The 144179-nt window shown below is 36.0% G+C and overlaps 8 protein-coding genes and 1 long non-coding RNA gene across 17 annotated transcripts in view; 4 read left to right on the top strand and 5 right to left on the bottom strand.

Annotated features, from left to right (window-relative positions):
- LOC113498558 (protein alan shepard) overlaps nt 1–18337 on the bottom strand; it is a 106130-nt gene extending 87793 nt beyond the window's left edge. For 2 of the 5 annotated variants that reach the window (XM_026878601.1, XM_026878605.1), the window contains exon 1: nt 18142–18337. In XM_026878601.1, coding sequence (XP_026734402.1) covers nt 18142–18198 — 57 coding nt within the window. In that variant the 5' untranslated portion in view covers nt 18199–18337. The remainder of the gene's footprint in view (nt 1–18141) is intronic. The other 3 variants (XM_026878603.1, XM_026878602.1, XM_026878604.1) reach the window with 2 other exon arrangements.
- Nucleotides 18338–44730: 26393 nt separating this feature from the next.
- Nucleotides 44731–46865, top strand: LOC113498656 (methyltransferase-like protein). The gene is made up of 4 exons (XM_026878754.1): nt 44731–44952; nt 45185–45337; nt 45596–46003; nt 46541–46865. Exons 1-4 carry the CDS (start codon nt 44867–44869, stop codon nt 46851–46853), a joined length of 960 nt encoding a protein of 319 aa, XP_026734555.1. The 5' UTR covers nt 44731–44866; the 3' UTR covers nt 46854–46865.
- LOC113498654 (cytochrome P450 CYP12A2-like) lies at nt 46851–50317 on the bottom strand. Its single transcript, XM_026878753.1, has 9 exons — nt 50125–50317; nt 49466–49569; nt 49229–49365; nt 48919–49031; nt 48719–48835; nt 48367–48645; nt 48124–48283; nt 47795–48007; nt 46851–47555 (listed from the first exon to the last, which is right to left on the bottom strand). Exons 1-9 carry the CDS (start codon nt 50205–50207, stop codon nt 47229–47231), a joined length of 1533 nt encoding a protein of 510 aa, XP_026734554.1. The 5' UTR covers nt 50208–50317; the 3' UTR covers nt 46851–47228.
- Nucleotides 50318–51005: 688 nt separating this feature from the next.
- Nucleotides 51006–60537, top strand: LOC113498653 (tripartite motif-containing protein 2-like). Of its 3 annotated transcripts, none has more exons than XM_026878752.1 (13): nt 51006–51207; nt 51433–51693; nt 53645–53754; nt 54247–54884; nt 54962–55202; nt 55493–55655; nt 56088–56264; nt 56762–56865; nt 57237–57322; nt 57795–57953; nt 58355–58487; nt 59541–59784; nt 60228–60537. In XM_026878752.1, exons 2-13 carry the CDS (start codon nt 51674–51676, stop codon nt 60229–60231), a joined length of 2079 nt encoding a protein of 692 aa, XP_026734553.1. In that variant the 5' UTR covers nt 51006–51207; nt 51433–51673; the 3' UTR covers nt 60232–60537. The 3 variants fall into 3 exon arrangements, with proteins under 3 accessions (XP_026734553.1, XP_026734551.1, XP_026734552.1); XM_026878751.1 differs by having other exon boundaries at nt 51134–51175; XM_026878750.1 differs by having other exon boundaries at nt 51006–51693.
- Nucleotides 60538–66470: 5933 nt separating this feature from the next.
- Nucleotides 66471–117466, bottom strand: LOC113498650 (transducin beta-like protein 2). Of its 2 annotated transcripts, XM_026878746.1 has the most exons (6): nt 117172–117466; nt 113179–113379; nt 83761–83984; nt 71711–72083; nt 69409–69594; nt 66471–68096 (listed from the first exon to the last, which is right to left on the bottom strand). In XM_026878746.1, exons 1-6 carry the CDS (start codon nt 117320–117322, stop codon nt 67882–67884), a joined length of 1350 nt encoding a protein of 449 aa, XP_026734547.1. In that variant the 5' UTR covers nt 117323–117466; the 3' UTR covers nt 66471–67881. The 2 variants fall into 2 exon arrangements, with proteins under 2 accessions (XP_026734547.1, XP_026734545.1); XM_026878744.1 differs by lacking the exons at nt 66471–68096; nt 69409–69594; nt 71711–72083; nt 83761–83984 and adding an exon at nt 88156–89483 and having other exon boundaries at nt 117172–117444.
- Nucleotides 117467–118048: 582 nt separating this feature from the next.
- LOC113498652 (coiled-coil-helix-coiled-coil-helix domain-containing protein 2-like) lies at nt 118049–121730 on the top strand. 2 transcript variants are annotated; one of them, XM_026878749.1, is made up of 5 exons: nt 118167–118215; nt 120277–120411; nt 120680–120821; nt 121277–121493; nt 121639–121730. In XM_026878749.1, the coding sequence occupies exons 2-5, from the start codon at nt 120377–120379 to the stop codon at nt 121647–121649; spliced, it is 405 nt and encodes a 134-aa protein (XP_026734550.1). In that variant the 5' UTR covers nt 118167–118215; nt 120277–120376; the 3' UTR covers nt 121650–121730. The 2 variants fall into 2 exon arrangements, with proteins under 2 accessions (XP_026734549.1, XP_026734550.1); XM_026878748.1 differs by lacking the exon at nt 120277–120411 and having other exon boundaries at nt 118049–118215.
- LOC113498651 (coiled-coil-helix-coiled-coil-helix domain-containing protein 2) lies at nt 118548–119961 on the top strand. Its single transcript, XM_026878747.1, has 3 exons — nt 118548–118759; nt 118840–118990; nt 119348–119961. The coding sequence occupies exons 1-3, from the start codon at nt 118710–118712 to the stop codon at nt 119591–119593; spliced, it is 447 nt and encodes a 148-aa protein (XP_026734548.1). The 5' UTR covers nt 118548–118709; the 3' UTR covers nt 119594–119961.
- Nucleotides 121731–122233: 503 nt separating the features above from the next.
- Nucleotides 122234–137719, bottom strand: LOC113498649 (rho guanine nucleotide exchange factor 10; the record flags this gene model as incomplete). Its single annotated transcript, XM_026878743.1, has 11 exons — nt 122234–125283; nt 125503–125679; nt 126066–126323; nt 126637–126854; nt 127255–127453; nt 127800–127949; nt 128502–128624; nt 130094–130323; nt 131865–132024; nt 136029–136205; nt 137450–137719. Coding segments are annotated over 11 exons (3582 nt in total), but the record flags the coding sequence as incomplete, so codon positions are not given.
- Nucleotides 137720–141122: 3403 nt separating this feature from the next.
- LOC113498766 lies at nt 141123–142355 on the bottom strand. Its single transcript, XR_003401038.1, has 2 exons — nt 141527–142355; nt 141123–141441 (listed from the first exon to the last, which is right to left on the bottom strand). It is a non-coding gene; the product is annotated as an uncharacterized LOC113498766 (long non-coding RNA).
- Nucleotides 142356–144179: the final 1824 nt, after the last annotated feature.

The raw sequence follows: 144179 nt of genomic DNA, 5'->3' as shown, positions 1-144179 counted from the left end.
AATACTTAAGTACAATTAAATCAATGCATTAGGTCCATTTAAGTACTAACTAATCTGCCTAAATTAAATAGTTATTCCAAAATATCTAGTTTCAATTAATTTCTTCTAAACTGTTTGTTCAATGTCATCGACTTTAAATAAAGACTTATTACCAAAGTAAACGTGAGATATAGAGTTTCTCATTACGAAGATTGGGGAAAAGATTATTTTCAAACAAACTTCAAAGTAAATCGAAGTGTTCTTATAAATTTCTTTTTTGAGAATCAAGTATGTTTTTCTTCTTAAACTCGTCGTTTTTTTTGAGTTACAAGTGTTTGCCAACTTGGATCACATTGATCATACTAAACACACATTATTTATACGTTTTACAAATATAAACAGCGTTAACACCTTTGAACAAGGCACGAATACTTATGTATTCTACGGTTTTGTTAAGAGCTAGATATTTAAAAGAACCTTAACATAAAATCATCTTTCATATGCAAAAAAAACATCACTATTAGCTGCTCGTAGGTACCGGGTTACAAGTTTTCTTTGTAGGCCTTTACGTATCGATTTAACATTAAATAATAATAGCACAGTTTACTTTTATCTGTTTCAAGTGAGGTGCGTAACGATAATCGAGATAGAACGGGAATAGATACAACACGGCACAGATACGTGGGGCATTACGTGGGCGCAACTTATCAGTGTATCGAGTTCCCATTGTACTGACAACCCTAGCACACTGACGCACAACCATTCACTTTTTTTCTATATAAATTGCATAATCGTAACATTCAGCCAGTTTTATGCTTACACATGCATAAGACAGCCCTAATTTCACACTATTTTTTTCTTTTTCTGCCGTTTTCTTTTTTCATTCCTTATTTAAAAGTCTCCTTGGCAGTGGGTAGACGTGGGCTGGATAAATCGCTCTCTTTATTGGTTTTATTATGTAAATAAATGTACGAATGCCATGTGTAGAGTTTAATGAGCTCTAGGCGACGCTTCGTATATGCATATCGGATATACAATAAGGCGATGATAACTCTAGTTTTAAATCTTAATATGACAATAAGTCCAATTACGAATTGATAGTGTATTAATACATATTTAGGCTGTGATAAGTATAATAATGCGTTTTTATAGGGAAGGAAATTTTAAAGGATAATTTTAAAATGAGTTATTCCTAACTTATTAAAATATATTGATGTTGTCTATGAGGTAAAATTCAGTTTTAAATTTGGACAAATGACTTTCCCAGTTGATTCTTCATCAACGTACTTTAATCGAAGAAATTCGTTTTACTATTTCACCATTTATCTATACACGTCTACAAATAACACACAGCTCACATACTACTATAATAATATGGTTATTGCAAATGCAACAGGATGATTATAATGAATAAGTGCCGTTTACACGAGCCGTCGGGAGTCGGATCCTTGACCCGCGCTGGGTCGCACGGACAGACGCCAGGCGATCGTCCTTCCAAGTTACAACGAATATAAGTACACGCACACTATTGTAATATCATATATTCGAATACTATACGATGACGATATAATCATATATACGACATGTTTGCATAGACTATATTATATATTATGATTTAAAATTTGTATGGAAGGTTTTTCAAAATAGGCTAATGCCATCTTAGGGAAAATTGTGTATTTTAATGCATAGAATTTAGTTTAATTATCAATTGTATAAAATAATAACATTAACTCTTACTACACAAGTGCTTAAAATGAATCATACCATTTTAACGATCCTCATTTGTTTTTCGAGACTGTTAATTACGTTTATTACAATATCCTGAATTTTTAATCCTTAACACAGACGTTCCTGGGTTTCAGACAGTGACAAAGCCATGTTCAGTTTTTGTAAAGAAGATAAAAATCATACGCTTAGACGTTAAGGCATTAATTACATAACAGTAGAATTTTTGTGGCAGTTTCGACGTCGAAATAAAAGTATTTTAATCGAATTCTGATCCTTTTTTTCATTTCATCGAATATCCTTGGTTTTAGCAAATACAATAGATTATTAAGATCAGAAAAATTTCGTCTCAGGAAACTGTAGATTTATACACAAAACAGGGTACATAAACCTTACCGTCTATAATATTTCTCTATACCGAAGCTATTCTTTTCATCGCGCTGGCATTTTACCAAGCGACTTTTTATTCGACTACAAAGCTGTGGTAGGGGTGCAATCAATGCTTCACTGAAGGAAGATTGGAGCCTAAGCGCCCTTTTTTTTGCTTCACTATTAAAACGAAGATTTCAATTGCGTAGATATTAAAATTCTATTGAAAAATTTAACTGACGTCAAACCTTTCGAAAGATATATTTTTAATTTTGCTGTGCATAGTTTAGTATCTTTAGTTATGAGAACGTTTCTTAGAAAAGTGATGTCCTATATTTACACAGTTTTCACTCTTGTTTGTTTCTTTATTCCAAGTCGAGAAAAAAGGCTTTTAGCTCATTTAATTCGATTATTCCTCCCTTACCGCACAGTTTATCGAATCAGCTCAACAAAATGCTTCGCGAATATAAGTAGTAGGGAGTTTTATATGGGAAGAAGAGAGCGCGCCATCGCTCGGTAAACACATTTATCAAAATATAAACCTTGTCAAATGTGTGTGTCAAACAAAAGCAGCCATGTCGTAACACAGTGGGTGTACGACACGTAACGACCGTATAAAATTATATTGCACGAGTTTAACTAATTTCGGGAAGAAACAAATAAAATAATACAGATACAAGTATCGTAATCGCTTTTATTTCATTACGCAGTTTCCTTTTATATTTATTTTATAGCGAAATTTATTATTAGCTGTGGGTGTTAAATTTAGCTTTTTATTTTCATAGCCTGTTCTATTTACGTGGAGTTTTCCTTTCCAATCGTAAATACCTACTTATACCACCCAACAGTGTTAATAATAAAGTAATTTAAGTTCCTAATAAATAACAGAGAATACAGCTATCAAAAACAAAAGGTATTCTAAATTCAAAAGATACAAAAACTAAATTCATGATTTAAAATAAAAATAAAAAAGATCCAAATTCAAAAACTACTTTTTTAATTACCTTCGGCTATGACTTTTGTCGTCGACTTTTGATGTCGGCGGTACAATAAGGGATGCACAAAAAGCCAATCAAAGTCGTCGGTACCTACGTCGGTAGGGGAACACCCCTGGCTGCCCGTTGCCACCTCACTGTCTGGCAGTTCACGACCCGCCACAACTATATACACTGAACACATAAAAAGGCTGGCCAAGCGTAAGTTGTGTAGAAATTCATATTCTGTCTGTACCTGCCGCCTTTATTTTTTCGTATGTTCGTTACATTTTTAAACTTGATATTTGAAAAGAAAATCTTTTTTCTATTTGATTGATGTTTTTTTTAGTTTCGGCAAGCATTTGGTTTCACTGTACTATTACTTAAAAATTAAAATACATTTAAGATAGAATGAAAATGATACTCAATTTAAATCGAAAAAGAAACTGCTACACAAACGAAGTCTAAAAGTAAACTTTCACCAAAGTAGCATTGTATCAAACAACGACGCATTTAAACTTTTGTAATTAATGTTTTTTTCCGTAAGAAAATTACTGAAACCTTTTACGGGTCGCATAAGTTGGTTGACATGGGTAGCACTGGTTATCCCCAAAAAAAAAGTTAAGTCCCGTCCCAAGTTTGGTAAAGACGTGGCCGAAAATGGCACTGACAAATTGTTGAATTAGTTAAATATTATATTAAAACTTCACAGAGATTATTTAACCTTTGGAGAGATCATTTAAACTGATCTGAAGTTTAAATGTATAGGGGCGTAAATGTTAAAAAAATGGCCTTTCGTCTTGAGTTTTTTTAGAACGTTTGTAATATTTGAATCTTTTTAAATGTATCTAGAAAGACACAGTGCCAAAATTGATCTCGCAATAAAGTACCAAACGAACAATAATATTAGGTTTGGATTTATAATGTTTAATGTAATAACGTTGGCACAACGCATTGTTCACTGAAATAATAATTGTGGTTGACATGGTTTTGAGATGTCCGCGTAACAGATCTGTTTATGCCATTTCTGTTACACGAATATAAACGTGGTAAGCTTAATAAATACAGCTTCGCAAATATTAAACACAGTTATAGGCAAAAGGATTTGTAGAAAATACCAAAATTCACGTTCAACAGATTTTATTTAGATAATATTTGCATTTGTATGAAACCAATGCGATGAAGATACTCCTGGTTATATAATATGATAGCGATTTCGTATTACCTTTTTCAACTCATAAAACGCGGTTAAAAAACCTCTGCCTTATTTTACGAGATGGATTTGAACAAGTTTTTCTAAGAAAGCAATGCTCAATGCAAAAAAAAGGTTTTCTCTCAAGAAGATTAGTTGATGACATTTTGTGTGGAAAGCTATTGTATTTTTTTTATTTTGGGAAGATTACTCTGGTTTTCTTCCAAGAAATAGTTATTTAAATGCTATAGATATTAAATTTTTATCCGGAGTATTCTCAAATTGGCTGAATATGGTTTGGCTAGGTCATGTCTACTTCAGAGTAAATCAAAGGACGTAGATTCGTAACCCAGTCCGCACTAATGTTTTTTAGAATTCATGTACAAAATAACCTGCTAACCAACAATGCCAAAATGAAGGAAAACAATTAGAGGAAATCAGCACACCTGAGATTAAAGGGTGCGTTAAACAGCAGCAGAGGCCTACGGCTTAAACTCCTTTTCAAATTGTTGATCAACCACGCACAGAAGAAGAAGGCTATGTCTAGCTCTAGTTCATGTCATCACATTGTCTCTCTACAAGTACCTATATGCTAGTTCATTTAAACAGCGCTTCCCTCCGATTAGGGATTGCGTCGCCAACAATAGGACTGAAACTATAGTACTAGAAATGTATTGTTCATGATTTGTATTAAGGACTCCCACCCGATGTAATATGTGTATATGTACCCACTATATATAGGTATAGGTCGTGCCTATGACGGAAGACTTAAACTGTGCAATGGAACAAACAATGGATGGAGTATTAAAAGAGATCTCGTTAGTTTAAACAGTGCCGCGAGCGTGGTTCACCCCCCCCCCCCCCTCCACCGGTCCCCAGAGCCACCCACGCACTGCAAAGGTTAAGGGCAAACCATTGTGGATACGGCTGCATTCTCTCCGCATTGAATTGCGAATCTCCCAGCTCTAATATATATTTTCAATGAGACCACTGGGCATTGACGTCATAAGAAACGGCCTTCATTTGAGCTAATGCCTACTTATGTACATAATGGCGTGTTCTCTCTCGTTCCTAAAGAAAGCCAAATTATTCTTTTCCTAAAATAGACTTTACCTCCTAAAGAGTAAGTACGAAAAGATACTGTTAATTCAAATAAGATAGATCATAGTTTTAGTTTAACGTACTTGGGAATTTCATCTCATAACGGAACTAATATGAAGAGCAAACAATACTTGATTCATCGTCCATCTACTGACATAGAACACAAAGGCAACGCACTAAGATGCACGTGCGATGCGAGCACTGTGCTCTGTTTCTCTCAGACCAAACGAACCTTTAAATGAGTAAACAATTTACACTCGTATAAAACTGAGCTACGCAGACAAAGATCAAGTCTTGAACCAACTCCAACACTTCTAAGTAATCTCAACAAACTTTTCACAATGGTTTGTGTTCCAAACCTTTTTAAGCGTTTATTTACAATTTGTACTGTAATTTGTTCCAATCATCAGAGCTCAAACTTTTAATCCGATTACATTATACTGTTTATTATGGAAATTAAAGCGCCTGTTCCGCCACAAATTGTAATTATAAGTCTTCAGCCGACAATCAACATTCAGAAAAGTATTTACTGTTGTATCTATCTAGAAATAGTTTTGACAAAACGCCAATGTAATACCTTGTTCAGTTTGCGCACATCTTTTGCGAGAATTTGAAATGGATAAAGAAAAATAATTCGACATTCTTGCCCCCGACGCCGTCTAGGAACTCTCGAAGCAAACAGAATAAGTGAAAATTCTCTCCGTGCTCAGGTTCCGCGCGAAGCCCTGTATTACAAATATTGATTTATAAACCAGACAGGGCTGGAAACTGATCCTAGTTTCATTACGGGAGAGATAAATAAAGGCAAGTTGCAGGTCTGGAGCGCAACGACCTTAAGCGAAGATTGTTGTCAGAGGAATCATTTAGCCGTGTTTGAGAATGTCAGATACATTTTTTATGATTCATCAAAATCGCGCGCGTCATGATGTCATTAACTTTTAATTAAAATTACGTCAGGAACTGCGTATAAGAATTGAACAGATGTTTTGTGGCGGCGTGTGCCATGTTATTGGACGTATCGCTCAATGTTCATACCTATACAAGTGTACACGCCTGATATATTTATCTACTTAGATATAAATGACACATTGGAATACAGACACGATGTAAACACGTGCGACTGTGAATTCTATAATAGGTGCCCTATACGTACATATATTTATGTATGTACGTCGGTGTGTTGTGTTTACATGCGCAATCATCGCCTCCTGTTCATTGACCATACACACATATCTATCTATAGTTGTTGTGTAAACAATACGTTAATATGATTACAGTATTAACATCGATTTTAGTGTTCATTATGAACGTTGGAATTGTGTGAGAGGTATTTTATTATAGAACGCAGAGTTCTAGCCGTATGAGTATTTCAAATATGGTTGGATTTTTTCTCTTAGTTTTATAGCATAGCCTTTTGCTCTTTGCATTTTTTAATATAACTCTGGGTACTAATATCCTCAAATGATTAGTAAATAATCATTCATTTCGTAGTCATTTAAATGTTATTTATATTTTTTAAGCCAGTAGTGGATAAAGAGCGCTGTCCTTTAAGATAGGTAACAGTACAGTTAGAATAACAATTTGAGGTATTTAAGGAAAAGATTTTCAATGACAAACTTAATCACTGTACTTTTTGCTTTTATTTACGTTAAAACGTTTCTACCTTCAGATATACCTTCCTCTTGCGTGCCTACAAAATGTTAGTAAAACTACGCAATACTTTACTGCGCTTCCCTCAGATCGACATAAATCCGGGAGTAAGCTAAATCGTTTATGGCTCTCCTTTTAGGCTTAGAGAGTTAACATTTTCCTTTTTCAGCATTTTTAGAACACTCAAAGACGAAGCTTAGATTTAATTTCATGTTTTGTATATCCCTTAGAAATATATTCTGTTTACCTATGAGATAGACATGCTATAAACATATAATATTGTATGTTAAATTGTATGGTAAGTAGAATTTGTCCTTCAAAATATCCTAAAAACAGTTCTTTACTTGGTTTATCTAGGTATAGTATATCTGCCTCTGTATTAGAAAACTCAATTCTCTGTTATATTTCTCAAGAGTATTCTTGCAATTTTCTTTAATAATTTGAGTTGCTTATTTCTCTATAGGTATACAAGTTAAAGGTACAATATGTTTAACTTTAAACAGACATTTGCCGTATTTTAAGGATAGCTTGAGTTTATGTAAATGAGAAAATAACTACTCAAACACCAGATCGAAAAATGTATTCTTTTTTTAATTTGCAATATTTCGATACCAAACAAAAACTACTGAGCAAAACTTGATGAATATTTTATGGAATCAAAATAAACAGCTATTTCGAGAGTATCGAAAAAGAAAAACCGACTAATGGAGAACCTCCTTTTTGAGAGGTTGAAAATTTTGAGTACGATTAACAAAAAACTGGCAATTGTTTTAAACCTTTTTTTAATCAAATACTATATTTCAAGATTCGAAACATTAGACAGTGAACTTGTCACCAGCCTCAACAAACGTAGTGCAGTGACATTTACTCATATGAGCGCTGAACCCTTTATGCAAAACACTGATTATGAGTGTCGGTACATTATAATAGTCAATTATCACGGACGCGCCTCCCCGTGGCGCCCCGCAGTTCAACAGCCGGCCACGATCGGATTTTAATAATGCTATTTATAGGCGAATTTTAATACATTTGTTTTTCACGTATCCCATCTGTACTTGCGTGTGTTATCGGTGCTGTTGTTTCGAAATAGTGCGGTGAACCTCGCGTTAAAGGTAATCGAAGTTATTAATGTGTGTTCTTTGTATTTTGTTTGACTTCAACAACTATTTATAAGAAGAAAATATTGTTACCTGATTTTTTGTTTGATAGGCTTGACAATGTTGCTTCAGAGATATATTTACGATCAATACAAAACTTCAAATGTAGAGAAATGACATTACTTTTAAAGTGACGTTCCGTTGATTCTTCTTTTCAATCCATTGAAGCGATCTTATAAGCGTTAGAGTTCGGAAAAATATAACTTTTTAATATACAGACGGCAATCAGAGACTTTACTGCCCAATAGGTTAAAGAATCGTAATTGAAACAAAACACTTTTTTTTGTAGTTTTACATGGACATATCAATATCAAAGCGTCTACTGATGCGCATATATAAAATCTTTTTTCCATATACCGAACAACGGCAATCAAATATTTCCGGACCGGTGCCCGACGCAGTCAAATAAACCTACAATACAGTACATACAAACACTAAATCCGTCATAGCGATGCTTTGTAGAGATTTGTAAATAAAGAAATAGCTGAAACTTTCAGCGAGCATTTCCCTGTCTAAGCCTGTGAGATCAGCTCAGACGTCTCCACTTTACTTATGTACTGTGCTATATGTCTAGACATTAAAATAGACCTCGACCCCTGCGTTTACATTGGCGTTCGAAAGGTAGACAGAAAAGCTAGCGCCATCTAGGTAAATATATTGTTGCATTTGTTGGACAAACATTTACGCTTTATGGTTATGCATTGGTCAAATGTCCGTCATTCTTTTGTAGATAGTAATTTATCGCAGCGATTAGTAAAAATAAATAAGGTCAAAGAATCATCGGAATAAGCGTCAGAACTTCAGATTTTCTTATTAAAAAAAGTTTCGAAGTATTCTTTTTTTTCTTTTACGTCATCGAAATCTCCCGACGCCGCGCCAGAACGAAACATTGATTTGGAATATCGCCTGACGTCACAGGTATAATTCCAATGAAAATCGTGACGCAATTGGCTTCCCACTTCTAAAACTTTTATTCTCCATCTACTTAGTTATTCATTTTCTAAAACGAAAAAATACGTCCTTGACATTTTCCTTGTATCTAATTGACAGTCTAAATAGATTTAGGCTTGTCATAATCACTCTAAAGTGCCTAGTCTTTGACAAATAACACTAAGATAATTTCAGTTGTATTTTGTTCGTAAGTAGCAACTAGCAACAGATTCCCTTAACATTTTGATATTCACTTTGCTGCAACAGTGAGCAATATGTTCAGTCAGGCGCATTAAATGTTACATCTGAGTCGTCACAATAAATCACAGGCGTCAATAAACATTTGACTTTTATAAAGTTGTTTAGTTTCTCTACAACAAGTTCTTTAACGACCTCACTATGAATTTAAAATGCAGAGTCACAAAAGGGCTGGCTGCCGCGCAGTCAATAGTAAAAATAGGACATCGTTATTGAGAATATATTCTCTTTTATACTCGCATAAATCTTTCTAAATGTATTGTTATACTGCAAAAGTAAATAACAACCTGTATGTGGTCTATTCCAAAATATTTTAACACCTAACGTATTTCTTCTGGATGTTCGACTAAAACAAAAGTCTAAACCAACATTATAACTTATTTATCAGTATGAAAGTCTTCGTTTTATCAACAACATACAATATTTAACTCGGAACAGAGATTACACTAATCGGTACAAGATAAAAGCCATTTTTTCCAGACTTCACAATTTTCTTTGCAGAACTACTTCAGTAAGCTCTGGCGATCCACCACTACCCGTTCAAGACAGACCGGTACGGTTGTAAGACAGAGACGTCGCTCTACAAAACTTAGTGCTATCTCGCTTCAGCAGCTGCAATTTTGCTTTTAAACTTGATTGTAGACACCTGATAGTTTTATACCAAGAATGAATCTGAGGCAATCTATTTTCATCTCAAGATATATTTTTTCATAATTTGCTTCAAGTAAAGCATACAAATATTATTAAATACGATATAGTAATGGCTTGTTTTACTGTAAAGCCTGTTTATGTGTGTGATCATGGAGGGAGAACGTCAACAAACAAGCGTGTTTGCTCTTTAAATGGGAAACGAAAATCATGTTTACTTTTTAGCTTTTTTACAATTATAAAGTCACTTGAATATGTCGAGACGCGTGAACTTGGAGACATCGCTCGTGAAGTCTTGACAGAATTCACTATATTAATGTGATCATATTTCGATTTAGGTGCATCGATTTTGTACATTATATAGAATATTCCACAACTTTCTCACAATGCCATCTAGATTCAAACTAAGCAAGGCTACTGCTAGAGGTCTGAAAAACATATTTAAATATTGCAAATAAATATCAACCAAACCTTTTACAAATGATCTTGCTCGTCACACAAACATATCTCCTGAGTAGGTATTGAACCAACGACCAACGACCGGTATGGTCTAGCAGTCAGTGTCACTAGCCTCTACACCAACATGCCAGTCAAATAGAAATAAATATGATGAAAAACGCTTACTATTGCTTTCACTAAGACATTTTTAATCAAGTCATAGAGTCCAACTAATAAAGATTAAAAACGATTTAATCGACTCCATCAGAAGCAATTAACTAAATGTATCATTAAAATGCTAATCGTCTAGATTTAATTATTTTAATCCGTCCTTTAAATTCTTGGTTTAGGTTCAAAGTACATATTACTGTGTTACAATATCATAAAAGACGTTAACGCAGACGGTGTATCTCTAGTGGCAAATTCTTGCGGTTTGTGAGTCAGACGCAAAATATAACTGTACCTGGTAGGATAGGAAACAGTAAGCAAATATTAAACAGAAGACAAGGGGCATACTACTATTTCAAAAAAAAAGAGTTTTCTTTTCTTTTATTTGATGTGATGGCCTGAATGGCAAATACCAGAGTACAATTTTTTCGCAACAATATCTATACCTACCTACGGTCAAAGCAAAAACAAATCTGTGCCGAAGAGCTTAAAGTCCAAAGTAAATAATACATTTGTAACCTTTAGCGTACCTTATTGCAAGCTTAGTGATGTAACTCATGTTCCTCACGTACGTTTATTCGCTATCCCCTCCCGCCAATCTGCCTAATTGGTCTAGGTGTTCCGACTGTCTCTATTTACTCACGTTTTGTGGTTGATTGATCCCACCATGGTATTTCTACTTTTACTAGCCATACGAAAGATGTGGAATTATGAGCGGTAACTACCGTTAGCGGGTGTGGCTGCTATTCGCACGTGTAAAGGGGCAAAGACCTCATGATCGGACACTTGGAACTCACAGCCTAGAATCAAATTTAAATCATTTAACTGAATTATAAACTTCTAATTTATAGCAGAAACTTAAATAAGCAGCTGTAGACTAGATCCATTATTGAACTTATTCGAGCTTGAGTATAACTGGCCGTTAAGAATACGAGTAAGTTCGATTTTCGAATTCAAAAGATAAATAATTGAATGGAGAAGTTATTTTCAAACCTAGAACGGTGTGAGGAGTTGCAGTTTTATAATTTACAAAAATAGAATGACACGTGATTGTTATGTTTGTGTTTCGAACTGTTGTTGCCATCTCTCTTGATAACCAGTTTGATGGATCAGCCACATTGCGAGTTTTTTATCCAATGTTTGTATGAAACCTTTAAGTGTCGTAGTATCGATGTCAATGACATATTTTTATCTCACTGATAATTTATTAACGCAGTTTTTCTGTGCAAACAATACTATGTTTAATTTAGCATTCCTCTCCTTAAACCCTTCCTGTTGATTTGATATTTCAAAATAGTGTTTCATTATCTTAAATGTGTCATCTTTAAAGTATTGAGGAATGTTGTTCTATCAGTATTTAGATTATCATAATCAGCGAGTTAATATTTTAAATAACCTAATTAAAAGGAAAAGGCCCCATATACCATACATTAACATTTTTAAATTCTCGACGCTAATAATTCATATTGTATTCAACGATATCATTAGTTTTGCAAGTACAAGACCTTTAAATAAAGATCTCATAAGAATTTCAATAGAGTCAGCTTAACAGCAACCCTGAATAATGTATTTACATTACGGTATAAAAATACATAACAGACGACGCAATACATATTTAATTTAATTCTCGAGGGCTCGAAAGAGCGTCCTAACAAACGTCAAGTGAACAAACCAGCGACAACACTCGGTCATGTTTTTAGTCTTAATTGAGGCGAAAACAGCCCAAACTTGGCTGGCTGTGCTCATTAAGAACAACAAACAAATGGCTAAGTACTGCAGTCGAGACACTTGCAAACGAACTAATCGGCTTCCACAGAAGAGCACCGCCGAACTGTGACGTCACGACTCCTGCTAAACATCGCGCTCCCTGATATTGTATTTCCATTCTTCCTCCTTCGTACCTTTGATCAAACTCCACCAAACAAACCAAGTTAAATTTGTATCTATTTTTACAAGAGCTTTGAATCCTGAAATGAAAATACGTGGGTACAAGGTGACGCTCGCTGTGGTTTATATTATAATACAGAAATTGACAAAGTGAATCCACTTTCAGCACAATATTAAAAATAACTCCAGCCATTAAGATGGCTAAACAAAAATACTTTTCTTCGATGGTATTCAAAAGTTTTGGAACTTGTGTGGGTGAACGAACACCGTTATGAAAGGGAAATCTTTTCAATCCGAAGCAAGGTTTTATAAGGGAAGGTACAAGTGATTTATGTGTGTTGGTTCCTTTTGTTGTGGCAATACGATTGATAAAAATGCTTTGGTATTCATGTGTACATCTGTACTCTACTTAACATGCTAAAAGCCTTTACTTACTTTACTTTTAGATTAACAATTATTTTTCTAAGACATTTTTCGGTGAAAATAAAGTCAACAATATTCAAAATGTCGCTTATTGTATTTGAAAAAAAACGACTCCCGTATTAAGCAATTTTATCCTTATGTCGCGGAGGGTTTAACAAACATTCAAGTCACATGCGCAAAAATACCCAGCCTCAGTACAAGCATTCGTGGATCATACAAGCGCTTGTCCTCAACACACATATTTACGGTATTCAGCCACTCACGGTTTAATTTCAATGAAAATGGTACGATCTAATAGTAAATCTATCATTTTTAGTTTAACAAAAAAGTTCAAAAACGTAGGAACAAGAAATATCAATGTGAGACGGGATCGTTGACCCTCGTGCACTTTCAGATATTATTAAAAATGAATCGATAATACCCGAACGCAACAGGCAATGACATAGTGATAATGAACATTAGAATAGGGATTTATCTTGACACTGGAAGGTTACATCGTAACGCTAAGTCAATGTCAGCTGCTTGCGAATATCGAGACTGTTATCAGATAAGGATATCAAGACGTGATGGTTCTTTTAAAACCACTTGTGACTGCTTGAACTGTGAGGATGTGTTGGTGTTCAGGATCAGTGTTGGAATTGATGTCAGATAGGCAGTAATGAAGACGTAGATTGTGATGACTGGAAATTAAATTAAATTGGATACGGGAAAAAGCACATAACTAGCTATCTTGTTAATGTTTTATTAAACTGCCGTGTATCTACGTTAATGAAGATTTAGGTAACGATAAGAGTGAGCTCACTTTTATCGTATCATCCGCAACGACAACCTGATTTTTTAAGGATTTCGCCTACTAAAATATCCTACCATACCGGTAATAAACCACGCATTTTTTCGACTTCCCCAAATATTACAATAAATCAAACTGTACAAGTTACTAGAAAGTGAATGGGGCATTTTTTATATTCGGTACTTATATTTCACTAACCTTTCGATAACGTAACGTATTTCTCACTCAGAAAGAGGCTAAGGCAAGCGTCATTTAGTATAAGGACTGTAGCGACCCTTCCATTCGGTTCCACATGGCTGGCCGCTTTTACGTGTGCGCCCGAGCTGCGCACGGATTTACAGATAAGTAATAAAACGTAATGCGTTTAAACTGAACGCAAAGCCTCGGCGAACGGTAACATCCTATTAGTAGAGATTAATGTTTTATTTAAGAGAGAACTCGCGTGTAAAAGGAAATGCGGAATGTAGGCGTGCGACGTCGGCGTCGCAACGATCAAATGAGATCATAGATCGTCTTTTGTCAGCCTCCCGTCACTAGGCAATGCGAGCGAGCTTCGCACGTGTTGTAGATTGATAAATTAGAATTATTTAGATTTATAACGCAGTTATTGTTACCTCATAAATGTCACACGAGTTTCACATCCTCAGTTGAGCTCTATAGATAGAAGCAACTCTCAGTTTGTAATGTTCTCACATCTAAACCGACGATCCGACTTTATGGCATTTGATATGGAGATAGCTGGGTGGATGAGGATATACGCTACTTTTTATCCCGGAAAATTCGAGGAAAAGTATCCACGCTGAGCAAATAAACCGATTTAAAATTGTTCTGATTCATGCTAAAGACTCTTTTTATTTTATTTCCACTGTGCTGAAGCACGCGTAACTAAGTGCAATAACTTTAAAAACATCTCACCACTTTTACTTACTTCACATCCACGCGCTAGTAAAACTAAGAACTTTCAATAAAACAGCTCATGCGAGCCCTCAGAATGCTGATACAATATTAAAAATCTTTTATACTTCACCGTACAGTCTCGTTCAACAAAAAAGAAAATACAACGAGAAGAATACGGAAAACGCAATACGACGCAAGTACTTTCGAAGTAATCGAATTGATGTTCCGAAGTCGGAGTAAATACTTAGACAGACGGAAAAATAATAATCTTATATCTAAAAATAACGTTGTATTCCCGATTTTAATTATGTTCTACATCTATTTTCCCGCGGCGGATAAGCCCGATGTTTCTGTGGATTAATTTAAAACTGTTTCACCTTCCGAGGTTTTGCAAATAAAAGTAAACTCACAGACATAAAGAAAAATTAGTGGAAAAAGAGAGGAAAAACATTTTGATGAGTTTCCGCTTGTAATGAAACCTCCGTCGTCCGTAAAGGTTTGTTGTTAGAGAAGAGTTTAACGAAACGGCTTTGTGGTAAACGTACTGTTTATTTGTGTATCAATTGTAATTATACTAATTATTATAACCGGAGTTTGGCACTGGTATACGGAGCGGGGTCAGCCTGACCCTCGGTGGCGCCTACTTCTTATTGTTGCTAACTATTATGTACCTACACGTACGAGTACATATCACGTAACAACACGTTGCCAATTCTATTTATCTTCTTCTCTAAATAGATGGCATAATGATGTTATTTAACTATTGATTTGTTAGAGACAGGAATGACACAGAAATTAGTTTCTAACAGAAATAGTAGCAGTCATCATTATTGGTTAGATCTGCAAGATATGAAATAGATTCCAGTACTACTATAGAAGCTAATTAACTTGTTATGACAGTCATAACAACTGAGATATTTTCACATTATTAATACAACTAAAGACTATCAGGCCCGTAAAAATAACAATCAAACTAGAACAAATCTTATACTTCAAAAACCTTTGGCAGTATTATAAGAAAATCGCTTATTATGCTCACATTATCAGTTGAACCAACAATACTCATTTTTTACCACCACAGACGTGAATCTCTTCTAATTACTTTTACGCTAATGATATCGCACCCTAAACTAAAACGTTGACAAACATGTTTAAGTCGCGTCTCTTCTAAAAAAATTGGTGCACGTTTTACAAAATGGTCTAAATTATCGTTTTGATTCCTGGCTTCGATCTATCTGTATAATATTGTTGTTTGATTTTAAATTACCTCACTTTATCATTAATTCCTAGGAGCAAAGCAGTAGAGAACTAAGTCTCGAAACGAGGCGAAATTGCGTGCAACAGCTAGTCGAAGTATAATCTTTTAATTAATTAAAGTTAATAGCGAATCCCTTAACAATAAAATAAACAAAACTTAAGAAAGTTACAGAAAAACAAAATAGACTCGTTTTCATCGTGATATTTTAATTCAATTAGTAAATAATAAGTTAACTTACCTTTAATTCTTTAAAAAAGGTAACTCATTAACTCCCAGTTCCAATTACTTTAACAAAGTGATTGTAACCCCCTGTATAGTGATATAAACGTTCTTTCGTTCCTATTAATCTCAATACAGGGGCGATATGCAAATTAATTGAAAATGCCTGAATCCTCAAAGGCTTTGTCCTTCGACAGACCGAGAGGTCATAAGTTTGAACCCCATCCGTTGAACTACGTTGAGAAATCTATTCGGTTTTGCCGACGCACGCCTGTATTATAGATGTGAATTAGTCCTGGCTGCGAGGCTTAGACTATCGAACTTAAGAGGCCGATTACCTGCAGAAAATAATTTTATCTAATCTTTAAAATTATTTACTGTTTTTCGTTTGTTAAATGAACGAAGAGAGGAACTACCAAGAACCAAATTCAAAGTTCTTGGTAGTTATAAGTTAGTTCACAATAATTTAATACACGGATAGCCGAGTGGTTGAGGTCATCACGCCAAACTCACTGAGTACGAATTGTCGCTGGTTCGATCCCCTTGTCCTGAGTCTGGGTGTATTTTTGTAAGCGTCTTGAATATTTCTGAAATTGCACTATGATGGAGCCGTTTTAAAAAAAATTGAATCTGAATTTCGGACTGGAATCGATTTTATTGATTCTAGTTAAAATGAACGTAAATTAGCTGTCATTTGGTCCTAAATTTTTGTTCATAAATAAATCTGTTGTAGTTTTTTTAAAGCGGTTGTATATTTTTGTTCTTAAAAAGCAATATTAGAGTAAAACTATTGTAGTTGTGGAAGTAAGACAGAGCACTATACGGCGCATAGCGTCATCTCGCTTCCCCAACTGCAACAACCTTGTTTTAAGAGGTGGTTCTGGTTTCCCTGTACATTCATCAGATTGTCGAACTTTAAAAGAGGTCATTTACTTATTCAAGGACCATTCGACGTGTTTCGATTCAAAGTGTTTTTTATTTATAAATGAAATATTGTGTGAATAGAAGTAATTAAAATTTATAGTAATATCTTATGGCTTGTACAACTTCTATTATCTATTCCTTTTTTATAACTATAATTTTTCAAAACTTTAATTTCAACCCTAAAACAGGATTTGAACCTGCGACTCTTGGTTCAACGCATCGCTTAGCTAACTAAGCTACGAAGGCGGCTATTCATTTTTAATGTTAAATGTCTTACTGTCTACCCCTCACTCAATCGATGTGATACAAGTGTACATTAAAAAAGTGTAGCTTGAAAACCTAACCGTGTGGGATATAAGTTCATAAAACAGCGCGATTTCAATGTGAAGATGACAGCATGTTGTTCAACTGCCAATTAAAGCTGAACTTCCGACCTTTAATTGTGGCATTCAATCAAATTACAAGCAACATGACCTTTCAGTGCTACGTAGGCGCTTGTGTTAACCGAGACCTAATATGGAAATCACACTACAGCCTGCACGCACACCTATAGGTGCTGTATATATGTACACACACACGCCCACACAACTGCGCGAGACTGGTGCATACAGGAACATATCTATGTACAGGACATCCGGCATCCATTACTAAATCGAACCGAAACTAAAGCCTCCTTTTTGATACCGAATCTGTTTCGAAATACACGAAATACTATTTAGTAAATACGGTCTAAACGATATGCCGGCATTTCAGCGAATACCCAGTAAATATGCAATATACCCCGACGAAAAACGTATGTTATGTTTCAACCAAAAGTTTGTTTACGTCTACGTTGTTAGACTTCACTAAACGTTATTTTCTTTTACCCAAAATATTTCGTAGTAACTTCCGGCATCGGCGTAGCGCGTGTCTCTACAAGTGTTTATTTACCTATTTACGCGCACATACAGCGATCTCTTACAATACAATAATAAAAAGCTGATTGTGTCATAATATCATTAGCGTTCGTACGTAAAATTAGCCCGGATACGTTGGCAGGCTTCTTGTGACGTAGTCCGTAGGTTATACGGTGCTACGAGATCGTAGCGGCCACCATATGTTCGGACCACGAGGGCGCCGATCGATACGCGGCCGGGCGGGCGGCATGCACTTACCGTGGTCATCTTGAAGTTCAGCTTGCGCTGCAGTGCAGTCTCGAGGTGAAGAGCCATCGCAAATGATTTCACGAACTATCAACGAGAGAGAGTCCGATAAAGCACTATAACATAATTCTATGAACCGGCGTTAAGTAATAACTTCGCGTGTGACGTACGTAGCGACTTCAGCGTGGCAGATCGCGTGTTCACGCGGCCATTTTCCCGCCTGTCAAAAGGTTCTAGTTTCAGCCGCGTGGCGCCACCGACGCCAATCGTTACGTCTGCGCAAAAATAGCCGGCGAGCGGAGAGCGGAGAGCGGAGCGCGGCGTGTGGCGTGTGGCGGCGAGGGGCGCGTAGGGCGCCTGTACTGCCACAGGTTACGAGATTTTCCACCGCCGATTGATTTATAGTACAACTTGTAATTGAGTTAAAAGTTACACCTTCGATACGTACATTTTTTATGAGGGCAGTATTTAAACACCGTTTTTATGTAACATCAACACAACTTTTTATCGATAACATTGCGTATCATTCGTGCCGATTGTACTGAAAACTTTGTTTTCAATACTTCGATCAGACTTTTTGACATGAAATTTATGAACGCACAATTAAATTATTAGGGTGCGCGCCAGTTCCTTAAAGGGGTCACCCTTTCAAATTTTCTATAAAAGCGTTAACATGCTCTATTAGTGTTAACGGGACTTGAAAGCTTTGCAAACTAAACGAGTATCTTCAGAATAAAAATACTGAAGTATACATATAGATACGTGATTGAATTTATCGATCAACATATGCGTACTACTTCGCTCGTCACAAATGAAATAAAAAGACATATGAGTCGCGAACAAGCTATTAAACACGTCAGAGACAGCACGTGTCACTAAGCGTCAAATGCCAAGTGCCAAGTACCACAATGGGAGCATGCAACGACACAATATAAAGGAGTCGGCAATATATTTTGATTAGCACGCCATATATTACGCGACAGACATCAAAAACGAATTACTGTGCCATTACTCGCGTGTGTCGACTCGAGTAACTTTCAGGATAAAGGGCTTTAGGGGAAACTGTTTTTATTTATCGTGATTGGCATTCGATTTCTGATTGTCTGCCGCTCTAAATACGAAGATACAGGACAAATCACTTCTGGGTGTGCGAGCAAGTCAATAGTAAAAGTAATCTTTGATTCTCATTTGCACGCTATATTTGCGCGCTCATCTGTCAGTAATAGAATACAAATACGATGTCAGCTGTGTATCAACATTCGTGAATCGTTGGAGCTGAAGACTGATTGATGGATTGAAATGCCTAACGGTGTAGTTTGTAAGGTTTACTACTATAGGTTTAGTATCACATAACGGGAAATGTTCCTACGTGAGACAATGTGGCCCACTTTGAAGCTGTGATAATCTTTGAGAGGCACTAACAAATGTTTTATGCACTAAGATTGCATTCAGAAACTGCCGCGCTTTTTTTTATCGTGGGTCTGCTAATTTCTGTTATTATGTTCTTTTTGGTGTGTAGGTAAATAAATTATATAAGAAACAATAGTCCACCGCAAACAGTAATAAAACTAACAACTAAAAAGTCTCCGTCGAATCCATCGCATGAAAATGATTAGATTTTATTATCAACTCGCAAGCACATTAATTTCCACATCCAATCATTCGCAACACTAACAGACTCCATGAACTGAAAATAAACCAACATAAAATTAAATTCTCTCATAAATTCAACTAGAGAGAATCTTCGCGTCTGAATAAATTCGCTATCAACTTGCGAACTTTAAATCCATACGTGAAACATTAATGAACGCGAATCACGTTAGTTACACAAACATCGGGGTGTAGGTAAACAATTCAATCAGAACATCGAGTGTGTCATTTACTAGTGCACGGGCAAGGCTGCATGTTGCATATAGCGGGGAGCTAAGCGATTTAAAAAACGAATTTCTTTACTCTTTAATATTTGAATGAATAGTTTCGTTGACACATAGATCAGATTTAACACACTTATAACAAACACGACGACACGCGAGTGAGTATGTTCGTACATGTGTGTATGTTTGTTACATGTTCACACTCAAACGGCTGGACTGATTTCGATGAAATTTGGTAAGAGTGTAGCTGATACCTTTTCTTAACACATAGGCATTTTGAAACATTTAACTGATTGTTTAAAATAAGGATTATGTCTTTGCAACTATAACATAATACATAGGTTACACTCCAAAGAAACTCCACAAATTCTCACTTATGACATCGCTTTTAAATATTCTTACAGTATCGTTACTGAGTACACTTCATTTTCTTCCTTAATCAGGATTTATGGCGACAGTATGGGGAAGGCTTAAGGGTCGTGTAATCTTATCTGGTCCGCTCAATAGCCTAACATGAATATCATGTTAAATTACACGCACGACTGACTTTCACCGATGTTAAAATAATATTGCCTTAACGTGCTATAGAGCCGTTAAAATCATTTTTCCTTTTTTTGTGATCGCCTCTTTTGTAACGTTTTTGGTTGATCACTCAAGTGATTTTGCGATGTTCCGAGTGAACCTAGGTCTAGAAAATGTTACTTATTGGTACTTATTGGTGTTAAGCTTAAGCTTAAGTCGTATTGCTTTGGACATGGATAATGTTAGCTATTGCAGAGTAAAATACAAAATAAGAGACATACCTACAGTCTTCCATGATTTTCGAAGAGTAAATTGTAAGTTTTGTACCTAGTATATATTTACTTTTTTTTCTTTCTTCGTAAAACATTGACACTTAGCATCATCTGGAAGCTGACACTATCATAGTTGGTAAATGGCTAGGATGATGATCAAAAACACTATTTTTCACACAAAAATGGCCGCTAATCCCTAACAGTCGAACCAAGACCTCGCTTCAGTTTGTGTAGTACTCAATGCGGCGACATAGTTTACTCTATGCCTATAAGTGTATGTGTGTGTGTCTGTCAATGCAAACGGAAACTTAACTCTTCGGTGGTACTACGCTCCAATGCGCCGTCATAAGGAAATGATAGATATCTGCATTAAAACTCAGTTAATAATTATATAAGAGCCAAGTATTATACCCCGCATTTGTTCACACAATTCAATTGGGTAAGTTAGTTTCATTCAATTCATGGTGGGTCAATTTTTTGGACTCGAAAATTAAACTGATGTGAGATGTAAGTTGAAAATTTTTTACCTCTGAATTAGCCTCATCTAATATCTTTTATAAATAAATCTCATCACTATCATCCAATCATCTAATACATTTTTTAACGTCTGTGCCAATATCTGTGCAATATATTTAATTCTTGTAATGCAGACCAAAAATATCCCCTCGGTATTCTTTAACTAAACAAAGCATTACTTGCTTAAGCTGAACATATACCTCACCTTATATACAAAATGATAAGCATTCTTCAATAATATGTAGGTAAGTCAATGTATCAAAGTGCTCAAATCTCCATTGAGGCTCACATTGTGGAGATTCCAAGCATACTTCGAATAAAACGGACGCCCCTAACTGATCTGAGCAGAGGTTACCCCAACCCAAAAGTTTGCAATGATAACAGATCATTAATAATAGTTATTCACAATATTAAGTAATACTTTTAGCCTTTTATGAGCTTTATTTTTTTACTTATTTGCCAAATAAAATGTGTGGTAAGTAAACAATTTTTTGGATTAATTGCCAACACTATAGCTATGCTTCTTCTTCGTTTGAGGGTAAATGATAACAAAAAAATGATATTCCCCTCTGCTAGTTACTTACTATATATAAACAAAATTATAATGGTCAATTAGGGAAGACAGACTTTACTTTTGAATTGCAATAAACATCCCACGATAGAGCTAAACACTCTTTTCATTTAGACAAAGAACGAGCTCAAATAGATATCATAGATAACAAAGCTTGTTCACTAATTTGTGGCTAGTTCTCTTAGGATAATTCATTCATCATTGGCCTAGCCTTTTCCCAACTATGTTGGGGTCGGCTACCAGTCCAACCGGTTTCAGCTAAGTACCAGTGTTTTACAAGGAGCGACTGCCTATCTGACCTCCTCAACCCAGTTACCTGGGCAACACGATACCCCTTGGTTAGACTGGCTGTCAGACTTTTTCAAGCTTCTGACAGTCAAAGATGTAGGAATAACAGCCGGGACCCACAATTTTACGTGCCTTCCGAAACACGGAGGAACTCGTTATGACAAAGATGGTCACCCATCTACAGACCAACCGCGTCAAGCATAGCTTAACCTGTGATCGAATCACTTATGCGGTTATAGGTTAGCCACGAGCTCCTCTCTTAGGATAATTAAAAAGGCGAATTAACATGTAAAATGTCACAGCAGTGATCTAGAATTTAACATTCATCTTCTTTCTTCTGAACTAAATGAAGCTTAGTAAAACAATAAAATATGTGTACTTTGATTTGAAATGCGCGGGGCTCAAGTGGCCAGAAATAGCAAAAAATAGAGAGGTCTGGAAGAGAATGGCTTAGGCCTTTGCCCAGCTGTCGGATCTAAAACAGGCTAAATAAAAAGAAAAATAAAACATTGATTTGCGCAACAAATCCATAACAGAACGTTATTGTAAAAATACCTACTGGTAGCTGTCACAGGAGAACATGTAGGACCGAGTATTCCGTTACCACATAAACTCGCACAAAGAAAACTAGGGGGTATCCCCTAGGGTAGGACCCCCTTCGGTTAGTTTTAGATTACCTAAAACAATGCCGTATCTGTAAATGTATATCTGTATTTCCACGTTGTCAGTTCTGTAAGTCAGATTGTCAGATGTATGGAAGTTGCAGATACATGGCAGACGAAAACTAGATATTAAAAATACGATAAATCCTGGATTTTCGTTTACTTTGACATTTGTCATTTAAATTAAAAACTGAATAGAGAAAAGGCTAGGCCAATGATGAATACAAAATAGTAAACGCTAGAAATCTAAAGAATTAACGAAGAAACTTAAAATTCTCAAAACCCAGTTTAGGCTAAGTTTGGTTAATACCCTTAATTACCATTGAATTTAATTAAAACATTTGAATTAGGGCACATTACTTAAGTAAATATCGTCTCAACTAGTTAACATCAACGGTCCTTAATTCCCAACAAAAAAATGAAAAAAATTGCATCAAAGTAACTCCTACCTTTAGGGCAATAACCTCTTTCGAACATTTCATTATTCTCAAACATTACAATTACAAATTCACAGAACAGCCATATGTTATACACAAAAGTAAAGGTGTGACCACAATAGGAGGGAACAATTAAACTTCGTCGTCGTGCACACGTGGGCTAACCAGCAAATCCTAATATAATTTCATGGTGGCCACTTTATACCTAGGTATACATACGTAGATACCTAGGTATGTATCTGCCGTACGCTTGGCAGCCGGGGGGAATAATAATGTGTTGTTAACTTACGGACTTGTTAAATTGTATGCACGTCTAACTTACCTGATTTATAACCGTTACAATTGCTTTTACTTTAAATGATTTACGATTACTGTTATAGTTTGTATTCCTTGTTTATTTTATGGGTTTTGAAAATTAAAATTTGTCATTTGTTTTATTTTGCGTTTTGTAATTCATTTAAAGTATTGATTTTGTACGAATGTGTGTAAAATTACGAAGCTACTTTAGTCAATTTTTTTCAGGCTCTTTAAAATGTCACAATAACGACTCTAGGTGCACGGTTCCAAAAAGGCATTCAACGGAAGAATAATAGATAAAAAGTTCCATAAATATTCATAATCGACTTGCCTATATCTGTATCATACGGGAAAAATCCGAGCGCCTTTATCACAATTCATTAGACATGAATATAACACGAATAAAGAATCGTCGATACAAACACAATAATAAGTCAATGGCGAACATTACAACATACGTACTCCGATAAGATCAGTAAGTATTGAAACAAATAACAAGCGGGACCAAATAATGAATCGACTTATAGACGTAATCTTGATTAGAACAAGAGAAGTCAAGTGGTGTTTACGAAGGCGGGCCGCGGGCCGAACCGCAGAAAGAACAACGCTCGAGCCCTTCATTCTTCAACAACAAATCTTCCCCACCAGTCACTGTAGTTTGCTCATTTGGAAGAAATGAAAGAGGGCCCTTGTCAGAGCCGAAGCCTCCACTCTTTTGTTGGAAACGCGTTTGTTCTCAGTGGCCATTTCACTAATTGCGACCACCTCCCATTGTCTCCGTATAAATTAGACGTAAACGTTCCGCTTCATCTCGTTATCTGCAAGAATTTTGAATATACACCAGTTTTTGGTCCGTCGCACTACTCAGGTAATGAGCCGCAAACTTCGGTAACTTGAGCCTTGTAAAATATATGAGTGAAATTATTTTAAGTACTTCATTTTCAACGCCTCTCGACATAGACAATATTTATTGCCTTACTCAGTGTATCCCTCAACATAACTTATGCGGTAGGCGTTGAGTAGTTTATGTTTGTTATTTAAAGTACATTTTACGTTCAATATTCAATACTCAAACACGTTAATATTTAACCGTGTGCAGTAGACCGCGTAAACCTCGATAAATAACTTCCCTAATTTTAAGTGCTATCGAAAAGTAATACAGATCGATGGAAGCTTAAATCGTGCTCACTCATCGTTCAAAGGTACAAAAGGTTCCGACCTTTGAATGTATTCATACCTGTAATATAATAGTCTCGTCTCGAATGTTTACAAAGTCCTCCACACATCGCCTCCCCTCGCCCATACAAGCGAGCCGCGCTAAAATAATTCCGAAGCAAGTTTTTCTATAAAACTACATTTCGATGGAATGAAAAAGTGCGTGGAATTTTTCAGCGCATTGTTTTTATCTTTCGAATGAATAGTTCTATATTTGTAAATTCTGGTGTGCGTCATTGATTATAGCAAATAGCGAGTGCAGTTGACTGGTTAATTGTGTCATAAAAATACATTTAGGATAGATTTTTACAAGATCGAAAGACTTTAAAAGAACTACAACAAACAAATTAAGAATCATTGCCAAGGCAACCTGCCTTAAACTTAACCCAAGCCAATCATGTTTAATTTTCGAAACTTACAAATTAACAAACACTTGAACATCTAAATCCACCATAGCACCTTCAAATCCTTGTAAGTACCGCTTCCGCGATTACCGCGCGCTAGGCCTTACCCCCGCAGACAAGACAGTAATCACGATGTACCGTCAAGTTTCCCCTGCCTAGCTTAACTCAAGAACCACTGAACATACTTTGATAGGGCTTACATTATTCGAAATCTTGTTCTTCATAGAACGTTTATTTAATAATTTGGTGTGGAGTATCAACTTACTTAGCGCGTATGTTTAATGGGACAATCATTACAAAGTTTCTTGGTAGATGTGCTGATAAGTCTACAGGAGTAAGTAAAATTAATAAGAGAGGAAGTAGTGGAGTAACAGATCATTCTTGGACATAACTAGGGAATCCTTTACTCTTCCGTATATTCATGTAAGTCGTATGTCATTAATTCAACATTATTTGATTAAACATGAGAATCAACTAACCTTAATTGATAAATAATAAATAATCGCACAATTATCATAAATTCAAAAGTATGGGAGTGTGTCTGTTACCACCTCGCGCTCAATCTCCTGAACAGATTTTCATTGAATTTGGTATGGAGACACCCTAATTTAACAAATTAACTCCTTTTATCCAACTACGGTAAAAGAGACTAATGTTTTACAGCCAAAATCGACATCCAGATGAGTGATGCCACGAGCAACAGATAATAATTCTATATATTACGCAAGTTTAAAATATAACGTCTTGTACAAAATTGAAGCATACAATACAAATAGTTATGAATATGCAAAAGGTCACGACCTTTGATATTTCTGTGAAAATTAATCAGGATACAAGTTCGCCCACTAGCAAGTGGCTATCGAAATTAGCTTGTTGATACAGTTACAGTAACAAATTAATTACATTTTAGGTATACCTAGTTCGTTAACTGTTGTAACCTCAAAACTGAAATTTTCAATATAACTTTTGTGAACCTTGCATTAATAGGTAGAGCAAAAAACGAATAGAAACGTATTACAAAAATACTTCCACTAAGATTCGCAACTTTTGTATAAAAAAAAGAAAAAAATAAATTGCAACGCCCATAAAATTTGTACCCATAATTTGTCCGTGTAGTGCCACTCTGTGGTACATTTTTGAGGGATCAATCAATTATACCAATAATTACCCCTCTACAGCAAGTAGGTAAGAGCAATTTACCGATTTCAATTCGCATGAACGAACTCTTTGTTATCTGGAAATGAGCTATTACCGTCGATTCGATTATTATTCTTAGTGTCTGCTAGCTAACTGCTATTCTTAGAGGGTTTGGCTTTGCCTAATGAAATACCTTTGTTAACGTTAAACTATCAGAATCTAATTATATACCCGGCAGCTTTAAAGCTAAATATATCTAGTCGCAAATGAAACTTAATCCAAATAAAATTTAAGACCTTAATGTTAGGTTAAATTATTATGTATGTACATGTGCATAAGTGCCTTGCATAATATGAAACGGTAATGCTACAAATTTTTCTCTAAACTAAAATGGAAACCGAAAAATAAAGTGACCCCGAAAGCGGATCAATTCATAAAGAATTGTCATGATACCAAGTTAAGTAGAAGGAAAACGACAAAATGAATATTTTTACGAGGTGGCAACACCGGGTATTGGATGCGAAGTCTGTCCTCCCCGGGGCAAAGCGCACACTTTACACCGATGTTTGTGGAAAAACTCACACCAACCAAACTTTTTAAAAGTGTTCGAGAATTTTCGCAAATCTATTTAAACAAGGAAACCAAAGAACCTTTGGATTATTTATTGCACTCGTTGAAAAAGTTTTTGTACATGTAGGTGCGTAACTAAATTTATTTTTTCTTTTTAATTCTACCCCTTATTTGAAACATAATTTTGTTGTTTTTATTAGAACTAATGTCATTCTAAACGCCGTATTGCGTGCAGATTTCATAGATTTATTCACCTTATAAATGCTTGAAGCACAAACAATTTACGGATGGGTGAGCTCGTATATCCAACGAACCATGTTTTCTATATGCAAGTGCCAATTTGCAAGCGTACCTTGATAATTGTATAATCCAGATACAGTTATAAGATCTAATTAAATGTTCTTGAATATTCTTTTGAATCTTTTCTTGAATAGAAATGATAAGTGAAAGATATATTTTGCTTTATATTTATCAGTTTTCACAGACCCGTATTTTATCTTATATTTCTTGTAGATATTTTGTATTGTAATAGTCATTATTCAATGTGTTTGCCGCAACGGTCAGTTAACTGAGGTACAGTACTCCGAAATCAGAGCAAAAATACTGAAACCGTATAAGTTATGGAACCTAAAAATAAATGGTTATAACTGAACTTCGCACCGGACGTGCTTGGGACGCACTGGGTCAATTTATTAAGGCCGTAGTCTCTTCTAAACGCTATTGGGTGCCTATAGCGTCACGCAATACGTCGCGTCACGCAATACGTCGCGTCACGCAATACGTCGCGTCACGCAATACGTCTTGTTACGGAGTTCGCCGTGTCACGCAGAACGGCGCGTCACAATACTTTCTTCAGAAATACTTGTACTGTTTGTGGTGGTGACATGTCGACGCCGTCATTTCTATTGTAAGATCTTTCTCCATGTACGTGACGTTGTAAGCGGCCTATGACATTTATAGGACAGGAGTCCGAAGCTTTGCAGACGGTTCTGTATCGAAACGTTAAGTGTATTTCTCTAGAGTTGAAGTCCGTACAAAGAGTATCCATTGAATATCAATAATTGATGATAAGTCCGCGTTCGCTCGCTATCTTCGCATTATATGATTTACGATATTCTTTTGACATGCAAACGTTATGTTAAGGTGTGTTTAGATACTTAAATCTAGCGTTTGGAAATAGACTGAGAATCTAGCTTTCAAAGCTTTTAGACTATTGTGTTTTATGACTCAAAAAGATTTACGTGAGTTCCAATAATTGTTTAAGAATAAGTACATAAGTCACTTTAGTATCTACAGAGAATTGATTGAACTCCTTAAGTGTGCTTTTTCTTTTTCAGTTCGAATGAATGAATGTAGGGACGTTAATGGAACCGCTTTACGAACACGACTTAAACCGATAGTACGCTCATTGCAAATAACCCCGAGTACAGGTGGCATGAAAGTCAGCTACAAAATGAAGCAGCTGTATACTAAACCGTCATATTTGAGCGACATGGGAAGATCAAAAGTAAAATGGTGTATTGGAAAGTAAAAATAATCAAAGTATTCTTGTTTTTTTTTATTTATTTCACATCAATTATTATTTCGCATTCTATTTATTATTCATAGCATCGAACTTTTCCTATATCCAGTGCTTCCCGGCAGGATATTTATCAACTTTAGTCTTTGGAAGAGCAATAGGAACAGTTTTAAACAAAACTAAGTGCACGAAGTTGTAGAGCGGATTTACCGGAAGCGGACGCGTCGACAGCGGCCGTCGCTACAGGATCGCAACACGCTTTCATTCATCCCGCAGTTAAGTCCTTTCGGAGCCGACGTCGGTTTTACACGGAAACTCTACACTAGGCGCCGACCTCCTACCACTAGCGCGCTCCCCCTCACACGCACCCGGCTCATGCCTCGCCGACAGAAAAGAGAGAACAAAATCAATACTGTCTGGAATACGCCCACCGGTTCAACTCGGTAACTGCGCTTCCTCACTGGAAATTCGATAAAATAAAACTGGGTAAAAATCATTAAATTTGTGTGTTGATGTTGGAGATCCTACGTCGTCGGATTTGTTTATGACACCTGCGAGGCTCGGCGTGCAAGCGGCGCGCCGGAGCTCGGGGTCACATGGTTCGCACGTGGTCGGCTCACGTTACAATGTTTACCTGCGACCGCCTGACGGTCAGGTGAGAGCCGACGCTACTCTCGCCTCCACTACATTCGCTCCTGACATCTGTACGTAGTAAACTTCACCCCAAAATATCGCATTACGACCAATTTTACTACATTACAGGGAGATTTTCTGTTCGGGCGGTCTCATAGAAGTTAAGCAAATTGTTTGCGGTCTTACAGAGTAAACACTCTTAAAATGTAATCTTGTCTCCATCCTCATGATACCCATATTCAGTGGGCGTCGGAGCCGGCGAGCCCGCGGCTACGGTTTGCATTTTTATCAACCATCGACGACAGGCAGCAACATTTTATTTTGCGTGCCATAAATATGGAACTAGTGAAGACGAACATACGCTGGAATATACAACATTTTCATGCAAACTTATCTGAAACTATGCATAAGTAAGCAGCAACAAAAAGAATGCTTCCTCTTCGCTGTAAAAATAAAACTAAGTATATGTTCTTGTGTTTCGAGAGCTCTTAGCACTTTGTGTACATACGCGGACGGTGATGTGAGCAAAAAGTTATACGTTAAATATTCGCACGGCATTTTAACGAGAAACCTAATTTACCTTGTTTGCCTTACTATTCAAATGGAAAGAATAGAACAAAACTTGTTGATAACACTGAAAACATATCTAGATAGAGTTGTATCAATTTGTATTTTATAATTAATAAATTTGTTACAAAAATAAACTACTTAAAGGATTATAGATTCTTCATAAGTGCTGCTTGTGGTAAAAATAATCTTATATTGACGCCAAAAATATATTTCCCGTCCTTCATAAGTTAAAACAGAGCGTGGCTTCTTTGTACCCATACCAGTCACATTTTCACGAAGTACTTATATGTGGACAGAATACGGAATGAGTAGTCCCCTTCCTTATAATATTTATACGTTACTTTCAGGATATCTCAATTTATTACGTTCCATTAATTTCATCAGAACGTCGTGAAAATAACCACGTGTTAATAATGTTTACGATTGTGAAATATTAATAAGGGTATTATCATTAATGAAGTCTTGCGTTACTTGGGTTATTGTTTATTTGTTTATTAGTCTATTTGGGTACTTAGCTAATAGAAATGGAGAATATTTGATTTCGAATGTTTAGATAAATGAGTATTTAATTGAGAAGGCGAAAGAGGCTATATTAGCTACTATTTTCGTTGCAGGAAAATTTTACCAATAATTTAAATTTTACTTTTTACTCTGGGTTCATAAATAAGAGTTCCATATGAAGTAACAGAGATGTAATTTATCTATTGCAGTATTATGCATAATATGGACTACTATTTAAACCAATACTTATAATAATGTCAGACACAAGCCAAACCTCATTATACTTATACATGCAAAAAATGCAAAAATAATTCGCGTCGATAGGTTTTTCGTAAGTTAACAAGTAAAAAAGAGAATTTCAGAAAACAATATCTCTTTACAGGTAGTTCTAAACATTTATTTCAAATCCGTCTAATACCTATTTAGATACATTCAGCGGATTTCAAAATTGCCAATTTCTGGCAACTGTATTGTTTGTTTCAGTTTGTTCACAAGTTGTTCGCTAACTTTGCACCGACTTTAATATAGGTGTGTTATTTATGTCTAGCAATAAATACATGTAGGCTAATTGAATCACTAGACTTTAAAAATTGGCATTTCAATTCTGTTGCATTTTTCTTGAGATAAAGGAGAGTGTATCTCTTGTAGTAAACCAGGATAAGCAGAGTTGTCTTCATACCTGATTCGGTTTGGTTAATCGGATTAATCTTAATGATGACAACATTGACAACATTAAAGTTAAGACATTAATAATTATAACTAATATTGGCCAAATTGAATAAGTACCACGCATTCTATTTAAAACGCTATGCAGCTATGTAAATTAATCGTGATGTATAAGTTTCGTTACCGTATAATTACAACATACACACGTAGAGGGGAGAAATATGGCGTATACCATTTACCTGTGAATATATTCAGGTACACATCTTTACATAACAATATCCCAGAATAAAATCTTTGGATTCACTTTAAGTTGCAAACCGGAGCTCTACTACTGAAAGCTTTATTCTTTAATCGTACGTCGCACCTACACTTCAGGGTTTCCACAAGACGACATGACAGTTTCATTTATAAATATAAGCTAAAAAGACTGACATGCAACCATATATCGGTAGGTAGTTGATAAAACAAAGCACTAAGTAGTCTCCCAATAAATTTTGATCCTCAAAACTGTTTAATTAAAAGTCCATCGAACAAAATAGCGGTAGAGAAACTATGGGCTGCCAACTAATCCAAACAAAGTATCAAGTTTAAATTCACAAACTCCGAAACAAAATACATGATTGCGTTTATTCTAGCGTGTTTCACAATTACGGTGAGATTGTGATGACACTACAAAAAGCTTTTTTGTAATTAGAGTGTTCTCTGTCACCTTTACGTGATAGCAACAGGTTTTTTAATTGAGATCAGTGATGAATATTTTATTATAGCTTTATTTTTTACTTTTTACAAAGTGATTAGAAAGCAAGTAAGTTAAGACATGTTGAATAAAATAATCCAGTTAACTGTTAATCTATTTATATTCAAAGTAAGTATTAACTGAAGTCTCATAATTTCTACGTATTTTCCCCTTAACGAAACAGAAATACCATAAACAAACATGTAGGAATTCCTACCGAAAGCAAGTGGCCGTAACCATAGATTATAAACGAATTTGCAATTCAAAAACCTTTAGTTATCCGCTATTCCGTGCCCGAACATAATTAAAATTTGCGTTAGGTGACGTTCGTCATTAATTATTTAGCGTAGTTTGAACATCTTTAGCGGGAGCGAGGCGACGTGCAATAAATGGGCCGCAACGCCTTATATTCCTTGTATTCAGAGGACAGAGGGAGCGCGTGCCCGGAATAAGTTACCGATACCGCGCTAAAGGCACCCAGCGATCCCCGTCTACATAAAGATTTATTCCCATCTGTAACTGAGAGGAGGACGCGACAGTTTTTCCCAATTACAAGGTGTAAGCGCCCCATTTATTAACATCTCGTCAAAGAAATCACGATCTTTGCGCTTTTCTTCCCTGCAAGCCTGCCTACTTCATAGTTCGTTACGGCTGCCAAAGTTTTAATTATTGCGCGAGCTAATCACTCTGAAGATATCCCCCATCTGTATCAATCCGGATGTCATTAAATGAAGACGAATAACAGTTATATTGCGGTGAAATTGTGTCTTAAGTTATAAGCATTGATCAAAAACCATTAAATTTTATGAAAAATCTGGCAGCATTTTATGACTGTACTAGCTGTGTCCCGAAATTGCTTACGGTCAAAGTATCCTGTTTTGTAAGATAAAACAGCATACGTCCCATTTGACCCTCAAACTATCCCTATGCAAAATATCAAGTCGTTTCGATGCCCCTTTACGAGAAGGCAGGACAAACAAACAAGCCCACTATCACATTTATAATATTAGTATGGACTGTAAGAACAAATGTCTGCAATTTATGGAGAAAGCGTATTAAAACAGTGATAAAAGTACAGCTTTATGCGATTCATATATCTTGTCTATTTGTCTAATGTCCTTTCTATTCACCCTCACTTTATTTTAAAGTAAACATCCCTTTAGCGATTTACTTTAAATTGCCTTAAAAACTTTTAGGCTTTTTGGAATCATGCGTTTTATACACAAACACTTAGCTTTTTTAATTACCTTCCAAATAGTTCAAAAATACTTGAGTTAATTAATATTTCAGCTACAAAGCTCTATATTTACGTAGAATTAGTTTTCGAGCGGAATATTAATGTTTTTTCCAGACATTATCAACTCAAAATATACCGACATCCATACGATCGTCATTCACTGTATTACACAGTGAATGACGTTCTCATTCGCTGCACAGATTAAAGAAATGTTAAGAAAAAAAAAAGATATGTGTCACATCTGGGGTGGGTAGCAGAGTGTGTACCAGGCGTGGTCGCAACCTCGGAACTGTGAAAGTTGGACGTCCACGACTCGCGACCACAGACAACTTTCTTGCGAACTTGCACCGAAATGCCGTCTTTCCATCTTCTTCGCCATTAAAATGCTTTATTGATGTAATATGCAATATTTTAGACGGCGCGAATATATGCACGTCTGGGCACGTAATAGGCATACTTCGGTGGAGGTGTTGGCTGAGTTATGCATGTAATTAGTGATACAGTTTAGATATTCTATAGAAATTTTTAACATGTTTAAGGATATGCGTTAATTATTGCAGCTTTTTTAAATAGATAATTTCGTCTTAGAATGTTGACCGTGAAATCAAAAACAGGAAAGTTTTAAACTTCCACGCAGGTTGATTTAAATAACAAAATCTATCGTGATTATATTACTTTATGACTAACGTGGTTCGTGCGAAACATCCTATCATATTATCTCTGCTATAAAGATATAAAGCAAGCGTACGCTTCCACACAAAGCTACCATTAGCAGTAATCACGTTCCTACATACCTACGTGCGGATAATAAAAATTAATACAATGCGCCGTAACTCGGTATGCATTTCAAACTCAGGCACAATGTAAAAACGGGACGGCAGTCTCTGTAGCCTTAATATCCGCTGTTTCAGACTCGTAACCGGCTAACAATATTGCATTGCGTACGCCACGCGCTAGTTCCGTACTTATCGCGAAAGTTTCAGCCGCCGGCTGGGGCCCGGGGGCTGGGGCCCGGGGGCTGGCGTGGGGCCCGCGAGGAGGCGCGGTGGGTGGCCGCTCGCCCGCTGCAGTATCGATCGCGTCTGCTGCACGCTGCAACGCTGTCTTCCGCAGATCAGTCCTTATCGTCCGCCGGAACGAGCCTCCGCTACAGCCCCGCACTAAAAAGGCTTTGCGACACATTCTACATAGGAACTGCACACGCCGCGTGCCGCGCCGACTGCAGACGCAACTATTGAGGCGTGTGCTCACGCTTCACGGACCTAAGCTTGTTTATTGAAAACCGTTCACTGTTATGTCTCAGCGTCAACGTACAAATACTACTCGCTCGATTTATGGCGACATAAAAATAATGTACAGTCCGCAATACAGTTTGCGATAGTATCGCACGAATTAATGGAAACCGTTATACGGTCGGTTCTGAAAGATTATGAGCGATCACAACTACGACACTTATAAATGTTCAACTCCATAAAACATGTTATTCCAGATAAAACAACAAGACGTAATAATAAAAGTAACAGCAAACCGAATACTTGTCGCTGTGAAACTTAGTTTAAAACTGTCGCCTACACTAGCCTGCTTGACATTTCAGGCACTAAATTCATTACAGTTGGGACGGTTTTATAAGTGATGGTTAAGGTAAGGGTAACAACACGCCCGGTCGTAGCCAACTATGAAATTTATAACGAAGGACCAAGTCGAAAGTTGCAAGCGTTGAAAATATTGTAAGCTGCACTCGTTTCGGGCAAATTAAATGAAAAACGAAGTTTCACCGCGTGGCGGACAAAGTTGGCCACTCAAGTTTCAAGCCCGGCAGAGAGCCGCGCATACAGTCTACACCCGTCCCTCTCTCGCTACATTATATATAACACCCACACACACATAACACTAACAGACATGTTTCGATCATTATTAACGAAACTATCTATGTGTGAACTCACATTAAAAGTTTTCGAAACATCTTGGATGTTACTTGAACAACATTTCATGCGGTACTTATTCACGACGTATTATTATTGAATACACCATTATCTGGCCATAAATATATCAGGAGCACGCCTAGCAAGCAGGAAATTCAAACTCCAGCAAGGCGTTACTGAATAGTGTTTGCCGATAGCCATAATCACCTTAGCAAACTCATGGCTAGCTACCCGTAGAGGACTTTGTAAGGGATTTATAAACTCATCAGCCTGCATATTAATAAATGGAATAAATTTACCTCAGCGTGTCGTGGCCCACGCGACAACAGTGTAAACTCAAAAGTTATTTAAAGTTTGAACAATCAAGACAGCGCAAGTTCCCTATACTCAACAGCTATGTTTATGACGCACAACAACCCTCGTATTGTATATATTTTATCGCTTCTTTTCACTAGATTTCTGTGAGGGTAGCGTAGAGTTGTTCACAGTCGCGTCGTTACTAGAAATTACAGTTTCAGTGAGTCAAATCGATACAAAGCGACAAATAGGTACATAGAGCGACTGAATAGTTTGGAAATCCGCCAGGGGCACTCGACCTCTGCACACTGCTTGCCCACTTCACTAGTGAGGCACTGATGTAAGACGCCACGCAGCTTTGTTATTGTACCGCTCACACCTCTCAATTGCTCTTTATTGCTGTCGTCAATTAAGGAAACATATGAATAGCGCCTTTATTTTGTGTATTCTGACCTGTTGTGCCGTAGAAATGTAAGTGTATATTATTATTATTCCCCTCCCCTTAATGACCTGCGTCGGAAAAGGGGAAAAGATTATATCAATATGAATATGGACTTCGCCGTTTTTCAAAGGGTTAATAATATATCGTACTGCAATACGACATTACCCTACTCGAATAATATAAAATTAGCTAAAACCCCACAAAAAATGTATTTGATGCCGCCACTAAAATAAAATTAAACCGTTTTCCCTCCGTATTATTTAAAGTCTTCAATCTGTATTTACTCAGTGTATAAAATACTTCTTAATTGAACAAGTTTGTACTTCCGCTCACTTAACGCAATACATTTTACTAGTTAAAACAGAAATTGCACAATTGAAGCGTGGGGAATATTTGCTACGACGAGCTACGCTGGAGCTACGCCAAATTGTAAAGTATATTTAATATTATAATATATGTCATAATTACATTAGGCAAATATATTTAAACGACTTAGTTTTAAAATGCTAAATATGGGACTGCATTTAGAGAACTTTAGCGTTTAAATGCAAGCATGCATTATTCGATTCTAACTTTTAGCAGAAGGCGTCATTCACTCCTCGAATCCCCTTAGAAGGGTGAAAGGTTCCGTATCCTTTGAATAATAAATAAGTACTCACATATATTAAAGTGTGATTTAATATGAAGACTATTTTTACCAAGCCCTGAAAGTTTGGCAAGATGTTTGCTGAAGTCTACCTAAAAGAGTAGATACATTTAGAGGCTGAGATTTAAGTGTCTGTAAAAAAGCGGCGGCAGTTAACGGTGACATCTCCAAAAGTTTTATTTCTCGTGGAGTCGTCATTGTGAAACAGTTATGCCGGTGAACGAGTGAATTTTCTCGTGTTAAGGAGAGCCACATTGGAGGCCCGCCAGATGGCTCTTGTGAGGAGTACCCTCCGCCGCCTCCGACTGACGCTAATTGCTACCAACTCTTCTATAATTATCTCAATTATACTGAATTTATTAATGACTATTAATATAACGATTGTTTCGGACTTTGTATCGTAGCCACACGTATTTATAGCTTTTTTCAGCTGTTCGCTGTGACGCAATCGAACTACTTTTATGACGAAAATAAAATTTAATAAAGCCAGTTATTTGAATCGGTGGACTGCGAAAATATCGCGAATTGTGTTTTCATTTTAAAGCGCAACATGAATGTACGAGTAACCTTTAACCTTTTATGTGATTACGTAGTTATGTACACCATTATCCCATAGTACATGGAACATTGGGCTGTAACCAAGGGTCGTGATGTTGGAAGTAAGCCAGAACACAATGTCTGCACACAGTTACATTTGCACTAGGGATGCACTCGTCTTTGGAATCAAGCTTTTTGTCCAACGATTTTATTCCTAAGGTTTTAACTTTCCCTTTGATATTTTGCAAGGGGCTAGCCGAGGGCCTAGTTGCTTTTGCATTCTTAAGGTCGGCTTGATGGTATGAAAATGGTAGATACCTATACGATACGAATGCACATGTTTGAGGATGTATGTATATGAGATAATGCATCGATGATAGAGAAGAACATTCATAGTTTCATCATTGAATTATGGATGAACTTGCTATATCAATATTAACACGCTTCGATTGATTTCGATTCATTGATCTTCAGATTAACACTAATGACTGTGATTTATATAAGCGGATTTATGATTCGGTGAAGCATTTAAACGCAACTCCTTAGCTTACTGCTTTGCCTGTGCAAAAAAAAAAAGCAATGACTAACCTATTTTATCCATAAGATAAGCCATGTAAAACGCAATTATGTACCATATAACAAATTGGAGTTGTAAACTATTTACGAACCTTATTGAGATAATTACCTCACCGGAAATTCTGATCGTAAAATATTTGGGCTACGCTCACGAAAAATAAACCGGTTAGTCGCAAGGCAAACGATATTTTTTGGACTATACCTACAAGAATGGTGTGAATACTTAAGCATATATGGACAAACATCGGTGACATTTTATATACAACTTTCTCTCAGAAAAAACCGTTGTTCCACGCAAATTAATTAGTTGATGACATTTTCTTAGAATGACTACCTACTGAATTTTCTTCGACAGTTATTTTCTTAAACAAGAATTGATTTTGTCCAAAAACCGTCTTCAAAATATGCAAGGAGTTTATATAAACTCGTTTTATACTATAAAAGTAAATAACACTGATGTTTATGTAACAATCCCGTGTGTAGTCCATAGAAACAGTATTGGCTACCTGTGTCACCGACGATCGTATCGTTTTCATTTCTTAAGGGGCCAGACTCGATAGCGAACACAAAGGCAACTGCAATGCAAGATATTTTATATTTACTAAACAATTCAGACTATTTTAGTAAAAGGAGCAATCATTTTATAACATGGAATTCCGTTAGTTATGAAGTTCACAAAACAAAAGTGCATTTAGTTTTTGTCCACAAAAGAATAATAGCAAACAAAATATAAAGGAAATGATGCTGCTTATTTCATAAGAAATAAATACCAGCAGAGACACGATAAGAGATCTACTTGTCAGAAAATAAAATACACGGAAACTAAAACTAAACCCCAACTAAACAAAACAAGACGAAGTATTTTTTCATATAATTCAATGAAAAACAACAACAATGCTTTCTATTCTCGTACAAAAAGACGTTAAGAACACCCACCCACATGACGTACTCGCACAATACATTAGATATCTACTTTGTGCGCATCGTTTTATTTGGTCCATGAAAGATGGAGGCTCATCCCACTTCGGAAGGAGAACACTTGACCGCAACAGATGGCTGGGCCCACCACCCATCTATACAACCAACACCTACCACTCCACTACCTATATTAGACGAGCCATAAAGAAAACGTCTATTTCAATCACTTTTTAAACCTCCGCATATTACCGGGCTCTTAGTTCGCTTTAATTTAAGTTTTCAGCTTGAAAGGTTGGTTGGACTTAGTAAAAAGAGGATTCTTCTTGTATGGAAGCTGGGTTCACGATGCAATTTCTTTACTATAAAATTATCCTGCTTTACGGTAGTCTTGTTGCTTTTAATTTAAATATAGTGAGGAAATATTAATAAGGAAACCACAAGAAATAGGTACTCTGTTATCTAATATTAGTATTAGTAAAAACGATATATCATTAAAATTATTCATCTAAAAATAAGTCCACTCCAAAGGTATAACGAATGCTTATTCAAAAATTTAATCATTATTCCAAAATTCTAAATTCAAATAATCCTCATCCCTATCTGACTTCAATCAACAGCATACAGCAACCAGCATGTTTATAAAACAAAATCTCCTATTGTCTATTCAAAATTGAATCGTAATATGAATACAAATGAGATGAAAATGAGGGCGTTCATATCTTCACACGTTGGTTCGTGCGATGAGACGTGAGCGTTCCGTTGCACGCAGCCGGCGGGCGCTGCATTTCCGAACGCATCGCCGTTCAATATCCGCGAGGATTGTTTGTAGAACCTCCCCCCACAGCCCGCACCGCCCCGCCGATACCGCTGCCTCTAATGGAGCTTGCAAGGGTGTCTCGTTTTAGAAATAGACTTCGCGATAAAATGATATCCCTCCTTAAGATTTCGTTTTAAATTAAATTTTGCTCGCAGGCGTCTGAATGCTCAAAGCAAGGAAATGATTTATGAAATAAAGTTTGGTATTGCACCTTAAGGTAACGTTTATAACTAAACTGAATATTTAAGTTTTAATATTAATTCGCAGAATCCAAATTAAAATAAGAATCATTCAATTCGATGCGGAGTTTAATGACCTCGTTAGATTGTACCGATGCTACAACCCTGATGATTCCTGTGCCTTTACAAAAGCGCATGCTGGACACACTTCAACGTCCATTGCTCCCTACCTCCAAACGGTCCATCAAAGTAATTAGTTCGCCAATATTATAGTAAACTCTACTTCCTACCCGCTAAGTGAAAATTCTTTATATGAAAATAGGTATTTAAACAAAATTACTGTCCCAGAAACTGCGAAAAACAGAAAAAAGACTTTCAATATTATTTATTTAAAATAATGCAGCGAAACGTTTGGTATCCGTTCGCATACCTATGTTGAAATAGGAATTTATGTAAGTTTCATTCCGATGCCGGTATATTTCAGTCGACTCCTTATATCGAAAGGGTTTGGCAATAAATACTTGTGCACAGCCCCGGCCGCGCGACGTGCCCCTAGGGTAGTCGCGATTGAAAATAAAGATTATAAAAAGGAAGTAAGAAACTTATAATTGTGTACCGTCGCCGGCGAATAGATTTCAAATTCATTTTAGTATACGCCCAGTTTTCGCTCTTAATTTTTTTTTAATCGAAACTATTTAAGATTTAAAGCGCAGTTGCTTTATCTTATGACTCTTACCCAAAAAGTGTTGCTATTTGAAAAAATGTAACTAAGAGACATAAATTACCAAGTAGTCTAGAATAAACCATTACTTGAATGTCAAATGCAAACCAATTACAATAGATGCGATTTTGTTTCTTTTGGCAGACAAACAATGTTAAAACATGATAGATAGCAGCTTTAACGACTTGCAGAGCTATATTAGTGCACGCTATTTATTTATACGTCTTTTTCCAATTATAGAAGAAAAGTGGTCTAGGAACGTTTTAGTAATTTAATTAAATAGGTATTTACTAAAAAGGTAGTTGTAACTGGTATTAACTGGCCATACCTGAAAAAACATCTAAATTTTCTGAATATGATTCTAACTAACGATGGTTCAAATCAATTTTATAATTACATAAAAAAGTATTTTTTACATATTACAAAATTGAACACTTTAATTATTTTTTCTAACTATGTATGTACATATGTAAATTAAAATGTTCAAGTCATATAGTGCAACTAGAGTCAGTAATGTAACGTTTTAAAAGTGCCTGAGAAACGGCCTATTTGAAATAAAAACTTTTTGATTTTGATTTTGATTTTATAACACTGCTGTAACTGCTAAATTAACGTCTGCAGCAAAATAGAATTTACACAATTCTCTATTTTTCTTATTTGGAGGAAAGCGAACCGTACTTTCATCACCATGCTTTCAAATTTGGCACAGGTATGACATCTATTACTATATGCTAAATCGTCTGTAAAACATAAAAGCGTTAACGAATTTACCGTAGCATTCCTATCAATATAAAAGATTTACTTTAGCATGTCTAGGATATGTTTTGTTACATCAAGTAAATTAAGGATGGCCTGGTTTCCGCAATAGCTAAAGGCTAGTAATATACCATTCTAAGAAAATAAAGTGGGAAAACGCTAACGTCATCACTCCGCCAAGGCAATGTAGGTGTAAGGCTTATCCCTGATATAAACTCGACGGTTAAGGAACTACTATCGCGAGCTCCTCTAATGGATCTTAAATTAATAATCCTTTGTATTATAGAGCGTGAACTTGTCAGTATTAATGAAATCGCACCTTAACTTACATGCCTTTAGATGCCTCTAGATTTCGTACTTATATCTCGTATCGTACTTATATATATCTTTTTGGGTGTTTTGGGCATAAGTTTCAGAATTCAATCAATTTAATCCCCGATTCAGTTCATTGTAAAGTAACTTCTTATCTTGTGTGATGAGTCGATTTCAGTATTTGAAAATTTTCATTATTCAGATATTGTTGGATCCTAACATCTAAGCTATTACGCATATTACGTTACTATAACCTACCCTCTTAGCACCGTTGCAGTTTAATCAAACAACCCTCTCTGGAGTTCGAGAACTTAGTCAATAATACATGTATGTATACCTTCGGAAGTATCAAACTCGAAACACAAATTCACAGGACAAGTCTGTAAAGTGAATTGTACGTATGTCGCAAGTCTGTATTGCAAACGCTGGCAACTTCATGCAAGTTATGCAGTCGATTTAGGAACTGTCTCGTGTCCCCCTACCTACCTGCTGCTGACTAAAAGCTGCCTATATCATATGAAATTCGCTTGAGTTATTAGTTTGACTCCGTAAACGTGGCCTTAACTACCTACTACGTACCAGGCATTCATTCAAGATGTTTTCTTCAATGTGACAAATTCGCATCGTTAGTTGGTGTTTTTGATCGTGCAAATTTTGGGAACAAGAAATGGATTGAATGGATTTTACTTCTTGTCTTCTTTAGTCTTTATATCGAGCAAGATTTTATATCCTGTTACGGTTAGTAGAAGTCGAAAAAGAGGGAAAATTCCCAAGTAGTAGGTGGCACATAAAGTATTAACTTGAGCAGATCAAATCCGAATCGATAAAAATGGATTCTACGTGGCTTACTGCCATGTCCTCATTTGACACTAAACTTATAACATTCATCATTCATTAAGGTCTTAACAAAGATTTCTAAGGCAGTATTCATGATAAGAAAATTGCAGGTAAGGAAACTACAATCGTGTTTATTTTTAGGAAGAAAAATCACAAAACTGTTTTGCTGAACAGTAACAGATAAATTTCTGGAAGTGAGAAACGTTGCTAAAGCAACGTCGAGGTAAGCCTCGATCCTAATTTTTCATACAGAAATACCTCTTCATCAATAATCATCTGTAATTTAAACAGTTTAGATATCGTATGAATAACGTATTTGCTTATTTAGTTCGACTCCCCCGGTAAGATAGCTCGTGACAGTTTTGCCCGAAACTAGTCGGCACTCCCAATAACTAAGCGTGAATAAATCGTTACATGAGAAGCAAAACAAAAAATATTTATTAGATGTCCAAAAATGATTTCCACCCTAGTCTTAAAATTTAATGGGAAATATTTTTAACCTTAAGTAAGATCATAATATTTTAAAGGCAAGAGGCGTTTCTTTACCACTGGTATTATGTCATACTTTTGCTGATGGTGATGAATGGACGCAAATTGTACTTTACCATGACAACCGGAGAACTTTTTTGCTCTCTTTTTACTTGAATATTCAACGTCAGAAGAAAAAAGCACCTTACGCCTTAGGTTGATATCTTCTTTTTCAGTTTGGAAACTGGCTATCAATTAAATAAATTTTTACCGAAGATTTGAACGAATCCTTTATGTTTCTGTTAGTTTGATTTTTGTTAAATTTTGTATCAGAAAACTAGGTAAGTGAGTATTTATGCATATTTTTCTGCATCAGGCAAACACCTACTGGAAAATGCTGCCCATGATTTGTCAAGAAAATAAAAACTTCGTCGGATAATAATATAAACAGTTCCTCGAAGTGCAAGTACTTGCATACAAACCCTATATTGACTACCGAAATGTTTTGCTAAGTTTCTTTATTTAACTGACGTTATAAATTTTAAACGTGCGGCTATTTCGTTTGTGGAAAGTCTTTAATGACCCGTGGAATCGTTTTTATGGTGTTTACTTTGATCAGAGAACAGCATCAAAACGTCTTTTATGGCGCTATAACTTCGAATTCGACACAAAATTGGAAGTTCTAAGAACATTATATACCTAGCTAAGAATCTAATTTTTATTTATTATAATAAAGTCTTGTCTTACGTACCGCGTACCTACCTACTGAAGTATATTTTTAAGTACGTACTTAACTTTATTAAAATAGCTTATTTGACTAAAATAAATCTAGGTCTGTGTCTAAATAGTCCGTGAGACAGGTTTCCCAAAAACATTGAGTACTTATTTTTCGTTCCAGTACATCATTCAAAGTTAGGAAGATTAAAAGCACTTAAGATGATGAAATGTATGATAGTGGGGGATAGTAACATCACTTGCTAGTATAAAGCGTACTGGTAAGTGACGTCACACGAGATTTTATTCCACGGTATACACTTTAATTTTCTAGAGATAAAAGACAAATTACGTGTCTAACATTTTTTTGTAAATCTGCCTGACAGACTAAACAGATATTATTGTCATATACATTATAGCTTGCGATGACACGCCTAGACAGGTACTATCAAAATTTACTTAGGATTTATAGGAATACGGTGCACCTGTATTATAAAATGATAATACCATTATTTCGTGTATTGCTGGAGATTCCCGACCAGCCAGTCAGAGCCCCTTAAAAGAATTTAATTAGAGATCTAATGCGCTTTTGCTAAGGGAGATGTAATCTGCATGGGCTTAATTAAAGAACTCGATTCTTATGCGCCCTTATTATTTTTTAATTAAATAATGGTTTTAATACAGTTTTATAACGTAGATGATGGTATTTAGAGGAAGTTTATTTATTATTTATAACATTTCGTGAGCACATGACATGGTGCTTACTTCAAATAAAATATGTTACCAGCTTATATTATAATAGCTATAATAGCTGTATAACATACTTAGAAAGGTTTGTATGTATGTTTGTTCTAATTCATGCCAAAACCACTGAATTGATTTAAACGAAAATTGGTACACAGATAGTGTGAGATAGTTAATAACTAGGATTAACAGATAGGATAGGACTAGTTTTTAATCCCGATTTTATGTTCTTGTTGCATCATTTTCGATTTGTAGCGGGCATACCCGAGAGCAACAGCTATTGTGTAATATTCCGCAACTTTCATACAACCGCAACTTATTACGAACCAAGCAAACCTTATATCATGAGAACTAGACAACTGATAATAAACGCATTTGAATTACACCTAGACAAAGACCTCATCCAACAAACCGTTGTCCTGGGTGAGAATCGAACCCACGACCTACAGCACTCAGAGCCACTAACCACTAGACCAACAGGCCAATAAAATTGTTTATAGATAGATTCTAAAAGTTACGACACTATAAAACTCACTATTTATTTTCATTTATGAAAATAAATAGTTCATAAATTGATGACGAATTAAAGATTTATTTCTGCTGTGGAGAGAAAATTCTTGTATATAATATGTAACATAATTATATCTGGAACCGAATCGAACCGCACTTAACACCGTGGGGTGCAGCTATTAACTGTAGATGATAGACAATCAAACTATACCTACTGGTAATTTGATTATTTAGTACGCACAACTGCATACAAACCTTTTTTTCCACTGTAGGAAGCTAAAAGATTTCTTATATCGTTAATAAAATGTTTTCCCAACGTTGCTTTACCACGACACTGGTCGTAACCGCCATCTATCGCTCAACATGGAACACGACACGGGACCTGTAAATTGGTCTCCAAATCAGCTGGTGATTTGAACATGTTATGAATTTGAAATAAGATAGGAGTTTAACTTATACATTGCTCATATTATTATAAAGCTTATAATACTGAATTGAACCGTTTATTTTAACTTAACATTTGAAATACTAGAATTTCTAAACGTACTGAAACTGTCACTGTCACTGATTTGATGTTAGTGTCAATGTCATATGCTTGCCAGTTGTGTTTATTGTAGGATTTCTAGGTTATTTCCTTATTTTGGTAGGACCAATCTATAATAATTTAAGGCGACAATTGTAACTTGTAATATATATTGAACTATAAACCATCAAATGGAAGATACTCCTTCCGATAAAAGACCGCAATTCGGGAACAGATATCTGGAAAATGCTGACGAAGTTTTTAAACATAACGCGTGGTACCGTATTTACTACTTTCTTTAGGTTTAATAAGAGTCATTGTGGGGATAAAAACCTATTAGAACTGGAAATAACTAGACATAGGAAAAAGCCAGCTGGTGGCGGTCGATATCTGAAAAATTCTGAACATGTTTACCTGTTCAACGCCTGGTATACAAGATGTTTCTCTGAGTCGACTGTGAACCCAAAAACATATAATTCTAAGCTAAAACAATGAATTAATGGTTACAGGGACAATGTGGATTGGGATGAAGAACAAGAAGAAGTGGCAAAAGAGAAAGTTCAACAGAATTCACAAATAGTATTTTCTGAGGAACGTTTGAAATCTCTTGAAGATGATGCTGACAAGCATTGGGATGCATTCTATGATATACATCAGAATAGGTTTGTGTTTTGTATACTAATACTTGCATTGAATTCTTATTTTTATTATTCCCAACAGGGCCCACAATGCTCCAAAACTAATATATTTTATCCTAATGCCTACCTACCACCTAAGTTCACTGAGTATTGAATAAGATACTTAGGACATCTTTTTCAAATTCATAAAATCAGAGTAACTTAAAATTGGAACAACACATAATTTTAACTTAGTTCAAACTGCAAGTTTTCCATATCTAATTTGCTCTAATAAAATTACAGATTCTTCAAAGACCGTCATTGGCTTTTCACCGAGTTTCCTGAACTAGCACCAGACAATACCTCAGCTCCAGTCAGAGTATACCCTGAAGGAGAAAACAATCAATCAACAAATATTGCACCACAAGAACAGAGCAACACGAAACGCCAGATATTTGAAATAGGTTGTGGTGTTGGCAACACCATATTCCCTATTTTACAGTACAGCAGAGATCCAAACCTTTTTATTTATGGATGTGACTTCTCCTCAAAAGCAATAGAGATTATGCAGCAGAGTGAATTGTATGACACAAGTAGGTGTAGCGTGTTTGTATTGGATGCTACCCTAGACCAATGGAATGTGCCTTTTGAAGAAAATTCTATTGATATCATTGTTTTAATATTCGTTTTGTCAGCAATTGATCCTGCAAAGTAAGTAGGTTTATGTTACTAGTGACTTTTGTTTTAGTTGTGTAAATCAAATCATGATTTCATGAAATCCTAATTACATATCATATAAGTTTTTCTTGCCGTTTTGCTTAAATTGGTAAAACATTGTACTAGCTAATAAAACTACTAAGTACACCTTAAATCTTAAACTATCATATTAAACTTAGAGTTTATTATAGGACATGGTTAAAATTTGAATGGGTGCATGCCATTGGCTGTTTACCTTATTTTTCAGATCATTCATAATTAATTGAATGAATTTACAAATAATAGGTAAATACTTTTTATGTAAGAATGGCATGAAAATGATTTTCATTCACTTTAATGAGAATGCGTTTTATTTTGATGCTATTAGAGGACATTCTGTGTCAAATGTTTTTAGAATAGAATAATAGTATCCAACTGAGCATTTTCTAAAGAACAATTTACAAAATAGAATATTATCATGCTACTAATAGCCCTTATTAGCCATTAATCTTGTTTGACATCAATTTAATCATCTAAACTTATCAATTACAGGATGTCAACAGTTGTAAGCAATATTTACAAGTATCTAAAGCCAGGTGGATTACTCGTGTTCCGCGACTATGGGCGCTACGACTTGGCCCAACTCCGGTTCAAGAAAGGCCGATGTATATCAGACAACTTCTACGCTCGAGGGGACAACACGAGAGTCTACTTCTTCACTCAAGAAGAAATAACAAATTTATTCAAAGGTGCTGGATTCATAGAAGAACAGAACCTTATTGATAGAAGACTTCAAGTAAACAGAGGAAAAATGTTGAAAATGTATAGAGTATGGATACAAGGCAAATATAGAAAACCATTATAAGTGTAAAACATTTATTTTTTGGTTGGTATATCGATTTTAATTCCATTATAATAAAGGCGTTGGGTAAATATCGCTTAGATTCTAAAGTTTTATATTTATGAATACAAAAATATAAATTAAGTAGGTATTATTTACAATAATTTCACTCGCTTTGTACTTTACTTTCAATAATATAGTAGCTAAAAATATTCTCTCTTAAAAAACTTATAATATACGGCTTCATAAAAACAACAATATCACTGATGTTTTTTAAAAGGTTTAGATATTTTATCAGATGAATGAGAGTAGAAGCTTTAGCTTTTTGTTGTTATTTATCTATCATTCAAATAATATTAAGGACAACTCTTACCTCGGAACATAACAAAATATCACAAGTTATTTGGCAATTTTAAACCTGAATTTGAATGGTGGAACAAAAGCGTTCGTCAATTTATTGACAACCTTTATAGGAGGTCCTTCCCAGGTAATCTCGAATGTATTAATCATAGTCTTTATAAAGAGTTCAATCTCTAGTTCGGCGATTCTCCTGCCGATACAACTTCTGATTCCGAAGCCAAAAGGTAGTGTGACTATAGCAGGTGCGTTTCCGTAGTACAACGGGTGTCCCTTGTCAACCAACCATCTCTCGGGTATATAGTCGTTAGGTTGTGGGTAATACTTCTCCAATCTTGATAAGTACTCATTCGGTGCTATCACATCAATCTGCGAAGGGAAATATTTTAAATCATTCAACAACTGAAATAAATTATCCAAATGCCTTTCACGCATATTTATCGAGATTTCCGTTTGGGACCTAACCAGAGTCTTTAATCATGAGCTAATGCCCTTTGTTTCCGCGCTGGCCATTAAGGACTCCGTTTTAGTCAAAAACTAGTTGGGCTATCAGCCCATAGTTTTCTCTGAAGAAGTAATAACTTTGAAAGATACATATTTTTTCTTACCCCAGCAGGTATGTGGTATCCACCCACAACATGATCTCTATCAGTTCTCCTTAAGTTCGAAGGTACAACGTGCCAAAGCCTCAAAGCTTCTTTTAGGCAAGCCCTCATATAACGCTTGTGTGTTTCCCCTGAACGGATTTCTTCTCGTAATTTCTTCTGCTTATCTGGATTGGTTGCTAGATTGTACAGCATGTTCGTGGCTGTGAATGCCACCTGTAAAAATATTTTTTTTTTCTATTTTTAGCGTATCTGTTGTTACTTTGTATTTTGCCCTAGAGCATGGAGATTGGGACGAACGGATCAGATTAGGAGAAGGCTATTATGCTTACCGTGTCAATGCCAGCCATTAACATTTCACTTCCCATTAAAATAGCTACCCTTTCGTCAATGGCTAACAATTTTTCAACAATACTTTTTTCCTCTTCTGGAATATCATATCCTCTTTCGTCAATACGCTTTCTTGTGCTATCGATGTACTGCTTACTGATTCTGCAAAAAAGCAGGATAGAAATATTAAGGAAATGCCCTCATATTTTTTGACGGTACGACTAGCGATTGCTTAGGTTACTTACTCCCATTGTGTATCGAATGTTTTTATAATCTTCCTGTAAGCGGGCGTGGAGATATATTTCCAAGGATTCGGCAGAAATTCTAACTTGAAAGCTGTCTCGATGATATCTTTACTACACTGCATCAGTTTGCGGGATGGATGTTCCTCTGTTAAGTCATCATGTAGGCAACCCATTCGAGAACCCAAAGCCACGTACGCCACGGATTCTAACGACCATTTGTTAATTTCGGAAACAAAGTTCGTCTCCATATAACTCTCGTCGTCTTTAATCCTTTTAAACCTTACGACAGATAGAACTTGTAAAGTGGCAATTCATGAAAAATATTTTTTTAAAGTATTTTTTGTTTTGATACCTTTCCACTGTGTCGTAAGCGATCTCTTCCAGACCTGGCGCGTACACTTTCACCAGTTTTATCTTAAGCATCGCAGGGTTAACCTTTGTACGAAAATCGCGCCACTTTTCTCCCTGCCTGTAATAGAATAACATCTAAAATCCTGTATAAAATTGTATAAGCATTCATATTTCATTCTATTAATGCTCTATGTTACGCACGCAGTTGTTAATCCAAATACTCCAACAAGTGTATCCTTCTTAATGACTTCTCTGTAATATTCCAAAGTCTCGAAGCCAGGGCGAAGTGGGTTGGCCTCTTGAACTCTGTAAACCTGTAAATTGCAATCCTTTTTTCATAGCGTCTTTTCATTAAGTCCCAAAATCCAAATAAGATTCCGATTTAAAAAGTGGCTCAACATAGTAAAAGATATTTGTGTGTAAAAGAGAGAAGGGCCTTTTCCCTGCAGTAGGAGGAAGCTCATAAACATCCAAAAATGAGGTAATGAATCAAACTAAGTAGTATGGTTACCTGATCAATATATTCTGGTTCAAATAAGAATACCATATCGGCACGCGCAAGTATTCCTTTCATTTTCACTACCGGGCCAAATTTTTTGTGAAGTGTCCCGACAACATTGAATAGGTCCGCTTTTGGCCCAAATGAACCTGAATTTAAAAGCAAAAATATTTAAAATTCCGTTTATTGATTCAGCAACTAAACATTTTGAAATGCCATACATCTCATACATTTGCAAACAATACAAACCTACGACTGGTAGAAAGTGGTGTAAGGGACCAATAATCGGTAAAGATGAAAGCCCGGGTATTGAATTAAAAGGTTTTGCATCTTGTATTGGCGTTGAGTAATTTCTGAAAAAGAAGAATTATTGCAAATCTATAGAACTAAAACATTAATCGCTCTGACTGAAAGTACCTATCTGCCTGACTACTTTTTGTTTACCTATTATGAGGAGTACGATTCCCAAATCGATGTTAATTCATCCTAGGGAGTATATTTCCATTGAGGAACTTATGTTCTATTTCGAAGTGAATACCAAAAACACTGAAAATATCTCCCGTTACTAGTAGGGCAAAAACATCACTTGCTCTTAAAAAGCGTACTGGTAAGTGACGTCACACAAGACTTTACGTCACTGTAATCCCCTCATTTTTTGTTTACGAAATAAATAAACCATATTTTTTGGAAATCTGTCTGACGGTCTGAACTGATTTTGTCAAAAACCCTATGGTAAAATTGAACGAGATTATTCGTTCACAGAAATGGACACAAAGCAATATGCCTGTTCATAGATCATTACCAAATGCCGTCAACCCACCCGTTACCTACAAAAAGCCAGCGACATCCCCCACCACTGGCGGCTGGCGCAATACATAAATAGTTTATATATAATTTTATTCACCTACCTTCCTTGTGTATAAACAGCCATAAGTTTATAACTTTTACTCAAGCTTTTATTTTTCATCGCGTTCAACAGAAAAACATTCATTATTTTAGTGTGTTATTGACGAAAGCTGAATTAACTGTACTACGGTGCGTCTGATTTGTTTGACCTTGTGTGTTTTCGACGATCTGTAGATAATTTTAGATAGATATAGCGACTGCGACTTGTTATTGATGACACTAAAACAAATCATTATATTTAATCAGCGGATTAGTTTAGATGTTATCGCTCGACGGTCGGTAAGTTTATTCTTTAGCTACCAGCCGAAAAGATCTATATTAAAAGAAACATAAAAATAAATTACTTAGGGATCCTTATACAAGTATTGCAAAATACGTTAAAGAAACGGGCAATAATAAATGGACTAAAAGGAATTCTATTTTTATGTTCGATTAAAAGAAGATTGGGTAAATGGATACATATTTTGTAGGACGACACCAACTTATATGAATATAGCAACACAATAGATTTAAATGTCACACATAAGTACGGAACCCTAATATTATTTTTCAGAGTAAAACTTGGCTTCAAATATGAAAAAAAGAAAAATTAGATAGATAAGCTAGACATCAAAAAACTGACTGAACTTCATAATAAATAAAACGTAATTTTTTTCTCAACAACACGAAATTAAACGTACCAAAATATTATTTGAGTTGACAACACTGTTTTAGTAGTGCTGTACAGTTAATGTCGATATCTTACTGGACTAACATTTTTTTGCTATGATCAAAAGAAGTAAACTTGATTACTTTTTAAGTTGTGATTAAAAATCGGTACGTTTGTCTTTACTTATTTTTAGTTAGTTTGTTCGATATACTTTTACTATGATTATCAAGACAGTAACAACAACAACTTTGTTTCTTTACAAAGAAGTTCTTTGGCAGAATAACCGAAATAATGAAAATATTGTGCAACATAAAACATAAAAACCGATAAAAGGAATTTTCACAACCCTATCAAATTGTTTCTGTTTGACAGTTCAAAATGTTTAGGTGATGATGAGGTTAATGGTCGGTACAAAATAGTTTAGATAAATATTTGGGTACGGATTTCATGTAGATATGGATATATCAATAAAAAATATCAAAATCAAATCTTAAGATAGTGCTACGCTTATTCCGTTATTAACATATTACGCCAGTGTAAAGTCTATTGTAATGAAGTTTCTTTGTCATGAGAATAGTTTCGTTAAACTATCGATCGATTACGAAAGAGCTTTTCTGTTTACATTGTTTAAAGATATTTTTGCGTGTTATAATATTTTCAGGAAGCCGTTAATTAATATGTATAGATCTGCATAGTGAACTGTTTATATATAAACGTGTGCGCGTGATAGTGAAGTTGCTAACGTGTTAAATAAAATATGTGTTTACGTTCGCTTTTTGATGTATTCACGCGTTTAATTTACTTAAAAAAGTCATAAAGCTAGATAGTTTGGTGTCATCGCGTGTAATGTTAGATACGTAGGCTAAGACATATCGTAAATAATTGTTCCTGATATCACGTCCATGTATTGTTGCTCCTTCCTGTAAGTATATTTGTATGCATGTTATTCTATTAGCTTTATTTGCTACAAAATATGTGTGCTACTGTAACGCTTATTAAATCACTGCTGCTATTAATTGATAATTATGTAATAACCTGTACTGTTTACTAATGAGCCTAAAACTTGATAAACAATTAATTTCATGAATACAAGATCTCAAAGAAGGTTGTATAGGTCACTGACCTGTTTAAGCTGTGTGTAGTATAATTTTATTGGTTTATTCAAGAGATATCACCTTATCTTAATCTGTAGAGGTGAGTTTCATCATTTGTTAATATAGCACTCTTTTATTTTTGTAAGATGAGATCTGTACTGTATGCATTATCAGTGACTCATAATTTTATTTAAATTTAGTTTTGTGTCAGTCTCTTCTTATTAGTAGAAGTTATTAGTTATTTGGTAAGTAAACACAGCTGCCTATCAATTGGAGTTGGGTCAATCAATGTTTATGAACTAAATGTAGGACAAAAACAAATAGACCTAAATATACTATGCAGTAATGTTGTAAGTAATAGTGTTTTAGCAAAAATTGGAATAAGGTTGGTCAACTTAATCTTTAGTATTCAAATTATTACATAGAAAGTTGATCATAAAAAGAAGTTGAGACCAGTATATAGACCTTATTTATAATCATCATAATATATTTTTTATAAACTCTTATTTGTCATTCATTGAAATCATCTGAAAATACAATAGTAGCTATCTATAGTATCCTTACTATTCCATATGTAAATAAAATAGTTTAAAATCTTATCACAAAAAGCATTTGAAAATGCTTAGTCATTGTAATAAATATTTTGAATTATCTGAGATAATGGACAAAGGGATTTCAGTTTGAACCTCTTTAATATTCTAAATTACAATGATGAATGTCAAAACAATTATATAATTAGTCCAATTGAGACAATAGCTTGGAACGAGAGCAATCTGCTCTGATTGGTGAATCATAAATGTTAATGTTCTGTCCACATTATCTTTTGATAACCAGCCTTATTATGATTGGAAAATAAATTTAAATTTAGGTTACCTATTTTCAATAACAACTTTTTGGTTGATATTGATAGTAAAGTAAACATGTAAAACTCAATTGATGATCAATCTATTTATCAAAATTAGGAGCAAATACAACCTTAGATATATATTAATTTGTAGTAAACATTTAAAAAGTTTATAACTGTCGGATTAAACCCATAAAACTCAGTATTTATGAATTTAAAAAGTTTGGTTAATCAACACCTAAATAAGGTGGCTAAATTACAAATAATAATAATATATCCTATTTCTCTTGAACTAAGGTCAAATGTTCAACTTCACAAAAACTGCTACAATTATTCTTCCTCATTACTTTGTTTATACTATTACATTTTCCTTATGCACTTATAAGGATAATATACCTTAGTCACATAACTATTTTAAATTATTTCCTATATACACAGCACTTAGTTTTTTATTGTATATACCTTTGTGCAAACAGGTCAGTATAGCTAGTTGTGTTTTAACTAAGCATTTAAATATTTGCAATGGTTGTAGAAACAAGGTTTACAAATTTACACAGCACTACATACTGCATGTGTAAACATTACCTGCTATATTTCACTAACAATATTATATATTATGTATACCCATGTGCAATACACACATTTACCTTAGTCCACTCCACAGCCCCATATTAAAAAAAAAACAGAAAAGATTGAATTCTGAGTTTAAATTTTGATATAGTTACCAAAGTTCTCAAGGTTATTTTTAATCCATTTGTATCACCAAGTTGTGAGACCAATTGAGGTTGATATACCCTCACAGTGAATGATTTCTTTGCTAAAATTAATGTGTCTGGCTTGTTGAACTTGTGTTTGTCAGGGAAGGAAGTGAAGTGTTTGTGTAAAGTGTAATCTGTGTTCGGTGGTCATGATAAACGTGTGTTCTTATGTGCCAGTTCACGGCTGGGCGTCGGGATGGCGAGCATGAGCTCCACGCTCGTCGAAACCGTCTCCATCAACTACGAGGACTTTAACGAGAGCTTCCTCACCTGCGGCACGTGTTTATGTTAGTACACCCACGTAACATCATTATTATGTATATTGGTTTACATGTTAAATTACCCAAATGAATCAGGATCTAGTAAAACTTATTAGTTATATAAAATATCTTCTGATTGTTAAAAAAAAGATGAATATTAAGTTTTAAAATGCAACTTGCCTTTATTTAGTTATTTGACATGTAAACACTCTGCAATTGAATAGCCACTTATTATTTCACTGCTATCAGTCTCTAACTGTTGATATTGATAGCTGTGTTACATATACACATTGAATTGTTATCATTTTTATATAGATACAAACTGGGTCTACTTAGTCTGTGCCCTATTTCCATTAATGAGTATATGTACGTATGAAATGCCTGCGATCATTTATCATAACAATAATGAACATATTAGATATCAAGCACACTCAAATTCAAACTGTGTGAAATTAATTTAACCTTTAATATTTATATCACACAACCGAGTTTGTATCCATGTTTTTTATTATTTTTCAGGCACTTATGATGGTGGGGAGCACACTCCGAAGCTTTTGCCATGTTCGCATACAGTTTGCTTACACTGTCTCACACGAATAGCTGCCTCGCAGACTAGAGACGCTGGCAGCTTCCGGTGTCCTATATGTCGCGAGCTTATAACGATACCCCGGGGCGGGGTGGCTGCGCTGCCGCCCTCCTTCTTAGTCAACCAGCTGCTCGACTTAATGGCCCGACAACGAAGGGAAGTGATACCTCAGTGCAGTTCGCATCCTGGTAGAGAGTTACTTTTCTGCGAGACTTGTGACTGCGTGTTCTGTCGACACTGCGCCGACGGACCCCACAGCGACACCCCCTGCGACCACACAGTTGTACCATTCTCCATAGCGTTAAAAAGAATGTCTGAAATACTGTTGTATAGAGCAAACGAATGTCTCAGTAAGCTGGGCTCGGCGCGGGATGCGGTGGCCAGTGAGCTGAGACGGCTCGAAGCGGCGGCGACGGCGGCCGATGAGGCGATAGATCGACATTTCGCTGAACTGAAAGCTGCCATCGATAAACGACACAGTGAATTGAAGTCTGCTGCTGCAGCCGCCGCTACACATAAACGAAAATTACTTGAAGAACAGCTAAAATTAATTGACGCAGAAAAGGCCAAGGTAACTTAACATTTCTTACAAAATCAAACATTTTCTGTGTAAATACTATGCCTAATAAATAAATCCTTCCACTTCAGGTAGAAGCGGAGTGTTCAGGTCTCCAGCAGCAGGTCGAAGTTCGGGAAGTGAGCAGTAGGGCCGCGGCCCTTGGCGCTCGCCTCGGTGACGCGGCCGCTCTCGCCGAACCACGAGAAAACGCCTTCTTAGCCGTCGACTTCGCTCATAATGATGCCCAACAGAGATTTGCCGAAGCCTTAGCCGAATTAGGCAGGGTACGCACTAGCACCACCTTCCCTGGCCTCTGTACGTTACAATTAGGTAAGTCGAATTACCCCCTTACAATGAAAATATCGAATAGAGTCATTGATTAAACAACCATTGCAAATAGTGCAGTCATAAGATTATGTAAATGTTTTCATTTAAATAATGCTTGCGTTCTAATATGCATGCAACAAGCATCACATTCCTTTTCACCACATGGCTTTCAATTTAAATAGATAACTGTATTTTAATTACATACGTACATTGTATCGCCTAGTAAATATCCTACCAGTAGAACGAGATTTCGAGATATAATTCCAGGTTTGAGTGTTAATTTTGGTTTCCAGAATCAGCTTGCGTATGTGGGTTAGAAGTGGTAGTGGTGCTCCGTACAGTAGACTACCACGGCGAGGCGCGCTGCACGGGCGGCGACCCCGTTAGCGCCGCGGCTACTATCGACGACGCACCCCTGCCTTGTACCGTCACAGATCTCGACACTGGACTCTACAGGTAAATAGACCTTATATCATTATGACTGGCCTGTTGGTCCCATGGTAAGTGGCCCTGACTGCTGTACTGGAGGTCGTGGACACCCAGGACAAATGTTTTTTTTTGTGTGCATGAAGAAGGATTGCAATGCATTGCTATACACCGACACAAACACGACGGTTCAGGTTTAGTCAGTAAGAGTCTGACTCTACCCATTTTCTCCCCCGAGACACCCACTCGTGTTCATGAGGATATCCCGTCTAAACCAAAAAAGGACAAATGTTTGTATCACGATCCGATCATTTGCTCTGTGTCTCGATGTAAGTTTGTTTATAAGTTGTCTAGTACTCATAATACAAGTTTTGCTTAGTTTGAGACTAGATGGCATTGTGTGAAAATTATATAATTATATTACATTACGTACCAAAACTTAATACAAGTACCTGGTCCCAGGATCTCGATGCGTCCGTGGTCGGCGGGCTCGCTGTCGGTGCGCGTGCAGGTGTTCTCGCGCGGCGTGCGCGACTCCCCGCTGCGCGCGGCGGTGGCGGCCGCGGCGGCGCCGCTGCTGTCGTGGGGCTCGCGCGGCACCGGCAAGGAGCAGCTGTCGCAGCCCGTCGCACTCGCCAGGTCAGATACAACAACACCATACAGTTTGTGGAACCGTGTTCCTAGAATCGCAATCTCAGAAAACGCATAATTAAAAAAGAACTTTGATTTTGATTATTTAATTTGAATAAACACCTATATAAGTACTTAGTTACTTATCATAAACAGATGGATTTGAAGGAGGACACTCGACGTGCAACGGTGCGCATCCGAAATGAAGTCTGCTGTATGTATGCTGTACAGCTGTGTAAAGCTGTGTTTTACGATGTCGTGAACTCCATCCTATAAGGCGTCGCATCACCGCTACGGATTTAACAAGCCCGGTGCGATCGCATACACGATGACTCTACGCCGTGTGATACGATATAGTGCATAGTATAGCATTTAGGATGACGCAACTGTCGCAAGTCGCCTTGCTCATAAGGATTAATAACGCCTTTTAAATCCGAATTTAAACAACCAACTACATCAATCAACCTAAAGGTCTCACTTAAACAAAATTTTCATTACGCTTGCAGGTGTCCGAAACGGCGAGAAATCTACGTACTGGACGCCGGGAACTCAAGAGTGAAGGTTTTGGACGACGAGACTTTTGCATTTAAAACTCATATCGTTAATGAAGGTATTTTATTCACTAATACAGTTAGTTAACACAATTATTAAATGATGTAACGGTTTACTCACGCGTATTTATCGGGGTAGCCCGACTAGTTTCGGACCCAACCGGAGTCCTTAATCATGAGCAGACGCGGCGGGATCGCGAGTCGAACTCGACTCGTAGTTTCGGACTCCGGTTGGGTCCGAAACTAGTCGGGCTACCCCGATAAATACGCGTGAGTAAACCGTTACATCATTTAATAATGAATCAGTCTCACGATAGTTATTATAATAACACAATTATATTGAAATTTTTCATATCAGCCACAAGGTGGCGCTACTTGTCACTGGTCTTTGGTCGTCGATAAAAGTTGTGACGTAACATCGTTTTTCCAGGTTTAGCGGGTAGGAGTTGTACAGGGATAGCGGTTACTGCCGAAGGTATCATTGCCGTTAACTGGAGGACACGAACTCTCACAGAGGTAAACTATATTATTATGATGGTAAATGTAATGAACGAATATAATATTATGATGTATGTTATCATCAGTAATGGCTAAGCTACAACTGCACAAGTTGATCGATCGTAGGTTAAGCTAAGCTTGATACCAAAGACCATCCATGTCATAACGAGTTCCTCCATGAACATTAAATTGTGTAAAATAACTGGTGGTTATTTATACATCTTTTACAGTCAATACGGGTAGACAGAAGCTAGAAAGTCTGACCACCAATCTAAGGGGTATCGTGTTTCTCAGATAATTGGGTTGAGGAGGTAAAATTGGCAATCGCGTCTTGTATAACACTGGTACTTAACTACGTCCGGCTAGACTGAAAGCCGTTTAGCCGTTATTTTCAGTGCTGAATCCATTATATTTATTATTCTTATATAAATTTTATTTTTCCTATTCTATATTATTTTTTTTATTCTATATTATAAATCTTGTTACATAGGTGACAGCAGACGGCACGACACTCCGCACGATCCGGTCAGACCGGCTGGTGGAGCCCGTGTGTGTGGCCGCCGACACCGTCACGCGCCGGATAGCTGTGGCCGACAACGGGGCGCGGGCTGTATTCCTGTTTGACCGACACGGGAATATTGAGAGAGAGGTGAGACTGCACGGGTAGCCGAGTGACTGAGGTCACCACGACAAATCCACTGAGCGACAAACGTTTGTGTGTGCTGTTTGTTCTGAGTTTGGGTGTATTCGTGCACGTGACTCGAATGTTTGTGAAACCACCACTACCTCCAACTGTGGCAAAGGCAGGTGGCATTAAAAAAATCTTAAAAGTTGTCCATGCTATAGCGGACAACAAGATTCTGCACTGTTCCTTTATAATGAAAGCTAGCAGTACAGTATGTTTAAATTATACCATAAGGGTGATATACGGCCACAATGGGCCGACTTGGTGCATATATGCGGAAAAGGGAGCCCCCCACCCGTTAAAATGATTTCAAAATTGTTGTGTGTGTAAATAAATAGCTTAAAATAAATTCTCGTTATTTTCAGATAGGCAATGGAGAGTTGGGTCTAGTGGGCGGGATTGCTTTATCAGAAGATTTGCTAATTATAGCTGATGTGGCAGTCAGAGTATACGACATCGAAGGCAATCTCAAGAATGTGTTTGCACCAGTTCCAAAAGGTAATTTTATTTTTAATTTATGGATAATATATTTGTTTTTTGTTTTTTCGATCACATGGAAAATCGTCTGGCCAAATACGCACCTTCGCCCATCATAACAAAAAACAACAAGGATTTTGAATTTAGAATGTTTCGTTATTCTCGCCAAAGACTCCCGCCAAGTTGTTAGCTGTAACAACATTCGGCCGTAAAAACCTTTTATTTGTGAAAAATTAAAAACTACCGATCTTCCATTGTTGGTTTTTTTTATTATAAAAATAGCGTAGTAATAGATGTAGAATATAGTAGATGTAGTAAATTATGTTTAATTCATTTAAAAACTTGAATGGCAGATAAGATCTCTTATGAAATATGAAGCAACTGAAATAATATTACTCCCTCAAAGAATGTATATAACAACAACAAATAAATTAAAATCATTCTGCCAACCTGTATCAATTCAGTCTGGTTTAAAATAAACAAAATTGTTAATTTTATTTACCAAAACCATTTTCATAAAATTACGCTATTGTCTAAATCTTCACCATGTATAATTTAATGCATTATTTTTCTCGCGATGTTTTTAAATCCATTGTATGTTACTCGGTATAAATTTGGTTATCATCGTTCTTTTAATAAGAAAAATAAATTGTGAAGTTTCCATTTATGTCGATTTGAGCGACATTAGTAGGTAGTGCTGGCCATAATGTATCCAAACTTACCTGACTTGTATGTGGCTCGTGTCAATTTTCCCAACTTTATAGTGGGCTGTTTATGAATTGAATTGTTTGTAATTAGGCCAGTTAAATCGCAATCGGTATGGCTTAGCCATAGACCCACGACATGGCATAAAAGTTACTTAGAGAGGCTGCTCTCCAAGATTGGCCTGGGTTGTAAAGTTCCCATCCCAGGTGGTTTCTGACAGCTCGGGTAGGCCTGACGCTATTGGTAGTTTCTTTTGCCTTTCTCTTGCCGCTACGACACTGTCGGTATTTAATAGCGCCGTGCGTGTTCCTTAGCAGCGATCATATGTATATACCTATACCTACCTATATATATTGTGTGGTGTCGCAGGTCGCGGCGGCTACGGCGGCGTGGCGCTGGAGGCGTGCGCGGGCGCGCGGCGCGTGGTGTGCGTGCGCTCGGTGCGGGGCCGCGCCGCGCTGCTGGTGCTGGAGGCGCGCGCGGGCCGCGTGCTGGCCGCCGCCGAGCTGGCCGAGCGCCGCCCGCGCCGCGTGGCCGGCCTCGCGCTGCTGCCCCGCCACCAGGCGCTGCTCGCAGACCTGGCCGCCGACTGTCTCAGGCTGCACACGTACTGGTCAGTACTCGTCCCATAAACGACTTGCTCCCCTTAACCATTTCACTCTTATACCGCTGGGGGTTTCACAAAACTTCGAGCCACACTGATAGGACACGTATTCTCTAAGCAAGCATTCGTGAATCACACGTTTAAGTGCTTGTCTTTCGCGGGGCCAAACGCAGATCAATGTCGCGTAGTGTAAAGCTAATAGTGACCTTTACAACCTTTCCCTTGGGTCTTGGTTATCCGTGTTGTCATAACTGAGCCGTCGCTGAGCTACTGTTATGAGTTCGAGCAACAAAACAAGCAAACCTGACCCCTTTTTATACCACATCAACAACCTCACAAGTTGTTAAGGCCACCAAACAAATCGATACATGTTTTATCCATGTGCTCATAAAACATTACTCGTCCTGATGCAGTTGGGTAATGAAATATCAATTACCTGTCATTATTTGCAGGTGAAGCGACACGAAAAACGTAACAGGAGACGGAAGCGAGCGACGCGCTGGAGAACGCATCGTAATCGAATTTCATGCTAGTCCAATATTATAACGGAGAATCGAACTGATGGCCATATCCACGGACTGCGAGGGAGAGTTACTTGCACCAAAGTCTTTAGTCGGCCGCGTCACGGCCACTGCGTTATTCAATACTATAATTTTAGTACTTACAGTATTTATTTCGTATTAAGTTAAATTAAGTTATTTTGTAAAAATTCTCAACGATTTTAGTTGCTTATACGGAATTTGACAATATTACGACTGATTTTTATGTATTTTGTTTTAATTACTTTTCGTCAGTTTTAAGGCGAGCACACGTCGGTCACTGGCGTTTTGCAATGTTATAGATATTGTGCACTGTTTATTATTACCGGATCCACCGTGCAATCGGCGATATTTAAATTTAGTCTTAAATTCTTGTCAATGACATAGTTATCACTTATTATATATTAGTGCATCAAAATGTTGTTGGCGATTCTAAAGTTCGCTTTAACTAGTCGTAAGACGAGCGCATTTATTTTTTAAAAACGTTAATATTAGAGTACGATAACACTTAACTAAGACTCGGAAAAATCTCACACAGTAATGTAAAAATAAACAAAAATTAATAAACTAATTTGTTGTATAACGAAAATTAACTAGCCAACCAATTTTCATCAATATCGGAGTAAAGAAAATGAACATTTTCTGAAAACAAACTATTTTAAAACATAAAACAAGAAGATTAAGAATTTCTTAAGCACTACATTTACTCCAAGAAATACGATCATTTGAATCAACTTACAGCTCTTAACATTTTGACTAATAAAACTAATAATACGCAAGTTGCCAAACATGGTAAGTTCTTATAACATATCTTGTAGCCTTGTTCGTAGTACGCTTAGTATTAGTGTAATGTTCAGTTGCTGGCAATGAACGTACGTAACGTGGGGTGATGTGGCTCTAGCTTATACCGCTATGTCTTAAGACATATGTTGGTGGTAATCGTTGTCATTACAATTCATGTTAAGTTGGCAATTAATAAAAACTACCTAACAAAAATAATCAAAACTCCAGATAGAAGGGAAAGTGATGTTATCAGCATCATTGGAGTTCCAACATTAATCGATAAATTTGACTTACTTGTAGAGTCACTGATGACAAAAGAAACGAACATGTTTTAACAGCTAGTTAAAATAGTATTCTGAATCAAATTTGAGTGAGTCAAATTTCAGTCCTCAAAAAAAATCAAATAATTTTGTAGTTTAATTAATGCTATGAGCCACGTCTGAACAAACACTATAAAGTTGGTTAACTGGACTAATGAAATAGCTAGATGATCTTTGATGATATTATAATCTTTATAGGTTCAGGGCAGCATCACTGTGACTAGTATCTACCAAAAGGTCATGAATAAGTTTTATGAAACATACGACATGTTAGATTCTCAATTAAAACAGTGATGCAGTTTTGGATCTCTTAAACTCTGGGTGAGGTTATATAGGAGGCAATCCCTGTCCTGAATATATTTCTGGGAAATGGGTCCGATGAATTCCTCAAAGGTCTTAAAACGTCAACTTATAAAAAGATTGTCCTTGTTTACTCAAGCCCTCAGATTCTCATTTATCATTCCAACTCCTTCTCGACAATATAAGGATTTGGTTTTGTATGAACTAGCTGCCATATTTTTATTTATTACTATTTATGAGTAAACTACTTAAAACGTTTGTAGTATATTTCTAGTTTTTTGCGAACAAAAACAAATTGAATTGCAAACTTAAAATTATCATTAACATTTATTGATTGCTCAATAAAAACAAATAATATCATATCATGTTTTCGTAGGCTGTTTTGATTAAATTAAAATTAAATGTTTTCGAAATTACTAATTCAAATTTTCGTTCGCTATATCTTATTAACTATGAAGTTTATAATAAGTAACAAAATAAATACTAATAAATTAGGTTTGGGTTAATTATGTTGTGAACTAATGAATCTTTGGATGTTGTGAAGTGCTTATATAGTTGTTAAATACGTGGTCCACGATGACTGGTTTCGTAACAAAAGTACTGATAGGAAACGTGTACGACTGATGTTAATCCTTAAAATGAGGGGTACTGAGCGATGCTATCGAAGTTGTCGTAAAAGGAAAGTGGGTTATTAAAATATAAATGTTTATGCCACGATGTAAACAAAAATGTATGGCGATATATCTTATTCGAATATATTATATCAATATTTAACTATGCCTTAAACATAAACAGTCTCTTTAAATCATTACTTGACATTATCCAGTAGTACCTGAATTTGATCTCTTTCCTCTATAAAATATTTAGAAATCTTTCATCAACATAATCTATTGAGTAACATACATCTTCCCCAGCAACCATACATCTTCCCCAGCAACTGGCAATCACGATAACATTACGCCATACATTCACATTTAAATAACAAATACCAATGTAACGGTATTGTCATAATACTAATTACTAATTTTACTTAAGCCTGTTTAAGTGTTACAACTTGCAAAATACATGTATACCGCTATGGTGACGTCACGGTATTTATACAAAAGAATCTCATTAAATGTCATTTTTCATGTGAAACTCAACCAAGGCCTCACATGAACATAACAATGTAGAAGCAATGTTTTCTCAAAATATAAAACTGCTTTACAATACATAAATAATAACAATTAAAATAAATATATCATAAATTAAACGAAGAATCGTGGTTATATTTTATACATTGTAATTATAAATGTTAATAGACCCATTATAAACCATATTTGTTGTTAATTTTAATATTCTCATTTATAAAATAGAAGTTATAATAGTGCCTTCACACCAGCTGTAATGTTGCTAGATTGTGCCGTCGTATTATACAAGTCGGTCCGTACATAGACAAATAATACTAGACCTATATGTAAGAGTAGCCAGCTATTTTCAACGTAACGATTTAAAAATTACTCTAGGCAATGAAAACTGTTAAGAGAAAACCCTTTACGGTATTCATTTCCAAGATAGTGAGAAAATCCACTGGGAGTTTAGATTCAGACGATAGATAACTAATGTAGAAACGTGTCGGATGTTTGAATGGTCTGATTGTCTGATAAATACAGTCAGACAGACACTTCCGTGTCACCGAAGATATACAATATTTGTTCTAAGTATCAATAAATATTTATTTGCAATCTGCGAAGAGTTGGCCACTGTTTGTCAAAGTGATAAATAATGCCGAAATTGTTTTGTATACCGTATTTTTGTTTTTCCGAAACATCGGCTATTTTCTATGTTATTTTGCGGTTTCATTTTTAATCATGAAAATAGTATTGGTTTGGCAGGAGAGGCTTTTTTATTGTTACAGTGTAGTATAAGGAAAAGTGATAATGGGACTGACAGACGAAGGAGTTTCACTTCGATCTAGTCAAATAGTTCTTTTTTTGTTTTGCTAATTCAGATTACGCTGTCGAATGTCAAAAAAGGTTTCCACAGATTTATGCAATACAAGCAGAGCCGTTTGATTGTTTAGAAACGTTTTTGCTTAAGTTAAGCAACCGTAGTTAAGAAATTAACGTTTGTGCGTGAAATTTAACATGATTGGCGTGCATAATTAAGAACGACATGGTGTTGGAATAGTAATGTGAATTGCATACAATGTATTGTTTATACCCAAAATGTTACACTCGGCGACTTTCAAATGTTGAATTATAGAACTAGTTATCTATTGAAAATCTTGTACTTATGCATCTGTGAAATTGTAGCGAAAGGTACTTATTTTTTATACCTCACGTCAACAGAATATGTTTTATAATTGAATTTCGTTGAGTGTAATAATATAAAAATTAAACTTAAGTCCGGAATAGTTTGTTGCGATATCCTTGATGTTACATTGGTCAAAATCTCTTTCTAATGAATCTTAAAAATGCAAAGGTACTCGATTCTTATAATGAAAATTATCCTAAGGATGGATATCCGGGGCATCCGGGATACATCAAGCATCTTCTCGGTCTGAAACAGTCTCGAAAAATTAGTGTACGTTATAGCTATCACTGTATTGTTACTACTTCTAGTTTATTTAGAGCTCCATTATTAGTAGGAAGCTAGAACAAGCTCACCCGATTATTGTTCTCAATCATACAATGTTTCTAAATGACCTCTTAATTGTAGCTGTCGTGTTCTTATTACGTCTGAAATATTATACGAGTGTTGATACCCCTTGTTCACAAATACACACATTTACTTGTTTACTACCCCAAGTGCAAGGTTTTAATGTTTTTTGTTTAATAACTTTGCTTTTGTAATATGTTCAGCAGTACAATAAAAATATGTTTATTTGTATAAGCTGCTAATCAAACTCGCGCTAGGCTTACCCTTGCATATTTAACAAAGTTCCTTTATGTAGATCTGTCTCGAGTTACATACCGCTAACGACCTTTATCATTGTATGCAAGTTGTTGTACACCCTGCACATGATAACTGTTTATTTTATAGCACTTTATAATAGCATCTATTCATACCAATGTTTGATCTAAACCTGCTGTTTACACAACTACTGTTATTGCGGTTACCAGCTTTATATGAAATTAATCTCATTAAATAGTTATGTAGGTACCCGTATTGTTTTGTATGTTGTATTATGTTGTGTGCTTGTGCTATCGTCAATATTTTCAGCTTTAAATGATTAACTGAATTACGTTTTAGTGTTGTCTAATAAATACTGTTACATACATGCATTCGATCGTCACAATTTGCATACACTGCCTATGTTTTATTAAATGCATTTATCAATAAGATTTCACTTAACTAATTCTGTATCTGCTTAACATTACTAAAGTAATCACTATCAGTACAGTGTAGATAGTAATTTGAATAGAACAGCTATACAGCAGATTGGTACAAATTATAATAAATAGGTACGATGTGTAATTATCCTTTGCATTAGATGTAAACTGTTTAAATGATTCATATTCTCAAAGTGTTCTATATTGTTTTAAAAAATGAATAAATCTATTTTGGCATCAGATCAAACTATTTTCACAAATTTGATGGAATTGATAGAGGACTCATTATTGATGGTATGTAGGTACGCCTAAAAGCTAAACTATATTTATTTATCAGAAGCTGTGAAACTGTACTTAAATTGTAATCACAGAGTATCTCAGTGTAATGTCGATAACGTCACGTTTGTGCAAAACACAATAAAGTTAAATTTAAAATATTAATACTTTGTTTTATTTATACCGTGTAAAAATAATAGAGGGAAAATCGTATAAGGCTTGTTGCAAAAACATGCCTGGTTTAGATGTCGAAATGGTTATACGGATGTGCAAGAAATCGAGTAAAATATATTTTTAGTTTCCGTGCGTAAGTATCGATATGAAGTGAGAGGCTAGCGACGTTATAATTAATTTGAAGTGAAAATGAAGGTGTGAGGAACGTGCAAATTTACATAGAATGTACTTCCGACTTTGTGTACTGACTTCCGCAAATTGTTGGCAAACCATTGTAATTAGCTCCACTTCTATGTCATTAGCGCAATTAATTGTATTTGTTCTTCTGTATTGTACCTAAACAGTATTCAATTTTTTCAATATAAGTGTACATTTATGACAGTTCTATGTACGAATTGTTTGCGCACTGGATTTGGAAATGGCTAATAATTACATACAAGACATCCTATTGGTTTTCATAGCTAACACTGACATCAGAAAGCTTAAGTCTAACTTTACCAAATTGTAAAACAAGAATTTGATTGTTTATGTATTTAGAAGAGGAGATGGTCTCTTAGCAGCAGTAAACTAGAATTACAATTTGTTCAGGCTTGATGTTTTGTTTTAAAACGAAGTGCGGCTGTATGTTGTGAATGTATTGATGCAGAATCAGACTATTTTTTATTTTATAGGATTTTAAACATGAAAAAATTTAACTTTACAACAATAAGGCCGTGGTCTGTTTCATATACCTCTTTTTTCGGCAGCGTGCATTTTTCAGGCCAGTTCATAATCAAAACAATTCGTTTCGTTACGTATAACAAAAAAAGTTCGTGTTTTGAACGAGTTACGATGGCCCGATTAATGTTATTTCCATAGTATTTTATGCCATATTGAGTGCAATCAAACACCGGACAATTTTTCTTATAAAAAACTCAGTGTTACCTGGTAAGTAGTACAGTTAGTTAGTAACATGTCTCCTATATGGGATTAATAAAATTCAATAAAAGTAAGTTAAAAACATATAATTTTATTGACAAATCAGTACGTAACTACATACAGTATCAGAGATTACTGAGAGAAAATATTAAAGAATTGCACGAAAAATGTGTGCAACATATATTTATACAAAATAACCTTACTCAGTTCCTTGACTTAATTGTAATATCGACTCGCATGCATGGGCCACGTCACACATTGGCCGCGATCAATAACAATATATATTTCCAACGCTATTTACGTAAAGACACTGAACTATGACGTGGCGATTGTGAAGACCGACCCTGGGTCTACTTTGAATTATTAACACTTCAGGAGTTACCACATGTCGCACTTTACACATGACCCTTAACGCGATATTTTAATGTTAAATAATGCTAGAATGCCAAAACTAAGGACATATATCTTATAATAATATTGCTTTATTAACCAATTAGCTGTAATAAAATTTTGACGGTATTAACAGGAATTAAGTAACTTAATTGTGAACATAGATTTGAGACATAAAACTTACAATTTATTTGGTGTCAAGATTTGACCTATAAGCTAGAAACGTTGCAAACAATTTTAAATTTCTAAAACAATTATTTGTTGATAATTCCTGAAGCATCGACACACAACGAAACTTTATCAGAATATTAAAAACACAAATTTTATAAACCAACTCATGTTGAGGAATAGTGCAAGGACGAAGTCTGGATTTAAATAGCACAAGGTTAGGAACCATATCTTGTAGGGAGAAACATTAGTATATTTTATCAGAGTTATGGCGAATATTATGTTCACATGATGTAATATTTATCATATTATGTAGTCTTACAATGGCAGTAATATAATTGACATGCAAATTACGACTGCTGTAATTCAAGTTTCATGCAACAGACATTACTTCTTCAGTCATGCAATACAATTGTTAGTAAGAATGAGACAGCATTATGCGACAGCAGAGCGCTAGAGAGAGCAAATGTCACGCAGTCGCCTGTCATTAGTTCCATCACTAAATGCGAGAAGGTTTTCAGTTTTTTAACAATGCGTACGTCTTTAGGAATTAAAATACTTTTGGTACTTTTAACATAATATTAATTAACTTCATTTGTGACCAAATAAATACAAGATACTAACAAATATTCATAAAAATAATATCGTCAAAGTTGCCAAACTTATATGATCTAAATTCTTATCATATTATTATTTGCTGCATCAAAAGTGCAGCTAAAACTACAATTTAGTAAAACTTGAAATTGGTTCTTTTCATTTGTACATTTTGTAATCTTAGAAACATAATATATTGAGCAACTAACCTCCATTGTTGTATAATCTGGCAACACTGACAATTACGTAAATGTGTTTATTATAAAAATATACGATCGTTTAAATGCAGTTCTGAGAAAATATAGTAACGTACGAGAAACATAGATGGCGCTATTTGCCGAACTTTGCGAGTGCCTCTTTGCACTCTTCGATAGTTTTCTTTTGCCGCTCGACTGTCGCCGAGGTTTGCTTGGAGCCCAGCAGTCTGGTGCAGCTGGCTATAGTGGTGTAGTAACCGCACACATTATGCAGGACTCGGACAGCTCGATCACCGCAAACAAACAAGTATTTTCCGCTTGCGTCGAATTTCATGTAGTTTATTATTCCTGGAAGAAAATAAGGAAATAATAGCTTAATAACGTATTAGACGCCGTAATTTTGATAAATAGCGCTCTCCCTTATCACAACTCATGCATTTATAGACGCTTTAAGTGCAGGTGATCGATAACGATACCTTGAATCGCCTATTCAATAATTCACGGCCTCCTGTAGCCTCGCACCGAGTTAAAAATACAAAAGGTATCGACATTAAAATTGTAGAATAAAGGCCGCACTTCAGTCAATAAATTGTTATCTAACGAATAGTATTGAATCATAAATACGAAATATTGGTACATTAGTGTTACACCTTGAAATATGGTGAACAATTCTTGGTAAACCCTATTTATGTCGGTAAATAAAACGTCCCCGGTTTATATTTGATGTGTTTGAGGACATAGCTTGAGTTGGACATGTATTTCATGTTTGTATATACCAGTGATATCAAAATTAAAGGTATATCAACAAGAGCCAGTTTAACGAGATTTTATTATATTTTTTTATGTGACACCACCTTATCCGTCAAGGTCTTTGTGTTATTCAAATGACATGACAACATAACCTTTGTTACAATTCTATTAACTTCAGGTTTTAATAAAAATTCAAGTAAACATTACTATAAAACACTATGATTGTTTTACTCCTAAAATTTAAATCGTCTCAATCCAATGTGTTAGATGGCGCAGGCTATCGATTAATTTACAAATGACTTTTCAAATACATTTCGCTCGTAATAAAGATTTTTTTTTAATTCTAGATAAGTAGACTCAAGGGTAATAAAATTATCGTAAGCCTAATATTTTCCAACTTGGTTACAAAGTACTTCATAGCCAAGTTACCCAACTTATGAGACAAAAGCGCTTTAATAAATAAGTTTGTTAGGCACCGAGGATCGAACCCAAGGTCGCAATTATCTGACTAATAGACAGTCAAAACTAATCAATCTTCAGGCAAAACAAAGTAAAACTTAAGCAACTGTAGTTAGCTTAGACTTAAGCTAAATTATTAACGACCTGAAATCCTTGGATCTAAAATAATGTTTTGACAATGCAAGACTTTGCTATAGAAAAGGTTCTGATAAAATGTGACCTTCGTGGTTTTCCTTACAAGTCCTATACTAATAAGTTAGAAATAATCTATCTTGAATAAAATGTTTTCCCGTATAAGAGGACATTTCACTCCCATAAGCTTTATGACACAGATATTCATCGGTGGAACTACCAAAATCTCTTAACATAATATTATTGCAGTATCAGAATACGCTCTATGTGGTGTAGAGATCAGGCTTCCACAACTGCAATGGCGAGGGACAAAACTTACCTGAATATATATTTTCGACGGTATCGTAAAGTTTCCCTGTATAGGTATCGTAGAATTCGACAGAGGGTCCCACAGACACGGCCAGCACTTCAGCATTTGGCGACAACGCGATGCGTGGAGCGTGAGCCGTCTGCCCGTAGGTACCGGTCTCCAGGACATGAGGGGACTCGCCGCGGGTGTAATCAACTGGAAGTAAACATAAGTTTATTGTAGACGAGTAAAGGATAAATGAGACCTCCTCATGTTATTAGTGATTTCATTCCTTCGCTAAGTTGGTACGTGTGATCCAACAGTTTTAGAGATAATCGTTAACAAAAACACAGACACTCACAAATTCACAAAAAGGGAAATTTAACTGGTTGAATTGTAAATATAATCATTTAAAAGAGTTTTAATTAATCAGAAATAAGTGCGGTTTTATCCTTTGGCGTAGTAATTGAAGGAGGAAAATTGATTGTAATTATAAATATAGCCCCCCATAAAAGAGATTATTAGTTTCACCTTTGCTTGGAAAATGGTTCTAAACGAAGCGAAGGATACGTACATAAGTTTGTTGTTCAAGAAGATGTTGATAAATTAATCGAAACAGGTCTTATTTTTTTCCAATCATCAAGTTAAACTAGTTAGTTGAAATATCAATAATTTATACAAACGTTTACTTATAAAAGCGAGTGATTAAAATTGAAATGAGCCTTAGGAAACGTCGATTCTTAAGAAATAAACAAGGTCTCGTGTGTGGGACTGACCCATATGACGCGTTTCATTGTCATTAGTAATTCCCGCAGTGACCGATAACATTGTATTTTCCATAAAACGGACGAATTAATACATGCTAAAGAATTACTATTCAATAGTAACATTTGTAATTTATCATCACTGTATATACAAGCACACATGTAATTTTCATTTTCTCTGACGTGGTAGTCTAGTGGTTCAATGACCGGAATCGTATGCGCAAGGTTGCAAATTCGAGATGAGTACAAAGGTCTTTTTAAAGAGTTTCCTTAGCTATTTTTAGAAACTGCAGAACGGCGAGTGAAATTATGGAGCTAAACTCGGATTGTAAAATAGAAGCTGAAATCGATAATTCACAATGCGCATTGTTAAACGTAATGAAGTGATGATAGTTGGTTTTGGCACAGATATATTTGTGAATTATCTCACCACATGAGAAATATAATTGGAAGAAGTAATTTTAGACTGGAAATATTAATAATAACCTCTCATTATTCGGTAGTAATTATTAATTTGCGACAAAATTTACTATAAACTAAAAGCACTCCGTATTTTGAAGTCCGCTTTTTGCGACTGCTGCCTGTCTACATATAAGTGACGTACCTACATCTTTATGTGAACAACATTTATTTAAATTATCATTGCTTATGGAAAGTAAAGAGGAAACATCTGATACAACGTTGGTGATTACTGACCTATGCCAACCTTTCGCATATCGTTTCATGATACAGACGTAATGAAGTATGCCTCATACTGATACTGCCAAAAGATAAATATACCCATAGTAAGTAGGTCTCACGTGAAAAAGATCAAAGATGATAACTACGTTATAATTGTATGTACATAATTATATACGTGTATCGAGACCGGCAAACTACTTATATACAGGAAAATGTACATGTGTAATTAATATAACTAATACAGGTCTTTTGCAAACCGATACCCAATGTGTACGAATCATTATCTCTCCGAGGACACATTAAATACAGCATGAATTATTCAAAACAAAAACACGTGTTTCTATATACTTAAAAAATGTTATTATTATAAGTCTTTTACAACGCAATTATTTTTCGACCAATTGAAATAATATTTTTAAGTTATGATTAGAAAATCGTCGCGTCACAAGTATTTGTGATGATAATCATTCTTCAGCATTATGTGTGAGAGCGATCTGCGCAATACAAGTGTAATTAATACTCTATAACACGTGTAGAGTGGATATGTACCCGACTATGTAAATAACTACGTTAAACTTACTATACTTTACGTTCTCGTGTTAAACAAACACGTAGTATATACGAAATGAAATACGTCTCGGAGTTAACTACACAATAAAACTGATAAAAGAACAATGCATTAAATACTTTGTTCCAATTAATCGGAAGGTTTATCAAACAAACGGAGCCGACATTCGCAAGGCGACCCTTCGTTGTTGACGTCAGTTTCGGAGTAGTGCTTGCTTTACATTATTCCTCCCGAGTCACGTCTCCACGCTACATGTACGTAAACTGCAAGTGATAATAAGGAAGCTTCTGCGCATTAACACAACATGATATATACTCACTCTTTGTATGATATAGCTTCCACGTGCCGTCCTTCGATATGGTGGCGACGTGTGACGTGTCCACGTCGAAGGCTACGTCGTACACGCCTGAAGAGTGTCCCGTTAGCTCGTATGCTTTTGTCACTTGTTTAAACTCGCCGTTCTTTGTGAAGCCCACCTCCATCACTTTGACGTCGGGCGCGAAGCCTGTCGCCACTACAAAGCGGCCGCACGGTGACACTTTGGCCGTGTGTGTCGTCATCAGGTATGTGTCGAGCCTGCTCAGTTGTTGCCCCTTCAGGTCCCATATCACCATGTCGTTCTTAGATGAACATGACATTATGAACTTGCCGTTGCTGGATATGTCGAAGCCGACCACATCATCATCGTGGACCTGAGAAGTAAAAATGTAGAGTTAATAGAGCATTTTTTATCAAAGTGTTTACCACTTTTAATGCTTGCCTATACTATTACCGAGTTAAATAGGTTCTCTTACTGTTAAGCAAACTAGAAGTGATAAGATGTAAATCTATCTAATATTTAAGTAACGGATTATCATAGATAAGGAGGTATACATACAACAATGAGGTTGACTCTTTGTTGGAACAAGCGCATAGGTTAACGCGGAACTAGTATATTGTTGAATATTCAGCGTAGTCCCGACAAGCTGCGCATCATGTTTTATGTAAGCAATATACATATGCGTGCGGAAAACGAACCAGAGAACCTTCCTACGGCTAAAAATAATATTATTCGAGGCTGCGCGTGCGACGATCCGAGTGTACTATAGCTACACCGCAAGCAATACAAGCCAGCCATAAACATCGCAATAATGAGGCATTATAGGCGCTATTGCCTTCGCGTGAAGATAGCGTTAATGTTTGACAGATGGCGTAAACTCTTTGATACTGAATACATCAAAGTGCCATTGTTCCGGAGGAAGGTCTTTTTTAATCGACCACCCGCATCCCGATACAAGACATCTTGCCTCCTAATTTTATTGTTCATGAGCAAGTTAAGGACATTTACTGATTCAGGAAGTTCAATGTTTTATAGTAGAAAATACACAAGAATTGGTAGGAAGGTTTCACAGAACGAAACAATTAACTTTTTAAGCAATATTTATCTACGAATATCACTTATGAGGCGATAAAGATTACTCAAGAACGTGTCGAAATGATAAAACGATTTACTTCCGCAATCATTGATATCTCAAATACTTTTGAAATCCAAAACTTAGTAACTATCTTCTTTACATTTTTATCAAAGCTAAAATGAAATTTTCATTTGACCTACTACCGCGTGCTATCTTTCAGATAGCGATGTAAACAAACAAATATGGATTATCAGTACAGACTTGTGTAAATGATTGGTTTACCTAAATAAACTAAAGGGACATGACACTACACCGACAATATCTGTCTAGACCGTTAAAAACAATAATTAAGCATTGTTTTCACCGTGAGTAATGTTTTTAGTACATATACTACATATAATAGCGATTATAAAACATATCTTTTGTATTTTTACCTACTTTAGTGCCATTGTTAATCTAAATTGATCAATAACAGTAGTCCTCATTATTGCAATGCGAGCAAATGTGGTGTACTAGTTTACATATCAATACAACGTTTTGATGTAATCTTTATTGAACACAAAGCAAGCCGCGATAGTAACACACTTTTATAACGTACTACTCTTTCTTCAGAGCCAATGTTTGTTTGTCTATGTAAAACACTTTATTAGCACCAACCAAAATTAACATCTGTTAACTGTATGAGCTTGTGACCTATTTAAATATTTGTAAAGCACACCACATTTAGAAAACAGTTTCTATTTAAACATACCGGTTGGAGACACTTTTACAGAAAACGAGTTCATCATATGATGTTGTTTTCTTTGTTGATTTCTTTAACGATGGGAATTATTGTAGCATTGAGACAGCAGAGAACATTCGAGAGTCGCTTCATGCACCACAATTAGCGAAATCTTGTGATCGTATCACAGCTAACAATAGCAAGACACAAAAACATGAACCGTGTAAGATATATAACGACCACATTTTCATACAGATTCATACATCGGACGAACAATAGTCATTTTATATTTATTTTTTGCGGAGGTTCATTGCCGAGACGCAAGGTTATTTAATTTAATACGAAATGTCGAAACATATGCGGGCGTGACTAAGATCGTGCCTCCCACTGCTTTTATGGTATATTCCAAGTCCTTTTCGAGTAAGTAAAGAAAAATAAAATCCATACTTAAGGTAATATTTTGTTCGTTATAATTGATTATGTAAAGTCTCAAATATGCGCTGCAATTTAAGTTTATACAAGAACTACTTACGGAAGATAAATCACGTACATAATGTTTTGTCTCATAGAAACCTACGTAGGTATGTGAGCTGTCCCGACGTGTATGGGTAGCTTGATAGATCAATATGAACTTTGTAGTGGGCGTTACAAGAAAGGTTATGTTTCCCCTGTTTAATACTAAATACTTGTACGTATGTGTAAATTACTGACATCATATAAAGAGGCTTGCATCATCATGAACACAAAAACACTAAGGATAGGCAACAAACAAATCTTTGTTCTCTTTACAATGAACATCGGCGAGTGATAAATAGTACGTGATATTTTCTACAATCGACACTTAACTTCTCCACAAAGCACGTAATATTCAATATAATCTCGTTTCCATCAGATATGATGTAACCTAACACAACGTCAATTGCAAAACAGTGGACATTGCGTTTCAAAAATGTGTATTTCATCATCGCTATTGAATTCAAAATGGCTGTTATTGCGAACGACGCGATTCCTGGTATTTTTTAGTGGGGAACTGTACCGGTCTCCCTTACAACTTAATTGGACTGTAAAAATTCCTTTGTGATGAAATGAATACTCCTTCCTTTAGACCTTCGAGAAAAGTAGCAATTTAAGGATGAAATATTCGTAATTTATGCTTTTAAAAGCGTGCCTTAAACTGCAGTCATTAACTTCAGGTATATTATTCGAATGATATATAGCGTGTTAAGCCTTGACTAGTGCTAAAAGACAATGGACCTTTTTTATTTATTCTGCCATACATGAATAAATATAATTGTCAATATCTATATGACTAATTTGAAAGTTTTTAATTAGATATACAAATATGATAATGACAAAACACAAAGGGCACTGCTGTTAAGCAAATAGTGTAGTAACATGCGATTGGACGTGATAATGATCTACATGATTAAGTTTCACTGACTTTATACATAGCTATTCCACTGTTCGTATACTTAGTTATGATTTCCTAGTGTCATATCTGCAGCTCCCTGACATTGCGTGGGCTTGCTGTGTGGTCTCAAGCTAAGAATAGACTACCCCACTTCTACCCGTGGGCGTAACAATCCTCGATTAAGGGCTTATACGGGGCGAATTTCAACCCTCTTTATAAGTAGAAACAATAAAATAATATAATTAGCTGTAATAAACTAACGACGTAGATAATCTGTTTTACATAGGAAAGTAATGAGTATGCACTTCCTACTAACAATGTTCCAGGAACTGGGCTGTGCTAGCTAGCGTACGTGATAGTTTAATACGTTTTCATTGTAGTCGTTAGAAGGCGTGGCTCTTGTTTAGCCGTGGACATTTACGGGCTGATTTGATCAGTGCACATAACTCCCATTACTGGGTATAGCTTAATGTACTTTATGGTGCCTCGCCATTAGATCTTAGCTGGCTATACCTTTGTATGCCTGAATAAGCGCGTTGCTAGAATATTTATGTATGTATCTTGAGATAATATTAGACACAAACCAGAAATACATAAAAACTAATTACCTAATTATTTTTCAAAATCGATTTTATCAAAGGTGACATTCGAGAAGCAATTTATAGGACAACTTATTATTACACTTGTTTCTAATTTTAAGTTCCTGTAATGCAGTAAATGTCAAAATACACATTTTAAAGTAATTGTAATAATCGTCTTGTACCACGGGGAGAAGTGTTAGAATTAAAGATATATTATTAACAGATATTATTAACAGCTAAATACTCATCTTCAATATAGACCTCATCACTGCTGTCATTGACAGACGAAGGTTGTAGCAGTCTACATCATGTTTGGTAATCCGTCTGTTTAGCAGTATGTAAACTGAATGTCAATGTCAATTATTACCTTTTACGGTTGCCATAAATGTAATATGCACTAAACTTATCAAACGATCTACATAAACGCCGTGCATGTCGACGACTTAAAAACACATTCAAGGGTCAATATACTCTTTATAACTAACAACGTAGTTCTACAACTTTGTAAATAAGAAAAATAACATAGCATGCAGATTTACCGATCGATTCAACGAGATAATGTAAAATGCACTGCGTAGCTCGTGAAACAAAGGATTTTAACTGAATATCACTTTCATTCACGCTCACTGGCAAAATTGAAAGACCGTTAGCGCGTGTATTTGCCCTGGAGCCGAAGTTAATGAATACTTCTGCAGCAAATGTGAAAATTTGGCCTGCCGCGCTAATTAGTGGGTGTGCAAACGAATAAATAGGTATGCAGGCCAATATGGTCGTACAGAAATGATTAAGCATCAAGTACAATGCTGCAGCTTTTCACAAACCGTGCGACTTGTGACTCACTCCGTAAATATACTTGGGAATCATTTGTTATGTATGTACCCATAACAAGGAACTAACTGCAAGGTTGATTTTGTTTTTGTGTCTTCTTTATCTGTTTGGCGGTTCACTAAGCTATAAAGGACTAATGACACATAATGTGTCTGTCCGTTGATTTGCATGTAGCAGAAGGTCATTAGGAAAAATCTTGAATACCTATTAAATGTGTATCCTCAAAACAATAAACGAGTACTCACTCAACTAATTTATGTCGACAAAAAGTCTGAAGACTTTCAAATACCGTTGCGTAATGTTTTTCAAAAGAGTCGGAGAGAGTTTAACAATCAGGACTTCGGTTGTGTTGAAATCGTTTTGGGGGAAAGCAAAACTGGTGTTATGTGGCGCAATAATATTTCAGACTTAAACAGAATATTAACACGAATATCGCATAGCATCTAACTTAATTCTAAGTTCTTCGCTGCGACGTGCATCTAAATTATTTCTGAGTGTAGGTAAAATGAAACATGTATTTGTAACGTGAAAATTGCAATTTCTCCAACACATATAAATAAGCGAAATACATTTCTCTCAAAGCCACTGAACTTACGATACAGACACGGAAGAGCTTCTAGAGCTGGCACTCAACCTCAAACACCAATTAACATTCGTGCTTAATGACAATGATAAATAATTGCATAATACGTATTAATTGCTATCAGAAACAGTTCTCATATCGTTCATTTGATTACATCATCAATACGAATTGTAACGTCAGTATTGTTACGTAGTTTTTGTAGAGCATATTGATATTTTTGCATAATTTTTGTACCGATTTATTCTTAGTATGTAAGGTACAACATGTGGTGTTTATACTCTTAATTAATTAAGCATACTTCATGTAAGGATTACCCATAACGGTAATTAGTTGCATGTGAATCACATTATTCAATTCGGCTGATGAAACTCTGCGCAAAGAAGTCTGATCTCTTCCAGGCGTAAATATTTTTCGCATAAAAACATTCGCCGTTTCCTTTAAAATGATGAAACTGTAGGCAATATGGGCGCCCTTAACGTATATTTTATACAATAGTGTTGTTTACACTGCGAGGCTTTGTGAAAAAACGGTGCTATAGTTTAAACAAATGAAACTAGTACGCGATTATTGCTAAGTAATTAACAATTGTTCATTGTAGTAGCAATAAATAATCATCGTTCTAATTTCACAGAAATATCATTGGTATAAACAAAATAGTGAGTCACACCTCCATGCTTTACTTGGTTATGTTTTCAGCGGCAGAATGTTGACAGCTCATGTGGTACATAAACCGTTATTTGCGCATATTTTTACTACGTAGTGACTAATGCATCGAGCTTACACTTGAACTGTGACACATAAAGAACTTAGAACATTACGTAATACAGACGAAGGATATTGAATGGTCGTTGGACTTTGGCACTGAGCCCATATCATAATCTACGAGATGAATATCGTAATATCTTGACGAAATAGTTTGGAGTAACAAGGTTTTATAACGTTGTTTTATACAGGTTAATGTGTAAGCCTAGTTCACGTGTCGCGCGTTTAAAGCGAGAGCAATTAAAAATCAATAAGCGCATATGCATGTGGGTCATCTCGAAAATAGTCGAGGTACGTGTATCTGCGCAGTAACGCCTGTCTGTGAACCGATATCGGCCCGGGCTCGGGCCGGCCGCTACCGATATACAATGTATACTCAATAAACTTTATATCATGTTTGCAACAGGCATCAACCCATTTATTTTAAACTGATACTGAGCTGTCTGTTTAGCACAAAGTAGCTTTATTCATAACTAGGGCGTCTCAATTACATAAATTTAATACATTTAAGCTAATCGTGTTTCACAAAAGCGTAGATCAAGTAGCTTAAATAAAGAACAGTTTTAAGAAATTTGAAGAGTTACGCGATGTCAATCGTTCGTATACTTTTACGAACCAAGCTTGATAAATTAGGTCAATTGATATCTTTAATAGTAATTTATGAAAGTGGTCATCGCTAAATTGTTTCAGATATCACATATTACGTATATCGTCAATATATTAATAGATATAGATAAGCTGTTTGTAACATATTCTGATATGGATACAGAGTTTGTGGTAGCCAAGTCCAATCAGTCCTTTCAATTCTCAATGTAGGCACCATTTTAATTGGATACATCGGTGGGAATGTGAATGAAAAACATTTTGACTTTGACTGGCGAAAAATGTTGCTGCGAATAAACCTGACTGATATCCCAGAGGATTCACCGGCTACTTTGTGAGGGAGCATACTTTTTATTTTTGTTTATTGCAATTGAAGCAAGCAGCTACAGGCCTTCTGCCAGTATGTGTACCTTAGCTTCGTTTTAAAAATCCTTTGCTGTATGAGCTTCGTTTTTTTCTTTTATGCAACTACGTGCACATATTATTTCAGTTTCTGTTGCTATTAATTTACATATTTAATCTTTAAAGCGTGTAGTTATATCTCAAACATTGTGTCATAATAAAGGTCATAGTAACAAATTTAAAAAGTAGAGTGACGTCAAACCAGGATTCCTTTGTATAATTTAATGTTCAGCTTTCATATTGACGGAAAATACTTGAAAGTGATTGCGTAAAGTTTTGTTGTGCTAATAAGTGAGTACAGACCTTACGTAGTCAGTGAACCAGCACTAAATAGGTCGTCTATAATCTAAGTTGTCAATTACAAGACTGCTCTTCCTGGTTGGAGGCAATATTGATAAATACGACTAGTCGGAACGATCGTTCGTCTTCGTTTTGATGGTTTGATGGACAGTCGCCCTTAATGCGTTACCTCTAATGACCGAGCTAAATGATTTGGTACCCAGCACACTCAGTATTTATTACCGCATTCATTACGACATGTTAGAGAAACGTTTACCAGAATTTTCGCAGAATTACTAGTTTCTCCCGCGGCATCGATGCAGAGATGCCAGTTATAGCTGCAAAAAAACATAACCCTCCTTCTGACGCAATAAGGTAAAGAGCCCATCCAAAATAGTTAAGCCATTTGGACAAAAAAAGTAACAAACATTTAAACATCCTCACAAAATTTTCACGCAAGTATGTAATATTAGTAGTACAAGATTTAACGTTGCAATTTACAATCCTGGATAAGCGAAGTACTTGAAGAGAAAATACATAGCTTTAGCAATATACTGTGTTTAATATACTGATGCCATACTGGAGGCTTGTACTGCGTAGTACTCTCGATAGGAGACAGATGAGGTTAATTGCTCGATTCGTTCCTTACGGTATTTCGACGTCACTCAATCACGATGTCAACGAGGTCAGTGGTAATATTATGTTCGCAATTCTGCTTATCAAGTAAATATTTTTATATCTTAAATCGTCAACATTGTCAAAAACTCGTAAATAATTTAGGCGACGAATGATGACTTACAAATTACGCATCATGTTTGTGTACTTTCTTCATCGTTAAACAGGTGGTCATGTTCTGTTTTTTTTTAAGAAGGATGATGTTTCTGGCTTAGGACGTAGGCAAGGAATGATTGATATGAAAATTGACAAAGCCACGCACAAAAATAAGTTTTAAAATAAAAGCTAGTTTCTATCGAAACTAGAAGACTAGCACATTTTCCGTCAACCTCGGCTTTATAAGGAAGTTCGATTTTAAACTTACTACGCAGAGAAACATGATTAAACAACAAATACTGCAACCCAATAACTTTAATAATTATAATTATTTAAATATGCATGTATTTCAAACTCAATATTGGTTAGGCACACATCAGTTGTAACGAGTACGTTGTCCCATTTATTTTAACAAAGCCTTATTATTTATATTTACTCATATAATGTCTGTGTAATTATTTACATGAGTCAAACTTAAAATTTCCGGGTATGAAGAACTGCTTGAACATCTTTGTGAAAAGTATCACATTCACAAGTATGTTTATCAGTTCACGAGATTTTTTTTTATTAAAATCTCTTTGATTTTGTTTTATCGTCGCAGTAGTTGTGCTGACTAATTGCAGTGATTGACGCTTTCATAATCCGGCGCCGATAAGAGTGTAGTGCCGCTCCGGAACAAAGAAGTGACAAATCAACATCACTGTACGATAATATAACTAGCTGTCCTAGCAGACTTAGTTTTGCCATAAATCTAGGGACTAATAAAAAAATAGGGCTATGAAAAAAGGCCATTTCAGGGGAGTTCAATTACGTACAACATGAGAATTTTATATTTAGACTAGCTGACCCAGCAAACAGAGTACGGTAACTAACATCGTGACACGAGTTTTTATATATTAGAAGATGAAGATTTACATAGAATTGAGAAACAATAGAAGTCAATTGGGAAATTGGGAATCTTCCGTGTTGTATCAAGGCAAGAGTCCTCTCAAGAACGTTCATAGTCCAGATATTTATCACTAGAGGTAATCATAAAGATTACCTACAATTAACTACTACATTAAAGAATACCCAACTGATTTAGCTACCATGGTGTCGAGTTTAATCACGGCTTGAATAGAAACTACACCATAATTATAATTGAATTAATATTTGCGTTTTTTTTTATTAATTTCTGTCTCACTACAAGGCGGAAGCTCTTCTTCCCCCTTTGTATCATTGTGACTGGAGGTTGCAATGGCTATTATTATTATTTTTTATTTAACTTCAAATATTTTTTGTTAAATTCTAACGCAAATTAAACAAACATCGGTCTTCATAGCTGCAGCAAATATTGTCAAGTCTGGTACACAAAGGTATAAAAGCCGGTCCCAACTGCTTTGAGAATGTTATATTACAATATCAGGTCAAATGTAATATTTAAACTGCACCCACACTTTACCTTAATAGGAATCAAACCTACACCTTGCGTACGTCAGTCATTTATGTGACCATGGCGCTAGTTAATATTTGTCACGTATTGACTCATTATTAAACAGAAAAAGTAATTTTATTTTAAGTATCCCTTTTATGATTCTTTTCATCCTTAAATAATTTACTGTATTCAATTCGACACCCAGCTAACGACTTGTAAGTCTTTCTCTGCATGGAAAGATTAATTTGCAAGTGGGATATTTATTTTTATTACTTAATATCCGCGCATTGACAGCAAATGCACAATTGACAGATAAGAACTTCTTACATCAGCTCACGTGATGTTTCAAGTTTCGGCATTGGCCTAATGAGAGCAAATTACAATGTCAACGCGTCATTTTCGTATGATACATATTGAATAGCGTCATTAAATGACTCATGCGCCGATCAAAATGCAGCCACACTTTATTAATACGTAGTGACAAATTATTGTAGTGTTTATTTCATCACCACATGCACTCATAGTTTAAGCAACAATAAATCGTCTATGCCATTATAAGAACCAATCATAACAAAATGGATTACTAATTTGAACAGACGACTCTCGTTTTGCATTTTTCGTCGAATGAAGGCAATTAAAAACTTTATTGAAATCTTTAGTTTACAATTACTAGATCTTATTCGGAGAAGGGTAAAAGCGTCAGTTTCATCAAATTCTATTTCAGTCTTTCTAGCAAGTCTCAGATTTTCTGGAATCTCTTAGATAGGCTTACATTTAAGCTTCGACTATTTATGATGCAGATGATTCTACAGAATTTATCTTTGTAGCTAAAAGTACTAGTGTTTGTGGCTAACAATAAAATCTGCAATTATAGTATTCTGGGAATCTCGCGGAAATTTCTGAAGTCTACTAAGGAACTTATTTAATAAAGATGTAGGACACTTCTTTTTTATATACTGTGAAGGATTCAAAGGGCTTCCCTTCATGCCAGATTGTATCGACAGCGGTCCTGCTGTTTCAGCATGAAGAGGTAACAAACATACACACATACTTTCGCATTGATATTATTAGTGTGATTACACGGTCAGTAATTACACGGTTCTAATTGAAAACCATACGAATAAACCCAACATAACCAACATTATTAGCAAAGAAAAGAAACAAGCCGTGTCTATCAGAGATTTAATTACCGTAGGTGTAAAAGATTAAAGCCAGAGAATTGTCCCACGCAGCTGGGGACGTCTCCCGGCCAGATGTTAAATAAATACAAGACGAGAATCGAAAGTTATGACGAAAATCAATAAAAAAATCTTCTGCTTTCAAAAAAACCAGACACCCAGACGCGTGTAAGTCGTGAAGATAGATAAATCACTTGAAATTAACTTCCAAGTGCTCAAATCTTAGTGGCAATTGAGTTTTTGCTTGTTTTCAAGGCAATTCTCGTCGAACAAAGGAATATCTGGATAAGACATCTCAATGGGCGCGCAGTACTTATCGGTTGTTAATAAAATGTGCTGGTTGCGGACAAACATTCCGCGGCCGGCATACATGTATATTGAACTCTAATTTGAATTTTCAACAAGCGCGGCCATTGCTCCTCGCATGCGTTTACACTATGACGCCCACCTATTTTCAGCTTTGCCGCGATTTAATGTCTAAACTACGATGTTGCGCCAAAACAAATGTGAATATTACCTACTTACAATTCGGTCAAATACTCGTACTGTGACATTGGGATGTTGTGAAACAAACACTCCTTCAAACTCTGCCGTCTAGAGGGCGAACTTCGTAGGGCGACGATACATTAATATATTTATATTATTTTCAAAAAAGGTTGCCAGATCAGTAAATAAATACATTTTGCTATTCTTATCAAATTAATACAATTTAGATAAGATTACTGTGTGTTTTTAAAAATATTCTTTATTAATTGAAAGACTTTGAATTGCAGTTTTGCCTAGAACAAGATTTGAACGTCAACGACATTGGCTTACGACAATTGTTTTTGTTGTATTGATACATAGACTTAGTCCTTTCTCACATGTTTATCAAAACAATGGTTTCACAGCGCTAGCTACAAATTTTTATGTAACTATTATGACACGAATAGGTACATAACCTATTGACCTACTTTCTTGAGTACTAATACATAGTATATTTGAGCTGATAGTACACGTACTATATTGGTACAATGTACTGTTTGTGCGCTAGGCGCGTGTCGTGAGATGGTACGATGCATTTGTGGCCGAGATAACGAGAGATAACAACAAATACCTCTTATATAACTAATAGAAGCATATAAGTTGCGTGTGACGACGACAATAAACTGAACAGTACAATTACATTTAGTGAAACTGCTACATAGTAAAAGTGTGCCAAGAAAATATAGTTGCATAAACTCTAAATTATGTATTGTGACTAGTGAGTTCTGAATAAGATGTTACTCATACACATATTAAGTTACATTAAAGAAAAGTATTTCGAAAAAAATAAGAACGTGTACGTGTCTTGGTAGCCTACCATGTATTCAACTCAAAAACGATCACTATGACCAAGTAAACAAGAATTTGTAGCGTCCCTTTTCAGGTAGTTGGTGGATGGGACAGAAAGAATCACTAACCTTATCGAAAGTGATGACAGGTGCAGCCGACCCTATGGTGCCGTCCTTTTTCTTCTCTATCTTGTAGACTACGATGTTATTCTCGCGCACGGTGTGAACGATAAATGCCTTTGAGTCTGGACTCCAGGCGACGTGCGATGCGTGGTCGAATTCGATGTTCACACGCAACGTTTTGTGCTCCTTTTGATTTAGATCCCGAACGTCCCAGAGGATCACGGAGCCATCTGAATATAATACCTATCGGTTATTAAACGATCTCAGACAAAACCCACATTTGGCACGCAAGAGTCCGAAAAATATAAAATCAATAAGGTCATGTACCCTCTTTGGAATGACCTTTGGAAGCGCATCGAAGTCACCCCAAAATACTGTTACATGACGTCTAACATGTTTTAGAATGTCTGAGAATAGAATTGTATTGTCCAAGAATTAGGTAGATTATAATATAAATGGTAAAAATAAAAAAAAATTTTAGAGTATTATTTAAACCCACTGAAGTTATATTTAAAATAATAAGGTGACAGTTTAAATCTAATTGTTTTTGGGCAACAAAAGGCTGTCATTTACATTTCTCATTGTCAAGTTGCTATTGTTTCTGTGAGATTTAAGCCAGAATTAGCCAATTGTTACCAATATAAAAATATGTAGATATTGCAGAGCAAATCAGTTTTTTTACTTAAAATTATTTTATAAATTAATTTGTATATTCACCAACATCACACATAAAAAGTGAAGGTCTTGCGGATTGATAGATATCTCTACATAGACAAATAACGATCATGATAAACAAAGTTGGCTTCCCGCGACGTCTAATTAAAAAACATCAATTCTATTTATGAACTCGTTTGTTTTTTATTACAAGTCATATGTTATATGCCATTCTTTACTTAAAAAGAACAGGTAACGTTTATTGTACTTATTGATATTGACTTTAATAATTCTGTTCAATATATAATCATGAACGAATGTCTACGTAGTTATTCTTAACAATAAGCAAACCGGTAAAAGGTCAACGGACCACTCGAGTTATCGAAACTGAGTCACTGTATCAAGGCCTCTAGATTTCAGGCAGTACCAATGTAAGCTCCCTACTGCGCAAAGCATAAGGCAACAGCTATTTCATGGTTAGCGTTACAATATTAAATCTCGAGTTAGAATGTTTACATTATTTTTAGCTAAATAGCCTTGGGCAATACAGAAATATTGTCAATTCAGGAAATGTGTTACAAAGAAACATTGTCAATTATAATTGGAAAAACGTAGATATTGAATATAAAAGGAATTTCAATTACGAATAACGCCCGAATAACAGTTATAGCGCTAGTCAGGCTGGCCAGTTACATATAGCTGTGAGATCTGTTATTTAACAGATGCAGCGCAACATCAATGCATATCCTTGTATCGTATTAAATAATTCATGTCACGATGTGCCTTCTAGCAATATCCTAGTAATTAAAAGATTGTCTGGGGATCCGCATCTATAGCATAATTGATTACAAACTTTAAATAAAAAATTTAAAGTGCATAAAACCTAACGCGTTTAACTCTTTTCGTTCATTGGCCTCTCCGAGCATTAAGAAGTAGGAAGTCTGGTGGCGAGTTAACGTAGAAAAAATTATAAACAATAGCCATCGTGTATGATTGTTGAGTACACATATATTTTGTGTTTATTTAAAATAATCATGACTGTTGGTTCATACATACATACATAATGAGCCCAGCGATTCTTATCCGAGACAAAAACTCGTCTGTGTCAGTAATACTCGTACCAAATTCAAGGTCCAATGGCATTGTCAGTCTGGTTGAGGCCAGCCACCATCGCGATTCTTTATGTAGGTGGTATACATGTACAATACTATAGCAATAACGTGATTTAAGGTTTTAATGATTCGTTGAATTAGTGTTGGTGTAATAAACTACTATTGTTTATGAATCACTGGTATTTAAACATGATTCATCGCTTAACGAGTTCAGTGACATTGAATTTTCTCTAAAACTAATAATGAGTGAATATTCAAGAACGCAGGTATAGTGTAGATAATATATTCTCCTAATACAAAGCACCTATGAATAAAGTATTGCATGGTGAGGTCCACGTAGGCGTGTCGGAGTGTGGTCGGTGACGAAACAACGCCTCATTTTGTGCAAGTATTATTGTGAAAGAGGTACCTATTGACGCGGAGGCGAGTCCGACGACGGCGCCATGGAGGCCAATACGATGTACTCTCAATAGTCTTATGTATACATGCAGCTACTACCTTTGCACATCATTTAACATTTGTGTCTTTAAGCATCTAGCAACAAAGCTACGAATAACACCCGACTGAGAAATAATAAGTATCTTCCATTTAAATCGACAACCAATTACGATTGAAGGTTAGGGAAAAGATCATCGATTTGCTGAACACAAAAAAGTAACGTCAAGACATAAATAATTCATACAACTAAGTAATACTGTAACAAACTAATAGTTTCTTCGATTGCAATAGTAAACACGCGTTTATCGAGTTTTAGTACAAAAATTACGACACGACGAGTGTAACAATCAGACAACACGAACACGATACGGAGGTTACACACCTACGTCAGCGATACAAACATGCTGGTATCATCTGATCGGGCTGATATCATTTATCGGTATCACAAATTCATCGTTCGATACAATACTTACGTTTCTACTGATCTATTTTTGGCTCTTTCATTCGATCGGGTGCTGACGTGGCTCGGCTGTTCGTCTGCTCTCTTTCGTGGAAACGTGCCTCGCTCGCCGATAACGCGTCATTTTTGTTTTTTGTTGATACTAAGAGTCACATCACAAACTATGCTATCATTCATAACAAACCGGCTGTTATTGTTTGTTTTAAATATTTGACATCATATTGTAATATCTTGATGGTCTGATACAAAGTATCTGGACATAAATTCGTTACAAAATTAACTTTACTGTTAATTTTGTCACATATAGATTAGATAACGAAGCGTAAAGCGCTTGTTAAGAATAGGTTATGATATCTGTAGAGGAAATCGTAAATGTAGTATTGTGTCCTTATTGATTAGGATCGATTAAATAGCAGTATAAGATTAACGAAGCCTCTAATTTAGCAAAGTGGGATTGGAAAAACATTTCCCAAAATTTGTTGATGAAGTGTGATCTTTTGTGCATTGAATTTGTGATTATACATATTTAGGCGACGCAAAACGTAAACAAAACGCTCATAAAGACGACCGGGCGTGAGGGCGTTGCTCTTTCTTCGTTGATATACGCAGTATCTTGTGTATTTTACATGTTTTTTAAATATTTTGTTCGATGCTCTAAACAGGTAGTGTGACAAATGTGTGAAGTATTCCATAAAAGTAATGCAATTCTAACTTAGAGTACAATAACTATTACTTTTAGGTCAGTTTCTGTCATTCTGAAGTCGTTATGCATGCGTATCATGGTAAATGATTTCCTCATTTATTTATGTAATAAAATTATGTAAACTAAGTTGGAGTGCACGGTCATTCAATTATATCTGATTAGACGAGCGCCTCTTTAGTGAAACTAGAGCATTATACAATTTATATCACAATTTACTCGATTGTTTAAAATATGGCTTGTTATGTAACGCTAAAACCATGATTAATAACGTTCTCGAAATATGCATCATATGGGTCAGGTGATCATTAAAAACTTTTACCAAGAATGCCGCATCGATGCGCTGACTCAGTTCTTGAGAATAACAAAAAATACGTATACGAATATGTATATGATAATACTTAGTCATTTAGAAATTACATCAGCCATAATAATTTAAACATTGATAACAATCTGGCATCATAACAGACTTAAGGAAGTTTTACAAGTTTCCTGTGAACGGTACACGTGTGATTTTCCTTACACTTACGTATTTCTCGCGATGTCCGTTACTCCTCAATAATGAATCATTAGTAGTAGTAGTATTGGTTTATCTTGTAATCTGGGAATCCCTTACGTCACAATTATCATTAATGTAGAGCTGTGCTACGTGGAGATTTATACGTAACATGAATTGTGTTGTGTAGCTCATTTTGAGAATGTTATTGTTCTGTATTTTGATTGCTACACGAACGAAAAACTGACAATTGCATAGCTAAACTAGCACTGGTTACGTAGTAGAGAAACCTAACACAGTGAAAGTTTTTATGGCTCTACCTACAGTGACACACAAAACACTACCACAGTTTAATCTAACGGATTATTTATGTTGAATACAGAACGGTGTCACAGTTAATTTTATTCAGAGTTTTTAGAAACAACAAAAATTAATTATGCTCCTTGTATACTGTTGTTGTTGTGTGTTGTATTTTGTGTTTATAGTTATAACAGCGTACTTGTTCATGTTGTTTGAAGAAAGGGGATCAAAACAAACAAAGTTTTAAGAAAAATATCACGTTTATTGCCGTAATTGCAATTCGAAGGCACATACTGTTGCAGTACGCGCAGCTCCGTCAACGTGACGAATTTGTCACTTAAAAATTGTCAGTCCACAATCAATAATTCATGTCCATAGAACAGTCGTCTTAAAGTTAACACAGTATTTAGGCGGCACTAATTAACGGATCGTACGGCTGCAGTATGGGTAGTTGGTTTGTAATTCGTGTTCGGCTTGCTCGCTCCTCGTGAACCTTCAGCAGTACCAGGTCCATAGCAGCACGAGCGTCTTCGAGGGGCGAGTGGCCGGCGCTCCCGCGCTGCACGATGCGGCCCAGCAGCTCCTCGGAGAGAGCCCGCAGCGACCGCCGCATGGGGAAGCCTCGTGCATGCGGGTAGAGCGCGCATGTATCAACCACTGCACCGTGTAACAGCTTCAGTGCTCGCAGATCGTTATCCAAAGCATGTCCGATCAGGATCGTGTCTGTACCCACGAATCCAAGTATGTCATTTTGTACATCTCGTAGCGTCTTAGTCGCGCGCGCCAAGTCGCGCGGCCTGATGCCCGAGAAACGGGTGTTGTGATCAACTACAGGTGAACTCGGTTTCACTAGTGATTTGTATACAAGTCGGCCATCAGCGGCGATGACCGCAATACTAGCTAATTCCAGGCCTGCCGTTGTGTAACACATCTCTGTATCAATGGCGTATACACCACCGCGAGGCGAACGGGCACGCACGTAACCTTCGAGAGGCCCATTCATGCCAGGACGAGTGCCGCTCCAAACATGGAAGCGAGCCGTGCTGCAACCTCTGGCACCCAGCGGCAGTTTGCAGCAAGAGTAACGGCAATCCCCACTCACACGTCCCCAATGATGAAGACACGGTTCATCCTTTAGATATTCACCTTCGCGAGTCATTCTAAACATTTTATCACAACGTACACACAAATGTTCCACTGTATCCGCTTCTTCATCACTGTCGGAACGCGGAGTCGAACCCAATGACCCGCGACCACTGTCGCCCTGAGAGCCGGGCACAAACTCCGGCGCGTTAACGTCCCATGTTGTCGCTGGCAGAGGTCTAGGTCGCGGCGGTGGATTTATATACACCACAGCTTTCGACGAATTCGGATCAATTTCCAGTGGGTATCCCAAGGTCCACATCCGCTTCGGGGAGAGAAGATGCGGGCGGAGAGCTTCTACAAGTTCTTCAGCGGAGATTCTCTGCGGCGTCGACGGCGTCGGCGGCGCGGACGGGGGGCGGCGTCGATCACGCGGCTTGCGCCGGCGTGCTGCAGCGCTGGCAGAGTCCACCGTCGCGAGGGTCTCTTCATAAAACCAATCGTGCAATTGAATACAAAAATGCATGTTTCTTGGCTGGCTTGTGTACACATAGAGTCGAGATAGCGAGCGCGGAGCTGGAGTCAGAGATACGTGCTATCGCGCGCGCGGGCGCTGTACTAATGGCGCGGTGGTGGGGCAGCCTACGCTTTATACGTTACGTAGGTAGCGCGCGTTCGTTAACGGGACACGCCAATCGACCGGCCTATTCTCATTTTTCTAAACAATACAAAGCTTGATGTATATACTTAAACAGATTAAAACTGCAGTATTTAAGTGTCATATAAAACTGAACTTGAGCAGAGACAGTCGTATTTTTTTTCTAACACTAAATTGTCAAGCAAGTCCCGCACGCTTTGTTTACTTGTATCAGCTGATGTTCCGCGTGGTGTTTACATACAGTAAACTAAAAACACACCATGTGGCATTTTAATAAACAATATTTAGGAATAATAGATAATATGCAGACAGACAATAGTAGATAAAAACGCCTATTAAATGAAATAGTTGTGTTTATTAAAAGAAAATTAAAAAATGTTTATGGAAAATGTACATGCTTAAAGCACAATATTACTATATTAATCCTTTAAATAGATCAAAGAGAAATCAAATGGAATAAAGTAGCTGCCTATATTATGTAGTTACGAGTATATACAAAGAAGTTAATTGTAAGTGAGGGAGTACGGGCGGTAGCGGAAGGAAGGACGGCCGTTGCCCTGACTCCGCCGAGTACAAGAAACCTATTTAAAAATAACTTCTCTGTTTCGTTCGGTTTATTTATAATACGAAGGGCTCTCCCTACATTCAATTATTTTTCGCATGTGAAGTGTAAAGCGTAATTGGAACCAAAGACGTTTTTGTGACTCACTTGGCATTATGATAAAACAACCCACAATTTTTCTTAAAACTTGCATACGTGACCCATGACAGATATTACGAAAACATGTTGTAAAAAATATCTAGACAGGAAAACCCATTAAAATTAAATCAATCGATACACTCATTTAATATTTGAGCTTATGGCACACAATACTTTCAATCAACTTATCTTCAAAGCTTGAAATAGGTATCTGTAGATAAATCTGTTTGTAAACATACAACTGTTTAATTGTTTTTGTTGATAAACAATCGCTCTAATAAGCTATTTTTATTCGGATCAATAATCTGTAATGAACTTCACTATCAAGCGCATGTGCGCACGAAGGATACGGTTTATAAACGCAATAAGTCTGTCTGTCTGTCCGTGCGTACACAGTGTGGTGGCTGGTGTCATGTATACACATACACGTAGATATAACACGAATGTGTGAGCATGTGTGAGCCGTTGTTTGTATACAGAAGCGCGTGTGGGCGCGGCGCGCCTGGTCGCTGACACCGCCGATAACCTTCGATGTCAAACGCGCATCGACTCGGCGAACGGTACCGTACACGATACTCAGATTGGCCCGTGCGACCACTTTGTCTACGAGACACTGACATTATTTCAATCTCATAATATGTGTAAGGACGCGGTACTTTACTTACTTTGCCTCTATGGTGCACTGAATAAGAGGAAATCTTTATACTGTAAGTTCTCTAAGAAATTAAACCGGACTCTACACTGGATTGTAGAGCGAACCTGTTGCCTACGCTACGCATCTAAAGAGCTTTTATGTTTAAATATCATTCCGTTTTAATTTCAGTTTCATAGCAAATGGCATTTTTTTTTAATCAAATACGTAAATTATAATATCTTGGTCGTCTTAAGCTGTGTGCTCTTTGGTTGATTACCTACTTAGTGAATGTGGGACAATCTGCTCTGATATGCGAGATTATACTATTTTGTGGGTGTGTGCGTTGGTAGTATGCAAATGAGACCGATTATATATTAGCACTTGTAATTCAACATTTTTTATAAGCCAATAATACGGTTAAAGATATATGTGTGACCGTATTTAAATTAAACCAACCAAAGATTACACTAAGTAGCCATTCAGAGATTTTTGGCATTTTAAATAACAAGTAACAAAAATACTGCCAAATTTCAAAAATCTGTTTATAGTTAGCAAATAGGCTCATTATAGAAGATAAACGACGCATTAAAAAAGCTCTCGTTAAATTCTCGTATAGGTACGTTAAGCGTGTTTATGTTACGTGTGAATGCTCTAGAATTGGCAAGCCGGGTGTGGAGGGGCTGTCTCCCCGTAGATGCCGTTGAACAAGCCATTCCATACCGGGATCGACTTCTACTCCCATAACACTACTAGTACCCGTTATAATAGAACAGTATAAACGGAATAAGATGTCTACGGCGTCTGCAATAATCGTAAACGCCTACTTTTGTTGTTCTACTCGCGATTGCGGTCAGTGGGCCACGGCGAACGATGAGTATTACCGGAACTTTAATTTCAGTTACCTATGTTAAGTTCAAAAGACCTTGACAGTAAAAATAAAATATGGTGAATAATTACAAACAGGCTTTAACTCATACACGTACGTAAAATATTGCCGGCACACTTGCCTTATTGAGATAATTACATGAATAAAACAACATTACGGCGTGACAAAACCAAAGATAGCACTTCGATAATATAGTCAACAACATTCAAGGAATGATGTGTGTCACAGTAGTGTAATAAACATGCACAAACTCTAAGATACTTCGCCTCTGTATTCATATTTTATACAGATGACAAGGCAGAATACTTTTTCGAGCAAACTGCGACCATAAACCTGTTACATCACAACCGGTTTGAAGCAACACATTTGGATATATACGAATACGGGTTTTAAGTTTTTTTAGGTCATAAGAATTTAATGGGTTCATTAAACATGTCACTAACATTGAATGCGAAAATCAGTAGATTTCGATGTTTAAACAAATAAAATAACTGTGACAATATTTGCTCAGGTTGAGAACAAAGCTACATAAACTGATAGCATCACAGCACAATGTTTTGGTGAAAGTTGTACATCATCGGCAGCTGACCACTGTCACGCAACTGTAAGTGGGTCAAGGAGCTTGCGTAGTCAGAGCCACTGTGACTAACCACGGTGAATGAATGTCTCACGGTTTTAAGGTAAATGAATAAGCTTATCGATATTACATTCGCTGAATTCAATAACTATTCGAGTTAATGACTAATCATTGTAAATAGTACCGACGATGCAAACGAAACGGACGGCTGATGCAAAGTTAACAAAAGGCGTTGCAATGACACACCCTCTAACGTAAACAAAGACACGCGCTAATTCTGAAGTGTTGTGTTGTCAACAAATATAGACGACTCGACAACCGTTTTGATAAGTGGACAGACATATAATTCTTAGATAGATATCAATACAAACATTCGATTATCATAAATACTAAACGAGATCACGATATTGCCACCGACTCCGATTTAAAAACACTAAAACAAGGTAGGCGTTAATAGGGTCTATTGAAGTAACGGTCGAAGACGAAACTAGTCTGCTACAAACCGGAAAAATAAAGCTTTCGGGGCACGTACGACGTTGACACCGTAGTTCACATACTACCTTATACGAGACACGCATTAATTGATACAAGCGCCTTATGGGCTCGAATCAACTTTTGTGTCAACAATAACAGAAACATAAATAGCGAAGTATATTCAATGGAAAGAATTATTCCTGTTACTAAAAATATTTTCTAAAAGACGACCTTTACTTCTCCGGGAAAGCAGAAAATAACGTAACCTATACAATCCAGCTAAAAATACTAGAATATATCGATTCGTAGACGGCTACAACATTTCTCTGTACAATTCCATGTTAGATGGTGGGACATTTCAAAGTACGATTGAAAGGCTACAATTACGATTTCCACAAAGGACAAAGTGTTATCGTGTTATTTATCTACCGACGTTCGTAGTAAAACCTTCATGTTACTGGTAGAATAACGTGCGATCCGGTTATTATAGCAGAGCGCTTCACACTCATCAAAGTCAAGATTAATACGAGTAAATTGACGTTTGAAAATTCATGGACAATCGATAATGACCCAGATCGACGAGTCAATCTGTAATTAAGTGTTTGGAAATGAAATCGTAAATATTGTAATTCAAGGAAGTTATTGTCTGGAGGTATTGTTATAAGTTTGTAATGGACTCATAAACTAATTTAATAAGGTTCGCAAGAGGCAGAAATCACATTGGATAGAGTTCGGAAAATTAAAAGGGATCTTTCCCTATCCGCAAAAACTTGTAAAGATTTATGAAAAAAATATAAAAATGTTATTAAAACAATCCTCATTTTGTTTTTGAAAGGCAAAAGCAAAGTATTGTTGTATTTATAATATTGTTGTATCATCATCCACTTGATAACTTTACGTCACGCGAATCCCAAATCAGACACTAATATCAGCTAGGTATGTTTCTAAGAAATGTTTTATTGATAGCTAAAGAAAATACGTGGGTTTATTATCCCACATTACACCCAAGTATTCATTCCTAATTGCAAATCATTTGTAATTACCTATATTAAGACAAGATTGGCAAATACTGATTATCTAGTGCCTAATAATACAATTACGGTAATGGTTCTAAATATTGTAACTAGCATGACATTAAAGCACATTGATAACAATGTTTATCGAGGCTTTATAAATAGAGCATAAATGTCGTCAATGTCCAGCAGACAGCGACCTGTCTGAACTACTCAACTGTAGGAAATGTAGTTCTACATTGACCGCTTATCTGTGCAATACTGCGCAGTATATAGGATCTACTGTCACATCACACATGGCATTTTAATTATACTATTTTTAATTAAATGCTTGTTCCTTAAATAGTTCCAAAGGCTGATTATATAAGGCCTATTTAAATGTAATTTGCATGGATTATAATAAATTTGTTTGATGGTAACTGGACATTACAATCTTAATGTTATTTCCAATGTTTAAGGATTCCTAGTAGACCGTGACGCGTTTTCATTGACGATTTTAAAAATATCTTTTATATAGAAGCATGAATTTGTAGTCGAGTATTTTCTTATTTTAGATGTGATCAATAAAATTTCAAGGTAGAGGACAAACGGGGCGTCGACACGCGCCATCGGATTGACCGAGTCGGGGCGGAGACCTCGGTCGGCGTGGTGCCAATGTACGACGTTACTCTTACGTGCGAACACTACGTAGAGATTTGATTAGTTCATTACTTTAAAACATCGTTGACTAAGGCTTCATAGAAATAAAGAGGATCTTGCAAAAATCATGAATATTCCGATCCTGAGTGTAAAATACGGACATCTATGAGACTTCATACGGTTGGGGTAGGTCATGACACGACTAGCAAAAACTCTTGGCAAAGGCAACCTAACTTTCTTTGAGAGATACATTTTTAATCTTAAGTTTTAAGCGAAGACTGGTAACCAACAAGTATGAATAAGAAAAAAAATGATTTCCTGATATTAAGCCTCCCAATCCACGGCCACCGTCGAGTGACAGTGACTGGTTGAGTGGATAACTTTTTCATTAGTCTTTTCCTATCTAAAAACACTTGGTTTTCGCTGTAAAAAGTACTGAAACTAATTCCCAGAAACCTCAGTCACTTTTTTTGTTGCTGGTTACGCAATCTTTGGCATCACAGAATACAAACTTGCCTATTAGACATCAAGACTTCTTTGGTAAATTCGTGTGACATGGAATATCGTTGGTAATGTGTACTTATTTCTAGCTCTATGCGAATTATTCTTACTGACTGTAGACTGACTAGACTACCGAATGAATATAGTCCTCGTACCTCACTGAAACATCTCTATATTACCCAAAATATTACCAGAACAAACATTAAATTACTCAGACTGATGCTGTTTCATCATGAGTTGAATTTAATATAAGGCAGAAAAAATCAGAGGTCTTGAAGACATTGTCCTAGTCGAGTGCATTAACTTGGGTCAATCTCCTTAGAAAATACCCAAGTCGAAGGTGACTGCCGCATCTAATCAAGTCCGTGGAAGAAACTAAATCAGTGAAGAGTCATGTAGTATTAACCTTCTATACGTTTGTGTATTGCACCTTATACGTAAGAATACATGTACAGTTATGGAGAGATTGATAAATAAACATACGTTAAGTTTTGTGCTAGAGATTTATTAACCGGGTGTTAACAGGTGTTTCAAAATCTAGTTTTATTCGTTTGTTCGTTTTGACCTTTCTAACAACGTATTGTCTAGAGAAACCGCAGCAAAAAATTGCCTTGTATTGGTCTAACGTTAAAACATGACACTGTTTCTATGATAACAGGTTATTTAAGTAAATGTGTATCTACGGCGAATGATTTTATGGTAGATTGCTAGCAAAATAAGCATTTAACATGGCGGTCATCGGCCTTGTTAGTCCATGAGCGTCCATGTTGTCGTCATATGCAAATTGGTTTGCGCTAATTTACAGAGTACAATGCCATCTACTTAATCTTAACGATTGTTTTGAGTGATTAAATAGCCTTAATAACGTCGTTAACATGCTTAAAAAAAAAATTGGTCTTATCTTTGATTATTTTTAGTAGGTAATAGGTATAAAACTAATAATTAGGCTTACAAGTCTGTTATAATACTGATAATTGTTATAATATAATATAAAATGATATAATACAGTCGTTAATGCTACCTTTTGACTGTATTCTCAACGGGCTTTATTTTCAAAATTGTATTAAAAAATCTTTCCGTATTACTATTTGCAACCTCACATAACCTCTTTATTATATCTAGCGGAATAGCTGAATTAAATATACAAGTATCTTTGATATCTAAATATTTAAAAAAAAACTACGAAAATCGAGTCCCCACACTAGTAGCTCTGTAACTAACTAAATGAATACGGTCAAACAAAGTCTGGTGGGGCTCAATTGATACCGTGTTGAGTGTTGTAACTGGACCATAGTTGCTATCCACTTGTCACCTTTTTGTCAAACTGTAGAGTACAGTTTATATATCAGTTGTCATTACTCAACCGACAAATAACATTTGTCAGCAAACGTTTTCTCGCAAAAAACAACGTTACATACAGTGGGTTCAGACTAAGTATCATATTTATTATTAGCACTCTCGGTAACGAATAAATGTAGGTGTGTGACTTGCAGTCTGCGAAAAGATTAGTTGACTCAATTCTTCGAGTATGTATTGTTTATACAATCTCTCAATATCCTGAAAAATTATCTAACATTCAATGCGTAAGTACGTGTTCACGCTAGAAATTAAGTCTCAAAGATAAGATAAATAATGAAAAATTCAGAAATGATGCATCGTTGTTGTGCTCTACATTATTTATCACAGAGATAGGCGGATTATTAAAATATTACTCTGGAAGTAGGTAGTAGTAACAAGAGATCAATATCCAGTTACTAAGATATTTAAAAATAGGTCAAGCGTATTTAGGCATTTAATAGGAATCTAGCCTACCGTGAAACCTCAGCAACAATTAAGCTATGCAGAACAGTTTCCGAACGCGAGTAGGTGTATTGTTTATGGTTGATGTTCTGGCATCGTATTATGAACGTTATGTATCCGCAAGTATATAATCAGATCGTAGTCGGAACAGTCGGAACTCGATCTCCAAGCTTAACATAGCGTAGAGTCAATTACAGAGAGACGAGCTGGTAACGTTCACATAGAGTACGTCGTTACATTATGAGGAGGATGTGTGACCGAGATAATATTGTAGCACTGACGTCATGCCACCTCTTATTCACTAGCGCCGCCGCGCCGCGGGATGTTCCACGGAAAATCATCCGCTTTACCTCAACATGCTGCAGGAATTACCGGATCTCAGCTCAAGGAAAATACAAATCTGTTTATGATATAACATATACGTCATAAGCGATGATTAAGAAATACTACTGACTACATTCAAGTTTACGTTATACGTTCACAGATTATGCGCATAGTACTCAATGCTCACACACGGTTTAGTTTAGTACCTACAAAAAAGTCAAGGAATTTTGAATAAGTAGGTAATATAAATATTAAAACGCGATGATTAGCCTTTTTACTAAATTAGCCTTGAACAACAGTGCCATGTGAATAGTATAGGCGACCGCATACATCGCGGTTGCTTAATAATTTAAACAGCTGGTTTCTAAACGGAAACACTAAGCTGCAGTGCCTTTGTACGAATGTTATGCAAGCCGTTATCCATGCAATGGGGTTGAAGGTCTTGTAATTAAGAACTTCAGTGGGTGCGGCACTCAATTTGTACTGTAATGTTTTTATACGATTTACACAGATTATAATTACACAAAAACGTTGATTTAATAAGGAAAGGAAAACAATTATGTCGTTTTAACACCGAACGGCTGTAAAAAAGTGTAGCAAAGAAACGTTTGACCTTAATTTAAGTAAATTTGAAGTTAACTTAACCGTAACTAAGTTGCTATAAACTTGACTTCGTATCGTAAACTTTAAGAGATATGAGGAGCGCAGTTCCTTATGTATATTAGATACTACAATGCATTTATGAGGTTTTTTTAATAAAAATGTTATTTAAGTGCCACGGGTTCTTTTAGTTGCACTTTATTGCTTTTTTACAGAACAGGATCATTTTTCAAAAGGATTTAGTCGTTGTTGTCTAGCAGAGGTTTTTAACCTATTATATCTCCGTGTTTATGTCTGCCTTTGTCTGTTATCTTTTAATACGATAGATTAGCTGACTATCAGTGGCAGCCAGTCATTTACATATACTTATAGTCGCTTTCAGCTTTTAAACTATTTTCAAATTGTTTTTCAGTGCAATCTGCAATGTGTGTTATGATTGTTGTGCAAGGGATATTAAATAAAATTATAATTTCGTAATATATTAAAATAAAATTAATAATAAAATTGAAATTTCTACTCGTATTTAGAAATAGGTTAGGTACGTACATGTAACAATAGAACTTGTTGCATGAAAGTCCCAATGAAAACTGTTGAGATCAATCACAATTATATATATAAAAAGAAAGTGTCGTTGTAATTTATTTTTGTTCTTGATTCGATAAGTAAATCAATAAAGGTAAATTCGTAGCGGATGTTGTCCCTTGCCAATTGGCAACAGAATTGGGTTACAGTATAGCTATGAATTCCTCTGTTTATTCAGCATCTGTATAGAGTGCAGGATGACGTAAGCGGAAGTAACGGAATGAACCCCTTTTGTTCTCCGATTTTAATTTGTGTGTCATGAATGACGATGAAAGTCAAATTTACACAAACAGCCAGATATAATATAAAACATTGCTGTTTTTGACAATGTTTTTATAACGAATCTCATATAACGGCATGCCCCAGCTTTAGATTATTCGTATGTATAATGCGGACGCGACTACCGCTGCTACGAGGCTATTTTAACTATTTAAATTAACGTTACTAATGAATTATGTTATGCTAACCTAAAATTAACTTTGAATTATTTACAAATAATATATTATTATGATAGTAATCAAAACATGTTAAATTATGCAAACCACAGCACATCAGATCATATCATCAAGAATTGAAGACTTGAAGAGTTTAAAAAAGAATAGTAAAGAGGTAAACGTTGTTACGTTTGTACACTAACTGAAAAAAAACTATATCGTTTGCAGTTTACAAATGCAAGCATTACAATGAAGTCAATGATAGCTAGTTGCTAAGGAGCCATTATTGCCTATTGAAATAAGCGGTGACGCGATATCAGCGGCCATGGCCTTATGCAAACCTGGCAATTTCGACAAATCGTTTCGAGCATATTCGAGAAATTTGCGAGATGAGAGAAATCGTTGGCTCTTAGACCTCAGACAGCACGACTGCGTAAATACGCACAAATTTGAGGTCAAATCTTGCTTTCAATTTACATGTCTAATTTTAAATTAATATTCGATATAATAATCATTCGTTTAAACCGAGAACTAGGTTGGAAAACAAATAAACATCATGTTCCTGTGAACCTTGATTGGTTTACACGTAGATTTACGTAAAGACATTATTATTTATGAGTTCTAGGAATATAAAAAAGCGATTTCGTAATTTGAAACATAAGGAAAAAGCTTTAGAGTCATAATATTATTATTTCTTAGGTACATTCCTAAACAATGTTAATTACCATACATTTACGCACACAAAATGTTTTTTGGCGTAATAACCGCATTAACCAAACAACTATTGGAAATCCCAAGAATTCAGATAAATTTTCAATAAATTATTATGAAGACGCTTTGTACTTAGGATACGTCTGTCATTGAATTATTTTCCTGCTTCCTACTGTATTACAGGCTTTGTTCTGCACTTACGACACGCCATTTTGTTCTGTTATATAAACACGAAGGATGGACTCAACATTCTACTAAGAGAATAATAATTAAATTTTAAAGTTCGCAAGTCGAAATATGCAACAAATCTAAAATAAAGTAGTATAAAGACCTCCAATTTGATTTAAAGAATTTTCCGACAGGTAATATACGTTTTAAAAAAAATAACTGAAATTAATAGGTTTTATATTTTGGCATTCTGATATTATTTGAATAGAAGTAAGTTTGTTTTAAGAGTATTTGAGAGGTGTCAATTCCTATTCTAAACGTAACAAAAATACGAGATAACTAGTCCAGAGCGATTTGAACGGTGATTCGTAACGGTTTGAGTTGAATGCCCAAGGACTACGCGTTTTTTATATTTCATCGCCCTAATTTGAATGGCGCTAATCTAACTAGCACTCTGGTTCGTGGTTAAGTTTATTTATCTTAGTTTCCTCAATACTCGTCTGTGTTCTTTATAACCAGTGTTCTTTTATAAACAAGCCATCCACTCCTTTGATTTATTCTATTAATTAAAGTGTTTAGTGAATAAATTCGTTCTCAGCATACATTAATAAAAATCGTGAAGATTTTTCGAATCAATTCTTGTCGCTGTTTTTAACAAGAATTATTTCTAGCTTGATGTGAGATTGATTATATAAATAAAACATCGCTGCTGTTATTAATTTCTAAGGCTTGAGAAAAATGTCGGTTTTATTCTCACTTTCTACTAATATATTCTTGGTTTGTAAAATGGTAATAGCCTAGCAGATATCAATCAAGTCTGACTCATTATATCTAGATATTGCAGATACTATGCGGTCATGCGTGATAAATATTCAAGAAACTAACTGTGAAATTCCTATGGTGGGAGTAATAAAACCATCATGGTTATATCAATTATTTTAAATATTTTTTCTAGGCCTAAACTTGGCAGTTTTATTTTTAACCGACTTCAAAACGGAGGAGGTTTTTAATTTGTCCCTATTTTTTAATGTTTGATACCTCATAACTTTCTACTGGACGATTTTGATAATTATCTTTTCATTTCATTAAAGTTTTGTTATTTTAACCATAGTACCTATGTAAAGCTTAGACTTAAATTGAACAATTATCTTTAATTCTACCTACCTATTATAAAAGTATTACATGAACTAACTATAAACTACCAATAAATGTGAACGAAGGTCGGCTGACTGCAAAAACCCTATATTTTAGTATATTACAGTGGCATTGAAATAAAATCTTTTCAATTTGATTTACGTCTTGAAGAATATTGACGGTTCAATAGGTTTTTGTAAAAAACAGTTTTAAGTTAAGCACGTAGTCTTTATCCAGCTTTGTATTTAAAAGAAAATAAATATAACTCCGCAATATCTCGGCTCTTTGAATACACAAGCAAGTCTTAATACTTATAAAAATAATATTTAAAATAATCTTAAGTATATACCATCACCAGTGTTAATAAATAAAGCGTAGCATCAATCGTTATGTTACAAAGTTGTCTGTCATGTGCATTTGATGGTCCATACGGTCGCCTCATCGTAGTTTTGATGTTTGTTAAAATAAAATACGTATAAATTAGTAACAGCTTATATTTGATTGCCTAAACGTTAAAATATATACGACTCGCATGCATGTTATACAATAAAGAGAAAACAAAGGACTGGGTTTAATATGACAGTTCGTAGAAATGTCAGCAATTAATAACGTATAACGTTTCTTTCTTCGTGTTTCCCAGGCTATTATATTTGAAACCAGTTGCATAAGCACGTCACTTGTCAAAGTTCAAAAACCTAAGATGTTTTGCTAAATACTGTAGTATAAGAAGCTATTAATTGTCGTATTTATAATATACGCTGATGTCATGGGTCCGACGTTTCTTGTTTGTGTTTGTTTATTGATATTTCTGATATAAGCGTCATTCATAATTTAATGCTGGCGAGTGCATGATTCGGTTCAGTAGGCGTGCGTAAATATTCTACTACAAATACACACGGACCGGCTGAATGCAAAATATACGTAACAAACAGACCGATTTGTTTTATTTTATGATAAATGAACCGAAACATCATACAGAGTGGGATTTCGATTGAAATAGAGACAAAATATTTATAAAAATAAGATGAAATTATGCATGGTTTAACTATTATTGTATGTAGTAGCAGTAATCGTAGAAGTAATGGAAGCCAACTGACAATAATTCTAAAACTTAAGTCGACTGTGTAAATGTGCATGAAACGAAGGTTACCAACCGAGGACCTTCCGCACTTGGGGTGACGCCGCTATTTGGAGACAAAAGACTACGTTTTACTCTTTTCCTAGTTTTTGTAAATTCTAATGCCCTTGAAATCGACATATAAATAACACTTTTATACCAAGATTTAATAAACATCGAAAAAACTGGACTCCTATGGTCATTTATTTTAGTTCCACGCGACAATCGATTAAATTCAATTTGTTCAATTCACTAGTTTTATAGTCTAGTAAATTTAAACTACATTTAGAACCCTGTAAAATTGTTATATCTCACGTAAAATGTAGACCATAAACCAGAATTTCAAGTGATAATGAAATCTCGGACAAAATGTAGGTATAACGTACGCCATCTGTCGGCTGTACTACGTAACTGAACCAGGTAATTCGAGCAAGAGTATCTATACGTATCAACTAGATGGCGTTGTTATCCCAGAAAATGTAAAAGACTGGCTTGGATTTTTTTTTCTTTTTTATAGTATAATTCAAGCCTCTAAAATATGACATTATTAATAATTATCAATGCAATACAACTTTCGAAGAGCGGGTTCCGCACCACAAGCTTTATTCAGGTAATGATTAATTTTACTGGACGACTAAATCCATAGAAAATAGAAATATAATGTTTCAGTTAAAGGTACATAAATATTTACCATCTTTTTTCCATACCTCAAAATAATAAATACCAAATTCAGTTACGTATTGAACTCTCCATCTATGATTTGGCTGAATACAAAAACATAGTTTTATATTATGCTACAATTTCGGATATTATTTTTTTCTCTTCATTTCTTTTTCATATCTAAATGTTTTAAGTTCTTTTCAACTTAAGTGCTGATAATTATAATCTTTCATTCATAAAAATGTAGAACAATTATTGTATAAGTACGTACTATTTTAAGTGGAAGTAGGTACCTTTTACATATACGATAAACTAATTAAGATAAGTTCATTGAGTTCCGAGCGATATGCCGACGGGTAATTAATTGTTCTGTACCTAAATAGTACAAATGCATTTACTAGCGATACTCACACCGCGTGGTTTACCGTACCTACACAACAAATCGTAAACGCAATACTGTACCACGTGGTCTTAAGTAACAACGCGGATTGGTCAACTAGAACAATGCCATAATTCATAATACTGATTAAGTCCGACCGTTACGAATGAATTTATGTTGATTTTACACGCAATTTCTTTTTCTTCTATTAATTCAAATTGTAATTTCTTAGTGTAAGTATAAACATTGAGAATATTGACTTTAGTGCGTTCACTAAGGCTTGACTTAGATGCAAGGAGTGAAAGTGGATCGGCTTGTTTAGTTTAAGTTAGTCCGCCTGCGCGAGCTAGGCATTTCACTTAGCTTTCCAACATTAGCAACGTTGATCAATGCCAGTTATCACGGAAATGATACAATACTCCCAGTATTAATACTACTACATCATAAACCTGGTCTTATCAAATAACTATCTACACTCAGCAAATTGTAAGCAATAAATTAGTCACACGTGGGTAAATAATGGTAAATACCAGTACCGTTTTTTTTTATATCGCACAAAATTATCTATCAGTAATAAACGACAGAGATTATATCATCATATTACGCATTTTGTTATCATTTTAAACGAAGAACTATAGTAATGATGATGCTAAATTTATTTCAGTAACCTTGAACGCTTTCAGAAATTTCTTAAAACAATCAAATATACAAAATATTTGTTTATAATATAGAGATACTGCCTACACTCATGCTGAACTATAGAAAGTGCGCAGAGAGACAACTTTCGCGACCGAATTCAAGAGAAAGTAGTCCGGAGCGCCGCGCGCATACATTATATCACTTTATCCGACTTTGGGATTATATCACAAGCAATGTTTACAAATAAAAATATGTATACACCTACGTGTCAGATTTTTATAACTCGTTTATCTTGCCGGTGATAAATGGAGGGCTGTATGGCTGTATCGTATCGCAACATTGGCATGCTTTCATAAAACACGATGTATTGTAGTCGCTTAGCGGAACTGCTCACAAGATTCAGTATCCGCTTTGCCAGCAAAAGTTTTGTTTAAAAATATCAGCTTTCGCTTTCGTGCCGCGCTGGCGCAGCATCCACGGAAACATTGTTCGTGCGAGCCAAATTAACATGTCCGCGTACTAAACACCTCCTATTTACAGAAACTAACAATGGAAGGTCACAGACTGGTAATACATACAAATGAGAGGAATTCAGTTAAGCGATAACTTGTGTCAGTGAAACATGTAGAGCTAACTCTTTCTCTTTCTATTTTGTACTTCAGGCTACCCAAATAAGTCAATAATAATATTATCTGTAACACATTACCCTATTTCTTATTTCGTAATAATTACGTATTTATTGATAACCATAAACAATTCACTGATATAAATAAATTGCGTATTTGTATTATAGTAGATGCTGATATCCCTACTATAGGTTTTATCAACTTTTGGACTAGAAAGGAAAATTCTAAAATAGCGTTGTTATAATTGAGTATTATGTCATAATTGTCAGATAATAACCCAAATATAAAAGGATTTAAATGGTTTCATACGATTCATAAAAATACTTTTAGATATTACGATATTTTGTATTTTACTTGAAAAGCGGAGTTGCGACAATTTCCATACTTTTAGTGTTCTCTTAAGCATAAATAAACGCAAATAGAATAATTAAGTCTAGTTGCAGAATGAAGGTAGTGTATTACATCTCATACACTGCTCAATTGTTCAATCTTTAACAGAATAATTTTGAGGTAGTAACAATGAACAAACTAATTAAGGTATGAGCGCGGTGAGGCTTATGACGTTTGCGATGACCTTACAGCCGCCGTCATCACTGATCTTAAAGACAATGCTTGTCATACAAATTACAGCATCGACAAACGTAGCCCTATTCAGTACCGTCCGCTATGTTTGATCTTTTTGAAGTAACTATTAAGTAATCTGCGCTTATGGTAAAAAAATATACAAAGAAAGATAAGACGAACTGATTTAATATTTAAACAACGACGTGCAATAAACATACATAAAACAAACATAATTACAAGGTTCTTCTTGGAGATTTTGGGTGAACAAGGTCAGATTCATGCGATTTCATTAAACATTATGTAAAAAACGTCATGTTTACCACAAAACATGGAAATTTTAGTGAACCAATCAGCCCGCGGTCAGAGGCTAAAGATCTGACTCTTTGGGCAGTAAAAAACCTCATTAAGTATGTGCTATGAATGTAGAATGATTTTAACTGCGGAGAATATTCATACATGGGGATATTTAATGAGGAACGTGCTATTTTGGTAATACAGGAGAATTGTGATTGAACAACATGAGAGGAAAATAATATTTAGATGTTAAGATAGACGCTTATCAAACGCCCATTTTTTCATAATACATAAATCTATAATTAATTCATAATAAAGTTTTTCTTCTGATATAATGTAGAGATGATTAAACTCCTTTCGAAATATTTTAAGCTCCTTAAAATAGAAGTAGAAAGTCATGAAAACATGATTGACAAATAGGTATTTTGCCAAGTTTAAAAATGTTTGTTTTATTTCACAATATTTCGTAACTTACGACTGATAATTCAGAAGATTTTTATCATATTGTATTATTATCTGACTATTAGATGATCTAAATATTCATGCTGACAACATGTTTATAATAGGGATCATAAACAAAAAATCTCTTCTTTCAAGATCTAGCAAAGTGAATACATGTTAAATCTAAATAACTCATACACGCAAGTTCAAAAGTAAAATCTACAACAATTCTACATGAATCGTGTAAAAGCAATGAAATTACAGCACATCACAATCATAAAATGTCATCCACGTATCTGTCAAAAGGAACTTGAGGATTCCGGCGGATGTAATACAGACATGACGCAAGTAACTTCCTAGACTCAACAAACCCTAAAAACTTGACGATATAAAATATAGGGAAGCTGACGATCGAACCTTTTTTACTCGATCGCTTAGAATTTATGTGAACAAAGATCGTGCAATAGCGATGAAGTAATAATTATCATGTAACTAGGAAATGAACGAATTCGGCTAAAGTAAATAATCAACGGTCTACACTATTCGTGATGCGGCAATGACAACATCGGGGCACTGATTAGCAACAGCATTTTTTTCGTATCTTTAATATGATTAGGCTGTAAACCATACGTGTTAGGGAAGTTTCTTGTTTTTATTAACCGAGGTAAGATAGGTGCGCCCTGAAGGAAACAGGCAACTTTCTTTAGTTCCAGTAGTTTCTTAGTTTATTTTATAGCATGGCAACCTGCAATATCGATATTATGTTATGGTTACGTCGTCCGAGCTGCGCCTAACCCGTGTAGGGGAAAGTCTAGTAATATTAAATACATTAACTTTTACCAATTATGGACCGGGGTTTGTACATTAGTTGGTGATGTTAATTATACAACACCGCTCCGGAAAATATGATTTTGCAAGAACGTGTCAACCACTACGTAAACAGCTTTTTTATTTATCCATGTTCGTTTATGCGTGTTGATTTTACCTTTCTGGGGGTCATTTGAGTGTTTTGAATTATATTATGATAGTTGTAAGGAAATGGAATAATGTCGTTTGTTAGCAAGTCGTGAAAACTGCAAAGTAATGAGCAATTTTAAGTAGGACATTAAGCTATGATATAAAACAGTTGATAATCATGGTTTTACATCACACGTTATCATCGGCTGGCAACACGAACAACATAAAGTCCAGGAATCACGCTCGTAATCACACGCGGTGTTGATCGGTACATTATCACATACCTATACAATGATTGGTGGGGTAATCGTTTTTACGCTATATGCTATAAATAGATAAAGATACTATGCGATACCACAATCACAGGGGATATCCACCAATGACAACGCGTATCCGTTCCTATATGACAAACTATTTCCCGAGCCTAAATTTTGTTATTTTTAGACAATCTATAAAAAGACTTAGTTTTCATACTTTTTATATTATTACAATCAAGAGCCCGTATAATCAATTGTTTGATCATTTGCATATTATTACCAAGTGTTTGAACCTGACCTTGCTATAGGCACCTATTAGGTGTATGTATTATTACTGGTGCAAGACGATAGCGATAAAAGCTGAGAGCACTTGTAATTGTTTATTTCTCATGTTCGCTGGCTCTACATTTTAGACTTTTAAATAAAACTCTACACTTTAATTGTAGCTTGAAAAAAAACAGGATCAATTATCTACAGAGCCTTTAATAATTATTGAAAAATACAATTTAATATGCTAAATAGGTTTATTCATACATACATCTACATCCCCAACAGGTCGACACTATTGACCTAACGCGCCAATAATGAGCCTAATAGAAGCCGGATAGGTGCACAGTTATACTGGCAGAATTAAATTGTAAACCTCTGTTCTTTCGAATTATGCTGTAAGGCATATAACAATAAAAAAGCAATAAAACAATAAATATAATTATAACAAGAAAATAATATTCATTAAAATAGCCGATTGGTAATTGAAATGCAGTAGCCATCGAGCTATAAGATGATACCACCAAGATGTCAAGGCGGACTTCTAGTTCTAAATGAAACGAGACTAGCTTCTATTTAATTAATAGAAAATTCTCATAACTTGACGCAATCATTACACTGAATAACGAGCCGGTTTATTCTTAGATTACAATAAATAGATTGCTTGTCATCACTCGACTTATTGGCGAGAGTTTACAATCCTCCAGCAAAGATTAAACTACGTTCGAAATGTTCAGGGCTCTGGGTTCGGGCTTACAGCGTTGCTGATAATCTTATGAAAGCAAATCGATTGGTTGTATGTATGTGCCAAATGTTTTAGCCTAATGAAGTGACTGGATAGTTTGAATACCACCCAGAAGCCAAGCAAGGAGGTACTACATCACGATAGCTTTAAACGGCTAGGTTTCAGAGGTCGCCGACGTCGCGTGGCGCGTCAGACAACTCGGTCACGCCGCCTGCCGTATAATTTAATGGCCCATTGTATTCTCTAACGTTTTGGCGTGTCGTGTGCTCAGAACCCACCATTCGCAAAGCCTCCGACAACAGTACATCTTATCGAGCTGATTTCTAATTTCATATACCTACACTTCTTCCTTTCCACTGATTTCACACCAATAATTGAAGGTAATCGATGTATCCACTAAGTATTACAAGTAACGCTTATCGCGTGCGCAAGTACTACCAGAAAACAAGGAATATGTACTTGCAAAGTTCATTACGAAACTTGAATAACATAAATGCATAACACGGTCACGGTTTAAACGCGAAGAAAGAAGTATTTTGATGAAACTTTAAACGTATACCTTGTGTTCTCTTATGTAATGTTGTATTAACTTAATAATTTTTGATATTTACATAGCCATAACATGTGAGTAACACTAATATTTGTTTCGTGTCTACATTTAAGAAATAATTGTAAGGATTATGTAAAAGCAATAAACGTAAGTAATAGCTACAAAATCGTTACTCGAATCGTATTAATATTTAACGATCCAATGTAAATTCGGGTAATAACTGAATCTAATTGAGAATAAGCAGATAAGATTTCAAAGTTGTCCAATTCAATATAGCTCTGAAATTACATGGAAATCACTCGTTGTATTTCCTACTAAGTACCTACTAATAGTGGTCAAGAAAGCTATTATTAAAAATAAACAAATGAAAACCATTCAAGAAACGTTAGTACTGGTATACAACAACTATTATCTTTTTATATCTCACTGCAGCACTGACCTATTAAGAAGAGAACATCAAAGATACATTTTGAAGATCGGTGGAAGATGTAACTTTGCAAAAGGATATCATTAAGGATATAAAAAGCCGTCAAGGCAAACGGATTTTTGACTTTTAATTGAGTTGATTTTTATTTTTATTTAAGTCTGTTACTTGTGTTGGTACTAAATTAGTAACAGAGAACAATTAAACATCGTGATGGATAATAAACTTGCAGGAAAAGGAATTTGCAAAAAGAAACGAATTATGTTACGTTTAAAATTTTATTTTTTCAATCAAAAGTTAAATTCTGTTATAATCTTGTTAACATTGCAATGACTGGCTACCTATAAAATTATTATAAAATATTAAAAACAAGAACATTAACGGAAGGGTAAACATGATTACGTTTTGTACGTAAACGCGATTGCAAAAGGTTTTCTCGAAACATTTATTATTTCCTACACATGCGTATTATATTATCATCAAGTCAGCATTAGTTAAGTTTGCCAAAAAGACGAATACCTCATAACCAGGAAGCGTTGTAAACTGAACCAAGGTCAAATACGACGCGCCACGAGATAATTCTTATCAACGAACATTTTGCAATTACGTATATGTAAGAAAATATATGTACGCTTAACTTTGTCGTTATCATAAAGTATGCCTGTATACCTATATTAAATTAAATTGGGGTCATACATTTTTGAGCAACGAAGGTAAAAAAACAATGCTGCAATTGACTGGTTTCTTTAAATCATCCGAAATGATGAAAGGTGGACCAGGACTTACTCATGCTCATGTAACAAGTAAATAAGTGGCAATCTAAAAAGTGTGCTACTTAAATTATAAAGTGAAACATGTAGTCCCGTTAAGGGTCTGTACTTAAAAGGTAAAAACGGATCCCTGCTCTAAGGCTGTTTATTCATCAGTCCATCCGTGTCTTACCCGGCTGTATGTCATGAACCCTGATAGCTAGACGGTTGAAATGTTCACAGACAATATATTTCTGTTGGCGCTATAACAGCAAATAATGAAAATAAACTTCGAGGTTAAGCAACGTTTTGTATGAGCATAAATGTGATGATGGGTGACTTATTTTTAGTGAAAATATGTTTTTCTTCTTTCTACTTGCACGGGACAGTCAGTTTCGCGAGAAGGACTGACCGGTTTTTATTTATAGACTTTTACAGAGTAGGGTTTAATTTCGTAACGCCTGCACGGAGGTATCCCGTATAGCTGATTCGTTTACATCGCGGTGGTCACGGATCAGATACAGCTTATACAACGTGCGATGACGCGTGAAGCGTGGCCATGGAGCGACCTAGGGCGTGCGTCCTCGTCGCCACATCCACGGACCATAACGACAGATTCATTTTCGTACTTAATACTTTACTATCCGCAAGATATCTATTGTTCCGCAATGAAAATAGATTTACAATAGCTTATGAATTGAATATTTATCGCAATACAAGTTTTCTTACTGAAATTAGTAGCACAAAAACTCTTCATGTTTACTCTTGCTTAAAATTTAAATTCTACATTGCAAAATAAACAGAAATTAAGATTATCTTCAAAAGAAATTCAACGGGCTGAATCATTAGGTTCGAAATTCAATTTCATTCATGTGTACATTAAATCTCCGTAAAGGTTTGTCGATAAATGTTATTCATCTTAGAGCAAAAAAATATATTATTTAAGTCACGATTCATGTGCGTCCCGAAACGACATTTTATAGACTTAGCCTTCCGTTCGCTTCCGGCCGGGCAGCTGCGCCGGCACCGGCCGATTGTTAATCATATCATTATTCAGCATCTTTGTCTCATTGCGTGTATGAATTATATAATTTACTTTTTGTCCACATGTATTTTATATCAGGATGTTAACATGCTATTCCAAATCAGCGCGATGTAATCTTTTTACAATAATAGTGAAGACAGACTACGGCAAATACAAGTAAGGATAATGTAAATAATATTTCACGTTAAACTAGAACGATTGGCTTTATCCAAAATAAAAAACTATTAAATAATAAATCATGCTAAATTTCTAACATTAATTTCCTTTGAAATATTAGTTATTAATGCCCCTGTTAAGTACTTGTTATTGTAAAATTTCAAATAAAATTACAATTATTGAGTAAATTACCAGTAAACACAATTTATTCTGCTTTTAAGCAGTAATTTATAACAAATTATTGCCTTATTTGCGTCAAATATTAAAAGTTGTACCTAATTGTAAATTTTAAACAATTATATTTTTTTTCAATTTTATTTATTGGTGTATTGTGCTCAATCTTTTTCAAAGCGTGACAAAAGGCACGTGTACACTTGTCGCGGCATACAAAACGAGTTTAAAATATTTATTTAATAGTTCGACCCAGTTAATTCGTGTAAACAAAGCCTGCGGAACAGGGTCGCAGACGATTGGGCGAGGTGAGCGACCCCGTTATCTGGCGATCATTCCGGTTAAAGCTTATCACCGAACTCTAGACTAATTGACAACAATCACCAGATGCAACTAGATTTGAATGACGCATTACACTTATATTACGTATTTTACTGTAATCATTATTACCCGTTCGTGTGTTAGACAACACAATATTGTTATTATTTAACCGGTCTAATAAATCATATGAAATTAAAATTGCTGTTCGAAATACTTTATTTTATATCGTAGTAACTTCTAGACATTTGAATTTAAAACGAAATATGTTTTGCTACGGTTCGTAGCTCTAGTTAAACTTTACTGTAGAGTTAAGACACGGTGTTTAAAAATAGATATTTAATTACGTATTGCATAATTAACCATAATTAGTATGTGAATAAATTAAACGTGTATTTTTTTACAATATGCGTACTATTATAATATAATTTACCAATATATGGATATAAAATCAATTTAAGTTGTATTCGTAGTACATTTAACTGAGTCTTACTTAGCTTATCAAGAGTTATCGTTTGAATGGACTGACAACAATACTAATACTACATAAGAGCGCTTATAGTATTACGTAGCATTTAATATTTAAGATTAGATTTCAGCGTATTAACCACAAGTAGAACTACGCAGCCAGACTAGTATCGCGTAGCGTTATCAACATCGGTTTAAGTATATGGAAGTCACTGTAGCACTTCTAATCAATTAGTGTTCTATTAATAAGATTCGATTTCACACTCTAAACATCATGCTATGACTTGAGAATTGGAAGTCGTAATCAACTTCGTTTTGTTGACTCTCCTTTCACTTGATTGGGAAATCTGATATTCGTTGCGGATTACGCAACGATTGCTTGTTAAATAAGGTGGTTATTATTTTGACCGTATATTCTGGATTATGTGTTAAGGTAGAGCAAACAGCCTTGGGAGCGACTTCGACCGGCGGACCTCCAAATTACACATAACAGTGGCGTAGCGGAGTGGGACAAAAACGCGAGGCCTTGGGCGGAACCACTAGCTCGCTGCTTCCTCATGCAGCCATTAGATGTTGCCAACTATCCATGCCGATCGACCATCCAAAACATTCCACAATAATTTTTTTTTACAAGAAATGACACTATCGTACAAATCAGAACAATCTAATGGCTGTATGATAAGCTTTGGTTGATAACGGAGGTACATACTGCTCTCTTGACGAGGAAAAATAATGCACAACTTCTGACGCAACTTTTCATAAAAATATTATTGTTAAGTATGTTATTAATAACAAACAAGTGAGAGCATTATGTCCTGTCGAACTTAAAAATATTTATTGTTATATCAAAGATCATTCATCTTAATTTCATCAAGTTCAAATAAAAATATAAAGAAACAACAGTAGCAAAAACGTAAAAATCATTAATGGAACGATTCCGTCTAGTTTTTTCAAATCAAATTTATTTCACTAGATGAAATTTAGATCCGATCAAGATTTAGTTTTATGTAACACCAAATCTAGTGAGACAAGACCGGTACTATGGAAATAATTAAATTGGATTACGTAAACTATTTCGACTGTGCGATAGTAAACTACAAGAATTATTTTCGTATTTCACTGATTTTGGCTCACTAGAAACAGTTTCAACTAATCTACGTTTCCACATGTAATCTTAACAGATTAGTCTAAAAAAGAGTGTTAACTGTGAGTCAGCATAATTAAGATAAACATAAATTTACTGTTTTAATATTATTGTGATAACAGTTACTCATTGTTACACTAACCGTGTCCGATGTCTCGTAATGACCTCGTCAATCACAATTCAAAGATAATTAAATAAGACTGAATAAGCTATTTACAGAACATGCAACATCATTATTTACAGCTAAAGCTTTTTTCAGTAGAATTAAACTCATTGAAAATAAAGAAGCGAGGCCATTACTTTCCGAAGGTAATTAACGGACATTCTTAGCGTGAGAATGTTCATTATTTACTTGAATACGGAGCTTAGACTCACCATCACAGGTAGCGGCCATGAACTTGCCGTTAGCAGAGAAGTCCACCAGAAGGACAGTGCCCGGGTGTCCTTTGAGATTCTTGAGCAGCCAAGGGTGGCTGAATTCCGATTTCCCTTTCCATGTCGTGCGTTTCTTTGTTTTCCCACTAACTCTCGTTTCGGTTGCGGTCGTCTCAGAATTTACTTCTTCTACTGGAGCACCTGTAATCCGAAACATAAATAATTTATATCTAAGTTAAAAAATTAATGACAGCTTAAAAAGGTGAATGAACTTAAAAGTTTTGCAATATCGTTCCGTTCGATTAATAAAAAAGCGGTCTAATATTTAAATGGTGTTAATGCACGACCAATGACGGGTCATTCACTCATTGACAAAATTCTTTAGAGGTCCTGTTTTATAAATAGGTATAAATACGAGCGCGGCGCCACGCGGTTTTCGATCAGGTAATCGAACCTCTGATCTTTTTGTATTTCGAACTTAATATGTATCACGTAATTAAAATACGCTGCAAATTTTTCGGAAAAACTCGGAAATAATTATGATCTATCGTACTAAATGCTCTAGGTATGCCATATAACGTTTTAAACTGGAAGTAGGTTGACGTGATGCTTATAAAAATACCGTTACAGTCATGACTAACGGACAAAAATTTCTGAACAGATATACAATACATGGTATATCTTGTTACGATGTAGAGCCAACAGTTTCCTCGTACCTGCCTCATGTAGGATTAGAACAAGATGATGATGTCAGGCACGCGTCATCGTAGATGAAGCGTGACTAAGCTAAACTTATTGTTCGCTTTTTAAGTCATTGAAAACTTATAGAGGTCTGTATATTTAATTTTTATATAAATGGATATTTACATACTAGATATTTGTTAATTGTTATGTTTATTGTACATAAACTTCCTAGTCTGGTAGCGAGGCGGTAAAATTAGTAGGTGCGCTAAACACGACACCGGGTAATTGACCCGAAAACCCACCTAGAAGACCACGCAATGATCACGGTTCACTATAGAGGATTGAATATTATCTCATACCGTTCCATTCCAATGCCTGTATACTAAAAACAAATAGTGATTCAGTATTACTCATATGAAGGTATGTAACAGTGAATCGGTCAATCGGATTCACTAATCTAGGCATTCGTGGAACTAAATAAGCAGAAAAACATTCGCTCAGTTTGATTGTCTTACCGAACTGTAATCTTTTTTATTTAGTTTATTATTTTAATTTCCAAAGCCTTAAGATTTTAATGACGTTATTGTTTCATTACAGCAAAAAAACGAAATGTCGTTGCCATGCGAAATACATAAATTATTTCGAAAGACTAAAGGCTATTGTTATAGTGAAGCTGTTAGCTAATTTACTTCACATATCTGTAACAGATCGCAGATTCAGAATAATACAACGGAAGCGAGGAAAGGTCTCGTTAATACAATACGTTATGAGAAAGTCGACTTTGTTCCTTTCTGTATTGTATTGCACTTTTTTTGCGCGCACGTTCAACCCATACAAAACCGTTGGCGGCAGATGGTGTGCACTGTGCTGTTGCATTTCATTTGGTACTATAATTCCAGCAACGGTCGGACGACACAAAACTTTTGTATGTGTGAGTGAGTGAATCATGTGGTCTTCAGGCATGCCAGCTGTTGCTACCTAATCGACGCATCTTCTCAGAACAACTTTTCCAAGAAGGTTCGCAAATTACAAAGAACGTAATATAAGAATCCAATCCATGCATCTGAGCTGTCTGCTTTAATGTTTTAACGGAATAAATATTAGTACTCTATAAATGTGTAATGCGATATACTAATTAAGAAGCCTTATTTTTTAGACACTGATTGTCTTGGCGTTAAATCGAATCGTCAAATATTTTATTAATTCAAAACAAACTTGATCAGTGATTTTAATATTTATAGACTCATAATTTTAAATGATGGTGTTTATCATCAAACTAGTCGGAAGTAGGTAACTGTATAACATATGTAGACAAATGTAGCTTTAATTTGCAATAATGATGATAATTATTTAATTTTAGACCGACGGCTAGGTTAAAAACATTTTTACGGGCATCGAACTGGAAACCTCTAGTGCGTCGCGTTTTAAGACCTCTTTTGAGTAAGTGCACAATCCGGTCGTCGAACTCTCGCTCCCTCGAGGATATTTCTGCTATAACATCCGATTTCCGTATCAACTTATATGTATTAATGTCGTAATATTGCCAAACATATAAACATGAAAAGAAACTTCTGTAATGTTAAGCTAAAATAAAATCGACAAACATTTACTGTTTATATTTTAATGTCTCGAAAGTAAGCGACTTTAAGCTTCTTACGTAAGTTAATGTTCACTTAAATGGCGAGAGAAAGTGAGGCAATTCATGCTGCACTGAAACAAAACACAAGAATTGTGTTCTGTAGCTTTTAGTTATTTAAATACTTTTATTTTATAAAATAAATGCGATTTGCTATCTTATGTAAGGAGGAAAATGAATATACTATTTTTATTGCTTTACTTGTAACCTCTTTATAGAGAAACCTTTATATTTTAGTGGGACAATGGCAGAATAGTATTATTATAGTGACTTCATATTTTCTCTATTCATATAATGCTAATAAAGATAGACTTAGCTATGACTAGAACACTTCAATAGAGGACAATAAATAAACAAACAAAAATAGATTACTACAAGTATTGATTGCTTGTAACCATAATAAACAGTAGTAGGTATAACCACATGTTGCTAGGTATTAAATAACCTTATAATTTTATTTTAATCAATACAGGTGTTAAGATATAAATGTGACCTAAACAGATACAATAAGTTACATTAACATAAAATGATTCACATAATAAACATTTATTCTTGTACACATAAACCAGGTTTTCTGTAAAACTGTTTTGTTCAATAATATTTGTTCAGATGTAGTGTCATGTAACGGTGAATTGAAACATAATGGCCCGTTACTTTAACATACAGAATGTCATACCAGCTTTATAAAAACAATAACAATCAGTGTAAATGGTATAAACAGTTGCAATTAGATAGTTTGAATTTTTGAGTTCTCAACATAAAGTTCTGTTATACTTAGTTTAACCAGATTTTATTACATTTAATTTGCTGGTTGCATTTTAGTAAATATTTTTTTAGAACTAAAATATTATTTTTGTACAAACACTAACTTCCAGAGATTAACTAATTATGATGAACATTAGAAAAAAAAATGATTTGGCCTAATTTAATATAATAAAAATAAAATAAGCATAATATATTTATTTCTATTACATATATTATATTATATTTTCAGAGCCTTTTATAGGTAGACCTACAAAAATTACTTACATAAACAAAATATTATTAAAGTTAGCCTGTATTAATCCTGTTAAAAAAAATATTTACTGCCTTTTCCAAAGTTACAATTAACTAACAATTTTTTAATATTATTTAATGTTTTTCCTTAGCCATACTGCTTAAACTATAACATTCGTGGTTTAAAAAACGTTTTTATGGTGAGAATTAAATTAGACATATTATGTTAGCATAGAAGTTAATTACACTTTTAATTAAAGCCGTTAAAAAAATATTGTTGTATATTTTATTCTACGTGAGACGCGGTTACCACATGGGTAGTTTTAGTTAACTGCATGCATGCAAGCATGGCGGTGCATAATTTACGTATGCGTGCAAACTTATTGAAAGTTTATTTTAAGTTCAGGTAGGCGTTAGATTAGCGGAATAAGTGATGTACCTATTCACGAGAACACATTCGTACGAAGTGTGTCAGCTGCATTCTTCGAATACAGTTATAGCATCGTCCGTTCACATCGAATAAAAACCGCAAGAGAATTAACCAGTTATTATAGATACCATTCTGCCGCCTATTTTTGTTAGACCACAAATCACTACCTAAGCTCAATTTTCTACTTACTTTAAACTCCCTATGATAAGTATTTTTATTTCATTTATTCCACAAACGTAAAACTTACCTGTATCGCTCTCAATCTCATGTTTTAATGCTTCCTTTTTCTTACTTTTAAAAACGGTCTTATATACAAAATGTAATATTACACAAATAAAAATTGTTGTTCCCGCCAAGAGGAACACGTTAAAGTTCTGACCGGCTTGAATATCGCCCATTTTCACTCAAAATTCTTTACGAAAACGTTTTAGGGACACAGAACTAAAAATCACGACAGCTACGATCACGCGGTCACTAAGTCACAATAACTAACCACAGATATTTAAGCTTGACTGAACGTCTGAACCGATTGAGTGAAGTGAATGGAATGGGCTACTGAACGTCGTTCACCGCTATAATACGCTAGTCGCTTCAGAAGTAGTTGACCAAGGACGTAAAGTAAAAATGTGTGGATGAAGTTGTTTACTCATATTGTTTAACATCTTACCGGAGGGTAAAAATTCTATATAGAGGTAAATAAGGCAAATGTAATCGTGTCATATAATTTTGTGCTTTTTTTTGGGTTATGAGTCAACTTATATGAAATAACTACATTTTAAAAAAATAGAAATTTAGTAATTTTAGACGAGAGTTCATGCATCCGATGCATCTCAACGAGTAGATGTGTTCAGAGTACTTCAAAGAACAATTTTTCAGGTTACATATTATCACGATATAGATCATGCTTAATAATTTAAATGTACCGCTTTCAGATTAACTGGTGGCAGCATTCATATTAATCATGGATATTTTTGGAACTGTTTTTTAACCTAAGCAGTATTTTTTTAGTTTATATTTAAATTTGAACCTACGCGCGACGCAGCCAAAGCCCATGCCATGAATTATCTAGTACGGCAACACAAAATATTTAAAACAATAGATTTATTAAGTTTAATGAAACTTCTTGCATTTTAAGTACTGGTCGACGATGTTTTTAGAACTTAAAAGAAAAAAACTAAAAGCAGTCACTCACCGAACCTAATCAAACCAAAATATGATGAAATAAAAATAACAAACATTTTTTTATATAAAATACCATGCCGTTCGGTCGGAGTAGGAGTAGGAGCAGCAGGTAAGAAGCGAATACAATTTTATTATTATCAATATTTCAAATGTTAATGATTTTTTATGATAGTTATGATAAATTAATTTGACATTGTTTATTGAGTTGACCAGTAGGTAGCACACTTTGGTAAATTATTCTTATAATTATTCCTAATACATACATTATTTGTTTTTGTATTTTTTTCGAAATGATTTGCCTACGCGATTAAATAAAAGCAAAATCAAAACATTTTCCTTCATTTTTAAATTTCGGAAAAGGAACGCTTCTTTAAAAAAAAAATCGTCATGTTGGTCACATTGATTTTATGCCATCTCTTTCTTTCATGTTATGCGCCCAGTTGAAGAACAGAGAAAGGAATACCATTCTATATTTAAAATTTCTAGAAAGTTGTCGCTGTTCTCTTAAATTGACAGCTGGTTAACCAAAGTGTCAGTTTATCGGAAGTGTTGTTCGAGTTCGAATAGTATTGCGTGTGACAAGTTTTTTAAAGTATAATCAAGATGCCTCGACGAGGTCGTTCTGCAAGCCCTCCTCCTGCGCCCCAACGCCGGTAAGCCTAATTTATTAACACAATTGCGTATATATATCTTAGCGTGTGGAGATAACCTAGGTTTTGGTTTATGGTTTTAGGGCTGCACCTCAACAGAGCTATGTCCCGGCTCGTGCTCCACCTGCAGCTCCAGCTCCCGCTCCTGCGGCAGCTATGGCTCAGCCCCAGCAGCCCTCAATGTTTTCGCAGATGGCTGCCACAGCAGGTGGTGTAGCCGTCGGATCTGCAGTGGTGCGTAATTTATTGTTACGTAACGTAAACATTGTTATTTTGACCTTAACCTTAAAATTAATATTTTTCGAAGAATGACCGATTCCTAAAATCATCTCCTCTTTTTACAGTTGCAATAAGTTTGGATAGGACTGGCTTGCCGCCAAGCAATGAGGAGATAGTCACATGTTATCGTGACGTTACCATGATTCAGTTCTTTTTGTTTACATCATTTGACATTTTGCACAATAAATATATTGATTGCATGTTTCATTATTGGCAGTGTTGAGTTATTCTCTTTTAGACTATGATTAATTTATTTTTCACAACATGAAATCTCTAAACCCAGTTGCATCATAATAATATGTTTTGCTGCAGGGTCATGTGGCTGGTAGTGCTATAACTGGCTTGTTCAGCGGTGGAAGTAGCAGTGAGCCTGCACAACAGCAAGCAGCACAGCCTGCAGCTCAAACACTAAACCAGTACCAGAACCAGCAGCCCCAAGGACCCTGTGCTTGGGAGATTAAGCAGTTTATTGAATGTGCCCAGCAGCAACATGACCTGAGCCTTTGCGAGGGATTCAATGAGGCTCTGCGTCAATGCAAGATTAACAACCACATCTAAATTTAGAAAAATCTTCAAGGTGCCATACTATTGTTAAATCAAGTAAAATGCTTTACTATTTTCCAACTTCAATATTTATGTTGTACAAGAAATATGTACACACAGTCTATTCCATCAGAGGCTTTTTCAAAATTAAAACTTTTGTTATGAAAAATTGTAATGGGCACCTTCCAAGTAGTTATTATTTCTGACTTAGACTAATGGAAATATGATTTCCTTGCACTAGCAAATTAAATAGTGTTTTTATTATTATTTTACATTATTATTTAAGACAATTTATTGTGATGTAGAATTCTATAAACTCAATTTATCCATTTCTTTTATTAACTTTTAGAACAATAAAAAAAAATAAAAAACCAAAAACCCAATTTGTTGTTTTACTTTACACTTTAGTAGTCAGAGTTAAGTACCTAGACAACTTAAAGAAAAGTGACAAAAGATTTTCATGTATGGTAAAACAGGGAATGGACGCACATATTTTTGTGGTGGATATAAACAGGTTTTATTAAGATGTTTATATTTGTTGTTTAACAAGACAAAATGTAAAGATTATATGAAAACTCTTAAGTATTTCATAACTTGTAAGCATATGCTTGTGACCCCCTAAACAACACTATTTTCTGTTCACCGCTCGAAACTACTCACCCTGTTTTACGGTAATGAGTAAGGAAATAACATTGCAGGCTTTGATCAAAACTTGTTACCTCTCGGTAAACTCGCCATTCTGCACATTTGAACGTTTAATGACAAATTAGACTACATCTGTATACCTATAACAGCAGCATGTGTAGACAGTGCCATCCGAATAGGTATAAGCAGTACGTATATCCCTTTTTTAAGTTTTTACCTCCTTTCCCTAGACATGAATACTGCTTTTAACAACTCAATATACGAGAATGTTGGTTACGTCTCTGGTGTATTTGTACATTTAAGGTAGCATTAAACTCATCGCAAAGAAATAATTTGTGTTATTATATGAAATACCATTAAAAAATAAAAATATATTTCAGCTAACTCTTATCTACTGAGAAAATCAGACGGTTAAAGAGATAAAGAATTTACATATGTATGTATTATATTGAATAGCGCGGGCCGAGGTCGTTCGACGCGGTCGTATCAGCATGCCCCAGCGCGAAGCCCTCCTCCTATTGTTACTCAGCCCCAACGGCGCTCCATGTTCAGAGACGCCGCTGCCGTTGCCGGGGGTGTAACTGTGGGCACAACTGTGGTAAGAACACTTTGAGGAGAGATTTTTAACACAGTGGGAAAACCGGCCGTATAAGAAATGTTTATCTAGGACACAAGATGTTTTTAGTATCTTTGAGGGTCGATAAAGGTGGGGATTTGGGGAACAAAAAAGACGACTGGCTCAGTTCTATCGTCGAGTGGTTAGAAGCTACTAGCCCCACTTATTACATATCGTTCAAGTCGATACTTCTTTAACTTGTGCACTTTAACGAATGCTCATTAGAATACACTACAATTTGTAAGGGTCATTCGATACCGTAAGAGCAGCGTCACCAGACTAAAATTATAGTTTGAATACCAATCTAGTAGTGAAGATATTTTTAATTTGATGAATGCAGTTTCTCAGATGTAGGCAGTGGCAGTGCATAATATAGCTGCTGTAGTATTGAAAAATGATATATAAAGTCTAAAAACAAGTTTGCTGTTGATTTGCAGGGTCATTTGGCCGGAGAAGCTATATCCGGATTGTTTGGTGGCGGCAGACGTGAGGACGTCGCTCGATCCTTACCGCAAGATTATGACTACGGACACGAGCCGTCTGGCCCATGCGCCTTCGAAATATCACAGTTCCTGCAATGCGCAGCTAGCCATCAAGACTTGCAAGAATGTCAAGAGTTTAATGATGCTCTTAGAGAATGCAAGCGCCGAAACCGTAAGTACAGCTACTACAGCATCTTCATACAAATGTATCGTTTGAATGATACCGATCCTTTGAAAAAAAGGCTTGTAGTTATTTGTAGTGGATACTTCTTAGCTTTCTACTTATCAAATAAATCATCATGGCTACTTTGTTACAGGTATACCTTAACTCACACTCCAGGAATAGCCGACCCATAGCAGCAATAGGCAATAGTTACCAATCCTATACAAATAAATCCTTTTAAAAGTATTTTGTCTTTTACTCCAGAGTCATAAGACAATTGCCTGCACTCAACTTGGAATAAAGTTTGAAGTGCTTAAATAATTTTATTTAAGATTTATAAGGAAATACTTATATGATTAAAACAACAAATACAGTCTGTATATGTATAAACTTAAACTTTATTTACACAAAAGTACACTTGTGACATTTTGCAGCATAAATAATCCAATTTTCTTTTAGTTGTAGATAAACAAAAACAGTTCTGACATGGTTATTTGAGATTTTACAACTGTATTTACATAAATAATTAAATTTAATAATAACGCATTTCATATCTCATGTAATTTAAATTTGTGCTTAATCAATGAAAAATGAAATACATGTCATAAAATGATATTTATGTTCGCAATATGTACATAATGTATGTACATATAGCACTAAGTAGATATCTGATATTTTACAATTTGGCACATTGAAATTTCATATGTTTTGTGTATTATTTATTCAATGCCTGACTTATAATGAAATTCTTTGGGCGATCAAAACAAATACTTGTTTTGTGAGATTACTGACCGAAAACAAATATCGTAACGATTAACTTTAATAGACTTGTAAGATATATAACTATTGGGAAAACAACATGTGTTGTAAAGTGATAATTAGATTATTAACTTCGACAAAACATGATCAAGTTTCACACGTAGCGACCGTATGCAACAAGACACTGTAGACAATTATAACTTCAGAAATACATTAATAAATTTAATAACATGTTCTAGTTTTACGGGTATATGCTGTTCGTTCGATTTATAAAGGTGCAAGTTTTCAAATGCGGTTGCATTCATTCATCGAAGTGCACAGGAATTTTACAAACATTAAAATGTCGTCGTTCATCTTATTTACTAATAATTCCATTAACAGTTACATTTTAACGCTTAGCTAAATCAGTCTAATTCTTAAAGCGACATTAATGTCTAACAATAAAGCTTAAACAAATGCTATACAAATCATACACTGGAAGTATTCAAGTACATAATAAGGCCACCATTATGTTATTTGTTATGCAACCAATTTACATCGACAACTAATAATATAATTAATTAGTACAAAGTTAAAACTGACACAAACTAATAATATGTTAACAGGGTTTATTCTGATATAAACAACTTTACAAATGTAATTAATTATTCTAAACAAAGGCGGTTCTTGTTATTTATATATTAGTTTTCAAATCGAAAATATAATGATAAATTGATGTTTATATAATTTGTTACACACTGTTAAAAATTCATTGATGTTGGTCTGACTTTGCGTTACTGGCAATGGTTCAATTTGTTTGGTGGCAAATACATCTGTGTTTAGCTAGTGAATTGAGAATATCGTAATAAATTGAACTGCAGAAAAATATTATAATTTGTTTTAAAACATAAATCAAATGTATAGTTTCTGTTTTATGACACATATATTCAGATACGCAATATTGATTGTGAGATAGCATCATACAAAGTGTGATGTGTATTCATAAAAATCTTTCTAAAACCAGCACTATCAGTGACCCCTAAACATACAGTTAAATATAATGCACCCATACGATATAAAATCTTTACGAATTTATCAACATTTTAATAGATGATCACAAAAATAATGCACCAGTTTAATTAACACGTTAATACTAAACAGATGTAAACGTCGAGCCAGCGGCGAGCTTCAACTTCGAAAACAATTTAAAGCTTTGCATAATTTACAAAAGTAAACTTTTGAGTCACGCAACGAATTTTATTCTATTGCAACGTTAACGGACGTGTCGGTGTTGTAGCATCGTATTTTCATTCGAGGAAACCTTACGAGTCTACAAAATTAGCACTATATTTACAGGCCATTGACAAATTAAATATGACACATAAATCGCGAAGTACAAAACTACATCCGTGGGAAGATGGGCGAGCGGATGCCGCGGCGGTCACAAGCGCATCTCCCAGAGGATGAGGTGCGCGTCCTTAGGGTTGGGGTCGGCGGCGGGCTGCGGGCGCTCGGCCGCGTCCGCCGTCTGGCGCCAGTCCACGTAGCCGCGCCCGCCCACCACCGTGAGCACGGAGCGCCGCGCCGCGCCCTCGCCCACCACGAAGTCCGCGCCGCGCAGGCTGCGCGCCGCGCTGCGGGGCTCGCCCGCGTCCGCGCGCATTCCTATCCGCTCCGAGCGCTCAGACCCGCTGGACTTGGCCGAGCCCGAGTCCGGCGTGGACACGGCCACCGGCGCCAGCGCCGCCGCGCCCGACGCGCCCGAGCTGGTGCGAGACACGCCGCGCAGGGCCATGGACTCCTCGCTGCCCGACGACGTGCACAGGCTTGACGCGCGCGAGTCCACCGACCAGCTGGACAGGTCCAGGCTGCGTGGCCGGCCGGCGCGCATGCGCAGACGCCGGTCCAGCGTGCTAACGCGGAAGGGGATGGCGGCCAGCTCGGGGTCGCTCCGCCGCAGCGCCTCGCCTCCCGACCCATTCACGTCTGCTTCTCCCACGCAGTCTTTTACGAACATCAGATCTCCGTAGAGACCGTATACGTCGCATGCATTCAGGTTTGCGCACTTTGGTAAAGTCTTACTAAGCCTAACGTCACCTGGTTTCTTCCGTCGCACCACAGCAGACTGGACACGTTGTGGTCTGTATGGGCTGGCTTCTTCTGATATTCTTCTCTCCAGCTTAGGTTTCTCTGTGTCTTCTTTGCCATCTTCCTCCTTAAACTCTTGGAGTGTGTTAACGGTTTCGGCGAGGGCGCGAGCGTTGGAAAGATTCCGCCGCACCGTATTAACGTCCACATCTCTGGTCTCCGGCATGAGCGAGAGCAAGAAGGACACGGGTCCGGCGTGCGCGTGATATGAGGCGGCGATGTGTCCGCCCACGAGCGGCAAACCCTCCAGCTTGGGCAGGGGCACGGTCACGCTGACGCCGGCCGTCGTGCCCACCCACAGCAGGCCCTGACAGGCCAGCAGGGCTGATACGTATGCTGGTTTGCTTCCTTCCCGCGCGCCGATCGTCTTCGCAACGTCAGCTGCGATGTCAATGTTTTGCAGGTGTTCAAAAGTTTCAGCGTGATACAAACTCACGTACGTCGAATCTGAGAAAGCAGTCCAGAGGCCGACACCTGAGTGCGCTAGATACTTTACAGATCGGTCACCGTCACCTTTGAGTTCTAATATGCGCATGATTTCAGCGGTGAGCGCGTTGATAGCGAACACGCGGCGGCCACATGTGGCGTATATGATGCCGTCGACAGGCAACACGCAGTACACGGGCCGGTCACCCAGCTCGATGGCCAGCGGCTCCTGCAGCGCCCACGAGTCGTCGTGGTTCCGCCGGTACACCGAAACGCGCCCGTTAGACAGGCCCACGAACATAGCATCGCAATGGTATCGAATCTGCGTGATGGACGCGATCGTGGGTACTTCTGATAACTTCTCTTGTTTTTCGGGTTCAATTGCTGAGAATATGATAATTTTCTTATCTTCGGTACCGAGCCATACAGTGTCGCCACTTAACGTTGTTACTTGTCGTACACCACGTGCGAATTCCATTGAGGTAACCTGAAAAGGGCATGAACAGTTTAGTAATAAGCAAGATGCTTCTAAGGCTAGTTTTACTGTAATCGCTGATGGAGTAACATATGTAGCTATAGTTAGCATTTTTGAGCCATGTTGATCGACGCTGATGTTCAGCTTGAGGTTTTGTTCATTGGTCACCCTTAATCCTAAAGGCTGTCTTACATGGAGATTATTAGTGTATGATGACGTGTTCGTGTGTACCTTGGTGTCGGGCAGGTCGAGCGTGACGAGCGTCTTGAGCTTGGCGGCGCGGTGCGTGAGCACGGCCACGTGGCTGTCGCAGGCGCCGGCCGCGCTCACCCACAGCAGCGAGCGCGCGCGCCGCAGCGGGGCGCCGCGCCCGCCGCCGCGACACGTGTAGAAACACCCGCAGCGGACCTGCGTGTGGGAGCTTGTTAGTATAGAAGAGAGAACAATTTAAGGGAACCCGTCCCTATATATGTTTATTCGTTTTGTACAGGTAGTAGATGATATGTCGGTTCTTTCATTAAGGGTTACTTGTATTGACAAATTTAATGATTGATTGACTGTATTTCAAGATTTTTTTTTGGACTTTAAAATATTCTTAAAAGAAATCTTGTTTATTTCCCTGAAAAAGAAAAGTCTATATAACACATAAGAATAAGAAGAAGCAAAAATCTATTACAACTAGCCCTTATGGAATCACAGTCTTGCTTAATTAATTTGTTTTATTGGTACGCAAATTCAAATGCAATAGAATTTCCCCAGTAAAAATTGAAAAAAAGGTTACTTCAGAAACGCACCTCGGTAAGTTGCCGTGACGAATACACGGGCGTTGCCGCGACGAACAGCGGCATTTTATGCGCAGGCGCATGTTGCGAGGGGAACCTCCAGGCGGGTGAGTTGGCGGAGGCCTGCGCCAGCTGTGCCAGCCTCAGCTCGGTGGCCCACGCCAGCCTCGCGCCCGGCTCGTTGGCGCGGAAGGTCAAAGGCTCCTCGCGACCGCGGATGGTTAGCTGTAGACAGCATGAGTCCACCCACGCCATCTCGTCGTCTTTTTTCTGTGGGATTGATGTTTGTTAGTTAATTGGTTTGTTTTACTTTGTTGATTGATATTTACTGCCATAATATCCAATTCTCATGGTTTTATCAGTGCAATAATCTGAGTTTATTGGTTTGAAGAGCGGGGCCTACTAGCACAGGTATATGCTTACTTAAAAGGAGGTATTTACTTAGACTACAAGACGTACAAGACTGTAAAAGATTGATAGTTAAAGAATATATTTTTTATTTAGGGCCCACATGAACAAAAGTGATTTTTTACATAATATTCTAGTCAGTAAAAAAAACGAAATTCATCTCAATTAGCCTCACCTGTATGCTTTGCTGAATGTTCTGCAGCAGCGCTTTAAACGTATCAGCTCCTAGCTCGGGGTAGGGCATGCGCAGCGAGGCGGCGAGGTCGGCCATGCGGGACACCGTCTCGTAGTCGTGCATCAACGCCGACATCTCACTACAGAGGGAGTCACCTGTTGACGTGGACGGGACGCTACTGCTCGAGTTTGATCGTAGACTGCCGCTGCGGTTCATACCTGATGGACACATAGAACATAATTTAAGATGAAGGTTATTAATCACAAGTAAAGTAAAATGATCTGCCAGCGAACGGTGACCTTTTTTATGACATTTATCGTCAGTACTGCACCAAAACCAATGTTTTTGGTGCAGTATTGATAATAATTGCGAAAGATACTAGATAGAAATTTCATTTATAGCTTAAGAACATATCGTGGCAAAATCACAACAATACAAAATATTAATCTTCACCAGGTGATGAAATTTGACTAAAATGCGGTTATGGTCAAAATCCATTGAACAATTGGTTGAAAACCTAATTTTCTAGGCATTTGTTCCTAAATCATGACATAATAATAATATTTCACTATACACCCGAATGACTAGTAAAACATCTTTTAAAGTTAGTTATATTACCTTGAGCGAGCACCCTGCTAAGCGTAGGCGAGGTGCCAGTATCTAGCACCTCGACGTCTTGCACTGGATGCGCCCACTTGAGGCCGAGCCGCTCGGCGTCATCACTCCCCGCACCCACTGACACACACACCACTAGGTCGTTCAGTAGGAGCAGACGACGCGGCTTGCATTTTGTTAGACCACCAGATTGGTTGAACTCCTGTAAAAATATTTATGTCACTTGAGATGACTGGATCGTTATTGCTGTGGCTCACGGGTCCGCTCGTTACAAATCGAAAATAGTCCCACGGGAACATGTAATCGGGATAAAAAATATGTAAATCCAGGTTATAAACTATTTATTAACCAAGTTTCATGTAAATCCGTTCAGTGGTTTTTGCGTGAAACAGCCACAAACACCCACATACATACAAACTTTCGCGTTCATAATATTATTATAGTAGGATTGCTTTTTAATTTCTAGTTCGGAAAATTACAAGATCAGTATTACTTTAAACCTTATTTGAAGTGTACATGTAGTTAAAAATGTAATTGATATATCTTACCAACTGCAGCAAGTCGTCTTGCCGCAACAGATGCCGCTTGTCGGCTCTCGAGGCGAGTAGTCGCGCGGCACCAAACCGCGCGGCGCCACCAGCGCCCCCTGCGCCCGCTACACCGCCGCGCGTTAGCCGTCGCAATGCCGCGCGGAAAGCCTGTCGATATAAACATTATAATTATTACATACCGGTAAGGTATGAAAGAGGAAAAATTGAAATGAATTGACGTAATGTATGTGTACATTAATTTTTGGGGGGAAAAGTGAAAATAAGAGAAAATGTGGTAGGTAATATTATCATTTACGTGCCAACCTATTGCGAATTTTGCCATAATATTCCACATTTTAAACAAAAGTTAAGGTAAATATTTTACATGGATTTAAAAAGAATCTTTACTAATATATAATCTATACTAATATATAAAGCTGAAGAGTTTGTTTGTTTGAACGCGATAATCTCAGAAACTACTGGTCCGAACTGAAAAATTATTTTTGTGTTGAATAGACCATTCATCGAGGAAGGCTTTAGGCTATAAACCATCACGCTGCGACGAATGGGAGCGAAGAAACAATGGAAAATGTGAAAAACAGGGCCGGTAAATCATAACTTGTATCTTCTACTCACGGGGACGAAGTCGCGGGCAAAAGCTAGTTTACAGATAAAAGTAAACTTATAACCCGCAACGTAAGCTTCATATTTAAATATTACCTGTGTCCTCTCAGCATCTCGTTTCCTCTCGTTCAAGGCATCGGCTAGGGCTTCTAGCCTCGTCAAGGCACGTTGGAGGGAGACGCGGTCAGCATGGCCCGGGGGAGTGTGTTTTAGAAGGTCCTAAAAATAAATAGTATATTTTTACTTTTGTGTCATTTTTGTAATTTTTTAATATTGTGATGAAATAAGACATATTTATGTTTAGCGTTTGACAGTCCTATTTTACAAAGCTAAAGTATTGTGTATTGGTTGTTTGAACGCAAAAATCTCAGGAATTACTGGTCCGATTTCAAAAACTATTTCAGTGTTACATAGCTCATTTATTGAGGAATGCTAAGGTATATATTCAATTACGCTTTCATTAATAGAAGCAGAACAGTAATGAAATGTTGTTCCAAAAACGAGAAGTTGCGTGAAGTCTAAAACTGATTTGCAAATCCCAAATTTATCTCTATGAAAATACATTAAAGATGTCGTGAGCATCAGGTAGTTCAATACAACAGGTAATTTAGAATCAGTAAAACCGCAAAACGATTTAAACAAAACATCTACAGTTAACAGTACCTACAGTTACTGTTGTGCACACGAGTTTGTCACACGTGCATACTGCAGAAAATCTATCAATTTGTAACCTATGTATTAAATACATAGTAAACTATTAAGCGATTTTCTACGGTGACATGGTACCACCTGTCATGTAAGGTGTTAACGTACGTTGAATTAATAATGCCGCGTCGGATCCAAAGGTCTAACTTGTGAAGTATTAAATTACATTTGCTATTCAATATATGTGCTGAGGTGATTAATAATAGTTTTGCGTATGTTGTCACATATTTTAATATTTTTAAAGCCGTTTTATTATGGGTAGATAGCTAATAGTCAAATAGAGGTAGACTGGTTAATAAAAGACGGAGGAGAATTGATAAATGATGATTTTCGAGTTTTTTGAAATAGTTTAGAATGTTCAGCTGGATTAGATATCCAGTTCTAGTTGCGATGTGTCATGTTTATAGATAAATTAAATGCGACTAGACCTCTACTAACTAATTACTGCAGAAAACTGATATCAAGATAATGACAAGCTCACAGCTTTCATAACTAATTGCATAATATCTTCATGTCACAATATGGTGTAACAATCAATGATTTAAACTGCTTCCAAATCCCTCTCATATGAATGAGTGCAAGCCACCTTTGGGATCAAAACTTTTCTACTTGGTTGAACATCCTTTAAGAGAACATCGTAAAAATGCAAAGCCCAGATTGTTCCAGTGACGCAAAAACTTGACATTGTGAAGAGGTCACACCTCGTTCACAGAAGAACAATGGTAGTTCTGAATTCGCATTGTTATACGGACCTATCTATCCTTTTTACGATATCAATGCAGTTAGCTTAAACGCATGCTTTCACTGCAAAACCGGACTACAGTATCTCAACTTTGACCAGCAATTGAACAATCATACTATGGGATGACGTCGTTTCGTAAAAGAATACACCTTTTAACTCATCAGAGCATCACAAAAGCACCAGGCTAAACTGTTGTTCGACTAAAAAGTATATACTCCTAGCTTTATTATTATTAACATACCTGTAAAAACATGATGAACTGTGGAAACCTCTGCACGGGTTTCACCATCAGGCCAAAGAAGGACAGTCGGTCGTGAGCGCTGATCTGTTTGACCTTGAAGAAGTCAGCAAACGCTGACTTGCGCTTCGACTCGATCTTAGCGAGCTCCATGGCAACAGAGAAGTTGTTGATGAAGTCCGAATACACGTCGAGCACCACGGCCTTTGAGAACGCGCTCAAAAAGACCTCGCCTGCAAGAAGAAATATTGGTAATAAACCTAATTGTTGAGATTTGATAATGCCCGGCACTACGAAAATTTGGAGTGAGATATTTATGCCATCTATCCACGCATGATGCGTACTACATTTTTACAAAACAATGTGATATATAGATTTTGCTTGATGGCAAAGAAACTGCATTAACTCTTTAGCAAAACTTTGAAAGAAAACTTTGCATTTAAGATCATTATTGATAAGTGAAGTAAGTGTATATAAACATACTGATGAAAAATAAATTAACCGTAGAATTCACTCAAATGATAATTTAAGAATTAATTGACATTTATTTGAAATTAGTGAACGGATGCATGTAATTTCTGCAGCACGAACATTTTGCAATGCTCCATAAGAAAAGTTAATGGGGAACATCGACCTTCCTAATAATAATATATTAGATTGAAATCATGAACTTTAAACTAAGTTTAAATAGTCATTATTGATTTTTGTTTTTTACTTTGACTTTATTAGTTTAATACATCCTTATTTTTTGCGGTTATGATGTCAAATGTATTTTTTGCCATTAGACACAATCATTAATCGATTTATATTCTGAATTTGATTAGTTTTATTAAAAAAACTACGTAAATATTTGTGTTATAAATTTTATATGATTTGAATGAAAAAAGAAAAAAAAATGAATTCAAACCTCCGCGATACAAGGATTAAATACACTACTGCGAGATCGTTCTTTAAATCAATTTATTACAAGTTAAAAATCTATGGCGTACCTTACACGTCAGTGCGTGTTTGTACACAATTTAATTGTATCAAGTATCAAAGATACAGACATTATCACATGCGGGTTAACAAGGATGAACAAGTTAGTACCTAAAGACAAATTTCATACTATCACAGCCCGCATCCGTTAAAAGAACCCTAATAACCTATTTACTGCTCTTCAAAAAAAGGTAATAAAAAGCTAAGAGGGTGGTGGAAACGCTTTGTGCAAGGAGGAAGTGCAAAAACGTGGGATAAAATAAAAAAAGAGGAACACTATCCCCGGAACTGAGAACAGGTAGGCACAATTGACAAACCAAAGTGTCAACTTATTGTAAAGGACTCCTTTTGAATCATTTGTTCAGCGTTTTAGAAAATGTGCGTGAGTATGTTGTTTAAAGAGAGTGTATAGAACTGTATTATGTTGCAATAGGATCGAAATTCAAAACAATATAACAGAATACATACAGCGCTATCCACGTGCGGAAACACTGAGAAGACAAATTTCTCAAAGAGACCAATAAATTAAGGGTTGAAAATAATAACTCCAGCAAGTTATACAATTCAGGTTTATGACAAAGAGTCTTTTTATTTGAAATTATTTGAATTTATACGATAACTTGATAACACGTCATGTCGTTGATCAATTTCACTGTCAAGATCGCATTTGACATCGCTCTTTTAAAATTTCGGTGCATAAAAAACCGTATGACTGCTAATTCGGTCATTGACCTAGTCCACGACAAAATCTACCTAATTATTTCTGTTCTAAAGAAAATTTTTTTTGCTTAGTTACCTATTTTTTCATCGCGGTCCCACGTTCGCGCGCAGTCAGCGAGCGCAGTGCGGAAGTGTAGGTGGCATTGCAGGATGTCAGGCAGCCGGTGGAACAAAGTCTGGATTTTACTTGCGTTCAGAATCGCTGGGCTACTCTCCTCGAGGGGTTTCTTGTAGTCCTGTAGAAAACACACATATTGTAATTTTCAGCGTTGAGTAAATTGGCTTGGGAAGATCGAGTCATAAACGTATCTTGTAAGGTACTCAATCAATCAAGTACCTAGTCTTTTTTGGTAAAGCGGGGGAATCTTCAAGGACACCCGCCCATAGATATTGACAGACTCTTAATGGCTAAACCCAAATGGGCATGCTGCCATTCGTAGTTTTGGTGTCTTCTACAGGCAATCTGGGTAGTCTGCAAGACAACCCCGAAGAAGTCTGGGTTAAAGGCTAGACAAATATTTGCGTTGATATACGTTAATGTATTGTATATAGGCTTATAGTAACGACTACAACAATAAAACTATGTTTTGAAACGATAGGCACAGGTGTTCACTCATTGTTTAGTAACTTGCTATAGTAAACTTCAGTTTAATTATAATCTTAGATTAACACTAATTACATGAGTTACAAACATGGTTATTGAAATGTTCTAAAAAATAATTCTATTTACTGGCATTTGCCCAGTTCTGCTGGCGAAATAATTCAATTACTGAATATCGCAATGTTTGAGTGGTGGTGTATGATGGAGTATGGCGAGATCTAAGTAATATGCTGTGGTTACGGTTTATAAACAAAATGAATATAAGGTATGCACATTACAAAGTAAATAATAGTTACATTGGATTGCGTTTGTTTACTTATCTGTCATTTAATGATATAATGCATAGACATGAGTAAAAAGTTGTATGTCCCTGACGGCTATGTAATGATTGTAATGTAACATAATTATACACATCAGCCGCATAATTATGCACAAGCGTTACGGTATTAATTTACATTTGTAAATGTGAGACCGGTCAGTTTTTTTACAACGCAATATAAAAATAATCAAAGTCCAATGAAAAGATGTTCTAACTTCTAATGGTGTGTGGTGTTCAGGTAGGGGCACATAAAAAGTAATACCGTCATAAGTTGCGTCATTTCTTATTATAGTTAGTTGTCGTATTGAATGTAAATTGTGTACATGCCAGGCTTGGGTCTTGTGAGGCAAACTGTCCACTACAAACTACATAATGTACAAGATTGCTTCCGCGAGCGTCATATTTCATAGAGCATACCTTTCTGTTCGCCATAGACAAAGGTAAATTGTGAATTCCGTTTTGTGCATTTAACTCAAGTGGTTTCACATTGTCTCTGCCCGCAGTGGCCTTCACGTCTACGTAAGTTTACGTAATTGTTTCTGGATTTTTTTTCTAATAAATGGTCAGTTGTTTATGTCACATTTAATGGATAAGTTGTTTTATTGCCTTTTTTGCTTAGTCTTACATCAGCTTTACTGGTACGGTGCAAGAGACATCGAATGGAATGTTCTTTGTGAAGTATTATTGAAAAGCATACCCGTAGTTGTAATTAAATTATTTTAACCATAGTTATAAAGATCTCTTATTAAGATTTGATTAATTCTGTCAACTGACATTTAACCGATGATGAGGTAGCAGTATAATTGTGTGTATACCCAACACAATAGCTAAGAGAATCATTATTATGATACAAGATACCAAGATGGAAAAGATAGAGTTAATTACAAGACAGACAAGGCCGCTGGTTGCAGAAGATTCTCTGAAGCATCGCTCATTTAGATAATTATGTACTTAATATCATGAAATATGAATCAAAATATGCGAAAGCAGGTTAAGGATGGTACTTGTTTAATATTAATTGTTAGTCATTGGAAACAATGCTATATAAGGATAAATAAAACTGAAACAATACTGTTATCATGTTGGGACATGACGCGCTGTGGGCGCAGTCTACTGTGAAGTACATTTTAGGCTTGACAACATATTCAATAAGGAAATTTACGTCCGTGATAGGTCAACAACAAGTTTTATTTAATCATTCTAATAAACTAAATATTCCCCCAATGTAACACACATTGGGTTTATATGTATAGTGACTAATGTATTTGGAAAATCTAGCGCAGAATTTTGTAAAAGGATTAGTAAACTAGGATACAGCAGCTTTCTAACCTATCAACGTTACCAATACTGAAACGTTTTACATGTAGTGCCCGAGAGTTACTCATACAGAATGGGCGTGTATAATGCATGTATTCATTAGAAATGTTTCACAGTACTTACTCTATTTAGAACAAAAGTACCAATTTACCGCATTAAACACAGCCCAGTGGTTGTCGGCGCTATTTTCATTACAGAGGGACGACCTCGTACAGTCTCGCTTGCAAATAGTGCCTATTCAAATTGCCCCACTTCCTAATATGCTAATCTATGGCATGTGAATTGTGGGCGAAACAATGCTGAAGTGGGCCAGACAGGTTAATATTTACATACGTTTGGTTGAGATTTTTGACATTACCGATGCAACGTCAGTTCCCTGTTCACTGTACAGCTTTGTGTGTAATCAAAATACATATACATTTATTTGTAAGAAAAAAAGAAAGTTGCGAAAATAATAAACTGTAAATACGGTTGTTTAGAGAAAGCTTTCGCTTTTGTTTGTTTGTGTTGAGAGTGTAGCGAGACAATAACTTTAATGGTAATGTTAATCAGGCAATTGTGTGTTGTAATACAAGAATGTCGATGATACCATCCTGACAGCACGATTTCTCTACATCAATATCGTTTGATTGTAATCAAATAACAAGACAAGATATTATTCAAGTTAAGGACAGACAAATTCAATCACTAGTCATACTGCGCGCATAAAATTAGTTACATAAGACAAGTAAGTACTCTGGTATCTGGTAGCCATTTAAGTTACCCTGCATACTACTTTCAGAACAGGTAATCTCATTAATAAACGCAGATACATGGGCGCTAACGTCTAACACGCAAGCAAGTCAACTTACTGTTTAATTAAGTGCCCTGTCAAGTCACTCACGGACCTCCTTCGTAGAAAACAAAAGTGCCACTCACATTAGCATGCATTTGCCAATTCGGTTGTTACGCAATGGGAACTCAAGTTGTTATGATCGTATTATAATTGCCGGCCATTATGCCATCAATCTAAACGTGCTTCCTCCACGATCACGAATTTCACCGGAGTCATGAGAAATGTCAGCGTATGTTATTCAAACAGTGCGACTAGGATCCGAGATACTGTGATAGTTAAACCGGTTCGTGTACAGTAACTGCTATTAGCTGGTCGGTTTGTTGACAGTGAGCTTATTTTGGTTGACCATAATTGGACAAGGCAAATATTTAGAGTCTTGTCTTGTTGCTATAATGCCCGTAGTATTCGCTAAAGTTATATTGCTGTCTTATTTACATTATTTACTTGCCTCTGTGTTCAATTGGTTTAATATTTGTGTGTAAATATTAAAGACAAATTGGTCGTTTCCTGTGCGCTGCACGCAAACTCTTTGTACCTACAGACATATATGAGCGGACTATGACAAGCATCAATTACACGAATGAGCGATGTCACTTAATCTCCGTAGCTTATTGACATCTGTCATGCACTTATAATGCAACAATAGAATAAGGGTACTTATTTACGATTACATACGTGCAGCTAACAATGTGAACTGTTTGAAGTAAGCTGAGGGACTAATGAGTGAACGCTAAGCACGGAGGATTTACATGTAAGGTAAGTTATTATTTACTCTCATGTAATGGGTTTATGCAACGTGTGTTGCTCAAATAGATTAGCCTTCTAACTGGTACTATGAAGGAAGCCTCTGCCTGTATAACATGTTTTTAGTGTCGTCTTAACATAATAGAAAATGTGATGTAAATGTGTCATTACTTGTACCCATACAAGTGACATTCTGATTACCTACTCTAATTTTTTCGAGGAAGAAACACTGGATCTTTCGTGTAAATTTTGATCAGCTGATCACATTTATGTATAGTAAGGGCCATTTTGTTTGTTAAATTAAGAAAAGTTGTTAATTGTCATTTTCCCATTTTTCGATCTTCCCGTTGCGATCATCATAGGTTCGTGCACTTAACAGATCGATTTTCGATCGATGTAGATACTTAGTGTTTTGATAACTTACATTGATAAGCCTTTGCAGTGTAGCGACGTATGAGTTCTCGCTGTGTATGATGGCCGCGACCACGTGCCGGCGCCGCAGCTGCACCGGCGACAGCGAGTCCGGCGGCGCGCCCAGCGACGGCGGCGGGACCCTGCCCCCTCGCACTTCGCCCCCGCATGAGAACAAGTCCTCCTCCAACTGAAAACGTCACACAACAATTGTACATCTTTGCACATCATGCACTGTTCTACACAAACTCAATGTTCATTAAATTCGCTTCGAGTCCCGATTGTTCCGATGACGCTATTCGATGCCCGTGTCTGTTAAACGCACAGAAATAACTTGTGTATTATTCAGCTGCTGTACGTGTTTCGAGGACGCTTTCCGGCCGCGCCGTACATTTTCACTGGCCGTTTGTAATCTTGCAGCACGATCACGTCACAAATCGCGTCATCGGAACACTGTCTTACTTATAAAACGTAAACGTCAAAAGTAACACCAAACCGACCACGTGACTTACATTAAAACTTGTCAACGTATAATGGGCCTTATCATGAAGAATGTTCATGCAGAACGGACAAAACATGTCTACGATATTGTCGAGGAACGAACTGACATTGAATTAACTTTTGACATTTACGAATCACACGTTATTCACGTCGTCCCACTAAAAATAAACTGAAATAAGAAAATTACTATCGTGTACATGTATCCAATATGGTAGCTGACTGTGAACCAATCTGACATCATTATATCACATGTTAAAATAGATTATTTGTTTAGCGACTTAGACCTCCGTCGAGGCGGAGGCGACGCGCACTACGATACACTCGTTACTGCGGTTTGTTGTTGACTGACTACTCAATGACCCGATCATGATTCATCTTAAATATACATAATTGTGAATCATCTATACTATACCACACTTAATGAATAATGTTACATATTATAACACAGCAATGTAAAGGGATAAAGGCAATTTAACAGCAGAAATGCCACTATAGCTCGCAGTTATACTAGACCGGGATGGACTTATAAATACGTCTATTTAAATGCATTCCTTGTTTATGCCATCATTCAATGAAAACCAGTCATTCATACAAAGTGAATAGTAAATAGTTGTTGCGAGAACTGCAGTGTTCTACAAAGTGTTACAAAGACCGTTTGTACTGGAGACAATGCATTGAAAACTATTTCTGCGATTTGGGCCACCACGTGCCTGCTTACAACTTATTAATGATTCTGTATTGAACGTCAGAAGATTAGGTCAAGCAAAGGCTTACTACAGTACAACATATACATGTAAGGATCACACCACCTCCACTCTTTATTTTTAGACTTTGTAATCTGGTGAGTTGTGGCCCAAGGCTAGCCTGTCCCAAGTTTTGCCTATTCGAAGGTCTCTCTTCGTCATTCTGTTGTTATGTTGGAGTTGTCCATACCTCTGGTAATTTTGGCATCTTGTCCGTCTCGTGTCCATGCATGTCGTACTGGTGCGAGGAGCCCCTGCGCACGCTGAACCACCTGGCCAGGCGCCCCCCTCCCTCGTCGTCGGGAGGGGGGGCAGGCGGCGCCGGCGACGCTCCACCACCGCTCCGCCATCGCTCGCACAGCTCACGAGCGCGGCTCAGCGTGTTGCGCAACTGACCGCTGCTCCTGAACGAAAAAAAAAAACAATTTTTACATACCGTGCCTATATTGTAATCTAATTGAAAAGGATTTTAGAATATGGTATCCTTAAAAAATGCGAAAGTAAAAAAGACCTGCTTTATCTACCATAGATGGTCCAAGAAAAACCTAAGGAGAAAAAGTCGAGGAATAAAATCTTAGGTTCAAGTTTCTTCGCATGAGCTGTATATTACGGATTTATGGGATAATGAAAAAGTCACGATAGATTTATTAGCACAGATACCTTCGTGACGTTCACAGTTTTATGTCAGCAATAGCCTTGTCTCCTGTTTTTTTTTTTAGAATTAAATTTATATGGATATTTGGAACTTTAAGATGCTTAACCCACATCGTGACGTAATTTACAGGATATGGGCAATTAGCGAACACGGAAGACGTACATTTAATGATAGAAAACAATAATTAGTAGTGAAACTCGTAATAAAAACTGGAGCTGATCGGATGGCTTTCTGTACAAGTCAATAACTTTCTGTAGTACAAACTAGTAAGCTTTAGTTATGCAATCTATTTTATGTTGAGAATTGATTATGCCAAATTAAATGTTGTAATAAATAAGCTATAAAATCAAACTCAATTAGGTGGAATGTTATTAGATAACAGTTTAAACGGTTGTTATATTATTTATGAGATGGATTTTAGTCAACAACAATTTTATTGTTCAGACACAGCAAAAAGTCGCTAAATTGGTATAATCGTCTGATGTCAAAAGCGACAATGGGGCAATTAGTTGTCTAAATACTAAACAAAGAACGGCTTGAAGGTTAAATAAACAATGTAGCAACGGTTATACAATATTTATTAAATGTTTTATGTATGAGTTGTATTGAAGTCGCGAATACATTTCGATCTTATTTGGCTATGTGACGAAATGTAATATAGTGTTTTGGTGTTGCCACACACTAAATAATCTGAGTAATTCAATTATTAGGTGCCAATTGAGCTTGCAATAGAAGTAACATATTTTTGTTCATGCTTCTATTGTTATTGCAAAAAGCAGCAATTATATTTTTTATGTTCAAGGTTCTTACAGTTTCTTTGAACGAATAGAACTAGTTCTTAGTTTTTCTATTTTAAGACTATAAATTCAAAGTTTAAAAAAAAGTACCGTTTTATTTAAAACGTATAAGAGCACATGTCGAACATAGATAGCCACTGATTATCCTCAAAAGTTAGTGGTAGTCCATTGGTATAACCAAACAAAAATAGCTTTTAATTTCACATTTATTTTAATTTACCTTGACTGAGAATACTAGTAAACACCTAAATGTGTGAAACTGAGTGCAAACTGTTAGGCAACTGTTGGTTTTTCTCGAGCGGTCGCTAGATTTCGTAAAAGTGAATAAATAAGAACTACTTACTTCTGTTTTCATAATCATTTGATAGAAGAGGCTTGCTTATAACTCTGGCTTTTAAATTTAATGTACCCGGTTTTATTTTACTAAGCGTTGTAATACAGGGGTATGGTATGGATATGTATAAAAACTGTATGTCTTGAATTAATCAGAATTGTTCCATCAATAGTTTAGATTTGTAAAGAAAGTATACTTAAAAAAAACGACTTCTGCTGTATTCAGGCTTAAAACAAGCATTCGTCGATCACGACGTTCTCGCCGGGATCGAACTCGCGAAAAGTCCCGCTCAGTGAGTTTGGCGTCACGGCCTACCTCTCATCTATACGTGAGTAAGTTTAACTAATAATGCATACTTGATCTCGTTATATTAATGTTCACAAGGAAGCATGCATTTAACACTTGACATTTATATTGATAAGAGTGATATCACTAAATGACCACATTTCCTAGATATTACATAATCCTTAGCAAGGTCTGCAAGGTTAAGACAAGTCTGAGTCTAAACATTACTAAGATACATAATCAGTTTTATAACTTGTGTCGATCATTTTCAAAACATAAACTATCAAAGGTTATGAGCAATAATCGTTAATTATATACCTACGCATTATTTACAAAAGACCTAGAAATACACAACACATATTCAATGGGATTTGTTAAGTCGCGTCTTCACCGAACAAAAATTGTGATCTTTTGAGTTGGTGATAAGCTTCTTTAATTTCCTTGAGTTAAATAATTAATATGTAATAGAAATGTTCCCTAGTAAAATTAGTTGTTATATCTACAAGTGTTCCCGGTACAACAAAATGTTATTTTTTGTTTTTGTTTATTTTTTTGTCGTGTCCTAAATAATTTAGCAATTGAAAAAGGATTGAACATTGATCACCACGTTTGCGCGGTAGGTGGCATGGTTGTGTTGGCAACAAAAAAATAATTTGCGGTAATCATATTTTTTATAACATTTTGTTTTGGTGTAGACTCAATGAAAAGAAAAGAGGGCGATACCAAAAGAGTTCGAAAAAGTTTGAATAATTAAAACTGCAAACAATTTCTTAAATCACGCCTCAACACACAATATTCCAAGGGGTATAAAGTATGAAAATGATTGTACAAGTCACAATAAAGTTAAACCGACGTCGTTCTGTCTGCAGTTAGTGCTTTATCTGTTGCAATGACCCGAGTCATAATTGTACACACACCTAATGGTTTATGCGTCGATAAACCGCAATATTCAATTGTAAATATTCGTATATTTTAAGATTCGCATATAATTCTCAAGAGTTTATGGCACCTTTGTATGAGAAAATCGATATCGAGTAGTAAGTTTTATTAAATTGAATGTATTGTAGAAACAACAGAAAACGACTAGAGTCCTGTGGCGTCAAAAACAATAAAAATAAATGACGGTCATCTTGCGAGTAACTTTCATACGTCATTCTTTATAAAAAAAAGTATTGTTTGTGCCAACACAAAGTACATAAAATGACGCTTATTTACTTGATCAAAAGTACCTAATTACATTGGTAAGAATAGAACACGCATTATGCACTGTTACAAACATTTAGATATGCCAAAAAGGACTTAGGAATAAGATCTCTTGAATTACCAGTACATTACATACTAGATTGACACTGCTATATTGGATATCTGGAATATTATTAATACGTACATCCACACTGCCCAAGCTCAATTCTCAATACAAAGATAAGAAAATATAATAAATAGTATTTACATCGTAAATAATGCGAATTGCAGCTGCAAAACTAGAGCACTGTGATAAATGCAAGCATCATTACATAAAAAATACACAATGTTACATTATTACTAAAAATACCTAACTAAAGACGACCTCCGTGGTCGAGTGGCGTACGCACCGGTTTCAAGGTGTCGCTAGCTCTGAGGTCCCGGGTTCGATCCCCGGTCGAGTCAATGTAAAAATTCACATTTCTACATTATCTTTTTTTTTTTTTTCCTCTGTGTGTAGTCACAGTGAACAGACGTGTTTTTGTGAGCTCCTCAATTTAAAAAAAAAGTTTTGCTATTATATTTAAAATTATTAAATGAAAGACACTTAGCAAGTACACCACCCTCTTGCTAGTTAAAATAATTTATTTTCAACACAATGGACAACAAATTTTCAAGCAGTTTGGCAGATCTGGAGCAGCTGTTCCATTCCCGTATGGCTGAATATGAAGATAAACTGGTCAAAGCTTCTGCAGGAGCAGGTCAACCATCAGACAGCATAACCTCCATCAGCAATGACTTCAGGGACTTCAAGACCTTTGTTTGGCAAGCACTGTCTAAGTTAAAATCCCAAGTTGAGTTGCTTGGCCATGGTTTTGACAGGCATGAGACCCTCATGCGAAGAAAGGTGCTGCTGCTTCATGGGGTGCCTGAGAAACCAGAAGAAAATCTGCATACAGTTGTGACGGACATTATTACCAGAAATTTAAAATTGGAAGAACTAAGGGACAATACCTTGCATGTTTGTCACCGCTTAGGCCCTTCCAGGCAGAAGACTCGACCCATCCTAGTGAGGTTTTTCAAGGTAGAGCATCGGCAGCTTGTTTGGGACGGCAAGAAGCAGTTAAAGGGCTCGGGCATCACCATTTCTGAGTTTCTGACTCAGACTCGACATCAAGCCTTCCTTGCCGCCAGGAAACATTTCAGCGTCACGAAGTGCTGGACCACTGAGGGCAGGATAGTGATCCTTTGCCCTGACAATATTCGGCGGAAGATTGAGACGGTAAGTGAGCTCAACGAGTTGACAACCCGTTTTCCTACTGGCGCCATTGAGACCTCCGGCTCCGACCCTGGTCCTCTTAAAGACGCCCCAGAGACCTCCAAGGCTCAGCGAAAGGCGAGGCGTCGGAACTGAAGACATCATGCACTTTCACTAATTCACTTCTAACTTCAATCTCTTTTGCTTTCGTCGGTACTTCAATTTAAATTTGCGTTAACTATAATTCCGTTACTTTTAAAATAGTTCTATAACTTCTTGAAGGTATAACTGTATTTTGTTGTGCACAGTTCTATATTTATTGTTGCCACTTTATTACTTTTAATATTTAATTTAAAGGTCAGTGCACCTATAATTGTGTAATACATACTTTGCAGAATCTGTGGTTATTTCCTAGTGACATCTGTCAAATTGTGTCTAACTGACATCTTCTTGCTGCGTTCATTAATACTTGCGCGTGAGTGTTTTACCTGATTTGGCTTCATGTCTTTTAATTTGTTTCATTTTATTTTTTTTATTTTTTTTTGTTTCTGTTTGTCGTTCTTTGTGTTGGAATGTACTTATTTCTTATTAATTCACCGGCGAGAAGGGTGGTCGTTGCTATTGCTACGTGCTTATTAGTTATTAATTTAGTGTAAAATATTATTATACATATATTAATTTATTTATTTTTAATTATTTAATGGATGCTCTCGACGAGCTTAATGATAGTTTTTTTTCCTGCTCTTCCGAATCTTGCGGTTATGTTAGCGCGGACGACTTAAATTCTACTCCCTCTTTACACGAACAAATTTCTTCTCTTTTCTCTGAACATCGTAACAATTTTAACGTCGTGCATATTAATGCCCAGAGTGTTCCGAGTCACCATTCCGACCTTCTAGCATCCTTTAGCAACACAAACGTCGATGCCATTTTGATTTCGGAAACCTTCCTCAAACCTTCACTTCTCTCTACTCAATTTTCTCTTCCCGGCTTCGTTCTCATTCGTAATGATAGAACTGGGAAAGGTGGTGGGGGTGTTGCCATTTACTTGCGAGCCCATTTACCTCATAAAATTGTTCTGGCCTCACCCTCATTGTACTCCGAGTCATCCGAATACCTATTTCTTGAAATTTCTTTAAATTCTTCCAAAATTCTCCTTGCTGTCCTCTATTCCCCCAACTTACGCATCGACTATTTCAGCTCTCTTGATTCCACTTTGAGTGAACTTTGCCCTATTTACAAACATATCATCATCATGGGCGACTTTAACACATGTCTTCTTAAAAATGATTCACGTTCCACCAGACTTACTTCTCTCCTTTCTTCTTATGATCTGCATGTCTTACCTCTCTCTGCTACTCACTTTGCTCCCAACTGTTCTCCTTCTCTATTAGACCTTGCGATTGTGTCTTCCCTTGACAATGTCGCACGGCACGGTCAACTTACGGCAACTTTCTCTTACCACGATCTAATATTTCTATCGTATCGTGTTCGCACTCCTAAGCCTAAGCCACAGTATTTGTATTTGCGTAATTACAATGCGATAGACATTGAAGCTCTGCAGGCCGACGCTGCCGCACTTGACTGGTCACCTGTCTCTGATAGCCCCGGTACGGAACAAAAAGTGTCCTGCTTTAATTCGATGGTCCTTGGTTTAATGGACAAGCATGCACCTATCCGCCGTATTAAAATAAAGCATAAGCCAGCTCCGTGGATAACAGCTGAAATTAAAGTTCTTATGGTCCGCAGAGACAGAGCGAAGAATAAACTCAAGGGCAGGCCGTCTGATGTGAACCTCGAATACTATAGGGCTCTGCGCAATCGCTGCAGCCGTCTGTGTAGAGATGCTAAAAGGCGCTACTTCCACGAATCACTTATCAACCGTAGTTCCTCCGAGGCTTGGAAATTTCTCAAATCCGTTGGTATCGGCAAATCTCCCATACACACCTGTACAGACATGGATCTAAATGAATTAAATCTCTCTCTTTCTCAGCCGCCTATCCATTTAGATCCAAATGCCAAAACTGTCACTCTCACTGAGCTTCAGAACTTGCCGGCACCAAACTGTCCCTCCTTTTCATTTAGTCCTGTTTCTGAGGTTGACGTTGAAAAATCGCTTCTTGCAATTACCTCCAATGCAATTGGCTGTGATAATGTGTGCTCGAGAATGATCCGTCTCATCCTTCCCCACCTACTCCCGATCCTAACTCACATTTTCAATCATTCCTTATATACTTGTAATTTCCCATCCGCCTGGAAGCAGGCACATATCTTACCTTTACCCAAGATCCCTAACCCCTCTGTATCATCTCATTTCAGACCCATTTCCATTCTCCCTTACCTCTCCAAAGTTCTCGAGCATATCGTTCACAGGCAGATAACCGGTTTTTTAACGTCAAATTCTCTTAT

The sequence above is a fragment of the Trichoplusia ni genome, chromosome 11 (genome assembly GCF_003590095.1).
Source record: "Trichoplusia ni isolate ovarian cell line Hi5 chromosome 11, tn1, whole genome shotgun sequence".
NCBI classification, from domain to species: domain Eukaryota; kingdom Metazoa; phylum Arthropoda; class Insecta; order Lepidoptera; family Noctuidae; genus Trichoplusia; species Trichoplusia ni.
The sequence above is the reverse complement of the archived record's forward strand: the minus strand, read 5'-3'. Positions and strand labels throughout refer to the sequence as shown.

Excerpts from the sequence above, each read along its gene's own strand:
- LOC113498653 (XM_026878752.1), top strand. The coding sequence starts at position 51,674 with ATGTATTGTTGCTCCTTCCT. Across the intron at positions 51,694-53,644 it reads ATGTATTGTTGCTCCTTCCT|TTCACGGCTGGGCGTCGGGA; the intron begins GTAAGTATATTT and ends CTTATGTGCCAG. Across the intron at positions 54,885-54,961 it reads TTGACGCAGAAAAGGCCAAG|GTAGAAGCGGAGTGTTCAGG; the intron begins GTAACTTAACAT and ends CTTCCACTTCAG.
- LOC113498654 (XM_026878753.1), bottom strand. The coding sequence starts at position 50,207 with ATGAATGTTTTTCTGTTGAACGCGATGAAAAATAAAAGCTTGAGTAAA. Across the intron at positions 49,366-49,465 it reads CCACTTTCTACCAGTCGTAG|GTTCATTTGGGCCAAAAGCG; the intron begins GTTTGTATTGTT and ends TTTTAAATTCAG. Across the intron at positions 48,284-48,366 it reads ACATTCGATACACAATGGGA|AATCAGTAAGCAGTACATCG; the intron begins GTAAGTAACCTA and ends GCTTTTTTGCAG.
- LOC113498650 (XM_026878744.1), bottom strand. The coding sequence starts at position 117,322 with ATGGGCGATATTCAAGCCGGTCAGAACTTTAACGTGTTCCTCTTGGCG. Across the intron at positions 113,380-117,171 it reads TGAGATTGAGAGCGATACAG|GTGCTCCAGTAGAAGAAGTA; the intron begins GTAAGTTTTACG and ends TTCGGATTACAG. Across the intron at positions 89,484-113,178 it reads CATGGCCGCTACCTGTGATG|AGACCCTCGCGACGGTGGAC; the intron begins GTGAGTCTAAGC and ends GGTTTTATGAAG.
- LOC113498651 (XM_026878747.1), top strand. The coding sequence starts at position 118,710 with ATGCCTCGACGAGGTCGTTCTGCAAGCCCTCCTCCTGCGCCCCAACGC. Across the intron at positions 118,760-118,839 it reads CCTCCTGCGCCCCAACGCCG|GGCTGCACCTCAACAGAGCT; the intron begins GTAAGCCTAATT and ends TTATGGTTTTAG. Across the intron at positions 118,991-119,347 it reads TAGCCGTCGGATCTGCAGTG|GGTCATGTGGCTGGTAGTGC; the intron begins GTGCGTAATTTA and ends GTTTTGCTGCAG.
- LOC113498656 (XM_026878754.1), top strand. The coding sequence starts at position 44,867 with ATGGAAGATACTCCTTCCGATAAAAGACCGCAATTCGGGAACAGATAT. Across the intron at positions 45,338-45,595 it reads TATGATATACATCAGAATAG|ATTCTTCAAAGACCGTCATT; the intron begins GTTTGTGTTTTG and ends ATAAAATTACAG. Across the intron at positions 46,004-46,540 it reads TCAGCAATTGATCCTGCAAA|GATGTCAACAGTTGTAAGCA; the intron begins GTAAGTAGGTTT and ends TATCAATTACAG.
- LOC113498652 (XM_026878748.1), top strand. The coding sequence starts at position 118,181 with ATGCCGTTCGGTCGGAGTAGGAGTAGGAGCAGCAG. Across the intron at positions 118,216-120,679 it reads AGTAGGAGTAGGAGCAGCAG|CGCGGGCCGAGGTCGTTCGA; the intron begins GTAAGAAGCGAA and ends TATATTGAATAG. Across the intron at positions 120,822-121,276 it reads TAACTGTGGGCACAACTGTG|GGTCATTTGGCCGGAGAAGC; the intron begins GTAAGAACACTT and ends GTTGATTTGCAG.